This window comes from Parasteatoda tepidariorum, chromosome 9 (assembly GCF_982258835.1).
Source record: "Parasteatoda tepidariorum strain Cologne lab strain chromosome 9, Ptep-v5.0, whole genome shotgun sequence".
In the NCBI taxonomy this organism is placed as follows: Eukaryota; Metazoa; Arthropoda; class Arachnida; order Araneae; family Theridiidae; genus Parasteatoda; species Parasteatoda tepidariorum.
Window position 1 is genome coordinate 90,130,168 of NC_141763.1, and position 144,179 is coordinate 90,274,346.

Here is a 144,179-nt window from a genome sequence, read left to right on the forward strand (position 1 = left end):
AGCTTCTTGTGAACTATCAGAAGAAGAGGATGAGGAAATCGAAGATTTACCGCCCAATGTTACTAACAAACAAGCACTTTCTACAGTGGACACTGTAAGGAGATTTATTGAGAGGCAGCCGAGTATGTCAGAGGAGACACTTAAAGCTATAGTCCACTTAGAAAGTGTTATAGACAAACTTTCTTACTCATCTCTAAACCAAACAACAATGGAATCTTTCTTTAAATGAAAGTGTAAAAAGTTTTTTTAGAATAAATATGGAATAGTAAATAAGGTATGTAAAAAGCATCTTTCTTTATTCTACCATCGATAACATGCGATTTTCGATAATTCGAATTTTCGATATCTCGAATTTTTTCTCCTCTCCCTTCAAATTCGAGATATCGAGGTTTGACTGTATTAAGGTGTTCCATTGTGTTCCTTTTGTTTGAAGAACCGGAACTTTACTACTATTTTACAATTTGAATAGTTTAAGATTGGCACCTACTTTTAGATGTATGAAGTAGTAATGCTAACCAATAAAGCGTCCTTTTCATCACTGAGAAGTCAGAAGATTTTTATTATGCTTCATTTTTTTCTAAGTCATACTGCACTCTAGGCGTGAAAAAATCAATATAAATTTGACGTATATACTTTACCTTCTGTTATTTTCTGTGTTTGGAATTCTGTTATTTTCTGTGTTTGGATTATTATTCGGGAAATAGCTGAAAATGCTTGTTTCAGGAAATGGATACAGCGCAAAATGCTTGTTTCAGAAAATGGAAGCAGTCTAAAATACGTGCTAACAGAAAATGGACGCAGCCTGAATTGGATGTTGAAAATATCAGAAAAGTAAAGTTATCAATTTATAAACCCCACACACAAAAAATTTGTGGCAGTGCCTTTGTTTGGTATCAAAATGTAGAACTTTATTTGTTTATAAAATTGAAAAGGAGCATTTCAGGTTGTGTCCTATCTTTAAACACTCAATTTGAGCTGTGTCCATTTTCTTAAATGTGCGATTTAAATTTTGATCTGCGTCCATTTTCTGAAACACGTATTAATTCGATATATTGTATTTAGAGTATGTTTTATTTTATTTATTTATTTATTTATTATATTTAATCAGTGCTTAAATCTTTGCAACTGATAAAGAGCTCGAAAACATTATTAGTTTCTTAAATGGCATTACTAAAAAAAAAAACTGGATTATTTTGTTTTACTTACTTAGGTTTCTCCTGTAATGTGCCATTACTTCAGAAATGTTGGTTACCAAAAGCTTACGAAAATAATTTAATATAACTTAAAAAACTGTATAGTTTAAAAAAAAATTTTTTTGCATAGTATAATAATTTAAAATAATACGTTAATGGTAAAAAAACGCATAGTTTCTGCTTGTTTCTGTGACACATAACTTTTTTTCATCCGAAGTGAGTGTTCTATATTACTACAGTAATATTTTCTCTAGTAATTAAATTAAATATATTTTTAAACAAATGAAAAGGCATCAGTTAAAAAAATAATAATAATCGCAGTACTTTTTGTCTTAGACATACCTCAAAATGCGTGCTTCAGAAAATGGACACAGCTCAAAATTTAAAACGCGTGTTCAAGAAAATGGACACACCTCGAAATACGCGTTTAAGAAAACGGAAGCAGCGTTTAAGAAAATGGACATAGTTCGAAGCGCGTGTTTAAGAAAATGGACACAGCTTAAAATTTGAATCGCGTGTTCAAGAAATTTGATACAGCTCAAAATTTGTGTTTAAAATGACAACAGCTTAAAATTTAAAACACGTTTCTAAAAAAGGAATGAAGAAATCCAGAGATTTTCAGCATACATTTCAGGCTGTGTTCATTTCCTAAAACACGCATTTCAGGCTGTGTCCATTTTCCCAAACACGCGTTTTTAATTGTATTGATTTTCTAATTGTGTTGGAGAGGTTACTTCAACTAGCACATTGAATTAACAGCAGATCCAAGTTTCGGTCGTCTGATGGCACAGGACGTATTCTCTTTTTTTTTTTTTTTTTTTTTTAAGTTTAAGCTGCACTTTTGTTTTTAATTTTTCAATTGTGTCTAGATGAGGCTGTAGTGGAAAAGTCGCCAAAATTTCAATCTTTTTGCATGTGGAGATAAATTTAGCTTATAGCGGTCATGAAGGGACATTCATCATAGGACATTTCAGGACACTCATCAAGGACATTTCAGGAGTGCTCTATGATGAATGACATTCGTTGCCATTCCTTATAGAGCACTCCAGAAAATTTTAATGCGCTAGCTATACAGATGAAAGGCGAAATTTTAATTGATGATGAATTTAATTTGGCAATAAAATGGCGATAATTTCTTCTAATAAAATCGAAATGACTAAAGCATGAAATTTCGCCTTCCAATGATATGAACCATGTCCGCGTCGCAGCGATTGCTGGCCGATACGAATTCCGCACCCGGCTCGCACAGACTACAGTACTGACGTAAAATATTCTGAGTGGTTAACGGATTATGGGTAAGAGTCATTTTACCGTCTGGTTAACAGAGAGAGGTTTTCCTGGTTTTCCTTTCCATGTAACGCAAATGCGGGTTAGTTCCATCAATAAGCCCTCCACGTAAGTAAATATCTTGATCCAATACTTGATCCAGGAGTTCCCTCGTCTAATAAAATTAATGGTTTCCGCTCAGGTATGTAAAGTATGAAAATACTACTTTAAGGGCTAACTCACGATTTTTTAATCATTTTTTTGTTATTGAATAAAAATTGCTTCAAAAACTATCGAATTTTGAATACCTTTTCATTTATAGTAAAGAGCATAAAGCAAAAAAAAAAAAAAAAAAAGTTTTGTGTATTTTTTGATAATACTGCACTTGATTCGCACTGCAAGCTGCTGCATCACAATTTATAATTTCTTATCGCAGTAGATTTAAGCTTAAGTGTACCTTTAAATGACTTAGGCTTCAGCACGAAAAAGGTATAAATATTTATACTACTTTTATAAAATTTAATGCAATTATTACACATATGTAATAATTTAAGATACCGAAGCTGATGGCTAAATATTTTGACATACAGTATTCAAAACTACTCTTTTTCGCTCGTAATTTTTATATATATATATATATATATATATATATATATATATATATATATATATATATATATATATATATATATATATATATATATATTCTAATGCAATTCCTAAAGTATCTGTTAGATACTTAGTAAATTTTAGACTAATTATATTAATTATATTCGTTCTTAAATATAAAATTCAGAAAAAGTAGTTAGAAAAAGCAGTTTTTCATTTATATGCAAAACTGTATCAAAAGTTTAGTTTTTAAAGTAAGGAAATTAAAATGATGAATAGCTGTTTGATCTAAATAGCTGATCAAATTTGAAAAAAAATTTTTTTTAAGTGAGTCGTGTTTAATTCTATTTTTAACGCAGAAAAAGACACTGGTTTTTCATGCCGTATTTCAAAACCATAAATTATTAAAATGCTTAAATATAATATTTTTCACTTATTTTGATCGAAATTAATGCAAAAATGGTGACAAAATATTAAAAATATATTTTGTAAAAATTCTACGTCAAAGGGTTTAGAAGCATTAAGAATTGCATCACCTAAACACTTTGAATTATGAAATAATTATCTGAAACTCATATGGGAAATTTGAAAAACTAAACGTCCTCTTTCTGTTATTGTGGGGAAAAGTGTATTAATACGGTGCTTCTACCTTAAAAAAGGTGTTAAATTGAATCTTGTTGCCCTTCAAATTCAACCATATTGGACTCAACACACGTTAACCGTTTTAAAAAATGTGTTAAATTGAATCAAGTTGAACCATATTGTGTAATAATTTTGTGAAATTCTATAATGTGGTTCAATTTGCTACAACCTTAAAAAAAGATGTTAAATTGAATCACGTTACCGCTCACGTTGAACCATATTGTGTAATAATTTTGTGAAATTTGATAATAGGGGTCAAGTCACTTTAACCTTATAAATGGTGTTAAACTGAATCAAATTGAACCATATTGTGTAATAATTTTTTGTAGTTCAATAATGTGGTTCAACTTGCTTCAACCTTAAAAAATGTGTTAAATTGAATCAAGTTGAACCATATTGTGTAATAATTTTGTGAAATTCTATAATGTGGTTCAATTTGCTACAACCTTAAAAAAAGGTGTTAAATTGAATCACGTTACCGCTCACGTTGAACCATATTGTGTAATAATTTTGTGAAATTTGATAACAGGGGTCAAGTCACTTTAACCTTATAAATGGTGTTAAACTGAATCAAATTGAACCATATTGTGTAATAATTTTTTGTAGTTCAATAATGTGGTTCAACTTGCTTCAACCTTAAAAAATGTGTTAAATTGAATCAAGTTGAACCATATTGTGTAATAATTTTGTGAAATTCTATAATGTGGTTCAATTTGCTACAACCTTAAAAAAAGGTGTTAAATTGAATCACGTAATCGCTCACGTTGAATCATATTGTGTAATAATCTTGTGAAATTTGAAAATATGGGTCAAGTCACTTTAAACTTATAAATGGTGTTAAACTGAATCAAATTGAACCATATTGTGTAATAATTTTTTTCAGTTCAATAATGTGGTTCAACTTGCTTCAACCTTGTTGTTGTTGTTGTAGTTAATTTACGTCGCACTAGAGCTGAACAATGGGCTATTGTCGACTGTCTGGGAAACATCCCTGAGGATGATCCGAAGACATGCCATCACAATTTTGATCCTCTGCAGAAGGGATGGCAGCCCTGCTGCGGTAGCCCGACGATCTACACGCGAAGTCGAGCACTTCACGGTAGAACAGTTTAACGAGGACCCATACCGCACATCCTCGGTCCCTACGCAGACTAATCCAAGTGGTCACCCACCCGTACACTGACCGCAGTCAGTGATGCTTGACTTCGGTGATCTGCTGGGAACCGTGTCTTAACGATCAGTCCACTGCGGGACCTTGCTTCAACCTTAAAAAAGGTGTTAAATCGAATCAGGTAACCGTTTAAGTTGAACCATATTGTGTAATAATTTTATGAAGTTCGGTAATGTGATTCAACTTGGTTCAGCAAATCAAAGATGCTGCAACTCTGAACAATAATATGACATAAAATGATTCGAAACTTCGAAGAGTGTAAATTGAGTTGATTTTAAAATAAAATGCTTCGTGTCTCACAAGTTGAAGGAAGATAAGAAAAAAAGCACATACAATTAATTTACATATTTATTTGGCATAGAAAACAATTTGAAAATAAAGAGTAAAACTTACAATATTGTATTTCTACATCCTTAATTAATGTCAATGGATGGTGTCAAGTTTTATACAATGTATTTTTTTTAACCTCATCGCAAACAACACAATTATAAATAATTTATGAAACATGGAAAAAAAATATGAATGCGCGGCAATTTGTTTGAAGTGCTTTAACTGAACAGCGTACACTGTCTTCCTACATTTACGTCGTAATCCTGCAGTTATACAAGTCATAAATGAGGGATTCTGTGGCATATACGTTATGAAAGCTTATACATCAATCTCCTGTATTTTTATTTGCCACTGTGAGTTGCATAGTCTCATTGTCTCATGAAAGCCCCTTCTCTATGCCAGTTTTTATTTTCATCGTAGGGCAAGAAACTGCTACGAACTTTTTCCGAAAATTTGCATTTTCTGCAAGTGTAAGTAAAATAATGTGTTAAAATTATTGTTTAGAAAACTGTACCTTTGCTTAAATTAGAACGACCAATATAGACTTGTGTAATATAACATAGATATTTATCGTTTTCCAGAAAAAAAATAAAATTTTAAAAAATTTTGATCGCCAAACCCATTGGCAAAATGGTTGTTGTCTAATTTTTTCACCCTCTTTATTCGTGATATTCACCTGAATTAGAATTGAAAACGATTCAGTTTGATCTGTAGGTTAGAATTTCTGATTCTTAATTAAAATAATAGAAATCAAAATATCGTTGAAATGATGAAACAACTCAAGAAGTATTTATGGGATCTCTCTGGTCCCACATCTCAAAAATAAACTCACCAACTTAACAAAATTAAAAGTGAAAAAAAAAAAAAAAAAAGAATTCTAAAAAAATTATCAAACAGCAGCTGTCACTATAGCAACGCATGCAATGACGACACATGTGCACTGTTAACTATTACTCTTGAGCACAGTTGAAAAGTGCCATGACGTCTAAATAAGATGCGCGCGCCGTCAGACCCAAAACAACACCCATTTTGTCAATGGTTAATAAAGAATAAAATTTGCTTTTTCGCCTAAAAGTTATGAGGTAGTCTTAACAAGTCAATTCCTTATTAGAATTTTATTAATATACATCTGTAGAAAATATGTATAATTTTATGGTGCATAAATATTTTTTATCTTATCGAAGTAACTAAAAAAAGTTACAAAATATTTAGCAAACTATATTAAATAAAGAACAAATTGCATCACAACCGTTTCTAGTCTTAGAGATATTTATTCCACAAGTTCGATATTTTCCTTTTGTCTTAGCATCAGTGTAAAAGAAATCAGCTGTGTGACAAAGATTCTTAGATAACAATATTATTCTAAACTATCTTTAAAGCCCTTTTTTTTTACTAATACTTTTTACTTCAGTGTTTGTGCAAGGCTGCAAAATATTTTTGAAACATCTGCTAGTGTTCAAGCAACTTGCAAAATATTTCTAAAATTCCTTTTAGTGCTTGAGCAAACTAGCAAGTTATTTCTGAAATACATTAAATTCATTTAAGTTTTTGAGCGAAATTGTGAAATATTGTTGGAATTCACTTTAATGTATGAACAAACTTGCAAAACATTTCTGAAAAAGACTTTAGTGGATGAGCAAACTTTTAAAATGTTTCTGGAATTCACTTTAATAGTGAAAAAATATTTTTGAAATTCATATTAGTGTTTCAGATAACTTGCAACACTTTTGTAAAAGCAAATTTTTGTGTTTGTGCAAACTTGTAAAATATTTTCGAAATTCATTTTACTGCTTCAACAAAATTGAAAAATATTTCTGAAATTTTTTTTAATGCTTTCGCAAACTTCAAAAATAATTCTGAAATCTTTTAATTTTGAATTTAAGGTAATCATGTAGTATGTTATTTATCCATCATGGATTTTCACTTGATTTCATTTCCTTGGTCCTGGATCTAAAACCCTGGATTAGCTGGGCTTTAATCAGATCCGAACTTGAAAACGATACTTCGCAGCAATTTCTTACTCAATGAAACAAATGAAGTACAATAAATATATTTTTTCTCCCCAAATCAATAAACTATGTCCTCGACCGGGAAATTTCGCACCGCGAATCAAATATTTCACCATATAGTATCATTGTCTCTTTTTTATACAAGGATATGAGTGTGCAACTGCATTATCATGTAGAAGTTCATGTTGGTAGTGCCGTCATTTCTGGTGATTCTGGACCACTCTCAATCTCAACCATTGAGCCGTCATCAGACAAAGGAGACGATGGCATTTCATCGCCATTTTGCCATGCATGTTTGTTAGAATATTCATGGCCACCGGTGTGAGGATGATGATTCTTCGATTCACTGGATGCATTTGAAGACGAGGATTTGTGATCAGATTGGCGAGTACTTTGTTCTTCTTCCTGCTTCTGTCGTTTGTGTTTCGTCCGTCTATTTTGAAACCAAACTTTCACCTGAAACAAAATATTTAAATATGAAATTCACAATTCAACAAAAAGCTTCAAATATAATTAATTTTGGTTAATTAATAATTCTTAATTTACTCTTTAACGTTAAAGTGTTATGTTATAATCAAGTTTAACTCACAACACATTAGTCAGTGAACTAATGTGTTGTGAGTTAAAGTTTCATACACGGTGTTTAGTAACAACTACCCTTTACATATAATTTAAGAATCCTTTATAAAATTGAAATCCCAAAGATAAGACTCATATAAAGTTGCAAATTAGTATTTAAGAGGAGAAAAAATTGAAAGAAAGCAACTGAAATTCGCCTGAGAAAAATGGAATGAAAACCATCGAAACCCGTTTGATTGCTAGCGACGCTTTAGGGCGTTTCAAATAAACGATAGCATCTTTTTCCTCCTGTAAGTTTTTTTTCTGACTTCCTTAGTTGTAATTTTTTGATTTTTGATAGCGTTTTTGTTTTTACCTCATTTAAATATTAATTTGCATCTTCTAATATGTGTTTTTTTTTCTCTATTTACACGAATTATAAATTGCTTACGATCAAGTTTTCATTCAACCTAACCGATCTGACGAGATACTATTTATCTTCTTTCCTCACAATCTTAGTTTACAACACTATTTGATCACTTTTTCTCAAATTTTTAATATTCTTAACGTTTAGCACAGTTTAGTCGATTCTGGTCCTTGGGCCATGAAATTCCATATTCAGCGGAACTCAACTGTGATCGTGACTGACAGGTGCACTACATGTTAGAATATAGCTGTAACAGTTTTCATATAACTTCAATTAGAGATTTCTATATATTTTCTATTCTATCATTCTATAAATAGCTGCCATTTTATTTAGTGGTTTAAGAGCAAATAGAGGAGGAAAGAGTCCATCATTCAAAGCATTGAAACTCAATGATCCTTGTAACTGGGGCAGACCGGAAGTGCATTAAGAGCTGGACAGAGTCCACCCTGGGTCCTTTCCGCTCTTCAGATGGAAGAACAAAATTACTTAAGATATCTTTTGGCTCCCGGAACAAGGGAATTAAGTTACGAGGTACCGTTACATCTTCATTACGAACGGATGTGGATGTTATGATGATGAAATCGCATATATCTTGGAACAATTTCATTCTATTGTTTCATTTATTATATTCGGAAGAATATTGTTTATCGCAGAGTTCTGCTCTTTCTAAATCATTTTGAAGACATTAAAGTAACGACAAGTCATCTTTTTTTTCCTCTCCCCGTAAAGTCATACGATTGATTGGGTCATGTTTCAATCCTACTTTGATCTCAAACTGTAAAAATTATGGTGTAATAAGTACATTTGGTTTCAATACTATATTTATCTCAAACTGTAAAAACTATGGTGAGAAAAAGGATATTTGGTTTCAATACTATTTTTATCTCAAACTGTAATAACTATAGTGTAATAAGGACAATTGGTTTCAATGCTATTTTTATCTCAAACTGTAAAAACTATGGTGAGAAAAAGGACTTTTGGTTTCAATACTATTTTTATCTCAAACTATAAAAGTTATGGTGAGAAAATGGACATTTGGTTTCAATACTATTTTTATCTCAAACTGTAAAAGCTATGGTGAGAAAAAGGACTTTTGGTTTCAATACTATTTTTATCTCAAATTGTAAAAGCTATGGTGTAAATAGGACATTTGGTTTCAATACTATTTTTATCTCAAACTATAAAAACTATGGTGAGAAAAAGGACATTTGGTTACAATACTATTTTGATCTCAAACTGCAAAAACTATGGTGCAAAAAGGACTTTTGGTTTCAATACTATTTTTATCTCAAACTATAAGAGTTATGGTGAGAAAATGGACATTTGGTTTCAATACTATTTTTATCTCAAACTGTAAAAACTATGGTGAGAAAAAGGACATTTGATTACAATACTATTTTGATCTCAAACTGCAAAAACTATGGTGCAAAAAGGACTTTTGGTTTCAATACTATTTTTATCTCAAACTATAAGAGTTATGGTGAGAAAATGGACATTTGGTTTCAATACTATTTTTATCTCAAACTGTAAAAACTATGGTGAGAAAAAGGACATTTGATTACAATACTATTTTGATCTCAAACTGCAAAAACTATGGTGCAAAAAGGACTTTTGGTTTCAATACTATTTTTATCTCAAACTATAAGAGTTATGGTGAGAAAATGGACATTTGGTTTCAATACTATTTTTATCTCAAACTGTAAAAGCAATGGTGAGAAAAAGGACTTTTGGTTTCAATACTATTTTTATCTCAAACTATAAAAACTATGGTGAGAAAAAGGACTTTTGGTTTCAATACTATCTATACTATCTTTCTATTTAACGAACTTTTCTTACAGATACACTTTCCCTATCTCCTAAAATATTTCAGAACATTTCAAACTTGTTAACGCATTTTACGGGGGAAGTGACATTGAATTGATTTTCTGAGCCACTTAACTTTTGGAGAAAGCAATAAAATTCCTTTCCCTATTTGTTTGCATTTCAAACGAAAAACTTAGACAAAAACAGATTTTGTCTGTAGCAAATAAACTTAAGAAAGCATGTGGTAATGTATGATTAAAATGACTTTTATAATAAATGCAGTTATAACTTAATACATAAATTTAGCTTTTTTTTAGTTGAAAATGTATGTAGCATGATGGTGTAACACTGGATACTGTTTTGCTCTATTCTTGCTTTCCATGCTGATTTCTTTTATGGTTAAGATTTATGAAATAAATAGTAGACACTAGTTTACAAGATAAAGATTTATCAATTTTTTTTAATTATGTCTAGTGCTTATGAATTTAAAACCTATTTAGCGTTGTTTAAGTATTTCAAAAGATGATTTTCTATTTAACGAATTTTTCATCTAACGAACTTATCAGGATTTAGCGATTTCGTTAAATAGAGATCCGACTATATGTTAAATATTTTCGTTTCCGAAAACTCCAATGTTGGCGCGTTCTGATATCGTCTATAATTGTCTCCATGTATGTTTGTTGTGGCTGCCTTCAATGTTACTTTTTATCTTCCAGAAATTTTAAGAAAATTTTTTGTTTTGTGATTAAGCCGTTTTACTTTAAAAATTACAAAATATTGAGGAAAGAAAAACCTGAATTCAAAAAAATAGATAAATAAATAAATTCGGGAATTTTAGCATTTTGATACATTTTTTTTTTCTAATAGAGAAAGAAAAGAAAAGTGATGTTTTTAAAATAAATTAGATTTACTAAACTGAAAATTAACACAGAATTTTGAAAAAATTAAATATTTTGTTTTGAAAAAAAAAGGGGTCTTAATTGGGGGTTAAATAAAGGGTTAAATTTTTAGCTGAGTTTAATCTTTGCATTATAAGTAAGCTATGTGAAAGGCTATGTTTACTTAGTTTAAATAAATGTACGTAACTAAATTTCAGGATTAAAACTTCGTAAAATAATATAGAGACGAATCCAATTTATTGAACGAAAATACGAAAATGCATAGCTCAAGTCATTATAATTTGCTTAGCATTATTATAACCATGAATAAATTTCTAACCCCACACAACTATGCACTTCTTTTGTACATATTTTATTGCAATTTTATTTTCCAACCCTAGCAGCTGCAACAATGAAGCCCGATGCTTCCATTTTACTCCAAATTTGCATTAACAAACCAACTTAACCCCAACGCAATACTAGCATTGGTGTGAAAAATAACGATAATAAGCTCCCGAATCCTATTCACCACCCCCCAAATCACAATCCCCATTGAAAATTCGTTGGTAAATCTCTTCGATCAAGGGATAAACATCGTCAATGGGCACCCAATTTATTTTTCATCGAATCAAATCCGGAACCGGCCTTCCCCCCCTCCTCAATCCCCAAAGCGACAATGAATAAAAATCAATGTCTAAAAAATTTGGGAAGATTAAGCCATCCAACCAATAGCCGATCAAGATAATATTTGTAGAAGGGGCATTCACAAAAAGCCTGCCTTCTGATTCCGTCGCCAATAGATGTGAATAGGGACCCATATGTTGTGAAGTGGGCTCTCTCCTCCTGTCATTGTTTGACGCCGTGTAAAAGTTGAAACTGATGAAAATCCTTGCAAAACTCCCAACACGGATTGTAGAAAGAGTGTGGAGGCTACAGTTGGACTATCAAACATCCGGATTCAATGAATGGAAATTGTAGAAGGGGATACGATTGTATAATAGGATTCGGTTTATAGAGATTCCCATAAAGGGGCCCATTCTTGGTTTTGAATGGTAAATTTAGGTCCTTATTGAGTATTTTAGCTTTAAAATTGATACGTGAAAAGGAAAGAGGAAATATAGTGGTTGGTCTCACTTTTCTTTCTTTTTTTTTTCCTTCAAAATTTTATTTCGCAACGTCTTACGAAGAAATTAATCCAAATAATTGACCAGTTCCCGTCATTTTTATTTTTAATTTTTCAAAACTTTAAAGTGTGCGAGAAGCATCTTTGAGGTCAAAATGACCACTTTCAAACTTCACGCGTGGTTCTTCTATTTATGATTCTCTCTCCCTACGCAGCACAAATTACATGAGCAGCTTTTGCGGCCTTGGAACTTTTGTTTAAAAGCAAAAAGAAGATATCAAAAATGTTCATTCTTTTTTAAACTTGACTTATGATTTTAAAATTAACATAAATTAACTCGAAAAACAGATTCTGGAATTGCTAAACAACCTGTTTCGAATGATTTAAGACAAACACAAGAAACCATTAATGATAAGCAGAATGTTAAAAGAAAAAGGTGAGAATTTAGTTGCCAACTGAACCAAATAAATACTAAATAAAAACCAAAATATGAAGTCTAGATCTAAAAAGAGAAAGAATTTCAGCTAATTTTCAAGAAAAATCAATACGCATTTATTTATTTTGAAGACTATGCTGGTTTAAATTATTTAAATTTTTGAACCAACACAGATTCCGTAATTGCTAAACACCCTGTTTCGAATGATCTAAGACAAACACCAGAAACCATTAATGATAAGCAGAATGTTTAAAGAAAAAAGTGCGAATTTAGTTGCCAACTGAACCAAATAAATACTAAATAAAAACCAAACTATGAAGTTTAGATACAAAAAGAGAAAGAATTTCAGCTAATTTTCAAGAAAAATCAATATGCATTTATTTATTTTGAAGACTATGCTGGTTTAAATTATTTAAATTTTTGATTTTGTGGAAATTTTCAGGATGGGATTTTTGTGCTGACTCATTTCATTTTTATGAAAAATCTATTCAGCGTTGAACCATAATATTGTACAATTGTGCTTTAACCTAAACAGGGCTGTGAATTGTACCATTGTTTGACTTCAGCAAGTCATATAGTATTATAGTTCTAAGCGCTTCAAATTTTCTTACAGTACAAAATGCTGGACACAATATTCCACTTGATACAAAAAAATAATCTAGGAAATGAAAGTAAAAGCAGTTAAGAATTAATTTATGTCAGGCCTCATAAAGCACAAAGTAAATTTTTTTTTTGAAGTTTTACTTATAAGTTCTCGCATTTTCCAAAAAATTAAAATTTAATTAATTTCCTTCGACGTATTAAATGAATAAACTTAATCACAAATTCAAATTTCGTTACGTGTTTAAAAGTATCAATTACTCTTAAAACATGCTTTAAAATCATTTAAAATCTCTTATTAAATCCTTTTTCGCGAAATTCCCATTTAATTAATAAGTACATGGGTATATTTCTTCTGTGAATTTTACCCACAAGTTCTCGCATATTTATAAATAAAAATTGGAACAGTTTACCTTCAACATATTAAATACATTATCTAAGTCTTATCCCAAAACTTAACTTCTGTTAATACATGGACTCAATATTTGCTATTCGTGTAAAATAATCATTTAATCCCGAAAACAGTCTTAGCAAACGAATCAGTATATTTAAAATTATTTTCCACAATATTCAAGCAACATATAATTTAGCCATTCGACAATTCTTTAATGAGTGTGGCCAGTCCCAACCAAATTATTCTAACTTCTACAACTTCCAAGCAATCCATTTATGTTATTATTTAACACAAATGAAAAGTTATTAAATTCGTCTCTAATTAATGAAGTGTTTGGACTTGGCGGCTACTAACTACAAAACGATAAAACGAAGGAATACAACCCCGGGCAGTGTGACAACCATCCCGCGCTAATCCAGTGCACATGGCTCAAATCCCAATCGCTGCGGAGCATCATTCAATCATAAGGACTAATAAGAAGCTAACGAAGGGCTAACGGTGCGGAACCACCGCCGACAAATCACCGCCATCTTCCCCCATGGGATTTTCAACGACTCACACCATCAAGGCTATTTTCCCGCAATTGAGTTTTAACTCATTTGGTTTGCGTCGTTAGCAATAGATGGCGCTGTATGTTTTTAAATTGCCTTGCTTTGGATCTGTTTAGAGTTGAATTGTTTCTATGATAAAAGGAAAGAATAGGAATTATTTGTGTAACAACTACAATGAGCAATACAGAAAATAGCTTTATGCGCACGCATAAAAATGGTTGAAAGACTAACTTTGTTTTTATCAACTTCCTTTATTTGTAATTTTGTAATTTAATAACTATGTTTTATCAATTGTAATTGGTGGCCGTTTTTTCCCCCTGAAAATATTTTTCTACCGTAGAATCAAATGATTATTCTTTGCGAAATAATTTCTGACTATAGTGTGTATGTTTGATTGAAATATCTTTCTGTGTATGTATAAAAATGGCGAAAGTCAACAAGATCGGGTGAACGACGACATTCTCATAGTCACTTCGGTGAATGTTCGAAAATGTTTATTAAATTTCTTTATTTCTCTCTTACACCAGCAAATGTCGACGTTCGGCATGCACTGATGAAAGGTTTTTCCGAAGACGGTAATGCGAGCGAACTGTTTTCTATTCAACATTTTGCTGAATGTCGACATTTAGGAATGAAATAATGATATTAATGACTAAATTTCGGAGATTCACCTAAGCTACAATGTGAATGTCGACAATAACTGGAGAAAGTGTTTGACAGTGTAAGAATTTGAACTTGCACGGTAACATACACACGCCAACTTCGATATTTTCATGCTAACTTGTACTTTTAACACGTTTGTTTATAATCAACATTCACTGATTAATGTCCGCAATTTTTGCTGTAAGATCAAAATAATAACTTTAACCAAATTCACCAAAACGACTGAGTGAATGTCAACATTCACCGGTGAAATTCGAAATTTATTGAGTTTCGCTGTGTTAACTTTGATCCTTTCACGGGAACATGTACATGATGAAACAAATACTTGTTTAATGTCAACATTCACTGTTGAATGTTAATATTTTCTGTTATAGTAGATAAAATAACGATATTATTGACAGGATTTCGAACATTCATTGGAGAACGTTGACAGTTACCGAATGCCGGACTTTAACAATAACATACACATGTTAGCTTTTGCACGCAATTTCTTAAAAATTTTAACAAAAAAAAAAATAAAAAAATATTTGGATAATTTTTTGCTCCAATTGAGCAAACGTATTTTTTTTCCTCCTTTGTATTTATCTTCAGTCACAAATATATTATTTTCAGTCTTAAGAGCTGTTAAATTTCAATATTTTTTTCTTTCTGAAATGTACATATTCAGTTAGAGCTTGAAAATTTACATGCTACAACTTTTACCTTAATTTAAATGACTCCCTGAAATTATTTGAATTTGTGCAATTTATGCTATGCTTACTAAAGTGCAATTACAATCAATGTAAACCAATGAACGCATCACACCTTCAACAATTTCTCTTCATTCTGTTTGGGGATTTGATATAAACCAGTGAAGCTAACTGATTCGATGTGAATCGTTCATTGCCTTCAAATAGCGTAATTTGTGCATTGGTCGATGGCGACGAGGCACAAAGTGGGGTGCCCACAAAATCCCTGTCGAAAACCGCGTCCTAATTCACCCATATCGGGGATAACAATTGCATGGGGGAGAATGTGTTTTGGAAGAATGGCCCCCGTGTACCCCTCCTTTTTATTCAGACTATCCCCACCACTTCGTTTGGTTGATGAAGTTTGACAGGCGGGAAAAAGGCATGTGTCCAATCCCTATAGAACAAGAATAACGATCAACTTCTAGTGGCATTGGGGATGTGACTTGACCTTTCCTGATAAATATCTCACCAACTTCTGAGTAGAATGCCCTGATGATCACACTTTGATGGTGATCAGTTTGAATTGGAAAATAAACATATTCGAAAGTGATGGATAGAATTGGGATACGGTAGTTTTATTTCTCTTGGATGAACCTTTTTTTTTTTTGTAGTAAGCGCTGCTGATTACATTTTGATAATTAACAAAATTAAACGCATAAAATGCAATGATGATCATATTTTGATTTTGAATTATAACTTGTTCGAAAGTAATGTATAGAATTTGAATACAGAAATTCTACTTCTAGTAGATTTACTTTTTGGGCAGTACAGCTGCACTGTAAAAAATTTCGGGTCAAATTACAGTTAAAAGTGCCAAACTCAGGATACCAGTACATTTTACTCTGAAATCCATGTTTACCGGAGTATGTTACGGGACGAAAAAACTAATACACCGTAATTTTTACACTAACATTTACTTAATCTTTGTAAACATTACTTAACATTACTGAATCTTTAGGAATCTTAACCACTAAATCTTCGTAATTAAATAAATATTACAGTGAAAATTACTGCATAATAGTACGAATTTCACGATAAAAGGATACGGAACGAAGAAACTGATATATTGTAATTTTTATAATAGCATTTACGGTAAAACCACTGAGTCTTTGTAATTAAATAAGTATTACAGTGAAAATTACTGTATAAAGGTACGGATTTCACTATAATATAAGCGGTGATAAACGGTTACGGAATAAAAAAAAAAATGATAGACCGTAAATTTCACCATAACATTTAATGTAAATCCACTGAATCTTTGTAATTAAATAAATATTACAGTAAAAATTACTGCATAAAGGTACGGATTTTACGATAAATGGTAACGGAATGAAAAAACTGATAGACCGTAATTTTTACAATAACATTTACTGTAAAACCACTGACTCTTGATAATTAAATAAATATAACAATAAAAATTACAGTATAACGGCACGGATTTTACGATAAAATGGATTTTATGTACACTGCACTCAAAGTACCAGTATTTTTTACGGCAGATTGATCCGTAATTTGTCTCAGTGCAGTTGATTATTTTTAAAATCTAGACAATTACTTATTTCGTTTCGATTTACATCTTAACAAAAGGGGCTTGCATAAAATGATAATTACTTGAACTTTGAATTACAATTTCCATAAAATTGCTAACTCACTCTAATTAAATAAATACTACTGTGAAAAGTACGGTTTAATATTTTATAATAAAAATAGATTTTATAGTTAAAAGGATTTTTGGAATGCTGCACCCAAAGTCTTGGTACCTTATACCGGAATTTAATCCTGAATTTTTTACTGTGCAATGATAATATTTCAATGGTTATTTTAAATAAATTAAACGTGTAAGAAGCACTAATGGTCACATTTTTGAATTGGAAAATAGACACGTTCGAAAATAATGGATACATTTTGAGCACAGTATAATTTTATTTCTATAGATATACTTTTACCATTTAAGTGGTAATCGCTTTTCTTACATTTTGATAATAATTTTTGAAAAAAAAAACATAAAATAAACGTTTTGAATGCACTGATAATCAAATTATTTTTAAGGATAATCATTTTGAATTTGAAGTTAAACGTGTTTAAAAAAAAAGTTGAATAAAATTTAATTATTAGTACAATAAATAGTGCTAATTCAGTAACATTTATTATAATATCAAAACGATCATCTAATTCATTTAATTAACTGCCATTTTTTGATCAACGCCACTTTTATTGATTGTTGGTTGAAGATTTAGCGCAAAAACTAGACTATATAGTGGTATTACATTGTTTTAAAACAGAAATGTTATTAATATTTAAATATATAGCTGAAATTACGAAGAACAATACTGTTTCAAGAAGACCAATGCTGTTTTTTTTTAGCAGTAGAGGTTCTCATGAGTCTTTTAATTGGTCTCTTAACAATCTCTGTTAATCAAGCCATATTGATCAGCTTCACTACAACCTTTCCTTTCATACTTAGTGCTCACTAAGCTCTTTATTCCTAATTACACAACCAAACTTTGTTTACAAAAATATTAATAATAAAAACATTGAACTTTTTCAACAATTGGGTACTTGCACTTCAAGAAGAAGATCATGCATACCTACACATGTGACCAATGACGTCAGGGACAACTGAATGTTTATAAGGAAAATGGCTGGTAAAAGTTGTGCAAAGTTTCTCCATATAACTTAGAATTTTAATGTACCTGAAGTTAGTTGAGTACAGCGCCGTCTACATCTACGTTTCTCATCTACGTCTTTTACTTAACTTAGATTTATTACTTATTTTTGTATTTTATTGTAACCGTGATATAATTTCTGTTTTGTGTACCTGGCAACTTCGATGCATAATTAGTTTGTTTATGTTCTACATGCCTTCGTGTCTGTCTTTGTGTTAAATAAAAAATATATAGTGAAAAAAATTGAAATTTTTGTGAAGAAAATATAGTGTCTGTCATTTAAAAAGAATTGATACTTAATGGGCTTGGCTTGCTCGAAATAGGATTGAAAGAACAATTGCTAACGTAAACAAATGTCATGGTTCAACAACCAATCAGGATCATAATACTCACACTACATCACTTGCAGGTATCATACTGCATGAAATTAAAAGTATTCAACTTTAAATTCATAACTTCTAAAACTATTTTTTTTTCTTTTTGGGTCGTACAAATATTATGTAAGGAATAATCTTTCCCACACGCGGAGAAAAAATTCTGGTGAAATTACCGTACTTCAACGACAATCATATTTCTGTAGGGGGGGGGGAATAATTCTGGTAATAAAATCAAACTATAAAGCCTTTAATTAAACAATTCATTTGGTGATTGTTTTCGTTCGTATGGGAACGGCTTACCTGAAATTTGGCCTTTAAAATTATAGTTCTGATTACCACACATTTAGTAAAAATACAAAACTTACAGAACAGAAAAGATGGTTTTTATTCCATGTTGTAAGGCGTCATAACAAAATTACCAAATTTAACCAAATTTACTACCAAAATGCCTAGTAATAAAATCATTGTTGATTTTATCAAAAGCAAGTACCAAAGAGTTTCTGTGAAAAGCTCTTTTTGGTGTACAGTTTGACGCGGTAAATTTGACCCATACTTTTTTTCTCAGCGCAGTAATAATACTTATTTATTGCTATGTTAAGGATATTGTTAAGTAGCCATTCTATTTAAACTTTATAATCTTGTTTTCATTCGTAGACATTTAGGCACTATTAATTTTTTTTTTCCGTGTTACTTTTTCTTAATTAACACCATTAATGTCCAAAATCGGCCATTTTGTTGGGAAGTTTTTTAAGCGTATTTATAGAAAACTTTTGTTGAATTTGGATGTATCTAGTCTCAGGAATAAACATTAATTATAAATTTAGTCAAGAATTTTCGCTGTGAATTAAATTTAGGTTTAATTATTGTCAGAGCTTAAAGTTTCTGTCTGTATTATGATCCTTCCTTTTCAGAAATATCATTTCATTAATTGAAAAAGTTTTGCTGTTAATATAGATATACATAATACCATAACTAAATAACTGTATCGTGAATATAATATGAATAATAAATGAATATAATAAGAAAATAGCTGAGTCATTTTTTCTTTTATGTCCGTTTCTTTCGCAATGCTTCCTGACACATACCTGTTTCCTTCAACTTCGTGCGTGACAACGACAACTATCTCTGAAAAACGGGAATGACACTTTGAATTGAATTATTCAAACGTAAAAATCGCAGCTTCTGCTAAGCATTAAGAAATTACTCCTCAGATTCAACATATTTTTACACTTGAAAACAGGAAATGAACAGAAAAGTCTATTTCGGACATGCCTATCTCTTAACCATCTCTGAATCTGCTTTCCAAAGATTTGCTCGTGGACCACCCCGACTCTTGATTCGAACTGTCAGCTCTCTGATTTCTTTCAGGTTAACTGACTTTCTAAGACGTCGATTTGAACTCGACTGGAATCTTTGAGGGGGTCGTTTTTCGATTTCTTGATTCGAAATACTTTAAATAGAATCTCTATTGGATGGAGGGACTTTAAAGGGTTTCGCACTTATGGCTTATATAAATTCTTTAATAAGAAAACGATTTTCTTCTCTAGTTTGAGAAAAATTTCCATCTGGAAATCATTGAGGGTGAAATTTAGTTACATTCGGTTTTATTCTGAGCCTGACTCTGATAAAGTTGAGTTTAGGATTGCTTAAAGTTTTCGTATATTTCCTGCTCATTTACGTTTCAAGTTACAAAATGGAATGAAATGAACTCGGAATATTTCAATTTTTAGTTACACACAAATGTGGTGAAATATTTCTGCTAATTTGACATTTAACAAGCCAAAAAAATTGTGTAAAGGGACATTTTATTTCCAGTTAATTCTAAATAGAGCCATCACTAATAAATGCAGAAAAAGATAACGGAGTTTAATGCAGTATTTCATTATTAAAATGCTAAATTTAATATTTTTCACTTATTTTGATCTAAGTTAATGTTAAAAAAAAAAACGAAAAAGAGTATGAAAAATATGTTTTATAAACATTCTGAGCCAAGCGGTTAAACATCAGAATGTGTTACATCATTTAAGTCTTAACCAGACATGAACAACTACATCAGCTCTGGAGACTTTTCATACAATAATATCAGCCCCAAAACTCTGTCTTATATTTGTAGAAATTTTATCACTCAAAATAAAACTTCACATAGATCATGATGTAACATTCAAACAATCATTTATTCATATTATTCGAAATGTAGAGAAACATTTTTCTCAGCAAATTTTACATTTTTTTAAAACATTTTTGCATATATATATATATATATATATATATATATATATATATATATATATATATATATATATATATATATATATATATATATATATATATATATATATATATATATATATATATATATATATATATATATATATATATATATATATATATATATATATATATATATATATATATATATATATATATATATATATACCCAAACAGAGAGAGTGAGAGAGAGAAAAATATTATTTCACATTTAATATAATATATTAAATGAAAATACTGTTTTTAAATTTGGATATATATCTTCATATATTTATAAAACTTCGAATTTTGAAAAGTTACTTCATACTCAAAAACTTCATTCTACTCAAAACTACATTCAAGAACTTTAATATCAAATATTATTTTAAATGAGTACATATCTTTCTTTATTCATAAAACTTCTGATGTATAAAAAATGCTTCATATTCAATATATTTTTTATTAGATATATTGTGATAAATTTGGTGACATATAAATGCTTATTCATAAAACTTCGAATGTAAACTAAGAAAACTTCTACTCTATAATTTTAATCATTAATATTATTTTAAAATTGAATATATATCTTTATTTATTCATGAAATGTATTATCCATGAATTTGAATGCAAAGAAAAGTGCTTTATATTCAATATTTTTAGTTGTTGTTGACGTATGCCTGTTTAGGCTGAGGGGGTGCGATTGTTTTCATATTAGATATGGTGACGTACCAATATTTATTCATAAAATTCCAAATTTCGGCAAAAGTGATTCACATTAAAGAACTTTAATGACAAATATTGTTTTAAACTTTGGTATACATTTTTATTTATTCATAAAACTTCTGATATAAAGAAAATCTCTTCATATCCAATCCTTCTAATCAGCTATATTTTTAATAAATTTAATGACATATCAATATTTATTTATAAAACTTCGAATTTTGGCCAAAGTGATTCACATTCAATAACTTCAATCAGAAATATTATTTTGAATTCGAGTACAGATCTTTATTTATTCACAAAACTTCCAACGAAAAGAAAAGTGCTTAGCATTCAATATTTTTAATAACACATAGTCTTAAAAATTTACTGCAAGTCAATATTTATTTTTATTCATAAAACTTAGAATGCAGATGACAAAATAGATTCCTATTCAATTACTTAAATTACAAATATTGTTTGAAATCCGGACGTACAGATCTTTATTTATTCACAAATTTAATTTGAGTACAGATCTATATTTATTCACAAAACTTCCAATGAAAAGTAAAGTGCTTTGTAGTCCATATTTTTAATTCGACATATTCTTAAAAATTTGCTGAAAAGCCAATATTTATTCATGAAACTTAGAATGCAGACAAAATAGATTCCTATCCAATTATTTAAGTTACAAATATTGTTCAAAAATCCGTACGTACACTTCCTATAGTAGAGACTTCAGCTTCAAATAAGCAATTTTCCTGCACCACTGACAGATGGGAAACTCCTATCCAATTTTAAATTCCTTTTAAACCTCAAACTCAAACAAGAAATTATGAAAAGACCCCCAGAAAGGGCCATCGCTGTCTGCATTTTACCCGAATACAAAACATGTCTACAACAGAGGCGTGAACAGGACCGCGACAAGCAGCTTTTGAATAGACATATCATGCGTCCATACCCCCGTAGACTCTACGCTGCAAATGGGATTAAAGAATGTTCAAAAAGCCACCGTTCGATTTATACAAACACGAGCTCGCAATCCCTGAAGTAGTTTTTGTATCTTGATAACCTTTCTTCCACTACACTGGATGATAAGGGGTGGGGTATCATTTCCAGCCCACCCCCGATACTTCAGATACTTTCCCATCTAGCGTGATCACCCCCCATCTTTTCGTCAGTTCCCCCTTCCCTATAGAAATAGGCTACTGCTGTGATATAGGATATAGCAATTTCTATGGCCTCTTGACTTTCGGGGTGGAAAGGACTTATTGCAGATGGTTTCGATAAATATGTATCGACAATGTCAAAAGAGAAAATGTGATATATCTGTCTTCCCCCCTTTACGAAATATCTTTTTATTTCTTGACTTCCAGAATTGAGGGGGGTATGTAGATATGAGAGAAGCATTCGATTTGAAACTATGAAAGCTAAGTGGGATCATTCCTATTGTATGAAACTTGAGATGTGTGAGATATGTATGGCACGTTTGAAGTTAGGTTTAGGGATTAAACGATTCAAGGTTCAAGACCTTCAAGTTTTAGATTATCCTATAAAAAAAAAAAAAAAACTCTCAATATATATATTTTTTTTTTTTTTTAATTTTGTTTAAGAAATGTTATTGAATATTTCCGGAAGAATTAAAGATTTTTTTTACCTATCATTTCTACTACGTTTTTATTAACTCGCTTTCGCATCTGTAAGGGTGGTAGAATATGGAACACTGTAAGAAATTGGAGTAAAAAGTGACGGTACTTTTTACCGGAGGAATCAATTTTTACGGGGAAAAAATCTGATATATCGTAATTTTTACAGTAGTAATTACCGAAAAATCACTGTAATTGCTTTAATTAAATAAATATGACTGAGAAATTACGGATTTAATATTTTACGGTTAAAAAGAATTTTATGGTCTCACTACTGTAAAAGTGGATGGTACGGTAAAAAATATATTTTACGGTAAAATGAATATAAAATGGATGAACAATGGGTATAAGTAAAATGGATAAGTGGTTTAACACTGATGGAACACCCAAAGTAGTGATGCTTTATACCATAATTTCATCCACAACTTTTTGCAGTGTAGCTAGAGCCCTGGCAGTTACAAACAGATTTTATGGTCCCAGGGATATAATAGGCAGTTAAAATTCCAACAACTTTCCAACTAACTACCGTACTCAAATCTTTATGGAATTCTCGATCAGATGACAGTACAAGTTTCAATTCTTTATTGATCGGTAAAATCAGAATTAGTCGTCACAGGTAATTTTTTATTTTTTTTAATTTCCAATGCAGCAGGCGATACAGAGATTATCCTAGCGCACCAGGTAATTTATTGCCAAGTGAAATCGCAACTTAATTTGCACCAACTAACTTGCACCAAGTGAATTGCTCTTCAGTATAATCTGGAACTTTGTGTCTGTTGATTACACAGGTTTAAATTGTTTCAGGAGCGCTACAAGCAGATTTTCTCATGGTGAGAAATTTAAAGTCAATCAAAATAACTTTCCGAACAGCTAGAGAGTAAAAATTTTAACTAGGTAGAAAAAAAAACGGGAAATATCTTTCTCATCGGGATGTCTTAGATTTTATATGAAATACTTATATGTGTTATTATGTTCTAAATAAAATAGTCTGCTAATTTACGTTTTATCTATTCATTTTTGTATACAGTTTTGTGGTGTAGTTATATATTCTAAAACTAAGTTTCTAATTTCATGTAAATAAGCTTAAGTATCCTCTCCAGCAAAATTCAGTTATTGTCATTTCATTTTTTTTAATAAAAAATTAATGACTGGCTATAAAGGCTATATTACTTTACTTTAACCAAAGCAAAGTGAAGTCGATAAATTTTTATGTGCCTATGCTCGCTTAAAAACGACGAATTCTGAAGAGAACAAAAATGTTTTGTTCTATAAATATCTATCAACAGTAGGATCAGTACCATTACTTGCTCTATACATAACTGGAGAATTTACAGTCCTCAATTTAGCCACTAGAGAAATATTAGCGCCAGTAAATGCTCAATATACCTCTAGAAAAATAACAGTACGAGAGCTTGTTCACTATGCCACTAGAGAAAAACAGTACTATTACTTGTTCAACATGCCACTAGAGAGATAACAGTAATACTAGCTCCATTTCCGCCTTGGAGAAATAACAGAAGTTTCGAAACTATTCAGGTAAAATAATTCAATCATACGTTATTCTTTTGAAAGAAAAATTCCTTTTCCCTCGAAAAACATGACAGTTAACTATGTAAAACCGTCACTAAGTGTTAAATTTTCTTTTCCGTATAATAACCATTCACTTAAATCACACTTTAATGAGACTGTTATTTTATGAAACAGTACGAATCATTAGCAGTGTGCGAATCCAAACTTTCAGGTCGTTTATATTAATTAGAAAACATCACAGCTAATAGTCATTAACGGCGATGTCTTCTAAAATTCGACCCCTTAGCGTAAATAAAGGGAATAACACCTATTTCGAATTCTCTAACGGCGTTCATTCCTACAGAATTAAAAATAATACCAAAAAAAAGAAGAAAAAACTGGAATATTTATATGTTCCAACATTTACTCTCACATCTGACAAGTTTATGCCCCATTTGTGAAGAATCTGGGGTCAACAATAATTTTCAAGTCCTCATGAAAATTTTTTTTCCATTCCCTGCCATTTTTTTTCCTTCTTTTTTTTGTCATCTTTGGTGGGTACAGATATCAACAGGGTAGAAGAGAATTTTTAACGATGGACCACCCCATCAACTGTAACCGTATATGACGAGGGTTGACAAAACGGGACAAAAAAAATACCGTAATAATAAAATAAAGCAGTGTGTCTAGGTGTCAATTAGGCGAGAAGAAGAATGTTGGAAGGACGTGGGGCTGAGCGTGAAAATATGTCACTAAATTCTCCAAAACGCCCCGAGGGGAAGAAGTTGTCCAACTTTACTTCGCTGTCAGTGACATATGTTCAAAGTAAGACAAGTATTTTAAGACAGACCTACAGCGCAGACTAATTATAAGTGATTTATTCATTCATTCCATTTCTAATTCAAATTCTAAACCGTTTTCAAGCAGTGCCAAGAGATGTCTTCATTAGAAAGGTAATGGATTGGCATTATTGTCGTCTTCTAGAGAAGTGCCGAAATGATTTGGCGTCAAATATCCCTAAAATCTGGAAATAATGCCTTGGCGAAAGAAGAAAAACATTTTAAAATTTTATTGTGAAGTATGTAAATTAAATTGAAATTAAAATTTTATTTGAATCATTAAGTATTTATTCTTTCCCCAAGTGTATTCAAGTTGTGTGTGTGATATGGTCACAACTAGTTACAACATACTAACGGTCGCGGTAGTCCAGTGATTGGAGAATCGAACTTAGGTCCAGAATGAGCGGGATTCGATCCTCGAATCCACTTCTACCGAGTACATGTGGTTTACGAGCTCGTTAAATCTGTGGAATCGAAAGTCTTGCGGTCATTCGCTAAAAGTAGTAGCATCGGTACAGAGTTCTGGTGAAAATTTCTTTCCCCTTCATATCTATGTCTAAATTTAGGAAATGACCTCACGAATGAGTGTTGCTGCTATTTATTGATCAGGTTCAGAGTTAAGACATGCTTTCACCCTTGCGGTGCTCTCTTGCCGAGCGAAAGGCGCATCTATCTGACTTAATTCACAGAAACTGAAGGCTGTTGAGCTTGACTTGTTCAAGTGTCATTAAAAATAATGAAACACAACGTACTAACAAGCGCTACCAACTCCAACTAACTAGAAAATAGAAAACTAACTAGAAAATAGAAAATCGAATCTTGAGTACCACATTCAGTAAAATTCTTTGAGTATTGACCTCCAGACTAATGTCAAGCTCAGGAGAGACCAGCCTGTTACAAAAATCTTCAACGTTTTTTCTTTCTTTTTCATTGAAAGCTAAACATGAAACATTTTTTTTCTTAGAAAAGCTAGAGAGATTTAAAAAAGTCCGCAGCCTTAAGTGCTGCTATTTAAAACACCTCCGCATAGCAATCTAGAGTTAAACAATACTCTTATTAACGCTATTTGAGATGAGCTGATATCGACACCACAAGGTGAGGTAATAGCCGATATTTCGTGCAGATTATGACGTCACGAATTTTGTAACAGAGACAGGTCTGAAATATATATTTCTCCTCTCTCCCGCCTTCTCATTGTTGGTAATTAGATTTCAAAAAAAAGTCAGCAGTGATTATTGCATGCTTTTAAGACTCTGCCAAATGTAACACATTTGGCGGTTTAGCTCTAGTTCAATAATAACAATTTTGAGCAAAATACGAAACTCTTAATTTTTATTGTTTAATGGGTCCAAAAAAAATTTTTTTTTAACTGAACATGTTCATAGAAATTAAAGTAAGAAATTTCAGTAGAAATTAAAGTAAGATTTTTTTCAAATTTTTTTTAGAGGAACATTAAAAATTTCATCACTTTATGGACAAACTACAAAATTGGTTAAGTACTTCTGGAGAAATAAAATTTTAAAATTATTGCTTTTTTTGTAAAATTAACTCAGAAACTATTCAACTCATTTTATTAATTTGTTTTTTAAATTATTTCTTTAATTTTTAATTTGTTTTTTTTTTGTCACTTAAAATTTTATTGTTTAAAATGTTCTAGAAATTTGTATACTTAACAATTCAATTATGTAATAAATGTTAAAAAAAATATTTATTGAAATTATGTTATAAAATTATGTAATAAAATAATAAAAAATGACTATTTTTGAATAAAATTTAAAAAAAATACCCTTATTAAAATAAAATAATAAAAATGAGAGAAAATTAGCTTTTTATATAAAATTGTACTTAAATAAAAAAAAAACTAATAATTTTGGGCAAAAAATGTTTGATTCTCTTTAAAACTTCCCAAGATATGACTAAACACAAAATGACAGCTTTCAACATTTCTCCAGCCGAAATTATGGGAACTATATAATCCGGATTACAGCTATTCTCCGTATTTTGCTATAAAAAATTCAGATCTGTTGGAGAAAAATTTTTTCCTTTATTCAGAGAAAATGCGTTTTTGTGAATGAAACTTTTGACTCTAACTGCTTTAGGTTTGAAATTCTGAAAAATATGTTAACTTTAAAGTAAGTTTTCCTACATTTAATTCAAACTATTTAAATAATTTTATGTTGAATAAAAAGTAGTTATTACAAAATAACACCTTACATATGTAATCACTTTTGTTCCCTTTAAACTTTAAATACATGCTTGCATAAATTATTAAATTTTACAATCAATAAAAAAATACTAACTGATGAAAAAAGAAATGAGATTTTATTAAAAATAGAAGTTCCACCTAATCTTCCAATATTCAATATATATACGACTTATTACTTTTTGTGCAAACTGATGTTTTATTTTTGGTGACTATGACATGAATACTTTGGGATAGAATTTTATTTATTTCGTATGGTTTATGATGCTCATTACCTATATCAAATTGTTGGTCTTATTTGAACTTTCTGCCCAATCTACACCCTCCTCATTCAATTTAATTCCTGGAATGTCTACGTTTTTACAAAACATTTATATTGTATTTTTGAAGTTCTTTAATCTTATAAATTTAAATAAATTTTTAACTCAACAAATTCTAAATTTTAGATAATGAGCTTTTTAATAATAGGAAGCTTAATCCCTTTTAAATTTTTAATAGCAAAATATCGTTAGGGTTAGTTCACAGTGGCCGCTTAAGGCAACATCTCAATCTATTGCGTCTCCTGCGCAAGCGCAGAATAGAATAGTGACGTAGATTTTTAAAAATCCCTATCTCCAATCAGAGAATCTACATCACCTGTCTATTTTGCATATGCGTAGAAGACGCAATACGCTGAGACATAATTTTTTTTAATGTGTCTGAATTAAAAATTACGTGTATAGATACTGTAAGTAAGCTGACCAGTGTCTTCGAAAAACTGAAACATTGGTTGTAAAATTTCTAAACGGGTATTTGAAAACACTCCGCTTTACGTTTATAATTTAATATTTTGCTAACGAAAATCCTAAGCAGAGATATTTAAAAAGAAATAATTATTTTCAAATAATTGGATCTGTAAAGAGGTGAGTTTTCAAACGTTCTTTTAGAAAGATTGCTACAAGTTTTTATTTTTATTTTATTTTTTATTTTTCTGAGGTCGCTGGACAGTTTAACTGCAAGTATAAAATAATCTTAAATTTGAAATTCAAGATTATTGAAATAAACATTTTGATGCGTTCAAAGGAATATAAAAGGCAGAAATAATTTTTAAAAATTGTTAGTTAGTCTATATTTTAAAAACTCTAGTTCCTTAAAGCTAAGCAAGATTTTGTGTCGCAAATTAAAATTTTAGGAAAGCTTAATAAAATCGGCGATATTTTAGTGATTTTTTTCAATTTTGTTTGATTTTTAATAGTCCATTGTTTGATTTTTAATAGATAGTAAAAAAATCCTTTTCGCAACTATTTGAACAACAGAAAGAAATAGACCTACGTCGGAACACTTAATAATGGTACCATATTGGTAGAAAAAAATCACTTTTACAGCTATTTGAACAATTTAATAAAGTATGCCTATGTTGGTACGCTTAATACCTTGGCGATATTTTAATGATTCTTTTTATTTCTAGTCATGTAACCCTGTAATTGGAAGCGTTTAGTTACAGTTCATATCGCGTGTAATGTGCTTAAAACACGCACCATTTTGCCTTCGCGATCTACTGCACAAGATTCCCTATGAAACGATCTCAGTGTGAAGGCGTCACCATAGATACCGATGCAAGATAGGTTCGGCCCGCATACAAATTAGTGGTCTTAGCGCGCGAATTAGGGCGAGCAAATCACCACCTACGTTTGAAATAGTGCTCATATTATGTGTATGCATGATTTTTTAACACTTTTATGGGCTTTAGATTTATATCGCGTCTAACGTGATGGGACGTGTATGGTTGCTAACAGGTGTCAATTGGGGATTGTATATTTATTGCAGTCGTTAAGTTAGACGGGTTTCGAAATGTGGAAGTTCGAAGCTGGTTTTAAAATCAGGAATTAATATCTTTCTTGCAATAGTTATAGATACAAGGTTTCGTAAATAAAATACGTTTTATTTATTTTATTCGTGGGTGAGTAAATTGATTGCGCAGAAATTCTAACTTTCAATTGCAACTTTCTTTAAAAAGGACGAGAAATCATAAAAATAAACGTGTTAAAGATTCCAAACATAATGAAAATGAAAAAGATAAACATATGAAAGATTTCAAAAATATTGAAAATCGAAAAGATAAACATATGAAAGGTTCCAAACATAATGAAAATTGAAAAGAAAATCTGATAACCTGTTCCAAACATAATGAAAATTGAAAAGATAACCGTTTAAAAAATTCCAAAAAAAATGAAAATTGAAAAAAAAAAAAAAAACGCATGAAAGGTAGCAAACATAATGAAAGTGAAAAGGATAAATGTATGAAAAACTTCAAAAATGACGAAAGCATGAATGAAATAATTAGCATATTTAAGGTTACCCCCTTGATCCCTGGTATGTGAAGATCCGGTCATTAGATTAAAAGTTATTCAGGGTTGTATTTCTTATACTTATTTATTTCATCTTATTTAATTATTTTATTTTCTAATTTTTAACTTTTTATTTTATTTATTTATTTATTTTTTGCATTTATTTTTTGCATGCTATACATGAACGTGTGAACTATCGCGATTGAATTCATATCCAGAATGTTGTGCATATGATTCATCTTATTGTTTATATGAACGGATAATTTTATAGTTATATTTAACTAATTATATTACATAAATTAATTTAATAATTCAACGGTATTGATTTATGAGTGATCTTTTTTATGAGCGACTTTTTTCATTATTGATTAAGCAAAATCTTTTATTATTTGCAAATTTTAAATAAAAAAATAAATAAATAAAACTCGTGACACAAGAACATTAGGCTATAGTTTGAATATTTAAAATATTACTTATAAAATTCTAGCTGCTTACTTTAATTTTATTTTAATGTTGTTAAAATAGCAAAGCAAGTTACCGGGAAATCATATTTCAGTTAAAGCAGTAAAAGAATAATGATAAATCAATTTAGCATAACAATATTAATGGATTTTCAGAGGAGCGTCTGAAAATATTGAATGCCGAATTAAAACAAACTTAAAAAGCAGCACTCGAGTTCAGAAAATCCCCCACATAACTATAACGATTAATATCCCACGTTATCACATCTAGAATAGTGCTGCAGCACGCATTACCCCCACAAACGTAGTATCTAATCTCAGTTTTCAAAACTAATCATAGACAACGGTTTGAGTTCGGAAATTACGAACCCATGCCAAACCAACTTGTCAGATCCATCTCGGTGGCGCGGTTCTCTACTCAAACAAACTCATCGAATCGCTGGCGATGATCAGTACAGGAACTAATCGTTATTTGAAATGCAAATAGCTTCCTAAAGTGGGCAATGTCTGGATACCGTTCTCCATCTGCAAGACAAACAACCAGTCACGAACAGTTGGGCAGATTTTATCATCCCAAATCTCCAATAAAATCGCTGAATTTGGGGTGTCGTTTACCACTGCAAATGGCCGATTTCGAGGTGTAGATAAACAATGAAGAAGCACTTCCGTGTGTTCGGGACCCCAGAAGGTTGTTGATTAGAGGATTGCGGAGAGTATAGTGGTTGGCTACTTTCATGGAATGATGCAAATTTGCATCCTCAAATTGGAATGCAAGTTTGCTTATTCAGCGGAAATACCCGATTAGTACTCTCGATCAGATTTTATAATTGCTTTGTCGATGTTAGTGGATACGGTTAGGGTTAGAGATAGTTACCTTTCTCTAATCCTCTGAGGCAGAATTTCTATTAAACACATTTTCATACTTTCTATATTGCTTTGTATTAATTTAGGTTAAAATAAATAAAAATGTTATATTTAGCATTTTAATAATTTATGGTTATGAAATTCAACATGAGGCTCTGGTGTCTTTTTCAGAGTTTAAGGTAAAATTTTCCAACACGGCTAACTTCCATTAAATATTCTTTTCAAATTTTCATTTATTCAAAGGTATTTAGATCTAAGAAAAACCGTTATTTTTCTTTAAAAATTCCTTAATTTACAAAATTATGTATTGATAAATTTTTGAATACGAATAAAAAAAAAATTTTTTTTTTCAAACTACTTTTTTTTGATTTTATATTTTAATACAAATATATTTAAGTATTAGAATTTTTGTGTAATTCTAAAATGATTTTCTATGATTAAAAAGTACCAAAATATATTTTTGCTTGGTATTAGAGCCCCAGTGAAAAAAAAATGGCCACCGGTGTTCCTACTGCGTCAAAGAATTATACATATGTGATATAGACATAAATTTTTGTGGCCAATAATTCCAATTCAGCAACTAAAACTTTTAAATTTTCTGTAGGTGTGCACAAATATCTAAGTCCGCAGTGATTGCTTTCACAGGATAAATATGCTAAATGGATAGTCATTTTTATATTATCGGCAATGTAGGAAACAATCATATGGTAAACTTCGCCGGTTTATCACTTGATATTGTATACAATGCTTACGCAATAAGCTAAGGTATGAATTTAGTTTTATGTTGAATATAAACTCACATTTAATAAGTTATCAATTCGTTTTCAATACAATTTATTATATTCAAACATTTGGATTATAATTTCAAAACTCTTCTAAACTTAAAATTTTTCTGTTTCCTAATAATCTTCTTAAAACGTCCCAAAACTTTTTTTTAATCATTAAATATTATGTATACATTGGATAAAAGTTTGACAACAGCCATATTCCATGCAAAAATGCCAAGCCTACTTTAATAATCTAGGCGTTATCTCGAAAAATATCTTTCAAATTAACTCCAATTTCGGGTAATTCCCTTCACATTTACTCTTAAAGTGGGTGTCTCTATTAAAGATTGGAAAAAAGAAGTGGTCCTGCCCAGAAAAAAAGAGATAACTCAACCGGTAGCCCACGTCCACCAGAGTTGCAATTACTCGAAATATTGGAACTCCTAAAATCCCTATCATTAAGTACATTTACTAAATATCGGATTCGCCCTTTTTCTTGTGGTTTGGCAACTTTTTCGAAACAGTTTCTACGACACCTGAGTCACTTAAAATTGAATAAAAAAGGTCCACTCCCACAAAACTATTATATGTCGCTTCTGTTCTGTGTTTTAAGGATAATCAAGTCTGGGAGTAGGTGAGGCTGATGACAATTATATGTAACTGGAGAACTACTAACTTCTTTAATTTCAATGATAGAGCCTTTTTTGATGCATTGTATTTCAATATTGTACGTTGTGAAAAATATAGTGTATTACTAATTTACACCAAAAGTGGCTTGGAGAAATACCATTAGCTCTTGATGTTTCACTACACTAAGAAGCAAGGAGTTGTAGTTCATTTACGTCACACTAGAGCTGCATAATTGGTTATTGGCGTCGGTCTGGGAAGCATCCCTGAGGATGATCCGGTGACATGCCATCGTAATTTTTATTCTCTGCAGAGGGGATGGCACCACAACTTCGGCGGCCTGCACTCGATATAGAGCACTTTGCTGTAGAACAATTTAACGAGGACCAATACCGCACACGCTCTGTTCCTACGCAGACTTATCCAAGTGGTCACTCACCCGCACACTGACCGCAGTCAGTGATGCTTGACTTCGGCAATCTGCCGGGAACCGTGTCTTAATGATCAATCCGCACTGCGGAACAGGAACTAAGGAGAGTTCCTGGTATAGTAAAACAAAAAAAAAATGTTCTTTTAAGCTTCACTCTAAGAAACAAAACTGACGCTTCAGCAATCCTTGAGCAGTATTTCGTTAACTTTCAGGATCACTTCATCACGAAATCACGGGATTTGTGACTCTCAAATATGTAACGAAAATGTTTCCTTAACTCGATGCCTCACCTCACCGTAGTGCATTCTGAGAGATTGTTAACTAGAATGACGAAAGTGCAATAAAAAGTAAGCAATCGAAAACAAAGTGCCAAACAAAAGCGGCCAGTTTGTATAGTGGTCAAGGAGTTGGCTTCGTACGAGAAAGATCCTGGGTTCGAATCCCAATTTTTGTATAAATGTAATTTATCTGCCTGATTTGTCCTTGTTGTGTTGAGTTTTTTTAAAAAATTATTATTCTTTTGGCGAAAAAGTGAACCGATGAAATATTTCTTCAATTTTGTCGAAATTAGTTTTCTTGAAGAAATGACGATAGTTATTTCTACGCTTGATGAAGTTTTCGCTCATATACACAGCACAGAGAGTATATTAAGATGAATTTGAACTAGGCTTACTAGAACAGAAGTGGGGAAAAATTATAAATTTTATTGAATACTATTGACAAATATTTAAAAAATAAAATATAATTATCTTTATTACACAATTGAAAACATGGAAGAGAACGGCAAATTCACGCCAACTCATAATGGAGTGTAAGCAATCTACTGGTGATATCCGAAGTTTGCTAAAATTTGTGTTTTCGAAAGTGAAAATAATTCACAAATAGTGTGATATATTTATTTGTAATGTTGACTCGAATATTTTATTATCTGGTGTAAATTCTGAAAGTTTTACCTTCGTAATAAATTCGAAAAGTTTTACATTCGGTGAAACTTCAGAAAGTTTTACCCTTTTTGTAAATTCGGAAATATTTAAAACTAATTTTAAAATTTGCACTTGAAAGCACTTTTGCTGAGTGCTTTAAAAAAAAAGATCGAGAAACACTGAGGAATAGTCTATGAGTCATAATATTTCTTATAATTATTGATTTTCACAATAAATTAATTTATAATGAATTATAAATTGATATATTATTAAATACTGATAAATGTTTTCAATTATTATTATTCAAAATTGCTTAGAGGAATAATTTTATTCACAAAAGTATCAGGGGAATTCTAAAATAAAATAAAAAATATTAAAATAATCGGATTAATTTTTTAGAAGTTTTCACTAAACAATGTTAAACAGAGGTAAAAAATTATTGATAATACTTATTTTAAAATAGAAATGGCAAACTATTTTAGTCAAATTATTTAATTACCGTTTTAAAGAACAATGTACTCAATTTGGTAGTAGTCATTATATATAGTGCTATTTTTTTTTTTTTTTTTTTTTTTTTTTTTTTTTTTTAAAATTCGCTGCGATTTATCTATTGATCCTGTCTCCATTGTTTCATTTAAAACTGTAATTAAATTCATGCATATCTTGTTTGTTTCCTGAAAACAATTCGAATAAATTTCCCAGTAACAAATTTGAAAATAATTAATTTTATCCTCATTAACTCCTGCGCTTATTTGTTCTATCTGCATATCCATTAGAAATAAGGAACAATCTTCGTCAAATGCTTAATCACGTATTGATCCAGAAAATGTTTAAAAACTTAAGGAATCAAAAAGTATTTATGTTCCTTCTGCATTATCCGGTTATTTAAATTCATATGGATTATTTGTGCGTTTTCATCATTAAAACAATTCAAACAATTTCTAAGTAACAATTTTAAAATAAATTAATTTTAACAACATTAACTTCCACGTTCAATCCTTTTCATGTCCAATAAAAACTCAATTACATTCTATCTAGTGGTTCCCTTAAAACATTAATTATTATACTTGTCTTATTTCTTAAAACAATTCAAAATATTTGTAAAGTAACAATTTTAAAATGAATTAATTTCATCCGCATTAACGCCTACGCTCAATTCTTCCACCTGCAGATGCAACAGAAATCCGGAACAAGCTTTGTCAAATACTTCATCAAGCAATAACATCTCTAAGTTGAGTTGAAGGCTTTAACCTATGCAAATCAATTTTTATCTTTGCTTTTACAAAAGAAGCGGCGATCACAAATTATCTTAATCTTAATTAGCAACTCCACCCTGAAAGAAAACGGCCATGTGGACAGGTTTTTGAACTTCTTAATATTCATTGAAAAATTTGAGTAGGGGAGGCTAGCTTAATGACGAGAGATTCGAACGAGAAAAATAAGGAAGCATTTGTTCGTAGTTCAAAAGGTTAAGTATAGACTTTTGCAACTAGAGTTAACTTTTGACTAATATAAAATCGGTTAGAGTCGCATTTAAGAGCCCTACAAGAACATAAAACACTAATTTAATTTGCGGTATCTATTAAGCTTCTTGTAAGAGTATGCTGTAGTCGATTTTCTGACGATTATGGCTTATTATTTTTAAACACGGGGAATGAAGTTATTACGCAATCTAGATTTTCAATCTTACGGGAAGAAATTGATATCCTATAGCCATCCATTCTAGGTGTTGTATGCGGATGTAATTTGGAAAAGGAGTGTACCGATTTAAGCCTCGATGTAACACAAATGTTTTTATTTTCGGTAAATTATATCTCGAAGCATCCAATTTACTTGCGAATAGTGTTAGGAGTAAAATTACAGTTATTTCAACATCTTAGGTTTTATTAATGGTTAGAGTAGCTCATGTCTAAAGTGGTTTTGCTGGCGAGTCTCGTTTAATTTACATGGAACAATGAGGAGTAATATTCTAAATTGAATTGAAAATTAAAAATTGAGACTGTTGTAAAATACCAATCAAATTTGCTTAGCTAAAATTATCGCCTACAATATCTTTATTCGATGTTCTTTTGATTAAACTAAAATTGTCGGTTTCAATATCCCTTCTTTTCCTTAAACTAAAATGATCGTTTTCATGATCTTTTCTCGTTTTCCTTTGGCTTAAACTAAAATTGTCGTTTTCAATATCATTCCTTTTGTTTAAATCAAAATTATCGTTTTCAATATCTTTTCCTGTTTTCCTTTTTCTTAAACTAATACTGTCTGTTTTAATATCCCTTCTTTCTCTTAAACTAAAAATTATCATTTTCAATGTATTTTCGAATCTTGCTTTTGATTAAACTGAAATTGTCGGTTTCAATATCCCTTCTTTTGCTTAAACTAAAATTATCGTTTTCAGCATCTTTTCTCGTTTTCTTTTTACTTAAACTAAAACTATCGTTTTCAATATCATTCCTTTTTATTAAACTAAAGTAATAGTTTTCTAGTTTTCCTTTTGCTTAAACTAAAACTGCCGGTTCTAATATCCCTTCTTTTCCTTAAACTAAAAATGATCGTTTTCAATATATTTTCACATCTTCCTTTTGCTTAAACTAAAATTATCGTTTTCAATATATTTTCTCGTTTTCTTTTTGTTTACACTAAAACTCTCGGTTTCAATATTCTTACTCTCTTTTTATTTGAAATCTAAAAAATGTCGGATTCGATATCATAAATGTCTTAAGCCACTTGACAACTTGTCTTAAGCCAACAAGTGGTCAACATACACATTCTTCAAGATATTTAAGTACAAAAATATCCGTAGCTTATGACGTTCCAAACTATGTAACTTAAAAATGACAGACTTTTAACATTTAAACATGCAAACAAATTATGGCAGGAATATATAGGTTTATGCAGTGGAGGAAGTCGTCTTTCAAAAATTTGTTGCATTTTTATATTTGAAAAACATTATTTTAGAGTTTGAAACGTGCAAAAAGAGCAAAATTTTTGACACTTGATTTTGCAGTGACTTTCTTACAGTTAAAAAATAATAATACTAAGTTTCAGTCACTATTATGTCAGAGTTTCATAGTCATTAAAATAAAATTGTGTTTATGGTATAGCAAAAGGAGATAAATGTATCGGTGGTTATAGCGGGAGGGATGTTGTTGTGAGGGTCTTGCTAGAAAAATGTAAGTATAAATTAAGCGTATCCGGTTACTGCTTCAAGTTTTAAAAACAAAGAATTCTAAAGATTTAAAAAGATTATAGTTAAAAAGGTAATACATATAAATTCATTTCAAGAGCAAACGAAAAACATAAATATTAATCATTTCGAGTTTGATTCTTCTTTTCCAAAACCACTTTAATACCCATCCTTAATTACTCTCGAATTATTCGATGATTAATTATCTTCGTGATTTGTATGGAAAATTACGACTCTAAAACCAGTGTTTGAAATAAACTATAATGAACTTTTTCCATTTTATGACATCCTTCCCTTTGTGCAAGTAAAACTTCTTTGAAAATATTCTCAAAGAGGTATCCTTCAATTAAGCAGACAATTAAGGATAGAATGTTCCATATCCCATAATACTGTCTCATTAACAACTGCTTTCTTTCAAACTGCAGACGATCAATAAAGTTCGCCGAATGTTAAGCAACTTTTTTCTTTAAAGAATTCGTCGTTGTTGCCAACACGTAAAAAGAAATAACCACTTATATTTTGATTGGTATCGTTTTCTATGGAATCTCATGAGTAAATGATCGCTAATTATTTTCCTTTTAAGACCCTTTAGTAGATTCATTAGAAATGTGTGTAGTGTATGCAAGTTCAAGTTTTTTTCTCGTTTTTTTGAAATGCCATCTGAAAGAAAAGCTATTGCCTAAGATAGATAGAAAAACGTAATCGTTGTTTACATGAATAGAACTTCCTTTCCGATTTTTTTGCTTCTTTTCATTGGCTCTTACAAAATATTATGGATAATGGAATTTATAGAGACATGGCTTATGTCGAAATATCTATTCTGTTTAATTGGGAAAGTATAAATATTATTTTTTTTCTATATTACTAGGCTAAAGTTCTGAATAAAATATAATTCCATGCTTGCATTTTGACTAATTATTAGCAAATAATTGTTATTTTAGGACTAATAATTAAAACGAAATAGAAGTTATTTTAAGACTAACAATTATAACCAACTAGTTTTTAAAAAACTAACAATTGTAATCAAAGAATAGTTTTATAATTAGTAGTTTTAAGAAAACAATACTTGATTTAAGACGAATAATTACACCAACTAGCAATTCTTTAAAAAGCATTATTATAATCAAATAGTGGTTATTTTTTGACGAAAACTTACAGCCAATTAGTTGTTATTTTAAAATTGATAATTGTAATAAATAATTGTTATTTTAAGACTAATAACTGTAAATCAAATAGTAGCTGTTTTTGATAAATATTTTTTAACTAAATAGTACTTGCTTCAAGATTAATTATTATAATCAATGTGCTAACAATTATAAATAAATGTTGTTTATGACTAATAATTACAATGAAATAATCATTGCATTATGGCAGATAATTATTTCTAAACAGTAGTTGTTATATGACTAATAATTATTATTAAATAGTACTTGTTTCGGGTCAATTGTAACAAATAGTAGTACGCATAAAAACTCGCGGAAGTTGCTTACGAAATTCAAAACTTTTCTCTCTATTATAAATTGTCATATTCATAGAGTTCTCAAAATATTGCTAAATAAGTTATTCAATTAAGATAATAGATACAAAACATTTTTCGATATTTAGCTGACTGGATCCAAACGTATAAGTAAATCTCTTATTCTTTCTAGGCCAGAAAAAAAATTCTACGCCAAATATGCCTGAATATAAGTTATTTTGGAAAGAAGGTCTTATGACCTGTAATTATTGTTTTAGTTAAGTGAAAGTAATCGCTTTAGGACCGAGTAATAAAAGTCAAACGATCCATAGATGAATCTTCCATATTTAAAGAGTTCTCAAAATATCGATTAACAGAGAATTCCTCTAACTATGGATCCAAACATCCGTTTATGAAATTTCATTTACTTTTTATAAAAGAATTGCAAATTGCTAATTCCAAGTCCTGACGTCTGATTGTATGTTATTTGGGTAAATAAGCGCCACACTTACGTTCTGTAATAATTGTTTTAGTTGAATGCAAGTAAGCGATTGAGGACTGAGTAATAACATTCCAATGAATCGAACGAATATCGTTGTAAAATCTCCATTTCTAAGCCCTCTAAGCAAACAATTTTTATTTCACCAACTGCCCTCGCTGTAAAACTTTTCTGCACAAAAGAAAACCTCATGAAACCGCACAATTATTTTTATTGTCGCATTTCGTCCCATCGGTTCAACTGCAATCCAGTATGTAGGCCGTTATTTTTAATCGGCATCCGCTCCATGAGAAATGATTCGTCGTCATCCGCCATTATGTTTCAGAGAGTTTGAGAACAAAAAAAGTTCTAATTGGCGCCGATTTAGAAGAGTTCGTCCACCATTAACGTGGAATGATGAAGCCTAATAATTACTTGGACTCTATTCAATATGTTTCAAACAAAGGAAGACCAATTAGAGAGAACCACGTCGATGCGCATGCGTTACATTCGAACACAATGAGGCTTAGAAAAATATCGTCGGGATATCGTACGCTCTTAATGGCGACTACTAGCGTGTGTTATAAATAGTCTATGATGATAATTAATTTTTTCGAAGCGGTTCGCTTAACTTCACATTATATTAATTTCCACTCCATGCGTTGCGGGGAATAAGTCTTTAAAGGAAATGTTCCATGTTGACAACCTTATGTTAATTCTAACACAGCTATTTAATCAGCGTGGAAAATGGCACAAAGGAAATAATTTGAGAACGTGATTAGCTCGAAATATTATTTAAAGCTGGCTTTATATATATAGTTAGTGTAATGGTTTGTTTAAAATTAATAAGTACGTTTCAAGGAAGTTTAATTTGATTTTATGTGTAAGAAAATTCCAAAAATTTTTTTTTCCTACAGTCTCTGGCCATATTATTAGGCACACTATAAGATTCCATGTAAAATTATTTTTAGCAGGTGATTCTATACAGCTGTATTGTTTTTACTCTGATGAAACCGGTTTGCATTTGATTACACTCCTGTATCAATTGGTTAACACTGCAATGCAATACGTTAAAAATAAATACAAATAGGAAGTATATAAGTATGTAAAAATCTCCTGAATAAAAGTCCATTACATGTATGTTTAAATATAAAAGTATTGCACATAAACTCGTGCAAATCATGTAATTATTAAAAAACTACAGAGCGTATAATAATTTGATCTAATCATTATAGTATACCGATATAATGATTGATATAATAAATATTCTATATTTATATAATACATCGTCTAATTTATCCTATCGTCAAATGTATATTATATATCGCCTAATTTAATCAATTGATACACTAACGTAAACAAGTTCAAACCGGTTTCAGTCGCATAAAAGCAATAATGCTGTATAGTATCAATCTGATAATTAAGATTTTACGTAGAATCTTATAGTGCGTCTATTAATTTGGCCAGAGACCGTATTTTTTTTTTCGTTTTTCTTTTTAAAATGTTAGTTGGAATATCGTTTGAAACTGGAATATTTTTTTTAAAATGGTTCCTTTAAAACGTATAAAAGTAAAGCTATGCTTATACAATTAGTTTGAATAAATAAAAAATGTTTTTTTTTCTTCAGACATTTAATTATAGAAACTGAACCAACTCAAAAAGTATTGGTAAAGTATAATTCTTTTAAATGAATATTAAGAAAAAGTGAAACTTTCGAGTATATAGTGATAAAAATTAAACCTATTTAAAAAAAAAAAAAAACACTAGAGTTTACAGACATTTCAAACTTTTTGGGAAAAATTGAAATTACTAAAAAAAAAAAATAGAAGCAAAGGAAAGTATCATACATGCAGTAAAAAAAAATTTAACCTTAAAAAAAAAGTTTGAACAAAGGAAATTTTTAACAAACAGTGGTAAAAATTAAGCTGACTAAAAACTAAAAAAAATAAAAGCATAAAGGCCAAGGTAACTATCAAACGGTCGGTAATTAAAATTGAACCAATTAAAAGATAAGAGTTGGGAAGAAAGAAACATTCTAACATCTGTGAGTGAAAAAGAAAGCATTGGGGCAAAGAAAACTTTCAAACGTAAAAATTAAACCTGCTAAAAAGGAAAACGCAGGGGCAAAGGAGGCTTTCAAACTGCAGTGATAAAAATTGAATCCACTAAAAAAGAAAGCATCGGGCAAAGAAATATTTCAGGAACACAGTGATAAAAATTGAACCTACTAAAAAAGAAAGCATGGGAGAAAAGGAATTTTTCAAACATACAAAGAGAAAAATTAAACCATCTAAAAAAGAAAGCATGGGTGTAAAGGAAACTTTCTAACATGCAGTGAGAAAAATTGAACCTACTAAAAAAACATCGGGGAAACGAAAACTTTCCAACATTAAGTGAGAAAAATTCAACTTACCAAATACCCCACCAAAAAAAAAAAAGAGAGAGAGAGAGAGAAAAAGAAGCATTGGCTCAAACATATATTGATAAAAAAAAAAATAAGCATTGGGGGAAAGGAAATTTTTATTCTTACATAAGAAGAAAACATTGTTGATATGATAGAACCAATGATTTTCCTTTTTAAATTAGCCCGTAGTTTATATTTTAAAAAGGAAATATTGTTATAATTTATGCTTTACGATGGAGAAAAAACATAAGTTTTTTTTTCTTATCTTGAAATAAGCGGGTAATTCACGTTCTTAACATTTTTATTATTAAATCATGAAAAATAGAGAAGTGAGGACTTTAAAATGAAAAAATAACGTAAGGTTTTTTTTCTTCTTCTTTTTATAAACCAGAAGTTTATTTTTTAAAAAAAAGAAAAGCATTGGGGTTAAACTTAATGGTGTACAAGATGGATAGCGAATCCGAGGGCACGTGTGCCATAGAGTGGCATAGTAGAGTCTTAACAGTGACATGCAAAAACTTACAGGGAAAAAAAAAAAAAACAATGTTGGCCTTTAGGGGCTATGTTAAAATGTTCAAAAATCTTTCTACTCAAAATCTATTGAATTTTAAAAATTCTTACATACAACAAGCTATTTTCCAATTTGGTTGTCACTTATTATTGTATAAGATACGAATATATTTTATATATATATATATATATATATATATATATATATATATATATATATATATATATATATATATATATATATATATATATATATATATATATATATATATATATATATATATATATATATATATATATATATATATATATATGACTGATTTGTCAGAAATATATGTTAAAAATAAAACCTAAGTTTATACTTTTGACTTACATACTTTTTTGTTCCTACTTTTTGACTTAAAAAAGCATTAAAAAAAAAACAGTTTTATGTCTTTTAAACCTCTCTTACTTAAATTTAAACGAAAAAGATGCTCTGTTTGTATAAGAATCTCATAATCAGTCAAAAAATTAAAAAAAAAATCATGTTTTTTATGTTTTTTATAGGTTGATAAAAATTGGAAGAGGCACATAATTTCTTTTCTTCCAGAAATGTCACTCTTCTCAAAAGGTTGGTTACCCTTAGTGAACTAACATGAGGCATTTTATTTATTTATTTTTGTATTTTTTTGTATTTTTTGATTTTTACTGTTTTATTTAAAGATTGTTTACTGGCATGATATTTTCCTTCCCGAGTAATTAAGTTTTAGTATAGTATCATGAGTTCTTTTTCCTTTGAATAATTTTTTGCGTCATCTTTTATACGTTTAAATGATGTAACGTAATTATTTGTTCCTTCGCTATCATCATGTTTTAAAGTGGTTTGTATTGTGGTAATATGTTTTTTCTTCGCCAGAAATTTGACTTTTTAAATATTATTTTTTTCACCTTAAGATAGCGTACTAACGTTATTTTTTCTCTCACCTCAATTACATCATTGTTTTTTACACTTTAAGATGGCGTACTTACATAATTTATCACCATCTCTATTATATCATTGTTTTTCACACTTTAAAATGGCGTACTTACATAATTTTTCACCATCTCTATTATATCATTGTTTTCTACACTTTAAGATTACGTACTAACGTAATTTTTCCCATCTCAATTATATCATTGTTTTTTACACTTCAAGATGACGTACTAACATAATTTTTTCCCATCTCAACCATATCATTGTTTTCTACACTTTAAGATGACGTACTAACTTAATTTTTTCCCCATCTCAATCATATCATTGTTTTTTACACTTTAAGATGGCGTACAAACATAATTTTCCCCCCTCTCAATTATATCATTGTTTTCTACACTTTAAGATGACGTACTAACGTAATTTTTTCCCATCTCAATTATATCATTGTTTTTTACACTTTAAGATGACGTACTAACATAATTTTTTCCCATCTCAATTATATCATTGTTTTTTACACTTTAAGATGACGTACTAGCATAATTTTTCCCCATCTCAATTATATAATTTTTTTTAAAAATTATTTTAACATTTTATGATAGTATACTAACTATTTTAAAACATTATACATTTTCGCGTGCAGTTCTTATTTATCAAACATATTTTAATTAATTTGATTTTAGAAATACAAAATGTAATTTGCGTTAATACCTTCAACTAAGTTTCTGCAATTGTTTGTGCAATGTTAATTCCCCCATTAAGATACAAAATTCGGTGAAGCAGAAACCCGTTCGAATGTTCATTGTTCTCTTCTCCCCCTCCTTAGTCATTATTCAAATGTGTAAGTAATATTCATGATTGTTATTCTCTACCCCCTACAGTTTTCCTGTTTTTAGAAATCTTAAACTAACTTTGAATTGAACAGCCTCATTAATTTGCAACTCTACAGTAATTATGCAAATTACATAAATATCAGCGTTTAGAAAAGAAAAAAAAACATTTTAATTATTATTTTATTTTTCTCGTGACAAATTGTTTCATTGATCCATACGCCTAAAAAGAAAATTCAGAGGGAATTTCCGATTAATCGCGATAGATTCTGCCCCAAGGTTTAATCACAGAAGAATAAGCCCGTCACGCTATTTATTTATTCATTTGTTTTCCGTTGTAGATTCTGCCCCGTTTTATTTTGTTCGCTGAAGCTACTGTTCTACGATAAATTTTCTCTCTGAGGAAATTTTGCCTAAAACAGTAAAAGTTCGTAGTAATGGTGTTTTAGATACGAATGTAAACAATAACAAATCCCAATCCTTTTACCTTCACAACTTCCGATCAGAAAGTTTACAACTGCTTACTACAGCTCATTGTTCGAGAATATATTTTCAAGCAGATGATTTTGTTTCCAATAAAGGAAAGAAATAATACAGTTCCTGGGGGTCCTGATTTGATTTCTTTTGACTTATTACTAGTTGTTTTTGTTACAAGCAGTGCAGCGGGCATACGTTTGTGTACTAGGATTTAGTTATAGTGGGGCTGGGATAGCCTGATTGGTAGGGCGTTGCGTCCTTGTCTGAGAGGGCATGAGTTCGTTCTCCGACGGTCGGAAACTCCCCGTGTAGAAAATGGTCGCTGGTGCATGTTAAATCTGTCGAATGGCAAAGTCCTCCATATTCCCATGACAAATCATTCCTCTGGGGTACTGAATTGGAGATAGACCGTTTTCTTTTTCAGGTCAAAATTACGATCTGTGGATGGCTGTATGAATGGATCTGCCCTATAAAAAACAGGCTGTGACGTGTGTGTGGCTAAAGTCGTATTCTTGATCATAGATAGAGCCACTGAAAAACAAGAAACGCACCCTCTTCCTTAAATGTGTTTGGTCTCACCCTGCTGGTATTGGCAAGTGGCATTAGAAACAACAACAGTTATTGTAGCGAAACAAAGTTTATTTTGAATATTATCATCTAAAACAAACTAAACACGGTGAACACATTGGGCCAAATGACTTCAAACTACATCAAATACACTAATCCAGAAATATGGGTGGTACAGTGCCGAAGACACTATCCATAACAAGTAATATTTTTCAAATTAGCTCTTCAATTCCTTTAAGAGAAGGAAACATTATCCTTAACGACAAGTAATATTTCTCAAATCGGCTCTTCGATTCTTTTAGGAAAACAAAACACTATCCATGACGACAAGTAATTTTTTTTCAAATCGGCTCTTCCATTCTTTTAGGAAAACAAAACCCTATTCACAACAACAAGTAATATTTTTCGAATCGGCTCTTCGATTCTTTTTGGAAAACAAAACCCTATTAATAGCGACAAGTAATATTTTTCAAATCGGCTCTTCGATTCTTTTAGGAGAACAAAACCCTATTCATAACAACAAGTAATATTTTTCAAATCGGCTCTTCGATTCTTTTTGGAAAACAAAACCCTATTCATAGCGACAAGTAATATTTTTCAAATCGGCTCTTCGATTCTTTTAGGAGAAGAAAACCCTATTCATAACGACAAGTAATCTTTTTCAAATCAGCTCTTCGATTCTTTTAGGAAAACAAAACCCTATTCATAACAACAAGTAATATTTTTCAAATTGGCTCTTCGATTCTTTTAGGAAAACAAAACCCTATTCATAACAACAAGTAATATTTTTCAAATCGGATCTTCGATTCTTTGAGGAGAAGAAAATCTTCCACCAAACTTAAAAATATCGAAGGAAATGTATCAACCAGAACAAAATATTTCATAACAATCCATTCAAGAGCTATCTCATTAGCGCTTTCCAGTGAAAAACCATCGTTACGCTTCATCCCATCTTTTGATACCATATAAATAATCCAGCCTATTCTTTCAACAAAACAGTACCTTCACGACCTCTCAAACAACTCTCTCCACCCCTCTGAACTACGATGAAAAATCGGGGATGGAGCACAGAGGTTAGAAAAAAAAAATACGAACATTGAAGATTTAAGAGATCAGAGGTGAGGTACGTTGGAACGTGTGCCTAAATAGGCAGCCTTAATTGCGTTAGTCATGCCATGGTCGACCCTCAGTCCCGTATCTCCAGGAAGCGTTAAATCCCTCAACATGGGCGAAACAGAACAGAATAATTCCCTTGTTCGAATTTTCAACGCCTCACCCCCATATTTAGTAACAATGTCAACGTAATTGCTTTACTTGAGGTATGGGGGATGTTTAATAAGATATTGTGTCTTTCACTCGTTTTGTTGTGATTGTTCCTCGTTATTTAGGGATAATTTTCGAAGCTTTGACTCCAAGGGATATAAATAAATAAATAAAAATAAAAGATAAAAACACCGTTTAAATGCTTTTAACTCGCAGCAAAGCAATAAATTTTAAATTATACATACCGTCATGTATATAATTGTATATAACGTATATAAATTAATTGTATATAACGTATTAAAATAGTTTTTGAAAGGGGTAAATTGATACCGAGTAATTCATATCTATCTCACTGTTTAAAATTCATCGATATTTCACGAACAACGAATGTCCGACTTAATTACCGACGAAGTCGACTCTCTGATTTTCGTAAAATTTTAAGTGTTTGAAAAATCGACTTATGCACTGAAATGTAAGGTAATTAATTACTCTTAATTTGTCTTAAATATAAACTAAGACGTCTAGAAATATATTGTTTAAAAAAGATAATATAAGACAGAAAAAAAGATGTGAAAAAAAATTCTCGACATTTTCTGCCATTTATGTTATGGTAGAAAATGAAGAGAATTTCTTGCAAGATGCACGATTGTGAAGTTAAATTATAGAATGCTCATTAAGTTATAAAATTCAGAAGCCATCATTAATTAAGAAGTAAAACAAATTTCTTTCCATTCTAAATCTATTAAATAAATGTACGAAAATTTAAAAAGTTTAATACTTTGAGTGTGGCAATTTTTATCATCTAGAAAAACTATTGCAGTCAAATGAAATAAATACTACTGATTTTGGTGTTTAAAAAAATTGCCTGCAAATAGATTTGATTAAATATTAATATTAGAAATTTTATCAGAAACCTTGAATAATAAGAAAAGACAACTTTCAATACGGAATTACTCGCTAAACTGAAAGCTAGATAATATAAAATAATAACTTTATAGAATTTCGATCTAAACTGATAGAAATTGACGGTGACTAATATCTTCGTTAGAAAAAGTAGGTAGTTTGTGATGAAAATGAAAATAATGTTGTTTAATTGATTTTTCTTTATGTTATCATAACGATGAAAATTCTCAATTTTTGGGATAATTTATTTCTAACAATTCAAAACAACAATTCGCATAAAAATGCACGTTCATAATTATTCTGACTTGTTGTGATAACTTCGTATATATAAAAAAACTTATCATTAGAAACAGCCTTCATTATGTAGTTGTGAGAAACAAACTTAGAGTTAAAGAAATTGATAATGCTAAAAAATCTGCACGTGGCTCTAGAAAAAATAATTTGAGCAGAAATATTATTAAAAGCAATAAAAGCAGCTGATATTTATAATCGCCAGTGATAGAACCCACCAAGAAAAAAGGCACGAGCCAGCGTATGTAAAAGAATGACCTATTACCTCTCTCACCACACTCAAGGCGTTAAGCCTAAAAAGCCGTTAGTTCTAAATTGCAAGCTGCATAAATAAAAAAGAACAACAAAAAAAATCGTCCCGGAATTAATAACGATATCAACTGATTAGATTACAAAGAGGGTTTTGGATTCCACCTGCATAGAGAATCCTCCTAACTAGTGGGAGGCAGGTTTATTGTAAATGATCTAAATTCGCCTGAAGGATATTAAATGGAACAAAAAAATGGTCATTAAAATCGGGTAGCTTTGGCGCACTTTTGAGAATTTAGCGTTGATGATTGCACTATTTGGCCTTTTGGAAACAAAAATAAAAACCGTGATGGTTATCGGGTCTGGTTAATAGTGGGGAGGAGATGGTTCTGCCGCTACCAGATGAATGTTCTCGCAGATGGTAGTTTGGCACTTTCTTTCTTTTCAAATGCTAATCCTCCTCCTAGTCTTGGTAAACTTAGCAATTTCGGAAGTTTGAGTAAGGCCTGATTGCGCTAATTAGGGAGTAGGATGCTGATTGCTTTTGTCTGGTTCGGAATGGGTGTTCTTCAGTTGCTGGATTTAATTGAAGTGGTTGGCTCGGCATTCGTGAAAATGGTTATTAGAATATGAAGTGGATTTTCCATGTTTTTTTGTCTGATTGTCAAGAATTGATTTTGTAGCTAATTGGGGGGATGTACCGCGGAATTTCGTAATTAAGAAAAGGAAGTCTTTTATAACGAGAATGGTTTTCGAGAGTAAAATAATAGTTGTAATTGTTTTTTTTTATTATTATTATTTTCTGCCTATTTTTTAAAATCATTATACATTATTTCAAAATTCTGAAGAAGAAAAAAAATGTTGTTACTTCAGAACGTAAAATACTAATTTCGGAAATTATATAACAGTTAAAAAAAATTTTTATTACCGTTATTAATATTATTTTCGACCAGGCTCAAAAATCTTTTTACATTATTCTACCATTTTTTGAAAAGATTTTCTTAAATAACCACTGCTGTCACTTTAAAATATAAAACAATTTATTTTAGGAATCTAATTCTAACAAGAATGGTTTTCTTGAATAATATAATGTTTGTATTTTTATTATTATTTTCTGCCTGGTTTTGAAATCATAGATTATTTTTTCTTGTTTAAAATAAATAAATAAATGTTGCTACTTCAGAGCGTAAAATACTAATTTCTGAAATAATATAACGGTAAAAATTGTTTTTTTATTACCTTTATAAATATTATTTTCGATCAGATTCAAAAATCTTTTTGTATTATTCTACCATTTTTTTAAAATATTTTCTTAAATAACCACTAATGTATGATATCACTTTAAAATATAAAACTATAATTCATTTCAGGAATCTAATTCTTACAAGAATGGTTTTCTAAAATATTACAATGCTTGTATTTTTATTATTATTTTCTTCCTAGTTTTGAAATCATTATAGATTATTCTACTATTTTGAAAATAAATAAATAAATAAAGGTTGCTACTTCTAAACTTAAAATACTAATTTCTGAAGAAAAAAAAATGATTGTGAAAATTGTTTCTTTCTTTTATTATTATTATTAATAATAATAATATTTTTCCGGTAAGTTTTGAAATATTTTTAGATTATCCTAGCATGTTTTTTAAAGAGAGATTTTTCAAATAATTACTAAACATCGAACAATAATTCATTTTAAGAATCTTACTCAAACAAAATTCGATCAGATCAGATTATTTTCGTTTAATATCCCATATTAAGTTTTTTGAAAGGTAAGCTTTTTATAAATGAAACGAATAGAATATCAACATTAAAAATTCATAAACCATAAAATGTTTAAAAAAAACTTTCAAAAAAGAAAACAAAATTGGTCTTTAAAACATTAAAAACAAATGCATTCTTACTCTCTATCATTAATTAATCATGGTGATTTTTTTCACACCCAATGAAAAGAATCTGCGAACTTTATCCAAATGGTATGCTTACGTAAATTAGATTTCATCATTATAAAGATATGCGAACTTTTATGAGGCAGATGATTCCAGGAAGTTTTCAATTATTTTACAAATAAACCACCATATACTGAAAACTGAAACCCAAAATCGTATTAGTAATTTCGGCAATTTATTACGTATTAGTAATTCAAAAATAAATCAGCAATTGCAGATTAACGTATAAAATAAATACTGTCGGCCCCTAACTTAAACGGGTACCAACATTTATTGCTCAATTAAGCCGGGTGTTGATAACGTGTCTCAACACGTAATAATTAATCAGTAGAGAAGGTCAAAATAAAAAATTAACTTTAAAATGATTCGTTATTAATTTAGAGAGCGTCGTAATAATCTGTTCAATAAAATAAAGTAAAAATTACAAAAATTAAATAATAATAAAGTTCTGCTTACATTTTGTACTTTTTTGTGAACATTTTTTGCCGTGATGGCTTAGTTGTTAAAGCACTGAACCGTCATTGTTTAGAACTAGGGTTCGATCCCAAGCGGCGTCGTGAAGTCCACACAGCTGCAGACGGATGCTTGCCTGGTAAGTAAAGATAGCCAGTCTGCAATGCTGACTACGTTGTCACGATTATCCAATTTTTTACAAAATTGTGGGACGGAAACCTCTATGGTACCCTTGGCCCACAACAACCTTTTGCGGGAAAGTTTTACTTTTTTCAGATCAAACTGATAACATGTCCCAAAATGCATTAATTAATCAGTTGAGCAGCTCAACATAAAAAAAAAATTAAAATTAAAACCGCAATTTGTTTAAAAAACTGAAGTAAGAACTACAAAACTATAAAATTTAATAATCTTTAAGTCCATAGTAGTGAGTTTTTGTATTGTTTTATGAACATTTTTGTACCTTTTTTAGTAAATTATTTAGTTTTTCAGCTAGGGGAAATATTTGATTATACGAGGTTTTTTAACATCACATCGATGGAGAAAATTTTGGTTCTTTAGGTTTTATTCCTACAAGGCGAAGTATTTGTTTATCATCTACCTGAATAAGTGAAAACAAAGAATAAAGTTTTATTCTACTTTTTAATTTTCTTTAAACAGTAGTTTTTGCTTCTCTCACAAGAATTTGTGAATTGCAAGACAATTTCATGTATGAAAAAATTAAATACTTAAAGTATACTTTTAAAAGTTACAAAAATTAATTCTAAAATCTAAGAATATGAAAGTTCATGAAGGGACTATAAAATAACATTTAGGATATCATATAATCTGAGAAATATAAGACAATAAAATTCTACCAAAGGAAATAAATGTTTAAATTCTACACAGAGCAAATCTCAACCAAATCAGAATAAAGTCTTATTATATAAATGTTGTTTAAGAAATACAGTTAAAGGGCTTTCAGGCGATATAGTCATCTTTTCCAAAATTGCAAGTTTGCATAATATATCTTCTAGTATTATTTTCAAATGAGAACTTTCTAACCACGCGAAAATTTTAGAAAATTAATAGTACAATACGTAAAAAAAAATATTATTGCTTACGTTTAAATAGTGATATATATATATATATATATATATATATATATATATATATATATATATATATATATATATATATATATATATATATATATATATATATATATATATATATATATATATATATATATATATATATATTTTGAAGAATTTGAAAATGTTTCTTGTTATATTACCTTAATATCTGCGAACTATTGAAGATTTTAAAAATAAATCATGATTATAAAGCTATTTGTCATATATTTGTCGGGAAATTACAATCGAGCCCCAATTATCCGGACCAATCGTGGTCTAGTCTACCCGGATAATTGGGTAACTTCAAAAAACTGCTATGAGAATGTTTTTCCGCAACTTCCCTTCACACTTTTTCCAGGTCATAGAAAAGCAATTGTTGTAGTGCCTATTATAGCATATTACAAATAGCGTGTTTAAAAGTTTAATTCTTTAAAATTTTATTAGAAACCTGTTTCCTTATTAGAAATTACTTGACACCCCACATTGAAACTGGGTGGGGGAAAAGTGAGTTTCTTTTCAAAGTCATCAAGGGACAAAACAAGCCATTCTTCCACCCCTTTCAGACATTCTAGAAATAAAGAAACACTTTCGTAATTCTTTTTTCTTTTTTGCAGAAGATAGGAAAAACATATGGTCCTTGAACGACCAGGATAACTGGACAAGCCGGTAAATCCGAGAATCGGCGTTCCACAGTATTAATTACGCGTGATTATGAATGCAATTTTAGCTTTAATTGTTTTGATAAAATCCCTCTCTCTCTCAAAAAGTATGACTTTAATCATACGAGAGGAGTAGTAAATAGTCATTTTTTTCTATAAAGATAGTCATATTTAAATAGTCATTTTTCAATAATCATAGTCTTTTTAAATAATCATTTTTTAGTAGTCATTTTTTTTCATCATCTCGTTGGGGATGAGAAAGAGAAAAAATTCTGCTTTCCAAAAACAGTAGCATTAGTCTGTCGTCCAAATTAATTTAATTACAACTACTGTTTATATTTCTTAAAAAACAACTGCCAATTCACTGCTGGAAAATATAAGCAGATTATAGCTATTCGCTTCCTGTTTGAAATTATTTCCATAAATCAGTTACGCAAGGACATTGATAAGAACATCACATCTAAACAACCGCCCCCCCCCTCCCAGTCTCTTTCTACAAACACATTCTCAGAGGTGCACATACACCTGTACTTTGTCACAGCGAAATGGTCAAACCCACCCAAATCACCTGCAAAGACAAAATATCGCCTTTAAGCAATAACAGTTATTTACGCCTGTCCACTTTTAGAAATCACCTGCGACCGAAATAGAATCTTTTTTGCCAATTATAGTCTGATGCCACCGTTTGAGGACAAAGTGTATGACAACATGGTCAGGAAGTGGCTAACGAAGGGGCAGTCGTGGCTGCTAAACACCAGCTGGTCGGCACTGTAGATTTGCTCGCTGATAGGCCATGAACAATCATTATGAATTGTGAGTACTGGGCAATACTTTAATTTGAATATGAAATAGCGGATTTAGGCTCTAACTTTTAATTGGGTAGAGAAGTAGTTAATAGCAGGGAAAGAGTGTCGCCCAATTAGGCGGATGGTCCTCTTTTTGTATATCCTCTTTCCCTTTTTTGTAATTCATTAATATCTCCCAAACGGCTGCACATTTGATATGTTTGTGCTTCAAATGAGGAATCTTTTCGCTTCAGCGATGCATAAAAGCGGTGTAATCAGGGCTCATGAGTTTGTTCGACCGAAAAGTTCCATGGGCCATCAGGACAAAAGGGTTGAAAATCATAAAAGTAAAGGAGTTCCATTCGCGATATGTACTTAGAGGATATTAAGAAAGATATTTTTATAGGTTCTTGTAGGAAGCTGGCTTTTCTGATGCAACCAACCAAAGAATAAGAAGTTGAACTTGCGTACAAATTGCGCATTACTTTTTTTTTTCTATTACGGAATCGTAATTGACCATTGGTCATTGGTGAAAAGAACACGTTTTAAAGTGAACGATTATTATCATTTATAATGTTCTTCCGCTGAATTCTTTATTCGTGAACATACTGCAGGAAAATATTTTGATCGGAATTTATCGGATTTGCGGAATGAAATTTTCAATAATATTGCAACTAATGAGTAATTAAATAATTCGCCCATGCGATATTTCGCCTAAATATCAATCAAATACAGATATTAAGGTGACTTGGGTAATCAAGATAACTTTGACGAGTCTTGCTACCAAAACATAAGTTGAACTTGCATACAAATTGCACATTACCTTTCTTCGATTATGGAATCGCAAATGGCTAATAATTAATGTAAGAAAAACATACAGTTTAAGAAGCCTCTATACTCGCCATTTTGAATTCTAGATCAAATTTTCAAATATTTTTTATATTTAACAAACTTTTGATGATATAATATAAATAAATAGAGCAGTACCTCTAAAAAAACGAACAGAATAAGGGTCGTTTTGTTAGATAAGGAGAAATTGCGCTTGATAATTTTCAGAAGTTCTACGAATTTTTCCTCAAATCTTTAAACCAGTTAAATGCTACGATTGGTGGAATTGAGTAAGAAATTTAAAAATTCCTGTTTCTCAGATTTTAGATTTTTAAAAAAAATCTAATCTTAATTGCAATTTAAATTGATGAAAAGCAAATTTGATGACGCTAAAAATTTCCTTTAACATTAATAGCATAAAAATAAAGATATTAATCAAAAATCTAAAATCTAATAACTGTTTACGATTTAAACATCTTTCAAAAGCTGTTGATTGAAGAATTACATTGGCGTAATTTTGTGAGAAAAAATTAATGAAGATTTTATAATACTGTATGCTTTATATCTTAAATTCTGTTTGGGTGACGGCCTTATATTTTACATGTAACGAAACATAGTGCTAATTAGAAGTAAATATCCATAATCAGTTTATTTTTGAAAATTAAATGAAAAGGATCAAAAGCATATTTAGAGTTTTCCCTCTCTGTCTCCTCCCCTTCGAAAATTGAGTTCGATCGGGATAGGGTAGACCTCTAAAGATGAACGATTTTTATCAATTATATGTTCTTCCATTAAATTCTTTATAAAGCAAAAAAATATTCTGGTTTGACAGATTTGTAAAGGAAATCTATAATATTATTATCTTGTATGACTAGCAAATTAATTCGTCCGCACTAGATTTTGTCACGATATCAATTAAACACCGAAAATTGAGGATTCGTGTCTAACTTACACACCTTAAAAATGCTTTGAAAAGAACAACTTTAATAGGCATTTTTAGTTCCTGAATAAAATAGTATGAAGAAAAAGTGCCTCCTGCATTTGTTAACGATTGTCTAGTATACGTATTTAAAGAACTTTTCAGGACGCCAAAAAATCATCTCTTTCAGAATTAGATAGCGAAATTAATCCAGTTTATATTTTAACAATAATTGAACTGTGTAGTGGACAGGGATCTGACATCACATTAAAAAGATCATGGGGTTCGAATCCCGGACAAGGCATGAATGTTATTTCATTCTTTGTACTATCTGTCCCTACTGTGGGAGCAACGTTGCCTCACCTAATACGGCGCTCCTGAAAGAGTAGCCAACAAATCTGCCCTACTGATTGCTGAATGACGAGGGTCAATCATGTAGGCGTTGGAGGAAAAAACATTATAATAATGGATAATGTTTTGTAAAGGATATTATGTATGAATACTAATAAATATCGTCTCATAGTTTATTGTAAACGTAGTACATGAAAATAATTTTGGATACAGTAAATTTTATACTATCAGATTTGGGAAGAAGAAAATGTGCAATATTGTCGCATTATATCTATAACTATAGCAATTTCGTCTGCGCTCATAGCCAAACATGTCACTCAAATTGGGAAGAATTCATTAAATATTCATTCAAATTTTGAGGTAACTTGGAAAACTTTCCGAAGAAAAACTCTAGAACATGGCATAAAAATCATATATTCAAATAAATTTACATGTCAGCTATGCATTTTTTACTAAATATCTGGTAATAAGAACTATAATTATTATCAAATGTATAGTTTAAATACTGTATATTTTGGTTTTGTTAGACAGAATTACGGTTTGTTTATTTTTTTTTTAAACCAGAAACGTCATTATATTCAGTACGATAATTTTACCAGATTTTTTCCCCCGTGTGCGTAACTTGTTACTGAACATTTTTCTTGCTAGACCAATGAATCAAATAAACTATTTCTCAATGTATAGATGAAACAATAAATTAATAATGTTCAAATATATTTCTAATTATTCAGAATTATCTAATGGCCTGCATAATTAATTGTTGGATTGTTCTATCATATTTCTAATTATAATATATTTCTAATTATTAGATGCTTCTAGTTATTTGGTTAATAGATTTTGTTAATAGGTCTAATTATTTTGTTTAGTTAATAGGGTACTTGTAAGTGACGTTATGTGGGTATCTCGACCTTGATCGGTTGATGAAATGTAGCATTTGTTTATGTCCGCAACTGTTCTTTCCATTCTATTTCGAGTAACCCAAGCCCATCATGTACCAATTTTCTGAAGTGACGCATTCTATATTTTTTCAGAAAGATTCTTTCTCTCTCTATACATCTTTTTAACACAAAGACAGGCAGGAGGTCGCATAGAACATAAACAGACTAATTACGCATCGAAGTTGCCAGATACACAAAACAAAAATATATCACGATTACAATAAAATACATAAGCAAATAATAAATCAAAGTTAAGTAAAAGACTTAGACGAGGAAGAATTATATTTCGACTAATACGATGTGGGATACGACACTGTATTTAATTAACTTTCAACACGTAAATTAACTTTCTAACTTATGTGGAGAAACTTAGCTCAACTTTAACGCACCATTTTGCTTAGAAACGATCAACTGTCGCTGTCGTCAATGGTCACATGTGTAGGCATCCGTGATCTTCTGTTTGAAGTACCCAATAATAGAATTTCTTCGAATATTTATTAAAACTGTTAATGACATAGATAGGATAATTATTGACTTACTTGTGTTTCTGTGAGGCTTAAACTTTGTGCCAACTGTTTTCTTTCAGCTCCAACAACATAATGGTTTTTTTCGAATGCGTGCTCCAATTTCAAAAGCTGTGAAGGTGAAAATGCAGTTCGTATTCTTTTTGGCTTTCTAAAAGGATGTAAAAGAAAACCGGCTCCGTCGGGACCTGAAAATATTACCTCCTTTATTATAAAGTAATATGTACTAAGATAAAAAATAAAATTTGCTACGTTTTATGATAAACTAGCTGTACCCTGCGTGCGTTGCAACGCTTTCAATTTGAATTTGAATTTTGTATTTAAGTGTGTAAATGACATTTGCGATTATGATTTGAAATGCAAAATTTATTTAATGGTGAAAAAAAGCAGTTAATTCTCTAGGATATCATTAGTGCATTTTCAAACAGACATGTATGGTGATGCACACGGAGCATGAAACATATTTTGGACAATGATCTGAAATAAGACTGGATCTATGGTGACATCAAGAATTTTTGCTGATATCTGATCAGTTTTAGAAGGTGGTTTTTTTTCAATAAGCCAAATTAGAATGTGTGCCTGAGGCAATCCTCGTTTTTGCCATTCAATAGAGTACACCCAACACCGCGTCTCTCTAAAAACATGACGCTTCACAATGAAATCAAGTAAAGATTATCATTTTTGTTTGAACACACGTGCTGTAATATCATGACGATCCGATGATGATTGTCCTGGTAACAAAATATCTCTAATTTCAACCCAAGCAGAATTGCACGTAAATGTAATAAATAAATCTAGGAGCCCATATGCGAGAACATATGTCATTGCATCCTGTGAGTATTCATACATGTGCCTTGGAGTCCAAGGCACATGTATGAATACTCAGACATGTATGAATACTACATTTGCAGGGAGTCCAAGTTTTTCTCCCTGCAAATGTAGTCGGCAATATAATCATTTTCCCCACATCATTAGGATTAACGTTACCATCATTAATTATTGCATCCCGTAAATGAATGCATTCTTCTGAACGTAATTTGGTTTGATTTAATTTAATATACAGTAGGCGTTCAGTTTCAATTTTCGCATACATATCGACAATGTATTGATGAACTAATTGTCGACATTTTAAAGTATGATTATCAGCGTTTTGGCAATCATTAATCTATATGCATAAAAACTTATTGCACTTGCTTTCTTATTGGTTTTCTCGCCTGTTTGCGGACTTCTTAATTTTATGTTAAAATAATATCCCTCCTCTCCTCACCAAAATAAAATAGGATATTGCAATGCATCATATGATCGATACATTTCTGAGAACTCTTTGAACGTCACGATTTCTGCGATGAAGAACTGTATCGCGGGAGGTAAATTCTTCGCCAACTATAACAATAGTCACTTCATCCAATGTTGGCGCATTGTATTTTTCTTTGTGGTGGCCTACAGGTGTTTTTTCAGCTCTAATAACAACTTTGTAAATATCGGATGACATTTAGTCTAGGGCAATTGTGAACAGCCTAATTAACTGATTATGTTGATCGAAAAATTTTTGTAATACGGTAACAATTTTTCGTTTAGTGCCATTGTTTACCTGACAACGTTGATTGACTTGATCATTTGTGTTATCCATGAAATAAATTTGTAGAAATTTATGATCTGCGTTAGGCATTGAAAGAAGTGATCCTTGCACGATGATAAATTTGGCCTTGCACTTTGAATGTTGGGATGTAATTCTCGTTCAGGATACGTGTAGCACCGAATAAAGTCATTTAGAAACACGAATTGTACCGGCGTATATGCGCCAAAAAATGTTTCGATTGGTTTGTTTGACCTGATACGAAGGTTGATAATGTCTCGGCAGGCGACGTAAAATCTTGTAGTTTCTGTATGCTTCTAGAACAGCAAATTTCAGCTGTTTCATTTTTAAATTTGAGAGCATTACAAAACATACATAATTGATATATTTCTCCGATGATGACACTTGGGGGAAGACTATAGTTTGTTGTCGGATCATAGTGAAATGCACTGAAATTCAAATCAGAGTATTGGCAGCGTCTGAATAGCGAAATGCGTTCTCGGTCGGTTTTCATTCTTGCTTCCCGTTGCTCTGATGTTTCCGACGAACGGGCTTGTGTAGTTCGTAGTTGATTTGTTGACAGTCTTCTTTCCTGTTGCTCAGACGTTTCTAAGGAACGAGCAAAAGCATTCTGTTCTCGATTAGTTTCAAGTCTTTTTCCCGTTGCTCCGATGTTTCTGAAACACTGGTAGTTCTCTTTTTGCGCGCTTGAGATGTCGACCGACTAAGAGCGATTTGCTTAGGCGGCATATTTTTTCAAATATTCTTTCTGACAACGAAAAAGAAATGTAAAAGTTGGCAGTGGTCGCAAATTTGCTAAATCGAAATATCACATACATATTTTAAATAATAAAAAGAGCAATAAAAATGAGATGAATAAGAAATATGAAAATTATAAGATTTAAAACAAAAATCAATTTTATAAATGAAAGAAATAAAATGGATGAATTCGAAAACTTTGCATAAATAAACAAACAAACTAATAGTTTTCAAATGACAACTGTCACAGCACTGAAATCTTCGAAAAGTATATTTAATTTTGCTAACCTAAAATTACGTACTAAATATAAATATTTCTGAAAACGTGCAATTTGAATGAAATTTGCTTTTGTCTTTATATTTATTAAACAGTTTTCACAGTACTGAATCCGTGATACGACCAACAATTAAGAAATCTATTCTCGTTGATTTTACTTGCTTGTGCTCACCTGACATAAAGAAAAGCGCGAATTAAAAATTAAAGTATATGCAATTTACTTTAATTTACTTTTCTAAATGAATAGAGTTATAAGATAGAAAATATCACTGTTGTTATCTTCAAGATATTTGAAAATTGAATCGTTTATAGCAAAATTTAAAACAATGGCTAGCTTTTAACCAATCAGAAAATTCCATTTCGACTTTCACTGATATCGCTGGAACGGTTTATCGCACGGGATAAAAAGTATCCTATGTCCTTCTCCTGGCTCTAAACTACCTCCCTGCCAATTTTCAGCTAAATCGGTTCAGCCGTTCTTGAGTTATAAGTGAAGTAACTAACACGACTTTCTTTTATATATATAGATATTTACAAAACGTTACATAAATTCTTAACCATGTTAAAATTTTTAAACATCAAATAATTGCCTAATTTTATAAAAAACTATAAATAAATAATTGATAATAAATAACAAAATTTTAAACTAACTAGTAAATGAAAAATAGTATAAAACTTACGTAAGACTGTTATAAAAAAAAAAACTTAATGTAAATTCTAAAGAAAATACAGTTTTTTACAGATATAAATTTTTCCCTTTTATTAAACATATTTTTAGATCCATGCTTTTTTCATTATTTTTAAAAGTGCTTTTATCATTTATTTGATGTTCTATCCGGGCACTATGTTATCTATGTTTTTGTGTTAATCTACTGAACCACAGTTCAAAACATTTCGAATCAAATTGCGATATAAAGTACCGGCACTTTGAGAGTATCATTCGTATAATCCATTTTTATCGCCAAATGTTACGCCGAATTTTTTTCCATAATATTTATTTAATCAATGTGATTCAGTGAATATCTCGTAATTATTGCTGTAAAAATTTATATATCGGATTTTTTGTTCCGTAACATGTTCCGGTAAAAATGGATTTCACAGCGAAAAATACAGCCACTTTTTAGTACTTTTTACCATAATTTGAAACAGAATTTTTTACAGTAAACACATTTTTTTCTTCATAATTTAATTCATGCTTTTTTGTTTTCTTTCTTTTAATGCATATCCTCACCATGTTTTAAGTATCAAGTTCGTGATTCATTTATGTTTTTATACATTGTATCGAACAACGCATGTTTCTTTTATGATTTAAATCATGTTTTTATCATTTATTTAAAGTTTCTCTTCACTATGTTCTAAGTATCAGTATTCAAGATCCGTTATATTAAACCCATTATCAAACAGAAGTTTCTTTTTCATGTACATTCTTATCATTTATTAAGCGTTTATTTATCGCACTTTGCTCTAAATATCGTAATGCATAGTTGTTGCCATAATGAAATCAAAGAAAATTATTTTTTATTCCGATTAATTAAAGTTAACTGCGTGGTCAGTGAATGTTGATGCATTTCATTACTTTACTAAAATCAAAAACTAAACAACGATAATGAACATTATCAGCTCTAGATCCCGAAATGTATAAATTTCCCGATCATAAATAAAATTTAAATAAACATTCGATTTATGCAAGCTTCATTAGTCAAACTGTTGATTATCAGTCTCATGCATAGATATCTAAACAATTCAAATCAATTATTTGGCGACGAGTAACAAACCACCTATAAAGAACCCAGAATTTCGAGTTGTTTATCTCAACTTTAACCCCTAAGTATCGTCCTCGCACATATCAACCCCACTTGTTAACAAATTGCTACAACAGCTATCAAAGACGGATTTACGATTTATTTTTTCCTTGATAAGGTACAGTTGGCGATATTTTCACCCGAAAATATTCCATTAACTAACCATTGGCTTCTGTATTTTTGGCACTTATTTCCGTTAATTTCCGGAATCCAAATCAAATCCATCACCATGGATGTTTTCAGTAGCCGTTTGACAAACCGATAGCGAGGTTGAGGTATTGATGATGGACATTCGATAATGGTCAATTCTGTGTGTTTCATTTTTCTTACTAAAGGAGAATTTTATAATGAGAATTTACCGTGATTAGGGTAATGAAAGATACATAGATAAAGATAATTCATTATTTCTGTTTTTTTGATAGGTCAATTGATTTAAGTGATTGGTCAACCCACCGTTGACCTAGGGTGTCGAAATCTATTAATTTAGATTATTATATCGTGTCTAAGGGTAATGACTAATTTATTGAATAAGAAAGCATTTTTTTTCATATGAGCCGCAACGCTATCAAATTTTTACGATGATTAATAAAGCTTTGATACGCAAATATTGGAAATAGATAGCAATTGGTTTGCTTACGTGACTTTTGGATGCTGTAACCTTGGTTTGAAAATTTTGTCGTCAATCATTGGCCATTCTATCATCACGTGATTAAAAGATTGATGTTTAGGTACTACTTTTACTTCTAATACTGCTTTGGAGAAAAACTCGCTCGATTTAAAAAAAAAATATTAAGCAGCATCGCGATTACACTAAAAATTAAGATACAAAAAAATTGAATTTAATTCTTCGTTTGTCGTTAATTCTGTACTTTTCAGCAATTAGAATTGCTTAGCTTTTTATCGCTAATTTAAAAATTAATTTATAATTTAAAATTTTTATTGACAATATGGGATGTAATGGTATTTAAATTTATAGCAGATTTAAAAAAGGGCTATAATTAATTTCTTTTCATTAAGGCAGTTAAGAAATTGTTATCTTATTTTTTAAAAATTCATATTTGATTTATATCATTTAAGTTTTAATTTTCGTATATTTTGATTAATTTAGGGTACTTATTAAAACATATATTTCATTAATTCTTTCGACAGATTTTCATACTGTTTCGGCAGAATCAGCAAACCAATATTTTTTTTTCTTTTTTTGCCTGTTATTTTTGCAAAATCATCAGTTTTATAGAGAATTTATTAAACAAAAGCAAAGATGTAATTATTAAAACAGTTTATAACGGCTATCACATAATTTTGCGATAAATTAGCAGTTAGGTGAACAAAAAAAATCTGTCCAAGGTGACGAAATATTGTATATTATTGAGTGAATATCCGCCATATTGGCCGCCATCTTGAATTCTGAGCCACCGGTCAAAATTCGAAGGAGCCAACATTTATATTCGAATTCAGCAAATCTAAATTAGTAAAAACAGTTGATTTAGGACTGCAGACCTACAAGCTGATATTATTTTTGGTACTTTGTATGGAATTGTATAGGCCTACAAGCTGATATTATTCCAGGCATTTAACATGCTGCATTATCTGTCTATAAATTGATATTATCTTTGATATTTGATATTGAACTATGTGACAGCAAAATTACATACTTTTTGATTTTATATAATTACGAACTATTGCGAACTATACATACTATAAGCTTACAAACTGATATAATTTTTTGGTATAGTTTTTTTTTACCCATTTGCAAAATGAGTGTTGTTTCGGGTTTGATGGCGTGCGCACTTTATTTGGGCGTCATCACACTTTTTAACTGTGTTCAAGAGTAATAGTAAATAGTACGCATGCGTCGTCATTGCATGCGTTGCTATGGCGATCGCTGTTGTTTGATATTTTTTTCAATTCTTTTTTTCACTTTTAATTTTGTTATGTATTAAGTTGGTGAGTTTATGTTTGAGATATGGGACCAGAGATATCCCATAAATACTTCTTGAGTTGTGAATAAAGGAGAATTTCATCATTTGAACGATAATTTTGTTTTTGTTGTTTTAATTAAGAATCAGAAATTCTAACCTACAGTTCAAACCGGATCGTTTTCAATACTAATTCAGGTGAATGTCACAAATAAAGAGGGTCCCAAACTGATTGACACGGTTCCTAAAATTAGAGATGAAGCAGGAAAAAAAAAAAAAAAAAGAAAAAAAAAAAAAAAACGATGCCAAGGCCCAAACTTACCGAGGCTCAGAAAGCTAAAACCAAAGAACATAGACGGGAAAAAACTTAAACAGCAACCATTTATGCCAACAATTTTTATAAAATTTAACATTAAAATTATTAAATAAAAAAATTAATATCGCAGGAAAAGTCAATTTCTTTCAACCTTGTATTTAACATTGCAAGTAATATTGCATACAGCGTTCAACAAAGAGATAAAAATTGTGAAATAGAAAATACTATCTCTTTAAATATTAACATTGTATTAAACAGGTACTAAACATTGTAATGAGCATTGTAAACAGGTATTAACATTGTATTAACAGGTATTAAACATTGCGCTCTTTTTTCGAACTATCCACAAATGAAAGTCTGTAGAAAAATATATTTTTTTATCGTGATTTAATTTCTGTCTTTGCTAAGCAATTCTATACTCGCTTTCTACTTTCTTTTGCTCTAAAAATAGACGTGATAAACGTGTAGATCGCGTGACAACAAACTAGTTTGCCCATCGGCGTATAAGCAGGTGCTTTCGTCCGACTAAATACTCATTTTGACAGAGATGGAATCTTACAACAGGTGACATCATCAAAACACGCGTTCGCCTCGCGTGTTACACTGTTATAACTGAATCAGGTGTTTTTTGACCTGTTAGCTTCCATGTTATCCTTAGATTATAACGGTATCATTGTTTCATTACGGTTTTTTCCCCCTTCTAAGAAACCATCCATTTTATTTTATAAGCGCGTGGCGATAATTGATACTTTAAGAATATTGATAAGAATTTTAAAATCAGGAGTTAAGCTTCCTATTTTGTTTGAAAATGCGTATTATAACTGAATATTGCGCTTTTTGACCTGATAACTTCAATATTATTATTAAGTATAAGGATATCATTGTTGTATTACTGTTCTAACTCTTTAAAAAAAAAACTTCTTTTTTATTACATGAACGCGTGGCTATAGTTAATATTTTTAAAATATTGATAAGACACTTAAAATCAGGAGTTACGTTTCCTATTTAACATCGCATGCATTGCATTTTCTTTTTTTAAAAAAAAACCCTTTTTTATTTTACTTACGTGGGGCGCTAATTAATACTTTAAGAATATTGATTAGACATTTAAAATCAAATCAGGAGATGCGTTTCCTATGTTATTTGAAAATGCGTATTTTAACTGAATATTGCGTTTTTTGATCATGCTTGGTTAGATATTATTCTTGGGTATAATGGTATCATTGTTTTATTACTGTTCTTTTTTCTCCTTTAAAAAACCCTTTTATTTTATAAACGCGAGGCGATAATTGATGCTTTAAGATATTGATAAAGAATTTAAAATCAGGAGTTATGTTTAATATTTTATTTATAAATAAGTTCTATAACTGAATGTTTTTCGACCTGAATGTTTGCTGATAATATAGATGCGTACTGAACGGAATGTTTTTTGACCTGCTAGCTTCGATGTTATCCTTAGATTATAACGGTATCATTGCTTTGATACTTTTTTTCCCCTTTAAAATATCTCTTTCATTCTATTTTATAAATGAGGGGCAAGAACTAATTCTTGAAGAATATGGTGCTATTACATCAGAGGAAAACTACAACACTTCCGTTTTTTTTTTTTTTATTATTATTTTTCTTCTTATTATTATTATTTTTCGTTTTTTTTTTTTTTTTTTTTTTCTTTTTTTTTTGCATGCTGAATGAGCATACGTGGGGCGATTCTCTAAAACTATTGATAAGATATTTTTAAACAGTAGTTATGTACTCCATATTATGAACTACTTGAAATGTTTTGTTTATGAAACAAAAGATAAAAAAGAAGAGGAAGAAAAAAATTCTATATATACATAACTAGTTTTAAAATTGAAGTCTAATAAGATTAATTGTTATAGGTATTGTATTTAAATCAGCTTTTGGAACTATACATGAAATTGCACTACACTGTAAAAAATGGATACTCAAATTTCACGAAACTTTCTTCGTTTTTGACGAAGCCGTTTCCGAACCGAGCGAAAATTTCCTCAAAGTGAAGAAATAATTATCGTCACTACTTCAAAGGAAACGAATTTCGTCAAAAAATAAGAAATATTTCGTCATTCCTTTATTTATTCCAATAATAATAATATCGAGCGAGTGGTATTGCTAATGACTTTTTCATAGACACCATATAAGTAGATCAACGTCGCATCAACAACACAAGGACAAATAGAACCAAGAAATACGTTACATCCATGCCCGAAGCGAGATTCCAACACCGTGTATTCCTGGTACCTGGCATAGGGCCAGCTCCTCGACCACCCTACACCCGGTCTGCCTTATATAGTCATTCAAGTTTCGACCATATAGTCTTCCTTCTAATTTCGTCAATCCAGTGAACAATCTCCCACGATGCACTGCTATGACGCTCCGAGTCGAGGAAACATTTTCATCATGTGTTTATGAGTTCGCGTTTCGTCACAAATCACTTGATTTCGTGACGAAAAACAGCTCAAGGATTGCTGAATCGTCAAAGTTTTATTTCTGAGACTATATTTGCTGTAAAAAAGCGTTTCAGAAAAATTGTGCGGACGTAATAAAGGAAAATATAGATGCTGATTGCTTAATAGCAGTTCCATTATCATATAGAACGCATTATCAAATAATAATCAACCGGCGACGGCTAAAAAATGAAACGAAAGCGGCTTTTCCACCAAAACCAAATCTTTCTAGAATCAACAACACTTTATAAGAAGATTATATTGGCCAATTCCCGCCCCCCCCACCAGACATATACTTCCACAAAATATTGATATTAACCCATCTCCGTTAAGAGATAATATTCATCTAATCCACAAAGAGCAATACCATGTTCTCCTATCGCCCGTAAGCAAACAGTTTTCCCGGAGAAAACATATACGGGAAAATCCATAAAAATTTTCCTTCGGAGGAAGGATTCTTCAATTCCTGGAGTCCTTGGCAAACAAAGGGCTTCAATCCGCCAGCTGAGTTTATTTTTAATTCGACTCTATTAATCTCTTAATTGGAAAAATGTTTGCTTTAATTAATGGTGTTTAAATGATTATAACTTAGGGATACCCTCGATTAATAGAGATGGCGTTCCTATTCAAAGAAGAATCTTCGTTAATTGATTGCATCATTAATGAAATTTTGCTCGTTCCACGAGGTAAGTGCCAACTCGGCTTCTGCTTCTGGCATGTTTGGGTTTCCAGTGAAGTGACTTAAATACATTAAGTGAGCGGCTTAAAAATGTATTTGTTTTCTTGGAGATTGACGCTTTTGTTATCACAAGTTTTTCAGTTATGCTGATGGAATATTGGCATTGCTTGCTTGAAGAAACTCGCCAAATTACGGGAAATGTGTTTTTAATAACAATATTAATATGAATATATTTAGAGAAGTAAAATTTAAAATCAATTTATGGCGTAAGTTTAACAAATTGTAATAGTTCTGCAGAAAAATTCTTCAATTTCATTTTTTTTTTAAAAATTCAAATTTTATAATTTTTTTTTTTTTTTTTGTTAATCTTTAAATTGGAAAATTTATTTTAATTGGAGGAGTTTAAATGCTTACAATTATGGAAAACCTGCTTTTATAGAGATGGCATCGTTTTCCAAAGAATAATATTCGTCAATTGATTGCAACATAAATGAAATTTTGCTCGTACAACGAGGTAAGTGCCAATTTGACTTCTGTTTCTGGCATATTTGAGTTTCCAGTGAAGTAACTCAAATATGTTTAGTGAGCGGCATAAAAATATATGAAGATGAGCGATTTGTTAAGTCATATTTTCCAGTTACCCTGTTTTTTTTTGGTGAGGAAATGCGTCAAATTTGGAGGGAAATCACTTTAGATTTTTTTTTTTTAAAGAAATAGAGTTTGATTTTCATCTGAAAAATGTGTTTTTAATTTAAAGTGCGTCTGGAGATTCCACTGTTCTCCTCAGCTGGAGAAGCATGGAATTAATTAATATAATCGTCGAAAAATATTTTGTAAACATTTATTTATGCTTTAAATATTTAAGTACCAAATCTGAATTCATTAAAATTATTCTTGAAAAATGTCTTGTAAAAATAGGACTTCTTACTGTCACTCCGTTGAATCACCCTTTTAATGCTTACGAATGCTTCGTATAGCCGGGATTTATAGAACTCGAGCTAAGCAAAAAAATTCTACATTTTTAAAGCCTTTAAAAGGGTTTTTCGCAACAAATTTTTTTATTTCTTGAAGAAAAAAAGAAAAACGTGTTAGGTCCTGTCTTATTGTGAACAATTTAAGACTAAGTTTTGTGTAATGCTCAAAACATTTATGGCAAAAACGTTGAAAACGGAAAATACAGAACAGAAAAAGCAACGCCAAATCGGTTTATCCCGTGATAGAGAATAGACTGCAAAAAAATCTTTAACGTAATCAAACGTCATCCAAAAGAGAAAATTTGACCATCTTGATTCGTTTAAGCATATGATGCTATGCAGACTATAGGGATTTTTTGAGATTTCTTTGATCAGCATATATCCAAGAATTGTTACCCATTAACTTCTGAAAATAATCTTTAATATGGGATCTTAAAATAGTATTTCCAAACAACAATATGTCGTAAATTATAAATTTGAGCATTAATTTAAAGAAATTTATGACAATGAATATTTTTAATGGTTTTCTTCGCTACTCCAAATATAGAAATAAAAATACTGAAAATGTATGATTTTGAATCGTAAGTTTATATTTATTTCCAGAACTTCAATACTTTACACTGTAAAAAATTCCGTATAAAATTACTGTAAAAAGTAACAGAACTCGGGGTGTCAGTATTTTTTACCGTAAAAGTCCTTTTTAGCGGAACATGCTACTACAGAACAAAAAATCTGATACACAGCAATTTTACAGTAATAATTACCCTAAAATCTCTGTATCACTCTAATTAAATAAATATTTTTGAAAAAATCTCTGAATAAATTTTTACGGTAAAAATGGATTTTACGGCACCCAAAGTGGTACTGGTACTTTAAACTGTAATTTGATCCGGAATTTTTTACAGTTCACGAGATAACTCATTCTAAGCTTATAATATTCAGATACTTTAAAGAAACCAGCTATTGATCTCTTTTTAAAAAAATTACATCATTTGCATTTGTTGTGCCTTTAAAATAATTTTAAAAGAAAATGCATGCTTACCTGAGTAAAGTTTGGAAAAAATAACATAATGTAATATCGAATAAATTAATAAAGCCGACGGTTTTTTTAAAAATATATATTAATTTATTCCGCAGTAGTCTAGGCCACCCGAAACAAATAAGTGCATTAAATGTCGGGCTTTCAAGCCGCAGCAGGTGATTTTATCGCCTGAAGGTTTACTGCTACCGCATGTTAAGAAAAAAAAATCGGAAAAATCGTTTGGAAAATTAAAAAAATAATCATCGCAGACGATAAATGAGAGCGATGGTGCAGGTTGCGTTCAGCAGGTGTAACTTTACATCTGATCTACTGTTCATTTCATAGGTAATTTCTACCCCACTAGAAAATGGGGGGGGGGCGGATTAAGCAAGGGCGCGTGCCGCTGAAGTTCCAAACTTCTTTCTAAATAATTATCTATGGCCGTACAACGCATTTTATTATCAATTATAGTACGTTATATATTTCAAACGATTATTTAACCGTTAGAAAATGGCAACTGATTTCATTAAAAACATGTTTATTTATTTTTTTTTTTCCTGTTACAACATTTTTTATAAAGAGTTTAATTTTTCAATTTGGGGCTTGAATTGCAGACGTTAGAATATCATATTTAACTGGATTTTATTGAGAAAAACTTTGTTGTGAAATTAAAAACTTCTAAATATTTCAATTGTTTGACATATAAAGATTTCACAGGTAAAAAAAAAACCTAAAATTTATGTACCGAAAAGTGTTTTTTTTTTTAATATAAAACTATGAAAGAATATAAAACCGTTGAAGAAAAATTAAGCTGCTATTGCAAAAAATTTTTCCATCGAACGTTTTACGGATAATTTTGCAGAAACTAAATAATAAAAATATCCCAAAATCTATGCGGGAAATTTTTTTTTAAACACAGCAGATATATTCTTTGTGCGTTTTGAACACGTAGAAGGATAACATCCAAATATAAGAGATGTTCTGTTTTCTCTTGTAGAAAATGAATAAATTTTTATTTTAGGAAATGTCTAGCATATTCTATTCAAAGAAAAGCCGTAAAATAGTTGGAATTTGCATTATTTTTGTTTGATATCCATTTTACAAGAACAAAAATGTTCCATTTTGCAGTAAACCATCCGTTCGAAATGTAAATAGGATTCTGCTTTATACCGCATGAGAGAATTTTGAAATCTCCAAAACACGTCTTTTGAGTATTTTACTTGAATATCAGTTGATCCAGCAGAAAAGAATATGGAGTTCATTCGAATACATTTTAAAAGAATGTTTTACAGAAAAGTAGGGATTTTTATTTCTATTTTCTGAGTTTAATAAGTAATTTAAATATTTTTAAGGTTAACATTGTTTAAAAAAGTGGTATTTGCGTTAATTACTTAAACTGTTCTATACATTTTTCTGTTAGAAAATCGTAGTAAGCATTCGCAGTAATTAATTTTATTTTATAACCGTCGTTGAGCACCCGACCCAATTTTGAGTTTAAAGCTACCATGTTAAGGGTACCAATTTCGAGTTTAGGCTACCGTAGCCTTGTAATTTTGAGCCCAATTAAGAAGACAAGGGAACTCCTAGATCAAGTGTTGGGAGAAATTTGCCTTCGCGGAGAACTTTCTGATGGAAGTAACAAGCATTTGCTTTCAAATTTTTTAAGTTGAATGAATAATTTGATTATTCATGGAAAGAATTTCTTAACAAAAACTGAAACAATTAATTATCTGAAGGAAAGAGGAAAACTGAAAGAAAAAATCATGAAACTGCCTACAAAAAATATTGTCCTATTGAAAATCATTACATTAAGAGATTTAGCAAAACAATTTAATCATTTGTAATTATTGTTAACAAAACTGTTCGTATATCCGGAAAATTTAGTGTTTTCAAAATGTAATTTAACATCTTCTTCCACTAGGATCTTAAATTACTGATTTCAATATCTCCTCAATTATGTCATTTTTTATTTATTTTTTTATTAATACATTCAAGTGACAATGCATCATTACAATCACGAATCAAGTGACTGGTTCTTAAATCAAGAAAATATAAAGTTTTCAAAATGTAACTTAACATCTTCTTCCACTAAGTTCTCCAATTATTAATTTCAATATCTCCGCGATTATGTCATTTTTTATTTATTTAATTTTATATCAGTACAGTCAAGTGACAATGCATCTTTACAATCAAGAATTAAGTGACAGGTTCTTAAATCCAGAAAATATAGTGTTTTAGAAATGTAGCTTAGCATTTTCTTCTATTTCCTTCAATTAACAATTTCAATATCTCCACAACTATGTCATTATTCATTTACTGTATCAATGCAATCAAGCGACAATGCATTTTAACAATCAAGAATTAAGTGACTGGTTCGTAAATTCGAAGAATAATGCTTTCGAAATACAACTTAACATAGCTCTTTCACTAACTTCTTCAAATATTATATTCAATATCTCTACAATTACATTAATTTTCTTTATTTTAATTCATAACATTTGCTTTTGTATCACAACTTTTCATTTGCCTTCTTAACATCATCGATAGTACGAATTGAAACATTATAAAAAGTGAATAGTTCCATTTTTTACAGGAAATCCAAATTAGTAGTTGAGAGCCGAAAGCTGAAATATGCAATCACAGTTTTTTGCGTTCAATTCATTTAGGTTCGTTTATGAGAGGTGAGAAAAAAGGTAGTGATATTTATATGGGTTATCGGAACAGCAGGTGAGAGTTTCGAGTGTGATATTTCAAAGCAGGTGTCGTAAATTGGAATCTTAATACCAAATATTACCTTTAATCATGTTTTTAATAGATTCTCTTTTTGCATACAATGACCTATATCTTGAAACATCTTAGTCAAGTTTTACTTCAGCTGTATTCCCGCCATATGGTTTTTTTAATGTCAGAAATTATTACCTTTTTATTTTCAAACCGTTATACTTAATAAGTGCTTAAGACTGTTTTGTTAAAAGTAGACTTTAGGTGATTCACCTCTCACCCTCATAGAATAAAAATTCCATTTATATAAATAAATATATAAAAAAAAAGTTTTTTTTTGAAGAGTCGCGTGCCTGGCTTTTCTGCGATAACTCTAACAGAAAAGGCGAAATTTTCGCTCAACTAACGCAGGAATTTGTGAACTACTAAGGTGTTGTGTTGTTAGTGAAAACGTTAGAAATTTTTTTTTAACCCTTACTCTTAAATACTCTTATAAAATTTTCTGACACCGATTTATATTTGATTGAAACTTTTTTACACCGTCTAATATTCTATTAAAATTTTCCGACACCGACTTATTCTCTATTAAAATTTTCTGACATCGACTTATAATCTATTCAAATTTTCTTACACTGACTTGCACTATTTTTAAATTTTCTGACACCGGTTTATAATGTAGTAAAACTTTCTGAGACCGGCTTCAACTGAATTAAAAAAATTTTGACACCGACTTATATTCTATTAAAATTTTCTTAAGCCGACTTATACTCCATTAAAACTTTTTTACTCCGTCTAATATTCTACTAACATTTTCTGACACAGTCTAATACTCTATTAAAATTTTCTGACGCCGACTTATACTCTATTAAAATTTTCCGATACCGACTTATACTCCATTAAAACTTTATTTGCACCATCTAATATTCTATTAAAATTTTATGACATCGACTTATAATCTATTTAAATTTTCTTACATCGACTTGCGCGATTTTTAAATGTTCTGACACCGGCTAATACTCAATTAAATTCTTTTTGATACAGACTTATATTCTATTAAAATCTTCTTACACCGTCTTATACTCCATTAAAATTTTCTGACACCGACTCTATTGAAATTTTACAGCATCGTAGGAAAGTAATAATATTATTACTAAGTAAATGGTAATTTCAAACTATATATTCCTATTTTTATTTATTTTTTATATATAATTAAAATTAAAGATATTATTCATAAAATTAAGTTATATATGATAACATAACAATTGAGGAAATAAATTTAGCAAATGTCTTTTCACAAAGTATAAAATTTGTGAAAAACTATAGTATAAGAAACAGCTAGATATCAATACCTAATACGAACATGTTATTAACATCTTGTGACAATTATGCATCTTATAACAAATATTCATCTTAAGATTCTTTACTGAATATTTATGAACAAGGAAACAATTTTCGTACATTCTTTCAATATCTTTTTATATTTGTCATTACCTTTTTAATTAATTTTATAAATAAATTTTGTTTTGGCATTTATGAATAAAAAATAATTTATCAATAACTTATTTATTGCGATACAACAATGAGTTATCAACCAAAGAATGGTCGGAATAATAAAGTAGATTTAGGACCTTATTAATATCGATTTTTCAATAATTTTCCGTGCTGTTTTTGATTAGTTCAATTACCATTTAGGTTTAAAAACGTTCAAATACAATACACTATAATTGTAATAATTGAATTCAAATTAAATAATCATTATATTGCTCATTCGAGAAATATTTTTGTTAAAACAACGATTACAAATATTTTTTAAGCAATTTTAATTAGAAAATTTTTTTTTCTTTTTTTTCTTTCTTTTTGTATCTTATAGAACCTAGCTTTTAAATATCCAGAGTCGCAAAGCATTCTGACTCATGGCCATCGTTGGCATGGGGGGACGGGGGCCATATGTTCCCCTCAATAATGGACATTCTCCCTCAATAATGGAGAGTCCCCCTCAATATTTCAGACAAATAAAGAAAATTTTCCTGAATCATTATCGATTTAAATTCCTTTAAGTTAAATACAAGAAATAAATAAAAATTAACAACCTTTTTTACCAGTATTTAGCACACTTACGAATTTTTTCTTAAGTGAAAATTGTGAGAAAATGTTTTTTCTTATGTGTTACATTTACAGAACTGTTGTGACTGCTGAATTTAATTTCGTCTCTCACCCTCAAAAATCGGGCTCTTGCCATCCCCATGTTTCTATACCTGCTAATTTCTCTTTACAGCTCAGACCACAGCATTGAAATCATGCGCAGTAGTTTTATTTAAACAAAATTTGTAGAAAATGTTAATTCAAAAAAAGTTCATGGACATATAATTATCTTTTATGCAAAAACCGATCCTTAGCATTTTTTCCTTTCTTAAAGCTTATAAACAATCAACAATCTAACAATCTTATTAGCAATCAGCATTTTTTCCTTTCTTAAAGCTTATTACCCAGACCACAGCATTGAAACAACGCGCAGTAGTTTTATTTAAACAAAATTTGTGGAAAATGTTAATTCAAAGAAAGTTCATGGACATATAATTATCTTGCTTGCAAAAACTGATCCTTAGCATTTTGTTCCTTTCTTAAAGCTTATTAACAATCTAACAACTTTATTAACAATCAGTATTTTTTCCTTTCTTAAAGCCTTTAAAGCTTATTACCCAGACCACAGTATTGAAACAGGGCGCAGTAGTTTTATTTAAACAAAATTTGTGGAAAATTTAATTCAAAGAAAGTTTATGGAAATATATAATTATATTGCATGCAAAAACTGATCCTTAGCATTTTTTTTCCTTTCTTAAAGCTTATTAACAATTAACAATCTAACAATCTTATTAACAATCAACATTTTTTCCCTTCTTAAAGCCTATTACCCAGACCACGCATTGAAATCACACGCAGTGGTTTTATTTAAGCAAAATTTGTGAAAAATGTTTATTCAAAAAAAAAAAAAAAAAAAAAAATATGGGAGTATAATTATCTCGCAAAAACTGATCATTAACATTAAGTTATCTTAAAGCTTATTAACAATCAAAAACTTACTTACTAATAATTAACACTAGAAAGACTGAAACTTAGTATATACCTAGATTGCCCAAAAGCAGTCAGAATGACTGAATGGTGAAAGAATAACTAATGTGTAAAGAAATTTGTTTAAAATTAATTTTTAATATTTTTTTATATTATTTATAGTTATATGACAAGTTATTAGTAAATATTAACAATAAAAAAATTATATGTTGTACAAAAGGTCACAAAATTCTAAGAAATTGTGTCATTATATACATCATTGTTTTTCTGATAGAAATTAGAAAGCAGTCAAAATGACTTCCTTGGGCAATCTAGAGTTAAAGTGCAACATTTGAAAATAAAAATAAAAAACACTATTTCACGTAACTATAATTAAATCAAAGCAATATCTAATGTTTTAACGTTACCTTTAGCCTAAGTTTCCAGTCATTGACAGAAAGAAAAAATTGCTTACTTAAGGTTTTATTTACGATTATGCGGGTATATTAAAATGATTTATTCGATATTTAAATAACAAAAAATAAGCGACAGAGTAAGAAATGGTAATATGAAAGTGGTTTAAATAATGACTTTCTTGATCAGTAATTTAGAAGATTTATTACATTAAATTCAAACACTGTTTACGAACTTGAATCACCTTGAAACTTCATAATGTGACCAATAACCATTAGCAGTTTTTATTGATAAATAGTTACGAAACGAGAGAATAAAGTAATCTTAACGATCTCATTTAACAGTTAAATAAAATTATTTCTAGGGTGTTCTGATTTTTGCTTTCGGTTTTACAAAATTCGGTTATTGGAAAAATCGATTTAATGTGGAAATTTAATAACGATTACTGAAATCATAATATCGGAACCTTGAAGCATAAAATCGGTATATTGAATCATCGTGTGGTTGCATGACAAAATCTTAATAGTCTAACAAAACGTTATCTTCTTAAAATAAATAAAAATATGGTTGTCAATTTCTTTAATACTATAAATATATTTACAATGAATGTCTCTATAGTATCATGCATTTCCTTCAAGTAAGAAAAAAAATTCCAAATTTATTACTATAAAAAATTGGCATTAAACCCAAAATTATTACTGCAAAAAATAGTGGCTTTGCAAAGTGTTACACATTAAATCCCAAATTAATGCTACAAAATTCGGAAATTTTGCTACATTTTAAATTTTATTTTTATTTTATTACCGTCGTTGAACAGCCAATCCAATTTTTACGATTACGACTGCCAATGTTCGGTAACCTTGTAATTTTGAACCCGATTCAGAAAACAACGGGACTCCTGGATCAAGTAGTGGGAGAAATTTACAATCCTCCAATGATTAATCCCAATCATTCAATGATTAATCTGGCTGCAAGGAGACTCTAACCCATGATCCGACTACTGCTGACGTTCTTTTATGTTTGCAATGTGGTCGGTGCGAGCCAGGTTCGGAATTCGTATCAACCAGCCATCACTGGGATATGAACCCATGTCACCTTATTAGAAGACGAACGCCTCCTGAGCCACTACGGCTCTGCTATTTATTACATTTATTTTATATTTTGTATCCATCGTTGAACAGCCGACCCAATTTTTTGGGTTTACAACTACTAATGTTCAACTCCGTAGCCTTGTAATTTTGAACCTAATCCAGAAGACAAGGAAATTCCTGGATTGAGTATTAGGAGAAATTTGCCTTCGTGGAGGACTTTTCAATGGAACTAACCCGCATTTCCGTTACATGGAGAGGAAGACCACGAAGCCCTCCTATTGTTAGTTTGACGGCAAGGGGACTCTAACCCATGATCCGTCTACCACTGAGGATATTTCACGTCGGCACTGTGGTCGGTGCAAGCCGGATGCGGATTCGTATCAACCAGCCATTTCTGGGATTCGAACCCGGTTCACCTCATTGGAGGACGATTGCTCTATCACCTAAGCCACCACGGCTCTGCTATTTATTATATATTAAAATCCACATCATGTCTAAAAAACTTAGCAAATTTTACAACGTTTTAGCCCCGGTAGCAGAATTTACTGAGTAAATCTACAGCACTATCTTTATAAATCCAAATTTGCCTGCAATTCCAATACAATCAGGCAGAGAATATTATTATAAAAATGCATCTAAATCAAACAGATGTGTCGCAAAGTTTGCAAAGATATTTAGAAACTAAAAATAAAATCCCCCCCCCTAAACTTACTTTGAATGAACAATGATATTAATTAAAAAAGATTGGATAAATCCTTACACACACGGTTAAATCCATACACTGTTAAAATTTGTATTCTGAAATTACGGTAAAATAAACCGGCAGTAGTCTTCTCCCGATTAACAATAAAGGATATAGTAAAAATATGGTTAGGAACATTTCTTTACCTTTACGGTTTTGAAAACAAAATTTGAGACAAAATGTGAAATAATAAAGTTAAGATGTATTTGAAAATTGGCTTGATGTAATGTAAAAATTAGGTTTCGAGATTTTTAAAGGAAATTTCATTCAAAAAATTGAGTGAAAATAATGTTTGCACAATAATTAATCTATCAATAAATAAATTAAATTTAGAAAAATTAATACAATAATAAAGAGAAAAAAAGAAGTAAGAATATATATTTCGTTCTTCTTTTTTTTTTAAATTTTTCTCTCTTACCTTAATTAAGTCTGAATTATTCGGAAGTATATCCTAAATTCATAATTTATATAATTAATTAAATTGTATAAGAGAATTGTAATTTATACCTATTTCAGCAATATACGACTTAGTTTAATTTTCTTAAGTATTTCTCATTACACAATGCTTCAAACTTAATTTGTGAATTTTCAAATTAGGGAACAGAAACAGAAAATGTAATTTAGAATAATTTCTAAATTACATTTTTTATTAAATTTATTTAATCAAAACTATCACGTCATATATAATGATCAATAACTATGAATATCATTAGTGTATATCAATAGTGGAATTAGGAAAAGAATTCATTTTAATTTAAGTACTATAGTAACTTTATTTCCACAACGTAATTTTATGCTAACGTTTAAATTTAAGGTATTGTCTTTTTCTAACGTTGTTGGCAAAATCCTGAATACTTATTTTTTCTGTTAAAAATATCTTAAAATTAGTTCGCAAACTTTCCACAAACTTAGAGTCTATACTTGTTGAATAATTTCAGATCTTAAAGTTTTCCTTATGTAATAAATAGTCCTGGTGAAGTAAAATTAAATTTTTTTTTTTTTTTTTTTTTTTAAATTTGGTAAAACTCAAACGACCAATTTTACAGAAATTTCGTATTTTGACAGATAAAATTACTTTCTTTGAAGTGAGAAGAAAATAAATTTCATACTTTACAATTCAAAAGTTTTTGGGATATTAATCAATAAAATAATAATGAATAATTATTGAAAATTATTTCTTTCAGGGAATTTTCTTTACATAAACGAATTCCATGATAGAGTGCAAAGATTTTTTCTATTCGCTTGAAAAGTTCTCGAGACATGGTGAAATATTCAAAAAGTAAAATTAGCATATTAATGGGTCCAAACTTACAACCACTCTTTTGATTAAATTGATGAACAGATTTCCTTACCCCTGATATCTCAAAGGTAATGAATCCAGAGAATATTCAGAGAAAATAATTTTTGTGTCATATTTCATTACTCAAAATATTGTATCGTAATAATTAATTAGCATATTTAAGGTTAAGCCCTCGAAGCATTAAAATTGAATCTTTGTACTTGAAAATATGATTCTTAGCTGAAAGTTATTCAAAGCATTCCAGTTTTTTTCTTTTTTTTTCTATGTACCTTACCTTGGCTTTGCGAAAATAATAGTAATAACAATAATATTGCGTTTTTTCAAGAAAAGAAGGGGAAAAAAAAAACACAATTTTATTAGCAAACGATTCTATAAATTATTTTTGTTTTAACTTATCACCGTTGTTTGAATTGACTAAACTAAAGCAGACGTTTGAACTGAACTAACGCAGAAGTCAGACTCTACAGTTTAAAAATATATTTCAACTAATTTTATTCATTAATAAACATCATTGCTTTCAGACATGAAATATCATTCCAACAAAAACGAAAAATTAAAACAAAAACAATTTATAGAATCGTTTGCTAATAATTTTTTTAAGAGGAGAAAAAAATAGCAAACGATTCTAAAAGTGGTTTTTGTTTTAACCTTTCGCCGTGGTTTGAATTGAATTTACTAAAGCAGGTGTCAGATTCTACAGTTTAAATCTTTTTAACTTATTTATTTTATTTATTAGTAAATATCATTGCTTAGATTATCCTCACTTGAACTTAAATAAAAAGGCAACTATATTGAATACTTAGCAACGAATTTCAGAGTCAACTAAATTTAACCTTAAATTTTTACTCAACTGGAATATTTTTATATCCTATATCATAAAAATTAAAGATTTATTATTACTTTTATCTCCAAACGAATAAGACAAATTTTACATTTTCTACAGATCAAAAGTAGGCTTAACATTTTTGACTATGATTGACTTGAAAACTTGACTTTTTGAAAAAATGATTCTACTTTCAAATTTTTCTCAATAAATTACATATTAACTATTGCTATGATGACAATGATATTGAAAAGTATCAAACTTTTGTTATAAAATGAATAAATTCGATATAATCTTGTGGAAAAGTAGTAGTGATAAATCGTTTTCAGTTTTTTTTTTTTTTTTTTTTTTTTTTTTTTTTTTTTTAATAACATAAAACAAATCAATTGAAATTCATTTTAGAGAATAACTAATGGCAATAGTAGTACAAAGTTTGAAGATCATTTTTATTATCGTGAAAGAAACTTAAAACACAGAATTTTCTGATGCATTAACGTCTACCTTTGAAAAATTACCAAATAAATAATTTGAATACCGTATATTTTGGTTACTATAACCAGAATTGTAGAGTTTATTTTCATAAATATTACTGTACAGTATTTTACGAGAATTTATTTCATTCTGTACACTTTTACGAAAACCGGTTAAAAATTGAATTGAAATATCGGTTCTCTGAACCATAATAATACAGATCAGTTTTCAACAAATTTAATACGGGGTTAAATGGAACCGTGACTTTGATCAAATTGAACAATTATTATTCAAGTTGTAGCAAAATTTATCTTTAAAATTGATTCAAGGTATTTACATCAAAGTTCAATATAAAACCGATTTTTCGGGGAATGTATAGTTTAAAACAATAATGTTCATTGTTTAATGTTCAAATTATATCCTAAAAATAGTTAAGCAAAGTTTTATAAGTTTTATTATGCAGCAAAGGTTGGAAAATTATAATATCATTTAATTAGTATAGTTTATTATCTACAAATATACACGGAGAAAAAATATTTTACTAAAATTACTGTTCCGTATAATAAAGACATTTCCGATAATGAAACGAAAATTTACAGTATTTAAAACATTCATAAGGAAACGGTTTCCGATTATATGATAATAGTTTACCGGAAATTCTGATTTTTAGAATTTTAGTTCTTACTAGCATACATTCAGTAAAAAATATATAGCTAAAATATAAATTTAACCGAATAAATGGTTTTTATGCCATGCTCTTAGGTATCATGATAATATATATAACTTAATTTCACCTCATTTTCCAAATTTTATCACATATTATAAAACCATATTTTTTGGATAGTTTTACTAAAATCATTACCTTACCTCTTTGGTAAAAATTACCGAGCTTTTTGGTGTTCCCATAGAGCCAGAAACAAGTAATTTTTACCATATTGGCCATACTATTTTATTCAGTGCATTTTTATGCGTTTGCTATTCACTAAAAGTTTTAAAAATTATCCTTTTATTTTATTCAATATGGTTTTATTATTTACAAATTTATAATAATTTTTAATAAAAAACAAAATATATTGCGATGGCCTTGACTTGCTCTGGGCTGTGGTGCCAAATAAAATAAGAAATTCGTTAGTATTTCTTACAAAGATTGAAGTTTATAAATAGAACCACAGAGAAATTTGAATGAAATAAAATATTGCATAATATATTGTGTTTTTATTGTTCGACATCGACTGTTATGGTTGTTAAAATAATCACAATTCATAAAATTTTTACCCTTAGTGAAAATTCTATGGAATTATGGCATAATTTTTTGCTTTACGAAGTTTTGGCGCATTCATGGCGTTGAAATGATACCTTTATAAAATTAATATATTATTAAAACTTTCAACAACTAGCACTTTCATTTTATTCCTTATAGTTTATGTATAAACATAAATTCATATGTGTACAGTAATTAGTATTTATTTTAAAAATTGCGGTACTTATCAGAAAAATTTGCATGATATTAAAACTAAATATTGCTCAATATTTTGTTTAAATATCAAACAAACATGTAGTAAGTGTAACTAAATATCATGCGAACATTTAGACAGTATTTTAACATTAACAGTCAGATGTCCTTTATTAGCGATATTTGTTAAAATGAAGGAAAATTCATAAAACATAAGAATAAAACACAAGGACAAATCTATAGAACCATGTGTAGATTTTATGTTTCATATAGTTTTCAAACACTTATGATTTTATAAATATGTTTAGTGTACTCCTATCAAAAATTGTTAACAATAATTTAAAAAGGTTGTTATACGCTAAAAGTTTTAAAAATTAATATTTTTATTAATGGTTCAAACTTTTAGTTTTGTTTTATATAGTTTTCGAACATACATGGTGCTGAAATTATCCTCGTCAATACATTATTTTTAAAAATCGTTAATAATAGTTTTCATGCTTACAGTTCACTAAAAGTTACTTATAACAATTAACGTTTTATTAGTTGCCTAAACTTATAGTGTTCTTTTATCTGGTTTTGTAACTTAGATGATATTGAAATTATATTAAGCAACATGCAAATATTTAAAACAGCTGACTATAATTTAATAAGTTTGTATTTCACTAAGAGTTTCAAACATTAATATTTTTATTAATAGTCAAAATTATTGCTTTTACAGTTTTGGAACATACGTGATGTTGACATCATACTTAACAATATATTACAGCAAAAACTCGTTAACAATTGTTTAAATTATTTACAATAAGCTTTAACATTTAAAATTTTTATTAATTTTTAAAACTTATTGTGTTCTTTTATATAGCTTTAGAAGATTCCCGATGTTGAAATTATACTTGGCTATATATTACCGTTAAAAATTATTAACAATAGTCGACGTTTTTTGTTCACAAAAATATCAAAACAAAATTTTTTTAACAATGCTTAATATATTTACAATACACTGAAAAATTTTTACAATTAATGTTTTAATTTATTAATTACAGTTCTATTATCAAAAAAATATTTATTTACTTTGTTTTTACGTTAAAAATAACAGAATTGTCAGAATTGATAAGACATTAAATTAATGTAAGCTTACCCGGTAACCTATGAGCCAGGAACCTTGGGTGCCGGGCCAGAAGCCAGGGATACAAAGGATAAGTCTCTCTCCCAAGGAAAAAGGGCGATACCGGGGCGCACGCCCCAGGTATTGCTGCATAGCCCCCAGGGTGTTCATGTTGATGATGATGCGGTGGGTATAGCACACCGCCTCCCGTTCTACTGCCGCACAGAGAGTCCAGAAAAGCCGCATTAGCTGCCGCTGCTACCAGGCTGCCGGACGCCCCCGGTACACCCCCGGGCGCAGTAGCAGGGAAAGTAGCTACTGGTGCAGCCACAGGATGTTCGGACCTTTGGTGTCTAGGACTATAAGATGACCGGCCGTTGTTCATGTGGTCTTCGGCTGATTCGCAACGGGGTGGTGATGACTTATCATTAGTCATATGCTGATCACGCTCTTTCCCAACTAATGCTTCAATACTAAAACCCATTTTGGGTTTTGATGGTACAGGTACTACAGGTAAGGGTGCCAGAGGCATCATGCTGTGGACTAAGATGTCCAGTTTAATGTCCAGGTACTGTCAAATTCTTAAGAGAATATTTCAATCTTTTATCTCTTAAATTGTAAAAGTTATAACAAGTCTCAATCGCTGCAAACGATTCACACTAAAAGTACTATATTCGATTTGAAGAAATATCCAATTTTTAAATTTCTATAATTCATTTTTAGAATGTCCAACCAGCAAACGATAAATGGTGGAACAAATAAGATAAATGTCAAAACACAACGTTTATTCTAAGATATTGATAAGCAAAATACGCTAGATTTAGTCAGCAATTAATGTCGATTAATTTAATAAAATAAATCGCAAATATTCACGATTCACTAAATAGAATTCAAAAAGAATATAATTCAAAAGTAGTTAAAATAATTTTAATCCACCGGGACAGGCGACTAAATGTCTCGCACATTCAACAACAATCGAATGCCAATTACAAAGCACAGCCGGCACGACGAACTTCGTTTATCTCACTGTCAGATTGTTATTTATTTTTCTTGATAGCTCTTTTTTATTTTATTTTTATTACTAGGCCTCAATCTTTCACTCAATTACCAGAATTGCGTTCGCCCAATTCGCGGCGGGGTGAAGTTCTGCCGCGCCAAATTTGGCGAATTGGAGGGCCGGCATTTTGATAAGCTAATTACACTACCTAAGAATGTTATTGGAAACGGTAATACGAGACTTCTATTGGCTGGTCGGGCGGTGGATCTATTTGTTCCCAACGGGTGTTCAATTCATCCTTTGATTGGCTATGAGAGACGCTGGGAGGAGTTAAGTCATCATCTGAATTGTGGCGCCCCCTTCTGTTTCCTTTGCTATTGTCGGTGGTAAGTAACATAATAGATTAAATAAGATAGCTTTTGAAATTTTGCTTTTAGTTAAAGATAATGGAAATCATGCTTTTTTAGCTTTTGAAATAAATATTATATTTTATTCAATAAATATTACAATGTTAGATGCGGTTTTATTAAATAATTTATATTAACCGTATGTATAATTTCAGAAAGAAAAAAGGAATTTTTTAAAAAAAAAAAATAATACATATTTATTCTTTTTTTTTCTGACACGTTTTTCTGATTAAGAAAAAAATTTATTTTTAAAATGATAATTTAAAAAGAACTTTTTATTCATTCATTTTTTATGATACTATCTTACTATTATATGTAAAAAAGCAGAGCAATATATTCAGTAATAAATATGTTTATTTATTTTTATTAGTTGCAATTGCTGTTGTTATAGTTGCTGTTGCTGTCTTAATATTATTTCTTTCTTTACGCTGTGAACCTTTAATTGGCTTATTCCATCAGAAATGGTCCAAAATATTAAAATCTTGTTGCCACCATGTAATAAAATTTTATGAAAATTTAATTCAAAAAAATGCATGATGAAAAACAACTAAAAAATATTTTTTTAAAAAAATTTTTGGGCCGAAACTTTGATGAGTAGGCCATTTTGAAATTTTGCTCTCAATTTACAAATTGGCGTAATTAGAGAAGGTGGCCCTTATATTCTTTATTTATGGGCCATTTAATTAATTTATTTTTTTAGAACTGTAATTTAACTACTAAAATGTTAAAAATATTTATATATGTATCTAAAAATTTTTATTGTGTGTGAAGTCAATTTTCTGCAAACTTAAAGAATTTTTATAGTTTTGCCAACAAAATTTTTCTTCCCTTCCGTTTCCGTATTATTCTTTTCAACGTTCAAAAAAAAAAAAAAAAAAAAAAAAAAAAAAGCAAATACATTTGGTTTTTTATCATTAAAAAAATAATGTCTCTAAACCGAAATATTAAAGAAAAAATCTAACACAAAAAGAAAGTTTCTTGATGTTAATTTTTTTTCGCATAATGTTAAATCCCGCCCCATTATAACAATTTAGTGAAATGTTCAAGACTTATGAATACGATGTAAATCATTAGAAATTAAAACAGACCACAAAATATACGTTGAAACATATTAAATTCTTCACATACTTTTTTTTTCTGGTAAAATTAATTTTAAAAACGTACTTTTCCTTCGCCACTTCTTCAATTCTTCCCCTTCTTCTTTATTGACTCTACAGCCCTTCGTAGGACAGAGTGTACTTCAGAATTTCTTACTATTTTGGTCGTCTCTATGTCAGGGTGTTCCAGGGTGCAACTCTTTGTGTTCTAAACCTGCCTCTTTTTCTCGCACCAATTGAACTCTTGAATCAGTCCTAATGATGTGCCTAGCAAATTTCATGCGGTTTACATTAATGTTGTTTATAATATCTGGCTTTCTGTGTAACTTGAAAAGCTCACTATTGTATATGCCTTTTCATTTCCCCCTCTGTCATTAACCCCTTAACAATCGGTTAATTTTCAAGAAAACGTTCATAAAAGTGCCTATTTTTTGGCTTTTGTATTTGTATTACGTACTTGATTAGTGCTGCAACTAGTTTAAAATAAACTAACTATCTACAATTACCTTAAAAATATTCTGGTACTGCCATCAGATGTGTAAAATGAGAAATAAAATGTTTTCCGGGCAAAAGAAATGAATTAGTTTTATTCTTATTAGCGTTACTACTGAACACTCCAGCCCGCCAATATCACGGGAGCGAGAAATAGCTGACGAAAACTCACCCCGTCATTTTCACGGGAGCTAGAAGGAAGGGGTTAATAATAGCAAATGGATATTCCCCATTTCAAACGGAATTTTAAATTGTATCTCAAATATTACTTCAATGAATGAATTCTTCTTGCCCAGTTCAAACAATTCAAACAATTCAAATCAAGTTTCAAACGTTTTATACACATGGAATGTATTTAACCAATAGAAAAACACATTTAACGAATAAAGAAATGCATTTAACCAATAAAACAATGCATTTAACAAATAGAAAAATGCATTTAATGAATAGAACAATGCATTTAACGAATGAAACAATGCATTTAACAAATAGAAAAATGCATTTAACAAATAGAAAAATGCATTTAATGGATAGAACAATACATTTAATGAATAAAACAATCCATTTAACAAAGAATAGATTTAATGAATAGGAGAATGCATTTAACGAGTAGAAAAATGCATCTAACGAATAAAAGAATGCATTTATTAAATGGAACAATGCATTAAACTAATTGAAGAGTCCCTTTAACAAATAGAGGAATGTATTTAACGAAGAGAAGAATGTATTCAACGAATAGAAGAATACATTTAACAAATGGAACAATGCCTTTAACGAATAGAACAATGCATTTAACAAATAGAAAAAACCCTTTAACGAATATAAGAATGCATTTACCGAATAGAAGAATATATTTAACGAACGGAACAATGCCTTTAACGAATGGAACTATGCATTTAACGTGTAGAAGATAGCAGTCAATATACATATTAAAGCAATAAATACAAAAGAACTACTGAAAACTGAAAAGCAATGTAAAAATCTTTCCTTTCGCACTATTGGTACACTGCGAAAAATTCCAGATCAAATTACCGGTACTGAAGTACCGGTACTAAAGAGTGCCGGTACTTTTTGCCGATAGATTTTACGAAATAAAATATCTGATATTCAGTAATTTTTATTGAAAAATCACTGAATTATTTAAATTAAATAAATATTACTGTAAAAATTACGGTTTAAAATTTTACTGTAAACGTGGATTTTAAGGTAAAATGGATTTTCCAGATGAGGCATCCAGGGTGGCAGTACTTTCCCAATACTTTTCACCGTATTTACACCAGGATTTTTTTTCTGTGTAATCTATCTCTTTAGTGAAGAAAAAAACAAACATTTAACGAGCTTTCATCGTAAACAAAAGTAAATGAGAATTTTTAACTCAATTTTGTAGACGATTGCAATGATAAGCAAATTCACCAGGTTTAAATTTCATAATAACAGAATCGGGCACTAAATCTTTGAAACTGATTCTGTGTTTTTGCAATATAACATTTTGGAATATTTTAATTGAATGATTTTTAAATTCGATTATATAAATCTACTTATATCTGTTAAAGAAAAAAAAAAAAAAAAAAAAAAAACTGATTAGGGAGCGGGAAGAAGAATTTTTTTTTGTGACCAAATAATTTATAAGAAGATTATTTGGTCACAAAAATTATTGCCACTAAGTGTAAGTACCGTTACCATTTATTTTCATTTTCTTCATTCCTTCCAGAATGGGATACCAGCAAGTGACATAGCGTGGGTATCTCGACCCTGATTGGTTGTTGAGCCGTGACATTTAAATACGTTAGCAACTGTTCTTTCCATTCTATTTCGAGTAAACCAAGCCCGGTCAAGTATCAACTCTCTTAAGTGATGCATTCTATATTCTTTCCCAAGGATTTCAACTCCTTCACTATATATTTCTTACTTAGTGAAGACTGGCAAGAAGCCATGCAGAATATAAACGAACTAATTATGCATCGAAGTTGCCAGGTACACAAAACAAAAATATATAACGGCTGCAATAAAATTCATGAGCAAATAATAAATCTAAGTTAAGTAAAAGACGTTGACTAGAAAGAATTATATTTCAATTAACGACTACGACGTTGAACTTAGTTAATTTCACGTTAATTGACATTCTAACTTGTGTGGAAAATCTTAGCTCGACTTAAGCGCCGTTTTGCTTATAAGTGATCAGCCCTAGTTGATATCATAGGTCACATGTGTGGGTCTCCGTGATCGTCTTCTTCTTGAAATGGAAGTACCCAATTGCTGTTCTTTTGTTTTTCTTTACTCATAATTGTTTTCCGCCATTACATGCTGCTGGGTAGGGGAAAAATAGTTTGAAAGTAACTAAAATTTTTATAAAATTATTATTATTTATTTTTGAAAAGTTTCGGAAATTGCGATGTGCAGATGAAAATATATTTATGAATGGCTTTTCTGCTAATTTGTGAACCCTAATCTTTCTTGTTTGTGAAAAACGCTACAAAAATAAAAATTTTATGTAATTGCATTAGCTTTTGCACATATTTCCTCGTTGTATCCGCTATATCAGTTGCCAGAATACGTTCTTATGAGATTCTGTTCCATATTTTATTGTTTTCATGAGTTAATTTGATTCGATCCATTCCATTTTGCTCTTTTAAAAATCCTGTTCCACGCTATTTTTGTCTTATAAGAAGGAGTTTTTTTTCCTTCGTATTTTATTTATTTATTTATTTATTTATTTATTTTTTTTTTTTTTTGCTTCATGAGATTCTGTTTTTTCTTATTTTGTTCTCATGAGATTCAATTCCACAATATTTTGGTCCTATGAGAATCAGTTCCACACTATTTTGATATCATAAGCTCGCTTTTTTGATTTCATGAGATTGTTCTCGTGTTAATTTATTCTATTGAGATTCTGTTATTTTTTAGGGAACGCTATTTTAGTTTTATGAGATTCAGTTCCACGCTTTTTTTGTTTTCATGAGATTCTGTTCCCTGCTATTTGGTTCATGTAATATTCTGTTCCACACTTTTTTGTTTTCAAGAGATTGTATCCCAAGGTATTTGTTCTCATAAAATTCTGTTTAGCGCTATTTCGCTTATTTATTCTGTTTTGCGTCCAAGACAAAATATTGCCCACGAACATTCTGACCCAACATCCCGGATCTTTTTCTGCTTTCATTTTTCTTTTCTTTCCTTTTTTTTTTTTTTTTTTTTTTTTGGTAACGATTATTTGTAAACTGAAAAACGGCTTATCTCAACAAAATACATACAGGTGATGTATTTGTTATAATCTTTTACATGATTATCCGAATTACACAAATAATAAAAAAAATCTGTGCACTAAACTTTTTAATAAATTTCCTATTTTGCAAATAAAATAATTTTAATTTGACCCTTAATTTAAATTTCATTTCTAAGATTGTACTGATTTTTATTATTTATTTAATTTCTCAAAATTGTAATTTCGCTATTACATTAATACGTTAATTTTTTTATGTTTTTCGTAACATCTGAATTTGCTTTTTTAAAAATCGCAGAAAAAAGACCATATAGTTGTGCAAGATTTAAAACTTTATTGCATTTATTATATATATTTTTGTACAAATAAATAATTTTAAAAATAACTTTAGAATAATTTATTGAGATCTGTTTTAGATTGCGGAATAAGCTATTAATATTTAAAATATTGAAATTAAATAAATAAATAAATATATTACATTAATTAAGAAATTACATTTTTCAAAAAATGTTTGTCTTCATTCAAGATTGAATAAACCATGTTACACTTTGAAAAAAATATTTATATTATTGTTCTATTTGAAGTTCTGAAAAATTCCATATGAATTTTAAAAAAATAGCCTTTCTATTTCATTTTGACTAGATTAATACATAATATTTTTAAACGTAACGTAATAAAAACATTTTTTTAAGAAAAAAATATTATGTATTAATCTAATCAATAGTACTAATCTAAAAAAATAGCCTTTCTATTTTATTTTGATTAGATTAATATAAAATATTTTTTTATTAATAAAAAAATTTTTTTTGCGTTTCGAAGGTTTAAAAAAATCATATGAATGCTCAATTTTCTTCTTAAATTCTTTTTTACAAAGTCATTTTTTAATGTTTTCTGAAAATATCGCATCAGAAAAGGATAAAAAAAGAAAGATTTTTGTGGTTAATATCAAATATTGATGGAATTAACAAAAAATTATGTGATATAAAAAATAATTGCTTTTTGACAAAATTTTAATGAAATACTTAAAAAACTACACATAAAAGTTTTTTTTATCTTAAACACTGTTTACTAAAAAAGTATAAAAGAAATACCATTACTTTATCAAAGGTGATTTAAAAAAAACTAGAATAAATTTGTTTCGTATAACTAAACATATTTAACTTATCAAACTACAGCTTTGCTTGCTTATTTTTTATTTATTTTTTTTTTTAATCTGCTGCAAAAAGAAAAAAATATTTTTCTTCAAAAAAGTCAAAGCATTAGGGTTGGGTGACTTCTTTAATAATTTTTTTAATACGCTTTTACTCAAAACAGAACGATCTTTGTTTGGAAAAATTAATTAAGTTTAACTTTTTAAGCCGAGCAATAAGGAAAAAAAAGGTTTGTTTTGTGATGTAGGCTTAATACAAGTAAATACACCGTGAAAAACTAAATTAAAAACCGATGAAAAAAAGAACACCGTTTTTTCCCCGGCCTCCATCAGGGATGAAATTCCATTAGAAATGTATAATGAAAAAATGCAAACAATTTATTATTCTATTAAAAAATTTTAATGAAAATCGAATACAGTGAGCCACAAAAAAATCTTCTTTTGGAAGCTTTTTTTTTTTATTAATTCTTTCTAAATCTCTAAGTAAACATTAGGGTGCATGGGAAAAATAAAAACTCTAATTGTATTTTTATTTTTGTTCAATTTAAATTTATCGCTTCGCCACAAATGTGAAACAATTTCCGCTTTTTGGTGATAATTTTGTTTATCAGTGATTTTGCAAAACGGTTCCATTATAATAAAAAGAAGAGTTTAGTGTAGGTTGCCGAAAATTAGACTTCGTTGTTTCGTAAGAGAAAGAAATTCTATAGAAATTCTGATAATGTCGCCATCTAATTTCACACGCAGAGTAAATTACTAGATTATAAAATAAAACCATTATTTGAGTTATTTCATTGCTGTTGAAATACACTTTTTCGATCAAGACAATTTTAAATAAAGTGGATACCGAATTTGTTTTTCATTTGTAAACATTAATAAAAAATGAATAATAGATAAATCAAAATTTGTTTATCAAAATAAATTAGTTTTCTGAAATTTCGCCATCATAAAATTTATAAAATTTTATACCTTACGCCTATAAACAAAATAATTAGTGTTGATAATTTAATTTAAAATATTTGTTTCGACCAGAGCAAATATATAATTTAAATAAATTGCGTGTAATAAAATTGAATATGTAATTTAGATTTTATAAGCCTGGGCTCAGACAATTTTATGTAAGGACAAAATTTTGTAAGTTTATCATTTTGGTAATAGTATTAACAGTATCGATAAGATTTAAAATGTGATGGTTTTGAAACTTTGTTAAAATTATTAAGATATCATAGTCAGTTTAGGTATTGTTCATGACTTTAAATGACTAACTGACAAAGTAAAAAGTTAAGTTAGTTCTAGTTTTAATTAGTATGATTTGATTTGATTTGATTTTATATCCGTAGTTGAACTGCCGACCCAATTTTGCAGTTACGACCACTAATGTTCAACTCCGTAGCCTTGCAATTGTGAACCTAATCCAGAAGACTAGGGAACTCCTGGATCCAGTATATTAGAAATGTGTCTTCATGGAGGACCCTTTGATGGAACGAACCCGCATTTGCGTTACATGGAGAGGAAAACCACAAAAATCTCCCGTGGTTAGCCTGACGGAAAGAGGACTCTAACTCATGATTCATCCGGATATTTTACGTCAGAATTGTGGTCGGTGCGAGCGAGGTGCGGAATTCGTATCGACCATCCATCGCCGGAATTTGAACCCGCGCACCTCATTGGAAGGCGAACATTCTATCCCCTGGCCACCGTGGCTCAATTAATGATTCCAATTTATTAATATCAATTGAAAGAATCTTCTTAGTGCAGCAAATTGGTTTATATAAAAAAAAAAGCATACATTTTCAGTAATGGCCTAATCGACTTAACCAGGATAACCAATAAGCATAAATGTGCGTGTCATTGTCAGGTATTTATTTAATATCCCTTCATCAATGTTTCATTTCTTTTCAGATAATTTTTTTTAAGATTATTTCGCAGCACATTCTTGCCCGGAATTCATTTAATATATATATATACTATATAGTTTTCTTTACATACTAAGTTTTCTTTATATTTCAAACTTATTCTATGAGTTTTATGTACCTGCTGTTTATGCACAGTAAATAAGAACCTTATTGTTGTTTTTCTTAATTTTCTTCGTTAGTCTCTCTTTTCTTTTATCTTTTTGTCACTGTTGTGTTTTTATACGTGTGTTCAGCATTTTAATATTTCAGACTAAACATTAAACATCTTTATATTGAAAGAAAAAAAAAGGAACAAAAGCAGTTAGATTATTGTAAAAGAATATTGGAATCAAACATAAACAAAAACAAATAAGATATGCTAACAACTTATTTCCTTTGAAACAACTTTTCAAAAGCATGGATCAAATTGTAATCTCGTTAATTTTTATCTCTTTCACTTAATCTAATTATAGAACATCCATGTTTGTAGAATCTCTTAGCAAGGTCTTTTCTGCAGAGACGAGCCACCCTCTCAAATTTAAAAACGGCAAAAAAAAATTCTTCCTCCTCAATAAACGAGATTCAAAAACAATAAAATCTAATAACCTTCTAATACCTAGCTCTTTTATTTGATTGGCTGAGAAAAATATTACCCTTTTTTTTTCCTTTCTGGAAAGCACTTAATTTGTTCTCGCCATTTTGCTCAGCAAAAGCAATTCCATTCTACGGTCGATTCTTAATTAAACCGTAAGCACAGAGGCTTACCAGTTAATGATCGCTCCGGGTGGTGGCGCTACAGTGAATGCTGCCAGCTAACTGTAATTAAAGTTGAGCTAATTAAACACAACCGTTGCGCGCGCCCCCTTTTAACTTAAGTTAAACATCTGGGAACCGTGGTGTGTTTTCTCTCGCTTTATGCTGTTTGTTCTATAATGGGGCTGGATTATTGGTAATTATGACGATAATTACTTGCCACCTTTGGCTGTTGATTATGAGGGAATAGCGCTCTTCGCATTTCTCTGCGGGAGTTATTTAAAATAATTCTTTTAATTATAAACGCCCATTCCGAATAATTTTTATATTTCGTTTAAGAGCCTTTAAACTACATTTTTGTAAGAAATTGTAGCGTATAAATTGTTATATTTAATCTCTAAAAGATAATGAAAAAAATTGCTGCAAAGGAAGAAAATGTTGGTGTTTTTTTTTTTTTTAATTAAGGATATTTTGTGAAATAGTGGTTTTCATTACGTTTTATGTCGTTGTAATTCTGGTTAATTAAACTAGCTTTAAGAGATTTTTTTTTATTCTAGCAAAATTAAAGTTTGGATTGTAATATTTTTTTTTTTGCATAATTATTAATTGGTTTTAAGTATTTCCAAATTTGTTTTAATAAACTGATTTTGTCTTGAGATTAAAAGTGTTAGAAATAACAACAGTAAACATAATAAGCAATGGAGTTGTTATTTTTTGTCATTTTACTTAAAAGCGGGACTTAGATAAATATTTTGATTTTTAATTTTGAAAAAAAATTGTGTTTGGTAGCTTATAAAGAAGATGCATAAGGCGTAGCGTAAACGCAAGCGCAATGCGAAAACTTTGAAGGAAATTGGATAAAAAAGGAGAGAGAAAAAAGATAACACAACGTGACCTTGGAGTTAAGGAGAAAAATGCTAAGATCAATTTTTTTTCTTGGTATTATTTTTTTAGGGCATTAAATATTTTTTATCATAATATAAATACAGATTAAATAAAAACTTGGATAGCATTTTTTTAGCCCCGATTTATCTGTTTAAAAGTGAGAGCGCAGGCTTTGAATTTTAGTCTCGATTGACTCAGCAGTGCTTCAGAATACACAAGGCGTTGTATGCGCACTTACTTTTATATTCCTGGGATTGTATGCACGAGGCATTGCACACAACTACCTAAGCATTGTATTCAATGCCTAAGTAAAGTATATAATGGCTCTCACGTTTCATACTTTGCCAAAAAAGGATTTTTTAGTGTATACAAAGCTTAAGAATTGTATACACATGACGTCGTATGCACTAAGCATGGCATACAATTACCTAAGCATTGTATTCAAGGTAGGTAGATACTTTATTTGCATCCCACTAGAGCTGCACAATGGGCTATTGGCGACGGTCTGGGAAACATACCTGAGGATGATCCGAAGACATGCCATCACAATTTTGATCCTCTGCAGAGGGGATGGCACCCCCGCTTCGGTAGCCCGACGATCTGCGAGAGAAGTCGAGCACTTTACGGTGGAACAGTTTAACGAGTATCCATACCGCACATCCTCGGTCCCTACGCAGACGAATCCAAGTGGTCACCCACCCGCACACTGACCGCAGTCAGTGTTGCTTGACTTCGGTGATCTGCTGGGAACCGTGTCTTAACGATCAGTTCACTGCGGGACAAGCAATGCTTATGTTAAGTATATAATAAGTCAAGTATTTCATTTTTTTCCTAAAAAACACCAGACTTTGTATACAATGCCGGCATTTTGCACATTGCGTAAACATTTACATGAAATTACTTGAGTCATAACGTAAAATTTAGGGAAATATTGTATAGTATATTGACTGGTACATTGCATAAAATACTGATGTATTCGTTAGATAAAAAGAAAAGTATGTTTTTTTTCTTCTAACTTATAGTAAACTACAGTTACTTTTAACGGTAAAGTTATAAGAGGCGTTGTGTCATCTTATTTTTTCTGAACCCCCGAAAAAAATTAGAGTCTGACGTAATCTTCGAAAGCACTTGATAATTTATCTAAATACCAGCTACCGTACCAACAACACAACGCCTGGTCACAGCAGGTGATTCTGATGGTTGTGATACCAGAGAGATGTCATCCATCAGTGCTTAGGAATGTTCAGTAAACAACACTTGATGTTTAGGAATGATTTTCCTTCTCTCTTTTTGAGCTGTCCAGAACCACACCTCTGCAGATCTAAGTAATTTGTTTGGACTCTTATAAATGGTTGGTTTACGGGATCCAACTCAAATGAAGAGGAGAGGGGAAAAAAACAGCCACCAGATGCGTATACATTAATGGTAAAGAAAGTAATTGCTGTGCTTTAATTAGGATGTGTTAATCATCCAAGTTTTTGAAGAACAAAATTGTTTGCTGGGATTTAAAAGTAAATTGCTTGGCGATAATTTTATAGTTACTAGGTAATTCAATTGGACTTTCATGAAAGGTGGTCTTACTGAATTGAAACCACATGAAAAAAAAAGGGGGATATCTGTGTTCACGGATAAGGATAAATCAAAGTAAAGATTACGTAGAATTTTAATTACGATTCTAGTTTATGAAGTATTGTGTTGTTTAATGGGTTTTAAAGGGTATATTGCACTGCATTGATTGAACAAATCTAAGTAATTTATTTGAACTTTTATAAATGGTTTCTTTACTTTATATATTAATTATGTGAATTGGCCAATCGTGCACCATATTATATGTTGGCTATGTAGATTTATATATTAATTATTAGATGGCTATGTAGATTATTAGATTGGCTATGTTGATTTAATATTAATTAGATTTATATATTACTTTATATATTAATTATATGAATTGGCCAATCGTGCACCATATTATATGTTGGCTATGTAGATTGGCAATTCATGCACAATACTATATATCGGCTATGTGTTGTGGATATTTTAATGCATAGTATTATGTACTGTCTATTTGGGTTGGCAATTCATCAACAATGTTATATATTGGCTATAGATTGGAGTGTATGTTCATAAACAGTATAATAAGATAATTATGCGAAAAGCACATTCATCAATTTTATAATAAATTGATTATACAAATCAGCAAGTCATCGATTGGGGAGTAATTTTAATACGGGGAGCGTTAATTTGTCAATTCATGAAATAAATGGATGATAGGAATTTTATTTCATTTTATAAGCGTCGTTGAACAGCTTACCCATTTTTTTGGGTTTACGGCAACTAATGTTCAACTCCGTAGGCTTGTTACTTTGAACCCAATCCCGAAGGAAATATTGGGAGAAATTTTGCCTTCGGTGAGGACTTTTTGATGGAACTAACCCGCATTTGCGTTACATGTAGGGGAAAACCATGAAAACTTCCTATGGTTAGCCTGACGACAAGGGGACATAATCCGTCTACCACTAAGGATATTTTATGTCAGCACTATGGTCGGTGCAAGCCGGATGCGGAGTTCACAAAGACCAGCTGTCGCTGGGATTCGAACCCGGTTCACCTCATTGGAAGGTGAAAGTTCCATCCCCTGAGCCATCACGGCTCGATGATGGAAGTTAGCATATTAATCAACTTCGTGTGAACAATTCAGTTATTCAATTATCTATGATGATGAGGCTTAGGGGAAAGAGCATTCGCCTCCCAATGAGGAGACCCAGGTTCAAATCCCTACGATGACTGGTTGATATGAATTCCGCACCCGGCTCACGCCGACCACAGTGCTGTCGCAAAATATTCTCAGTGGCAGACTGGTCATGGGTTAAATTCCCCTTGCCAAAGCAAAGACTGATTAGTTGCCACAAAAAGTCCTCCACGAATTCAGATTTCTCCTAATGCATGATCCAGGAATTCCCTTGTCTTCTGGATTGGGTTCACAATAACAAGGCAACGCAATTGATCATTGGAAGTCGTAAACTCAAGATGGGGTCGTCTATTCAACGACTTTTATAAAATAAAATAAAATCATCGATGATATCACACACGTGTAAACTGCATAATTTATCTCGAAATGATAAATAATCGTTAAGAAATCTAATCATATTCCTCGCAAAGAATATTTTTAAAAAAATAGCAAGCGATCGCGTGTCCTGGAATGTAATATCACATTCTTAACATTTAAAAGAAAAAAAACGAAGAAAAAAAAAGAGGAAAATGCAAGCATGCTTCTTGTAATTGTCACCCCCTTATAAATCATGTCAATTTGCACTTTGAGCGTACGCATAAATGCCGATGTTTAATCCAACTCCATCGAAATCCTTACGACCATATCTGTCTTTTTTAATGGGCCGTTACCGACTGCCCTAAACGCCCCCGCAGTATACTCTTCGTTATCGTCGAGTTCGTGATATTTTGCGGAATTTCTCTCTGCGAAAGTTGATATCCAGTTTTCGTGAATTTATTTGTTTTCTGGGGTTGAGAACAATTGACCTTTCACCTGTTATAGACATTGTTAACAAAATGTTTGTAGTCCCTCATCCTCAAAACTCTTTTACACAGTCTATATATTGATGTGATGTCTAACTTATAAAAATCTGAAAGACTTTATTGACTTTATTTTAGCCTATAACTTAAAGCTTTGCTTAATATTATAAAGTTTTCATCCTTTAATCGTATCCGTTATTCGTTTTTGAGCAAATTTTGTAGTTTTGCTACATATTGATAAAAAACTAATCTAACAAAATAGTAATTGATGTAACGTAAACACAACATTGTATTTTATTTTAGTTATTAAGCAGCCGACCCAATTTTGTGCTTACGACTACTAATGTTCAACTCCGTAGCCTTGTAATTTTAAATCCAATCCAGAAGACAAGGAAACTCCTGGTTCACTACCCCCAGAGGTATTATTTTTTATGGGAACATGGAGTACTTTGTGACCTGACAGATTTAATGAGCATTAGTCACCATTTACTACACGGGGAGTCTTCGGCTGCGTGGATAAGCCACGACTTCTTGGACTTCGGCACAGTGCCCCACCAACCAGGCTATCCCGGCCTTTAAAAGCAAAATTAAAATGAAATAAGTTTTTCAATTTAAGATCAAAACGCAGTAGCATAAAACCGTTTTCCATTGTTGACGGCCTATTCTCATACAGAGCCAGAAAATCACATGGTATCCAGTTTTATCACAGATTTCTTCAGAAGCCATGCTGTCGAAAATTCCGGATCGCATTACAGTGCTTTTCTATAAAATTCGTTTTTACCGTGAAACTTTACGGAAAAAAAATCTGATGTACCATAATTTTTACACTGATATTCACTTCAAAATCACTGAATCATTATAATTAAATAAATATTACTTTAAAATCACTGGATCATTATAATTTAATAATTATTACTGTGAAAATTACGGTATAAAATTTTACGGTAAAAATGGATTTAGCGGTAAAATTGATTTTACAGGTATTGCTCTCAGGGTGCCAGCATTTTTTACCGTAATTTTTTACAGCATTAAAATAAAAGTTACACAGGTATTGTTTACCAGTAAAATTTTTCTTTATCCTTAATTGAAAAGAAGAAAGGTATTTCTAACGTCATAATCAATTCAGCAAGCATTTTATTGTTAGAAACTATGTTTGATCAAGTTACAGGACGAACCAGTCGCGTCATTTTACTGTACGTCTACACAACAATAAATAACTGAAATTTTATTTTCCCAGAAATTGATAAGCTTTTGGCGGGCGCCAAGTTTTTTCACGCTTGGTTTCAAGTCTACAACTTTCTTGTAAAATAAAGTTAACACGCATATATATTACATCGCTCTTCGCTTATTCACCTACTATTTTGAATGTGGACATTGAGCTGATATTTACAGAAGAAACTCATGCAAGAATTGTTCGAATATTCCACAAAAAGGTTCGAAAAGGGATCGCATTACTTCACCACCTTTGACATTTACTTCTTTTTCTATTTTTACAGAAAGTGGTTCGTGGAGTTGGCGATTGCAATCGAAGGTGATCAATCTTGGCGCGTGGCATACGAGTGGATAAAAGGTGTGACCCACAGGTATTGTTGTCCATCCTTGGTGTTGTTGACCAGTTGCAGAAGATATTCATAGAAAAGAGTGGTATATCATGAAGTTCAGTAGTCCAGACAGTTAGTGGAGTCTATTAAATCCTTTCTTGCTTTTCTGGGAGTGGAAAAGCGAACGTTCAGAAACGGAAATGAAAGCTATTCTTTTCTTCAAAAGGCTATTTATCAAACTATGAAGGCGTGGTCAAGTGGTCATTTAGACTTGAATGAGTTTGAGTGCTTTAGGAGGGGGTCATTCTAGACATTTTTTACATCTCAGTTTTTATTGAAAAATAGTAGAAGTCTAAACCGGCAAAATTCACATACGTTTCAATTGTTCATTCAATTGATATACCGTACAAAACCAGTTGATTTGCCTTAGTTATTAAAATAATTCTGATTTATTATACTTAAATGCTAAAAATTGTTAAAATGTGTTTTTTTCTTCTTTTTTTTAAGCACATAGCTGTTTGAAAATACTTTCCATTAAATTTCAAAATTTTATCCAATTATCCTTCCCTTCTTTCACACACGCACTTTCTCTCTTTTTTTCCCCTTCTTTTTTTTCTGCATTTCAGTCATTTAAAAATAAATGTGTCAGGTGGAATTTTAGTATCAATAATGAAATTTAATTATCATATTTTTTGTTTCGAAATTCGACGCGTCTGTACAAGTGGTTTTAAATTTTATTTTACCGCGTGTAGCACAGAGCTACAGACATTTAAATTAAACTTAAATTAAAAATAAAAGAATATTTGATAGATATTAAGAGAAGGATAGAATATTTGATACATTTTATTTCCTTCAACTGCAAAAATTTTAAAGTTGAATTTAAGTGTCATAATATATGTTCTTTTTTTCTATTACATAAAATTTGAAAATAATTGTCATAATCAATGCCTTTTTAATCAATTACAAAAATTTTAAAATTGAAAATAAGTGTCATAATATTTGTCATTTTATTCAATTACAAAAATTTTAAAACTGAAAATAAGTGTTATGGTACATGTTCTTTTATACAATAATAAAAATGACTTAAAACTACAGAAACTAAAAGAAAAGATATGATCTATTTCATTTTATCAAAATAAAAACTTTTTGAATATAAAAACTAGAAAAGAAGAACCATAATGCATTTCATTGAATTCAAATGCAATAAATTTTTAAACAGAAAAACAAGACTAAGTATATAAAAAATTCAAAATAAGAAAGAGAGTTTGTTTTGTTATATTTAAAATTGAAACTTTTTATTTAAATGAAAACATTTTGAAACTGAAAAAAAAGAAAAAAGAAAAGGTTCTCTTTTATTTAAATACAAAATTTTTGAAACAGAAAAAAGAGAAAAACTTATTAAATATCTATTTTTTTTCATACAAATACAAAATCGAATCTAAAAGTCGAAAATTCGTGCATTAATATTTTAATTTCAATTAAATATAAAAATTCGAAAACTGAAAATAGTTAAAAGAAAATATTTCGATGTATTACATTTAAATCAAATACAAAAATTTTACAATTGGAAATAGAGAAAGAAGCGATTCTGACATATTTTATTTTATTTAAATACAAAAGTTTTTATACTAAAAATGAGAAACGAAGCGTTTTCATATATTTTATTTTATTCAAATACCGAAATTGTATAACTGAATTATTTGATTAAAAAACTTCACTTTCTTCAAAAATATACAGATGAAAATAAAAGCCGACATGTTTCAAGAGCTCGAAATTAAGCGCCCATTCTCAAGATGTGAAGTAACAAAAGTGATTTGAAATATAAAATGTGTATGTTTCAAATAATATAAAAGTGTTTTATATTTCATATCACTTTTATTTCTTTTCATTCATGACAAGTCATGAGATTAAGCGTCTATTTTAATTTTTGCGTGCTTAAACATGTCGGCTTTTATTTTAATCTGCATATTAAAGTCAAAGAAGCTTTCTAAGTAATATTTTATCTCTTCAGTTTCTTGGGATTATTTATCTTATTAAATTAAAAAAAAAAAATTCTTATCATATTGTATTTCATTTATTATTATTTAGTTATTTTTGTTTTAAAGCAATATGCATTTAAAAAAAAATTATGTAAACTTTATCAACAAAAAAAAAAAAAAAAAAAAAAATGGACAAAAACAACAACAACATTCTACAATTGCAGCTTGTACATTGTATACATTTCGAAAGCTAAATTTAAATTGAAAATATAATATTGTCTTCGAATTTTTTAGGGAATTGCCACCTTGAATATGAAATGTCGGCATAAAATGTAAAATATTCCACAAAATTGGAAAAATATAATTAAATGAGAATAAACTAAAGATTTTTCTTTTTTAATATTATTTATTCCATCGAATTAAAGTGCCTATTTATATTTATGGCATTACAATTCCGTTCTCTCAAATGTCAGGGGTAGTATAGGGGGGTAAAAGGGTAATAATACAAAAACGCCTCCTTTTCCCTCAATTCTTTGGGCAACGTCATTACGTGTAATTCATCATTACACGCAATAAACTATAAACGCAGCGGTGATCATCAACCAATATTGTAGGTAAATTGAGTTTCTAGCTGTTTCTCCATTAACTAGGCTTAGGATCGTTGATGGAGAGACGAAGGCTAATGTAATGTTCTCAATGAGTGCTTGGCTGGATTTGATAGGTCGCCAAAGATCGCCAAATATTTGAGTGGAAGAATATAAAAAGGAAAAAACATTAAATAAGATTTAATTAGATTGGGAGAATAAATTTTGAAATAACAAATTATGTACAGTGCATAAAAAATTTAAAAGAACACCCTAAATAACTTTTGATCAAATTTCGAAATTAAATTTTTAAAAAGTCATAAATTAAATTTTGATCTATCAAGAACAATTCAACCAATTTCGTTTGAATTTTGTATTTTGACATTTAAATTCATAATGATTCAAAATGATTAAAAAATTTTCTTAGTGAATAATTCCAAAAAATTTTTTTTTGATTGTTATTAAATAAAATAATAAAAAATAATGAATAATTAGTATTTATATGGAATTAGCTTAATAGGGTTAAAATAGGGATAAATTAATTTCATAATTGTGAGCAATTTTTTTTTTTATTTTGCTTAAAAAGTTCTTGAGGTAATTAACAATAAGGAGACCAAACTTTCAATCGCTTTACTGACCAATGTATTGGTACAATATTTTCCAGATTGCCTCTGCCCCCCCCCCACCCTATTTTTAGTGTCAGAAATCCAAATCCGTCTAAAAAAGGGCATTTTTTATTTGGAGAAAGCACATTTTTGTGTCTGATTTTGTTACTTATAATATCGTCTGCACTTATTAATTAGCATGTTTGAGGTCACCCCCTTTAAACCATTAAGATTGAGTATTAGCACCTGAGTACCTGAGCTCTAGAACATAAGTTTATCAGGGAGTTCCGTTTATTTATTTTTATTTTTTAATAACTTCTTGAAATATTAGAGCTGTTTTTATTGAAACCAGTGTAAATAGCCGTTCAAATATTAGACAAACATGTTTTTGGCATTTTTGAATTGTTCCATGCTTATGAAAGAAACTAGCAACACCCCCTTTGCTTCTTGCTTTAATTTTGATCACTGAAGTAATATATTTTTATAAATATCAAGATGAGATTCAAAGAAAAAGTATAACTTTGCTTTTATCCCCACTTTTTTATTTTGCTTTTTACTTTAACTTCGACTACTATATACTGAGTAATATATTTTTATAAATATCGAGCCCAAATTCAAATAAGAAATATATCTTATCATAAGAGAAAATGCAGTTTTGAATTTATTTAAAAAAAAATTGGAGCTCTTTAAAGAAGATTTTGCCATTTTTTTCTTTCCCCTAATTTAACTTTCATTTCAAATTTGAAATTTTTTCCAATTTTTTTTCCTTTATTTATTTATTTATTTTTTTTTTGTATTTTTTTTAATGCAAGAATTAAGGGATTTTAATGTTTTACATTAACATTGCTTATACCACTTCTCTTCCCTTGTCAACGAAGGAAAGCAAGTCACAAATTTCTCCCCCACTTTAGTTGTATACGTAATATTTGAGCGACCCCTTAAATAAGTTATAGATGTGTATTTGTTCACAAAAAAGCATACAATCTTTTCACAAGAAACAATTTAAAAAGAAAAAAATTAAGCTTGAAATTTCTGTAAAACAATTTCCAATGTAAAAAGATATGAAAAATTACTTAATTTATTGTAGCTTAAAACTCCAAGCGGGGATTAGAGTTCAATAATTAAACGTAATGTATATGCACTGCTTACATAACATTTAAACGACTCCAAAAATACGTTTTAGATATGTATATGTTCATGAAAATGCATACAATCAGTTCAAAACAAACTGTTTTCTTTTTATTGAAAATTCTCTAATTTAAATTCTCTAATTTAAATTCTCTTATTGTATTATTTTATTCTCTTTATTTAAAACTGAGCTTGAAATTTCTGCAAAACAATTTTCAATGTAAAAAGAACTAAGAAATTACATAATTTATTGCAGCTTGAAATTCCAAGCCGGGATTAGAGTCCAATGATGTCCTATGTCTTATGTCTGCTGGAGTCTAACCAAAACTTTGAGAATCTTATATATTAGTACTGGTGGAGAGATGTAAAGAAATGTTTTCCTTTCTTTACATTTATCAATCAAAGCTCTGAGAGAAAGAATACTTGATGTTATTCATAATCTTGATGGTTACCATTCAGTCAGAGAGACTATCTGTCAGCTTGTCTAGAACGAGAAGGTGGCCTGTGCGCAATGCTAAACACAATGTCACAATCATACAGTTCGTCACAAAATTGTAGGGTCTTAACCTTAATGATTCTTCTTCTTTAGTTCATAATGGGCTGTTGTGGAAATGGTTTATTTTTGTTTATTATGTAAAAATACAGCTAAAATATTTATTCCAATAAAAATAACTAAAATAATTTATTTTAATACTAAAAAATAAATAATGAATAAAGTCATAATAATTTTTATTAAAGCTGACGCTCTCTCATATTGTAGTTAAATTTCATTATTTATATGTTATAACTACATAGTTAAAATTTTTTAAAAGTATTTACAGTTGAATAGGGTATAATACGGGAATAATTGAACGCGTATAATTGAAATGTGTTTGTTAACGATCAAATTATTTGACATGCATCTTATGGGAAATGACAAATTAATAAAAGTTCGACTCCACTTTTGTCTGCATTTTTTAAAAAATATTTTATTTAATCTATCAGTCTATTTCAAACATCAAGTAAAATACCCTTTTAATTTTTCCTTCGATAAAACCTTCATTATCAATGAAATTATACTTAATAATCACCAATCTTTAAAATGTATTTATACATTAAATTATATAAAATTGATGCTTTAAAAAATTCAGTTGATTCAAATCAATGAATTTAAAAAAAATAAATAAAGTTATTTGTATCGCAATTTTAATCCTAATTAAAATCATGTCATCCCTTCTTTATACTAACATTTTCTGTCGAATATCATTTGGCTGACTTAAGTTTGCTAAATTTCGTAATTTTTTTAACGTTTTAATTTTTTTTAATAAGGGAAAGAACGAAATAAATGTCGAATATCTTGGAATATATTTTTCTACCAATAAATAAATAAGTAAATTTATTAATTAAATAATTAAATGATAAATAAATAAATAAGTAAATAAATAAATGCATAATCAAATATATTAAAAAATACAAAATAAACAAACAAACAGACAAATAAATAAACAAACAAAAAAAGATGAATTTTTCTGAAGTGTTTAGTTCTATTATTTTACTACTATAGTTACGATACGCTACTATAGTTAGTTTTATTATTATACTTATTTATTAACCAAAAATCAATCTAATCCAAAAATTAATCTCACATATATTTTGAAATTAACTTTTCTTCGCTATTTTTTCCAAATTGATTTAAATTTCAATTAAACAATATGTATTTGTTTCAGATAAGTAAAGTACATTCAAAAATCTCAAAATCGCGCTATAAATATCGCAATTCTGAACTGTATGGATTATGGTAATTCTGAATTATGGTATCTTAAATTTATTGTTTAAAAATCGCCAATTGGCGCGAAGTCGCCAAATACAGTCACCCATCTTCATTCATGCTCTCCATCCTCTGCTTTCATCCCAGTGGAGACATGGGATCGAAAACCGCTCCATCCGAATCCCCCAACATTCGATTCCGCCATCCAATCACAAAGTGATCTTATTTCTATTCTCTTTTCTTCCTGGCCAATCATGGCTTCCTGTGTAAGGAAACTACTTGCAAGCTAAAGCCATGACACAAAAAATCTAATAACAAAAAAAAAGTATATACCAAAAGGAAAAACGATAGAAATTGAGGGGGTGGGACAGTTTTTCTCCCCTCAGGAAATGATATCATCGAATCACTGAGAAAGGGGGAGAGGAAGAGTGGATAAAATAAACTATTATGTGAAACCCGGACGGTAAAAGATAGTCGTTACGCTGTATTTTTATTAAAGCTTTCCGGGTTTTAATAACGGCCATTTATCATTTTTCGATTTACAGGACAAATGCTTTTTTCCGAGTATTTATGGAAAAGTATATAGATAATCGTTTTCAAAAGACTTTTTCTTTAGCCTGATTTTTAAATGAGTTCGTATAGCAAAATATTTCACATAGCCAGAGGCGGTTGTTGAACCTAATGTTCTATAAGAATTATTCTTATAACTAGTAGGCTCCACTTTTACTCGCTCCGCTCGCCAACCCCAGTTAGTTGCTTCCTTTTGAACATTGCTAATTTTTTCTGAAGAATTGATTAAAAAAAAAGTAATTTTATTCATAAAATACGTATTTAATATAATTTTATGCAAGCTCTTTTCGTTAATATGTTAATCATAATTAAATGAAGGAATATCTGGATTTAAAAAAAAATAATCAACTTTACTTGAGAATAAAAATATTTGAAGTTAGGAATACTGAACTTGCGATTCAATAAGAAAAAAATGAGAAGTAATTTTACTTGTTAACGGGATTTCTATGATTATAACAGTTCAAATAGGAAGGCTTTTAATCTCTACTGAATTGAGTTTTTTATATTTTTAAAAAATTGTTACAGAAATGTTACGATTTATATCTAATCTTTCTTTTTTTATTTGCTACTTTTGACACCAAATCAATCACGAGGTCATAAAAATAAAAAACCTCGACAATAAATAGTTATTATTTATAGAAAAAAAGCGAGGAAAACATCATTAGGGCATAATTTGAAATTGCAACTATATTCTAAAAAAAAAAAAACCTTTATGCAAACAGCTTTAAAAAAAAAAAAAAAAAAAAAAAAAAAAGAACTATGAAGAATTCTTTCAATCATAATTGCCTAACATATTATTGCTATTTAATTTATTGAATTTATTTGATTTATTAAACTATTAGTTGTTCGGTATATTAGATTCTCAATTAATTTTTTCTTTCAAGATTAATTCAATAGAATTCTGAAATCAATATTTATTGAAAAGAAGCTAGTATATTACACGTTTGTTTGTTATTAGATTTTTGACAAATATCTTTGTGCCTTTTCATTAAGTTAATTTTTCAGTATATTCTATATCGGTTTCCATTTGTTTAAATAATAATAAAACAAATTTAAAAAAACTAAAACCGTGTTAAATTCCCTATTCAAAATTATTGATCGCTACATTTTATGCTTAACTAGTTTGAAAAAAACTAATGGAAGTTTTAAAAGTTATAAAGTGCTATTTCTTCTAATTTAAAACAACGCTTTCATTTTTTTAAATTTTTTAGCTGGCAAACTATAGTCTACCAACAAACAAAGGTTTGTTCAAAAAAAAAATTAGAAAACAATAATTAAGAATACAACTTAAGATCGAAGATAGCGAACGAGGCGGCTTCCAAATATGCCAATTTGTGCAGACGATATTTAGAGTTACAAAATGCAAGCATTACTATTGCAATTACAATATTCCTTCCCTCAGATTTACCTATAATAATCTGTCATCGAGTTACTGTCGAGTAATAGTTTATCAACTAAAATTTGTTAAGACAAAAAAACAAAACAAAAAGCAAAAAACAAAGAAAAGAAAGAAAAAGAGAGGAAAATTAAAACTAAAATCCAAGATGGCGTACAAAGAGGCTTCTAATTATGTCAATTGCTTTGTATAAACGATGTTTGGAGTTAGAAAAATCAGACGACAAAAGCTTAATTTCCATGAAATAATATATCTTTCACAGCACCAATTTCCATATAATAGTCTATTATCGTGCAATTACCGACCAATAAATCGTTTATCAACAAGAGTTTATTGAGACCAAAAAATCGAAAATTAAAAATTTATTTTAATCTAAAATTCAATGGGCGAAGAGCCTTTAAATAGACTGTTTTGTGCAGATACCAAATAATTGATGAGTGTAGCACGATATTTGAAATTACGAAATTGGACACAAAAACGTGGTTCTTTTCAATAAACAACTTTTCCCCCAACGATTTTGGATTTTGAAAGCGAGTAGTATGATTTGAATGTACATTTATACATGCCATTACATTATAAAGCATTCAGCTTTTTAATTCCTCAGCTCCTACATTCAACATTCTCTACAAAGCACTACCTACCACAGATAGAATAATTTTTGAAGTGCTTTAAACTGTTTTTCTTTTGTCCACGTCGTTTTAGAAAGCTTTTCATCGCCTTGTTGATACTTTACAAATCTATTAGTGGCTGAATACTTTTAAATAGGACTCAGGGAATTATCGAGCTATAAGCCGGAACTCTTCACAGTAGGAATGTCTTTACACGTGAATATCCACTCTTTCACCGGCTAAGTTAAGCCTATCCTCTTTTTGCAAAATCAATATAACCGCGAAATTTTTTTTTAAAAAAGATTATAAGAGATGGACCACCCTGAAGTACTATAATATATATTTTTTTCAAGTTTTGAAATAGAAAAGAAACGAGGATGTTTTTATCATATTGTGCGCACGTTTTAAGTGATTGAGAATTAAGTAAATAAGTTTTAAAAATTTCAATTTATATCTCGTAGTTCTGTTAGAAATAAACTAATTTTTTTGATATTTATTTTAAGTTTTTTCAGGCCCGAATTTTGAATTTACTATCAAATGTGATTAAATCGTTTTAAAGGAAATTAAAGAAAGAAAAAAAGGTTGTTACGAATTGGATATGAATAATTTTATGCTAAATTAGAGAATATGATTAAGAAACAACCCACATACATGATTGAATAACTAGGATGTGTTTCAGTTTATAATTAAAATAGAAGAAAAAGTCAGAAACTAATGTATTTTAACTGAATGTATTTTATGTATTTTTGTAATGCATTACAAACCAAACGTATTTTAACAATCTCATCATATTAAGACGCATGCGAAAACAATATACGCTTGTCATAGTTTCACTTTTGTATTTTTTTAATTAAATAAAGTATAATATAACTCTATAGTTATCCAGGAAATTAATGTAAATGCATTAGTATAGATGAATATTTATTCAAAAATTTAATTTTTCAATAAAAAAATCTAACGAAAAAATAAATATTTATTTTATTTCTATATGTTTTCAACACATAAAAAAATTTAAATTCTGCTATATGTTTTAATATCATCAGACATTCTTCATGCAAGTATTTTTTGTTTATAAGGCATATTTAACTTTTATTTATTTAATTTAAATTTTGGTATTGTAGTAAAAATTAGTTAAAAATTACATTTTTACTTCAAAACTTAGCTTTTGTTTGAAACTAAAAATTAAATGCGAGATACACATTAATGCACATTAATCATAAGAACTTAGTTTCTTATGATTAATGTGAATAGTCAAAGTGAACGCGTAATTTAATCCCGCAGAAAATGACAGCATTGCGGATTCTTAGTCAAGCTAATCAAATAGTGTTATAAACAAAGTCTGACACAAAAATGAGAAAATTGTGAGTGATTACTTGATTATTTTGGGGTTGCTGTGAACTGCGTTTCATGAAGAAGGTAAGACTTCTTTATGGGGATGAACTTTAAAAAAATCAAAGTTAACACTAATACAAACTGGTTTTTCCAAATTCTGTTTTTTTTTTTTTTTTTTTTTTTTCTCTTTTCAAACACAAAACATTGCATGAATTAAACATCGTGTTTACTTTAAAACTAGCAAATAATAATAAAAAAATTCATAACAACCATCGGAATAAAAAACCTCCACGATTATTTAAAAAAAAAATGATAATCTTTTAAATTGTCAAAAAAAAATTTACTACGAATACTCTAAATTCATTTCAACCAAAAAATAAAAAAATAAATAAAATAAAAAAAATAGAGAGAGAGGGGGAGGGAAAAGACTATGAATTCTTTTAGAATTATTTTTCAATCTATCAATAATAGATAAATGATTAAATAGATAAAATTAAATCACTAAACACTTCTCAAAAAAATCCTTTCGACAGTAGGAAAAAAAAAAAGCCTCGACGAATAATTCATTTAAAAGAAAGAAAGAAAAAAAATCTATTAATCATTTAGGAAAATTCAGTTCAACCGAAAAAAGAAATAAAAAGACTACGGTTATTTCTAAACCTCAATTTCAATCTTCCAATATTAAGTAAATGAAAGAATAAACTAAAAATTTATTTCAACCAACTTTTGCCAAAGCTTAAGAAAAAAAAGTAGACTGCAAATATTTTTAAACATCAATCTCAATCGTCAAATAATAGGTAGATGAACATATAAATAAAAAAAGAAAAGATCAGAAATACTTAAGGATTTTTTTTTAAAATCTAAGTTTCAATATACATGCACATATACTTGCGTACATATTATATATCACGACGAATACTTCAACAAAGTTCATTCTTTTAATCGTAAAAAAAAAAGAAAAAAAAAGGACTACATTTCTAAATATACTCCTAGAACAATAAAATAAATAAATAAATATTTTTACAAATCGATTATAACAGCCAAAAAATTATTAATAGTTAGCAAGTTTGGGGCATAAATTTTCTAATAACAATTTTCCCAGCACAACATAGTATATAGTAGCAGCTAGTCTTCACCATTCCAATTGATGAAAAGTTAAGAGTTCTATATGTTCCCACACTTCTCAAATAAAAAAAAGAGTGGACAAAAGTGCAGAAGTTGTTAAAAACTTGACAGACGATAAAGGTTTGTCCATCAAGTCCGTAAAACACGTCACGGTCAGCGGATTCCTCTTGTCAACTTCGTTTTGGTGGTTGGGAAGTTCTTTATGCTCTTCAACTTTAAACGTGGTTCAGAAAAAGACTCTTTTTGAACCCTTTTGAACATTACACGGATTTAGTTGTTCAAATGGGAAATAACAGAGTCATAATATGCCTTTTTGTAAAGAATGGAAAAGTTTGTCACGGTGTCCATTTTGTGGCGAGTCATAAAACGGACATTATAAGGTAGTTTGTAAGTCACAGCTGTCTTTTTATTGTTGAATATTCGAAATGTGACGATTTGGAACTGAATGTGTTCGCTTTTTTTTCCCTTTTCGTTTGATATCTTTGGCGTCTAGATATTATACCAAAAATAGCTTCACGAAATAAAAAAAAAACCAACCATGCTTAGAAACTACATTACAAGGAAGACGTAAGATTGCGATTACTTCTAAATTTTAAAATGATATGCATTATATAGCATTTCTTAAAACGTGATGCTTTCATTAACATCTGTAAAAAAAAACTTAAATCATTGTTTCTAAACAATTCTGATGGCTAAAGATTAAGTTTTCCACCTCAAAGAATGATAATAATAATATAGTAGTAGTAGTAGCAGCAGCAATAGTAGTAGTAATAATAATAATAATAGTAATAAATTCAGACATGAAGTGCATTGACTTATTATCCATTTCTTATAGACAAGTATTTTACTTTAAATAAATTTAACTCCGATTAAAAAAAATATTTCTAAATAATAAAGTTAAAATATTATACAAATTACGATTTAAATTCTTGAAAATGGATAATTTTTTTTTTACCGTATCTATTTCAAAAACTTTTTCTGATCAATGTTATTCTAAGTGCTTAATAGTTTGTTTTCCCCCTAAAATATATCAAATCGAAATAACAAAAAAAATTCAAAACGAGAAATTTATTCCTTGATAGGAAAATACAATAGTTTTCCAATCAATTTCATAAAAGTAATTCTTACTTCATTTTAAGTAATTTAAATCTAAATAAAAGAAAAAACTTTCAGAGGAATGAAGTTACAAATTACAGATTAAAATCATTTTGTTAAGAATTACATTTACTTTATTATATCGACATCCAAAACTTTGCTCAATATTTATCAACAGTTCTCAAAATTTAGGATTTTGTTTTCTCCTAAAATATCTAACACTACGAAATTAAATTAATAATTATTACAGAAGAAAAAAGAAAATATTTTTAGTATCTATTTCACAAATTAATGTTCAATTTCAAATTATTTAACTCTGATTAAAAAGAAAAACTTTCATACTAATAAATTTTTAATGTTTCCCAGATTAAGATTTCCTTTTGTTCAAAACTGACACGTCTTTATCGCTTCTGTTTAGAAAACTTTCTTTAATATTTATCGTCAGTCCAGAATACTTTGGATTTTTTCTCTTCTCTAAATTCACAAACAGAATGAAGAAATATTAAGACAGGATGGTAACTACAATATTTTTCTTATCAATTTTATAGAAATAATTGTAAACAATTGTCCAATTTTGAATAAATTTAACTCTTATTAAAAATATTCTAGCTAATAAAGTTCTAATTTTTCGCAGATTAACATTTCATTTTTTTAAAAATTGACCCTTTCTTAATCGCATATACAATATTAATCCCATATGCGATTTAGAAAGTGTGTAACAATTCCAAAAGTTTTTTCCTTTTAATTGCACTTTTTCTTTCAATAGCACAATTTTCTTTTTTATCTATGCCAAAATCTTTCTTTTTACAATCATCAACAGTTTTAAATGCTTAGAAAAAAATCATCAATTTTCTTTTTTATCTATGCCAAAATCTTTCTTTTTACAATCATCAACAGTTTTAAATGCTTAGAAAAAAATCATCATAAATTTTTAAGAGAGAAAAATTGAAATTTTGGATAATTCTGTTATTAATTCCATAAACATAATTTGTACAACTGAAAACGTATTTAATTCGAATTAAAAAAAATAAAACTTTAATAATTCAGAAATTAAGATTTCTTTTATCATAGATTTACTACCGTCGTTGTACAGCCGACCCAATTTTGAGTTTACGATTACTAATGTTCAATTTCGTGGCCTTGTAATTTTGAACTCCATCCAGAAGACAAGAAAACTCCTGGATCCAGTATTGTTAGAAATTTGCCTACGTGGAGGACTTTTTTATTAAACTAACCCACCTTTGTGTTACATAGATTGGAAAAACACGAAAAATTCCACGTTTTGTCTGACGGCAAGGGGACTCTTAAACCCATGATCCGTCTATCATTGAGGATATTTTACGTCTGCACTGTGGTCGGTGAGAGCTGTGGGCGGAATTCGTATCGATCCGCCATCGATGGGATTCAAACCCGGTTCACCTGCTTAGGGGGCAAGTGTTCTATCAACTGAGATACCACGGCCCATTTATCATAGATTGATACTTTTCTGTAATTAAAAGTTTCCTTTGTTCAATATTTGCCAACAGTTCAATTTTCTAAATGCTTAGAATTTTACTATCCGTTTAACTTTTGCAAAGAGTCTTAATAAAACTTGGTACGATATAATAATTCTGCTATCAATATCATAAGCATAACTGTTCAACTTTGAGTACATTTAACTCCAACTAAAAAAAAAATTTAATATTTCACTTACATTTTTTTGCTATCACATAAATATTAAAAGTTTCCTTTGTTTAACATTTGCCAACAAACAGTACATGTTCTAAATCAGTGGTTTCCAACTGGCGCCCCGGGGGCCGCATCCGGCCAGCGAAGCTTTTATTTGTGGTCCGCGAACTAAAATATATTAGTTGTCATTTTTTTGCGAACAATTTTCGTAAAAAATCAGTATGGGTTTAAAATACTTTTCTCGTTAATAAAAACCTAATTTTTTCGTTTCTGTGAAATTTAACATACCAACGGTGCAAAAATATTTATTTCTCAGGTTTTGCACCCAGAAAAATATTTATTCAAATACAAAAATAATCGTGTGTGTTGCTTTTTTTTATTTCATTTTTTTGTATTTTGTGAATATAATTTAGCATGTGTGTATCAGAAATTTTCTCGAAGAAATTCTCCGATTTAACTTTCTGAAACCACTAATTTTGGACGAAAATATTTACACACACATTTGTAAATTTAAAATGTAAATATCTATTTTCTGGTGGTTGCAGCAGACAAACCTCAATTTTCTCATTGAACATTTTGTGTGCTACTATGTAAGTTTTAATACCAACCTTTTTAAAGTTTTATATCTTAATAAATAGATATCTGTGGCACATTAATTGTTTAATACATAGGTGCACATTAAAGTTATTGTAGCCCGAATTTTTATTATCTATTTAATATTTTTAAGAATACTATTAATAACAATTAAATATTTTTAAAAATCTACTTCTTATTTTAGTTTGTATTTCAATACTTTTGTTTTGTACAACTTGGTAAAAGACTGACAGTAATATTTAATGTTCCTTCAAACATAAAAGAGTCTTACATAAAATTTTGACAAAGTTGCGGCCCGCCATTTGATTTGTGTTTTTAATTGTGGCCCTCAGCCTCATGTAAGTTGGAAACCCCTGTTCTAAATGATTAGAATTTTGTTTTATCCCTCAAGTGCGAAAAAAGAAAAAGAAAAAAAAACTTCATAACAGGAGGGGAAATACCATAATTTCTCTCTCTCTCTCTTTTTTTTCCTGCCAACTGTCGAGCAACATTAGGAAGAACCTAAACTCATTCTTTGACATCGGATACAGAAAAATGGTCGACTAAATTCGGCTGAATAGAAATAGCACAAAAGACGTATAGCACTATATTTTCTGTGCTAAGTATTCCTTCATATCGTTGCCTACGTTTTGTGTTTCCGGTGGTTGGAATAAAAACCAAAACCTTCCTCCCTTACATTTTGTTCGTTCAAGCATTCAGCCAAAGAATATATAAGCTATGCATCTCGTAAATTCCTCGGTTTCTTTTAATTTTTCTTCTTCGTGTAATGGACAAACAGAATGGAATCAAATATATTGCGGTATCATTTTTAATTTCTGGAAAAAAACATCAAACTATAATGATTTATTTCGCATTTTATTTGTTTTTTTGTTTTTTTTTTGTCTGCTATAGAGAATTAATTGATTGAAATTTTAAATTCTAGGAACCTCATTGAATTATAATTTTTAATAATTTAATTTTTGCATATCTAAATACGTTGTGTTCAACATCGCTATTAGAATTTCTAATTTTTCTTTAAATAGAAAATCGCTTGAAACTTAACTCAGGCAATTTTTTTGTTATTCTTATAGTGCTAGGTGTTCGATTTCGTCACTGCGCTTTCTCTTCCTTTTAGATAGAAAATCGTTTTAAATTTGATTTGAGCCGATTTTTTTATAGTTGAGTTGTATTTCGTTATCACGATTACTCTCCTTTCATGAAATAGAAAATCGTTTGAAATTTAATTTGAACGAATTATTATCATTATTATTTGCCATTTCTTTTTGTCACGCTGCATTCTATTTCGTAATTATAATTTCTAATCGTTCTTCAAACCGTTTCAGATTTAATTCAAGTCGCGTCTTTATGCTCGTTATGCTTCGTTAGAACGATTTTATGTCTTTATTTAGGTAGATGCTAAATTGAATGATAAAAATATGGTGATAAATTCAATTCGAAATAATTTTATGTTGCGTAGTTTTGTTATGTTGGGATCTAGTTCGTTATTACAATTTCTTATGTGTCTAACCATGGAAAATCGTTTGAAATAAAATTTGCACTAATTTTTAGTAGTGACTTATTACTGTTTGTCCTTTTTTTTTGAGATAGAAAATCATTTGAAGTTTAATTTTTTAATTTTTTTTATTTATTAAAAATTTTTTTTCGACAGGTTGTTTTGTTATATTTTTGTTTTACTTTGCTATTACAGTGTCTAATATTTCTTTAGATAAAGATTCCTATGACATTTTGTTTCAGTTAGTTTCCTACCGAGTTTCTATGCAAAAATGCGTCACTTTGTTTTACGGTGTTTTTTCGTCTTTGAGATAAAAAGTAGTTTGAAAATTGCTTTGTCGTAATTCTTTTTCTCCGATTTAAAATTTTCCTACCTTTTTTTTTCTGAGAAAATGATATGATATTTGGTCTGAGTTCATTTTTTTGTGGTGCCTTTACGTGGTGTTTTACTTACTTATAATTATTTTTGTCATTTTCATGGATGAAAAATCGTTTTAAATGTATTTTATCCTAATTGTTTGTCGTTTTGTTTTGTTATTAAAATCTCCAATATTTCTTTAGATAGTAAATCGTATGAAATTTGCTTTGATCTAATTTTTTATATTGTCTTTTTGCATAATGTTATACTTTTTTATTACATCCCCCCCCTTTTTTTTCCTAAAAAAATAGAAAATCGTTTGTCTTTTTCAATGTATTTTTTTTTTCTTTACTTTTTTTTTGTTTAAATTATAATTATTTAATTTTACGAAAATGACTTAAAAACAGTTATGAAATACCCAATAGCTGATTTGCTGCTCTGATTCACAATCCCCACTCTTTGGATCTTTTTTCCGTACCTAAATTGTATCTTTTTTTCTTTTTTGTGGTTCAGCAATATTTTATGTTTTAACTCCAGTTTTACAGGCCAAGCTCTAAACTTTCCCCGTCACCCCTCAAAAAATAAAAAATAATAAAAACATTAAACATGGGAATGAGTAGGGAGGGTGGGAGAGACCAAAAGCGGAAATCTATCGCTCAACGTAAAATTGTCACTTTTAACGCTTTATTCTGAAGGCGAGTCATTTTTCAATGTCACAAAACGCTTTACTAGACCCCGCCCAATTTCTGCATTTACAGCATTTTATTTATTATTATTTTTTTTAAAAAATTTGTTTGTATATAAGACATACATTATTTAAACATGGTTTCAAAAAGTGGAATTATGTAAAATGTTTTTATATATTAGTTTTTTCTTTTGCCAGTTGTGTCCTTAAAATTTTAGTTTCGAGTAAGAAAAACATTGCGAAATAAGTATGAAGTACTTCAACAATTAACGGCATCAATTAAAAAATTTTTAAATTTTTTATTTATTTCTTATTTTTTTTATCATTGCAAGCTCTGACCCCTGCTCATTCCACCCACCAACCCTCTTGATTGATTTTCATTAATTATTGTTTTTATTTAAAATTGATATTTTTCAAAAAAGCTAAGATCCTTTTCAATAAATAATATAGTAATCTAATTTTATGTAACCGCATTTTGTTGATATATTAATCGATGTATTGACAAGTGTATGATAACATAGAAAGTAATTGCAAAGTATTTATTGAAAAATAAAGAAATAAATAAACTAAGGAAAACAGAATGTATGGCACAATAAGAATTAATAACGAAGACTCAATTTTGCTCGCTAGATATAACTTTATGTAATTTTATCAATTTAAATAAGAAAGTTTTTTTTTTCTTGCACTCTTGATTTCTTCATCTTTTTATGTTTTTAAAAATTTATACATCAATATTAAACGTTATAAACAGGCAATATGTGATCCCTCTTTTTTTTATTTGTTACTATCGATATTAATTTAAGAGTGCGCAGATGAAATTAAAACTTTTAAAAAAATAAAAAGAATTTCTAAGACAATGATTAAAAGGCCATCATAAAAATGAGAACAAAATTTGGAAATAGCACTTAATATTGTAATAAATTTCACACAAATTGGAATTTCGTAAAAAAACGAACTTGTGTTTAGTGGTTCTTTCAGTACCTCAACTCTTTTGTTGAATTCTACATGCTGCAAAGCAGCACTTCATCGAGTTAAAAAAAAAAAAAAAAAAAAAAAAAAAAAAAAAAAAAAAAAAAAAAACTGCAAGTTTAACATTTAATATTTCTTGAACTTTAAGTTTAATATTTAATAATTTTCGAAATACAAATTTTTCAGTAACTGTCAGTTTTTTTCCTCATTTTTTATTCTTTCCTACTATCTGTACACTTTCTAACGCTCCTTCGTAATTTCACGCTCCTACGCCTTATAATTCAAAAAAAGAATTAAAATATGAAAGTCGAAAATAAAATAATTAAAAGACATAATCCCGTCATCAGCTCACACGATTATATCAGCAAAAAAGTGTGCTTTCTGTTATTGTATTAATATAGCCAAAGCAAAATATATCAATGCAGTAGTGTGAGTACTATTACAGATTATCTAGATTTTCAAAGATTATTTTTAAGCATTAATTACATTTAAACATGTAATTTTTCCCCCGACTACTGTATATAATGTTAGTTATATTATTTTTCTGCGTCAAAATTGTTTTCGACCACTCGTTTTCAAATTGTTTGAATTGCTTTATAAGATTTTTTTGTTTTTGTTTCTGGATCTTGATTATCAAGATATTCTACATAAATATTTTTTAGCTGTTTTATGAAATTAGTTTAATCTGTAGTTTTTCTTACACAAATACAAATTTGTTAAATAACGCAATATTTTGTTAAATCTCGTCAAATAAGCAAGTGAATGATTGCTCTATTTCTGTATTTGTATAGTTCCAAAAGAAAGAAAAAACTGAAAAGTAAACTTATTGAAAACACAAAATGTAAAGCACGAGCTTTAGCAACATTTTCAGTATTTCTTATAGTTGTAAAATTTCAATCTAATCTTTACTTAATTAGAGTTTTCTGTATATTTAAATTCGTCTTATTTTTAATAAAATCTTGGAATGAATGATTTAATAAAATCTTGAATGAATCCTACTCCTCTGTTATATTTAAGTGTTGTGGAATTTAGAGCAGATTTTTTTTTTACCAGTTCTGATAAAAAATTAGCCCTAAGCCTATTTTTATAATTCATTAAAAATCGTCATAATTTGTTACTAGTGATATAAAAATAGTCTAATTATAATGCTAATTTTAATCTGCACATCGATTAAATTTTCTTCGGTATTAGGTAAAAATTCATAAAATAAAAAAAATTTCAATTATTTTTCAATCTTTTTTTTTTCAATTTGTTTCAATATTTCAATTTAAAAGTAACTTCTGAGTTTATTCTATTTTTAAGCTTGATTTGAAATAACAAGAATACGATTATTTTGAATTTTATTTCTCACAACTTTTGTAATTTTCTTTTAAATGAATGCAGCTTTAAATGTTATTTCGAATTAAAAAAACTTTGAATATAATGTTACAGTACTATAAAAAAAAACAAATATTCGTCACAAGTAAAATAAAAAAACAAATTATTCGTCACAAGTTTTTGGAACTTAAAAATAAAATTCAAGAAAATCATGCTTAAAGATTTTAAGAAAGACATAAATTCTGACTTAAAAACATTTTTTAAATCTATTATTAACTTCATGCTCTTTAAATCCAGCATTTAGTGCATCTGATTTAAACTACTCATTGCAATAAGGACTAAAATCAGCGCCTCAGCGATAAATCTTTAACCATTTTACCGAAAGATCATTACTTTTACCAAAACTATCTTAATTATACATTTCCATGTATGACTTGGGTAATTAGTTCGATTCGCTTTTAAGAACATCCAATAGACCTTATCCATTCCAAACCATTCGCTTTCTCTAATCTCAGGAGCATGTGTGATGTGGTTACCATAGCAACGCATCAAGAGCATCCTTCCCTTTGGGGATACAACAGCCTCCTATGGCTTTCGGAGGTTAATTCGCAGTAATTGGCTGAGAAAGCGTGTCCAATCATCTCGATTAATTATGTGCCCTGAGGGAAACGGGGACGCCAAGCTATCCCTTTTAAGTAGCTACGTTGCTTTACATTTATTACCCCCCAAACGTTTACCAGAAAGGGCGTAGCTCTGCAATAGAAGCTTATAAACATTTGTTACGTCGCCTCCCTCCCCCTGATTAAACGTATTGGTGTGTGTTAGAAGCAGTTTAGCTTTTGGGTTGCAGCGAAGTATATTGTATTGAGTAATGACTGAAATTAATTTATTATTTGACTCATTAATAAATTTGGAACAATAAATAAAATATCTAAGTTAATTACTTGAATTGTTTTAAAGAGTTAATTTTCTTGGCTTTCTAAAAATGTATTTTCTTGTTTTGTTTGTTTTGTAAATGGTTATTTGTTAGGTTGAACAAGATATAAACTTCATTATGTTTATTTTATTTAGAGAAATGATTTATTAATTATTAATTTTATTGCATGAAATAACGCTTTTTTTAAGAATAAAATGTTATTTTCATAATTGTTGTGTGTTTGCAAGTGCTATTCATGACTGTTATGTTAAGTTTAGTTTAAACTGCAAAAATCAAATTATGGTAAAAAGTTACGGTGTAAAGATCAAATTACGGTAAAAAGTACCTGCTCTCAAGCTGCCGGTACTTTTTACTATGAAATCCATTTATACCGAAACATGTTACAGAACAAAAAAAATCTGATGTGCCGTAGTTTTTACAGTAATAATTACCGGAAAATCATTGAACGACTCTAATTAAATAAATCCGTTGAAATTTCAACTACAGTGTAGAAGTAGAAGTGTAGAGGGCCATACAACGCACAGAACACTTTAAGGAAGTAAAAATAACCCCGGATGGCCAATGGAGTTACAATAATTGCCCTCACTATCATGAAATCCAACCTTCTCCAGGTCATATTTTTAATTGTCCTTCTACACTGGTTAAACTCTACAACATAGACCCAAACCACACTATTGGCCAAGGGTTTTTGACATGGCCAGGGCTGTTTTGGACGCCTTCAGCACTATTTGTTTCCTCTGACTACTTGAACAAGAAAACAACAACAGCAGCATTACTTAAATAAATATTACTACAAGAATTATGGTACAATACTTTACGGTAAAAAAGTATTTTGCTGTAAAATGTATTTTACAGATGATGCAAAGTTCCGGGACATTTATATCATAATTTGATCTGGAATTTTTTACTGTGTATCTTTAGCCAGTTGATTCTCAAAAAGACACATATGAAGAAAAACCACGGTTTTGTGGAAAAGAAAAGCCTCTGTGTTCTGAATTTTCAATGTTTAAAAAATAACTTCAATGGAACATTATATGGGCTCATAAAAATTTGCTAAAATTGAGAACTATTCAATGTTTCTGATAATTTTCCTCTGAGAAGAAAATTCTAGCCAAATTGGTGATTTTTAAAACCGTTTAATAACTTTAAAACTACTTTAGTTATTTTTTTTTTTTTGCGTTAAGTTAATATAATTCTTAACGGGAAGATGGCATATATAGTTTAAAATAATTGCTTTATTTCAAGTGTTATGCTCTTAAACTAAGACTTTTTTTTTCTTACATACTCTGTGAAAAAGTTTCGAAAAACTCTGTTAAGGATATTTATAATTCAAAATTTTTTGGCGAAATTCTTTTGGTCGGTTTAGAAGTAATGGCACAGTTCCCCCCTCCCCTAATAATTTCCCTAATGCGCCCTCTTTCCTCCTCTTTGTCGCAAAGTGTTTTCACTTCACTACATGACCCAACCTTCTTATCACACGCCACGCTACATAAGCATATATGTATGCAATGCATACAGTTCAGTTAAAAGCACCTCGTCATAGATAATATTTCAAGTTTTACTTTTAAACTTTAACTACATATTTTAATGATATTTGCGACTAAAACAATAATAATGATTATGTTTGTTTCTTACTTAGACGAAAACGAAGGGAAAAAAATAGAACTAAATAATGTAAGAACGTTTAATTGTCCAACTTTGTATATTTTTGTTTTAACTAAATAGTGTAATGTCACACATTTTTTTGTGCTCTCCCACCTCTTTGTCGCACATTTTAACAATTTCACGAAACCCCTCCCAACACAAGTGTGACATCACTTGTGGACAGCCCTTTAATTATTTGTCTAAATAGGGTGTTACGCACTGACCACCCTTTATGTGTAATTTTTAAATTTTTTTTTTATCGAAAATGAAGTTAAAAAATAAGCATAAAACAACCTAATACTAATATTCTATATTACCTGAGTGTACATTAAGGAAGGTTTGCCGTCTTTAGATAAATATCACCCACGCATTTTTAAATTGTCCCAGTGTTATTTTATCATTCCGATTTTTTGCATTTGACTTGATCAGCTTTCCCAAACTAAGAAAAAGGTCAAATTTCACGAAATTGAGCAGATATCAGTTCTTAAGCCATTAATATAGTCATTTTCATCTCTAACCAACTGTTTTTTTTTTCTTTCTTTCTTATTTAATCTTGTTATTTCTTTTTTATTAATTATTCTTCGTCATAATTATTCCTTTTTTAATGGAAATTCAAATGTAATCTTCTTAATACACTGGTTATCATAAATTAAGGAAAAATCACAAAAATAGCGATAACTCTTTCAAAAGTAAGCCAAACCGTGCAAAATTTGCATATGTTGTCCACTAAGAGTAGCTGAGTAAAATTGCAATATGAAAATTAGTGGCGCTGCACTCGGCTTACGTCATCTGCCTGGAGCATAAAAGTCCAAGTTTGAGAGAAAGCACACAAATTTTACTGTGATTGCGACATTGAAAATCTGAGATAGCCAATTCGTAATAATGACCTCTAGGCATCATTTGCCTGAAGAACTACGATGGAGAGCCATCGGGAGACTAGAGGCAGGGCAGAGTCAATCAGAAGTGGCCAGATGGCTAAATGTGAGTCCATCTGTGGTTCATAGACTTTGGAGGCAATTTCAAACCACAGATTCGGCATCTAGGAGGTTCAGTCAAGGACGGCCAACTGTTACGACCAGTGCCGATGACCGATATTTGACATTAAGTGCACGCAGGAATAGAACCGCTACTCCGACACATCTTAGATCCTCTCTTGCTGCAGCCACCGGAAGGTTGGTGTCAACGTCAACTGTGCGCAGAAGGCTCCACGAAGGTGGTCTGTATGCGAGACGACCAGCCATTTGCGTGCCGCTCACATCACGCCATAGGAGAGACCGTTTGCAGTGGGCCCGACACCATGTCCACTGGACGTCAGATCAATGGAGGCCTGTTCTCTTTACGGATGAGTCCAGGTTTAGTCTAGAAAGTGACAGTAGACGTTATTTGATATGGAGAGAACCTGGGACCCGTTATCATCCATCAAACATCCGTGAAAGAGATGCATACGGAAGAGGCAGTGTCTGTGTTTGGGGAGGCATATCCTTAGAAGGGCGCACATACCTCCATGTCTTTCCAAGGGGAACCGTGAATGCTCAGGTTTATCGAGACAACATCCTTGATGCTTATGTGCGCCCATATGCCGGGGCAATTGGTGATTGCTTCCTGTTACAGGACGATAATGCAAGACCACACAGAGCTCGCATTGTTGATGATTATCTTCAACAGGAAACAATTACTCGCATGGAGTGGCCAGCTCGATCCCCGGACTTGAATCCTATCGAGCACGTTTGGGATGCTCTAGGGAGGCGTGTATCTGCCATCAATCCGCCCCCTCAGACCCTTGCCACGCTTGCAACTGCTTTACAAGAGCAATGGCTCTCACTTCCTATTGAACTGATAGACCGCATAATTGAAAGCATCACACATCGCTGTTTGTGCTGTATTGCTTCTAGAGGCAATCATATTCCATATTAAAGGTACTTTTTCTATTGCAAACCGATACTTCCAATTTGTTTATTTTATACATGTGCTAATTTCTATACTACTATTAATGTCTGATAATTTCTTTTTATGTTGTTTAATACCTTTTGTATATTGTGGGTAAGTTTCATAAAATTCCATGTGTAATTTCTTGAGTTATCGCGATTTTTGTGAATTTTCCTTAATTTATGATAACCAGTGTATATGGAATTAATATGAGGAAAGGGACGATGTTTGAAATTAGCTATTTATGTCTAAAAAAAGTATTGTCTATTTCTTGTCTATGGTCTATTATATGGTCTATTTGTTGATAGTTAAAATGTTCGAATAAAATACCGACTCCGAACTTTTCCTAGAGCCTGACTACGATTCGATCTATATTCAAATAAAATGAATATCAAATTCCAAGAAAGTATTATTTTTTACCATGTCACCTTTTTTTTAAATGTAACTTTAATATTATTAATTTAGCTGATAATTTGATAGCTATTTTAATACTGATAAACCTCAATCTTTAATTTTGATCTACGTTTTCTATTTATCTACTCCGTTAAGAATAGTTTAGATATGCAGATGTATATTAATTTTTCTCTGTAATTATATGCAATGTAAAAACATCTGATTTGAAATCGAGTTTTACTGTCAGTATCAAATTTATAATATTGTGAAAACATTGGAAAAAAATTAAGAGAAATTTTCTTTAAGGACTTGATTAATCCTAGAATTTTTTTAAAAAAATAATATGGTTTAGCTCGAAAAACTTAGAAATAAAAGGGCAACTTGCAAGAATCAAATTGATTTTGTCTCATTTAATTTTCGAATTATTATGTTCTTTTCATAAATATTTAATCTTCAAGCGAGTTGCAAGATTTTTTTAAAAATTTAGCCAAGGAAACAAATAAAAAGTCGTCGTTGATTTTTGAACAATTATAATTAATTGTATAATTGAATAATTATTATAATTCACCGGTATCCTAATAAGAGTTGATTTAAAAAAATGGAAAAAAAATTGCCGACTTCTTATCTGTTTTTTTAAAAAATTTCTAAGAAAGTTATTTAAAATAAAATGTATACAAAATGAGCATATTGTCTGGAAAATTAACTGAGGCTATATCAACTTGATTCTCTTAAGTTACCCTGAATATTTTATTTCTTACTCTTTCATGCAAAACCATAAAAAACTGTTCTTTATTAAATTTTTCAAAATTTTTTTATTTTAATATTTTTTTCACTTTAAACTTCTGATATCATTTTATAAGTTTTATTTTTCGTAAATGCTCATTGTTAATCAAAATCAAAATAAAATATATCAATTTTGCTATGATTTTGAAATCAAGGCAAGATTTATAATGGTTCCCTATAATATCCTCTGCGTAATTGACAATAACAGTATAACAACACGTAATATTTTATTTGTTTATTTTCCCACTTCAAATATTCTAACTGGTTTTAAATGCAAGATTCAAAAGCTTTTTCTGTTTTGACCATTTGATTCTTAATTGCAAAATAAATGTAATTAGTGTTTTGTCCATTAATTCTCTCCGTAATCGACTATTAAACAAGAAATACATACATTTTATTTATTTTCAGACTTCAGTTCTTGTTTGGTTAAAATGATTCTCAAGCGATTTCATTTTGAATCTTTTCAATTCTTGCAGGGTTTAAATTTGGAGCGTTGTTAAGTGATTCTGCTCTAAATCTTACTCTGAAATTGAAAACAAAAATCTAATATCGTTTTGTCTCCTCTAATTCTTTCAGTAATTGTTGATAAGATTGCTAACTATGTTTTATTTGTTTATTTTTAGACTTCAATTCTTGCTGGGTTTAAATTTTGGAGAGTTACTAGTGATTTTGTTTTAACTCTTTAAATCTAACTCTGAAATTGAAGACAAGAAACGTTAGTTTTTTGTCCCCTTTAAATGATTCTATAACTGATGATAAAAATGAGATTTTTTTAAATTCATTTTCTTCAATTCTTGCTGAAATTTAAAGTACGGTTTACGCCTTTTCTTAAATTTTATTTATTCATTTATTGTATAGTTTACTTTACAATAAGAGTAAAGTTAACTTTAAATTTGCATTAAATTTTAACTAAGAAACTTTACAGCATTTCATTCCCTTTGAATCTTTCTATAATTGAAGATGTGAATAAAAGATATATTTTATTTTTACACTTAAATTCTTTCTAAAATAATGCAGATCATCAAATATTTATGTTTTTACAATTACAGAAACAGAAAAAAAAAAATTACGAACCCTTGTAAGAATTAATTTTACTTCCTTTCTTACTTGTATTTATTTTTAAGTTAGCAATTTTATATATTTTCGTAAACTGTCATATCAACTATTAATGCACACAGCGACGCAATGTTTTTAGATCATTTCAAAAAAACGGTTTCAGATTTCAAAGCATTCTTTCTGTTTGTAGTAACTTATCACGTGACTTCTACAGTCTGAGTCTACTTTAATTCAAATTGAGTTGGAAAATATTCTATTCTTTACGCGTCTTCTATCTTCCATTAGAGCCAAAAGCAGCGCCAACCGACAGATTTCTCTCGAGAATCATAAAACATAGAACTACCCCCAACAATCTACGAAGGTTTTTGTTGAAAAACGTTTTATTCTTCCCTCCCCACATTTTCAGCACACCTTCCCCCACCAACTGATCTCCTTTTCCGACGGATAAAAACTGCAAGTCTCCGTGATAGGTGTTTACAACCTTTCGTTTCCACAAAATACGAGCGTGCCAAAAATTTTTTGCGCCGTTTTTCTACCTTAGTAGTTCTTTTTCCTGCACGAACTAGCGCTCAAATAAAGTACAAATGCTTCAAATGCTAGGGTTGCAGCTCAGGGAAGCATCTCTTTCCATTTCGATGGTATCGGTGCCAAATTTGGAGCCAAACACATCGAGAAAAAATCGCCAAACTTTCATTACCGTTTTAATAAACTTAATCGTGTTCTTTTTAACCCGATTTGAATAATATTATCTTAAAGTGAGCCAATTAAATAGAATTTTCAAAGACATATAATTTTATTTCCAATTTTATTGTCGTATTTTCTGCATTTTAAGAGCTGCAATTAAATTATTTGAGATTTGCATTTGGATTAAAGTTTTAATTTAATATCCAATTATTTTAAGGTCCAATTAACGCGGTTACGACTAAAATTTATCATAGGTACTTTATAATGAAGTCTTGCTAATTATAGTTTTAAGAAAACTTTATTGAATTACGTAAATGAGAAATGATTTTGTTTTATTTGCTATTTTATTTTATTCTCCATGGATGAAAATAGTAAGCAAAAATGTAACACCTCTCAATACACTATAAAAAGACAATTATAGACTAAATCTTTCGAGCATTCTCATTGGAGAGAAAAATCACATGATCTGGTTTTCAATTTTTTTGAACTACTTATTTAATATGACCCTCTTTTATTATTATGTTTCTGATTTTGATAATTATTCAAAATTAAAGTTTTAAAATTTAAAGTATTTTTCCATTTTTATATATTAAAATAAATGTATGGCATTATCTTATACTGCAATATTTGATAATAAAGATATTTATTTACGGTTTTACCACGGATAAGCGGTAAATAAGTTATTTTTGTTCTCTATTTTAAAAATTTTTTTGACAGTAGACTTTACGAATGGGTCACAGTTCATAATTTCCACGTGACGTCCTTATTCTTTATTTAATGATAATTTTTTTTTATCGACATTTTAAATATTTCGAACAGAAAAGAAACTAAAATAAAAATAAGTTAAAATCTTAAAGAACAATAAAGTACAATTTTCCATTTTTAAAAATTTGGAAAACATTTTCACTGAATCTGGTTTGATCGTTTGGCTCAAAATGAAACACTTAAATTCTCAATTTCGAAATATACATTTAATATGAATTTTGATTTTGATGAAAAAGTAGCAATAAAAAGTAATGTTGGCTCACCATTCAAAAATATTTTATTTTAAAATGAAAATTTTGTTCTCAAAACATTTTAGTTCAACACTGATTCGTTTGTGTTGAACTAAGAAGAAAAACAAAGGAAAAAAAACTCCATTTTTTCAAGAATAAAAACGATTAAACTTGTTTGCCTGTTTTCGAACGGTATCGCTAGAATATCTTGATGCGAGTTCCAAAAACTCCAAGTCATGAAACTGACATATTGATGCATTTTGTTTGACTGAGCAAAAACTATAAGAATTAGAAACTTGAAATTACGAAGGTATGTGGAAAAATTGCCAAGAAAAGAGATAAAAAAAATTAACTTTCGATAATCAGTTCGTGAATTATTAACAGTTAAATTTGAAAGGAAAAATACCAAGAGAACAGTATTACCTACGGTCCATAGAAATACAATAATAAAAGAAAAAATTTTAACTTGCTGAAAAGGCCATTTTTATTTCAGGTATTTGATTGTGTAAAACATGATTTGTGGCAAAACTTTCGAAATTGTGTTTATTATAAATTTAGAATCCCTGTACTCTTATCTTTCTAAAAGTACTTTACTTTTGTTTTTACTACAATTATATGCAAAGTTATGAAATTATTTTACTAAGTGACTAATGATATTTTACAAGTCACTAATGATAGACTAATGATTTGAAGATTTTAATCAGAAAATCATCTTAATCGACCTTAATCTCAAAATCAGATTTTTTTTTGCATTTTATCCGACCTTAAATACGATTGTTTTTAAAATATTTGCCTACAATTTTTCATGAATGTTTATGATTATAGCGCACATGTTGTTAACTGCAGATTAAGAGAAAAAAAAAGTATAATTTCCTTTTTTATGCATGTTTTTTCGCAAAAATAAAGAGAAATTAAAAAAATTTTAAGGAAAATCGTCTTTTTTAAATACTTTGATTCCTAACTCAGTAGTATGTGCATTTGTTTTTAAGATTATAGTTCAACACATAGTTGATAGCTTCCTAAATAAAATCCTAAAAAAAATTTTTGTTTTAGGCGATAGGATTTTCTTTTCAAGGACGGTATTTATCGCATGTGCATAAAAATGCTTTAGTTTATTTCAAAATGGCCATAAAAAATAATAATAACATTAATTTTTTAATTATTTTTATTTTTTGCGCATAATAAAATAAATAAACTAGTTTTTTATTTAAAATTTTATTTGATATTTTAAAAAAAAGTTGTGTATACAAGTCGGATACCTTAAGAACCTAATACAGATTTTTGTTTCAAAAATTCAATTTGTTTAAAAATTATTGCAATTTTTAGTGCTTTTGTCGTGAATTGTATTTGCTGTACTCATAAGCATAACTTGCTGTACTTAAAAAAAAAAATTCCCCCAAATTTGATTCCATTTTGATTTTTTTTAAAACTAACATGTATTTAGTTTTCATTGCATGTAGAATATTTAAAAAAAAAAATTTTTTTTCTCATAAAATGGTGCTTTGAAAAAAATTTCATAAAATGATCTTAAGTTATATTTTCATGGATTTACTCGAAACAAGTCAACCCAATTAAAAAATTCTTACGTGCAACGAAAACTATATTTATTTTGAACATAGTATCAAAATTTCAAGTGAATCTGTTGATAATTGATCTAGTTAACGATACAGCAAGTAAGCAAAATACAGTTCCGAGAAAATGTCGAAGTCTTGTGATCAATAATCCATATAATATATAAAATTTTACAACTAACTATAGGGCATCCATCATTTTCAGTTGCCTTAAATGCTAGTCAAGCCCTTTTTCTTGTCTTTCTACCATCATGTGAAGTTTCATATGTTATTTAGAGTATGTTCTTAGAAATTTTTCTCCTAATTATGAGCATATTCTTTGGCCGCTGGGCCTAAATTTTTTTCTAATCGACTTAAAGCTGCCAATCCTTTGAAACCTTCATTCAAAATTATTACAGCTAAATACGTTGCAATTTCAAATACTTATATTTAAAATATCATAATTTTTTTTGAGTAATTTAATTTACTAAAAACATTATTTTACTTAAAAAATAAAAAATCATTTCATAACCGTCGTTGAACAGCTTCCACCAATTTTGAGTTCACGTCTACCTATGTTCAACTCCGTAGCCTTGTAATTTTGAACCCAATCCAGAAGACAAGGAAGCTCCTGTATCAAATATTGGGAGAAATTTACTTTCGTGGAGGACTTTATGATGGAACTAACCCGTATTTGCGGTACATGGAGAGGAAAACTATGAAAATCTCCCTCGGTTAGCCTGACGGCAAGGGGACTCGAACCCATGATCCCTTAACCCATGATCAGTCCACTATTGAGGATATTTTAAGTCAGCACCGTCGTCGGTGTGGGCCTGGCGTGGAACTCGAATCGACCAGTCATGGGTGAGATTCGAACACGAGGCGAGCGTTTATCCTCTGAGCCACAGCAACCCACTAAAATGTTTTAATAAGAGTAAGAAAATCCATCAATCAATTTAGCGCACACGTTCACTTGTTTATATATCAAAACGTATCCTGCGTCCCTCGCCGACATATTTTGCTGTAACTTACATATGCTGTTATTATGCTGTAACTTACACATTTTGGCGAAAACCAAATCAATATTTTGATACAATAATTTCAAAAGGATTTACTGTCAAAAAATGCAATATTTTTTTCTTCTTCATTATTTGAAAATTTTATTCAGTCGTTCCCCCTTTATTACAAGGAGACAAAAACATCTGAATAAGCAAAATCTTGTACATTAAAAATCGTAATCGATTTTAATGAGGTTATATTTTAATAATTTTTGAAAAAGTTTAAATTTTTGTTGTTGTTATAATTAAATTTTTATGCTTTCATTACTACTTTTTACCAATTTATTATGATGACCAGAAAGTTATGTTGTTTCAACACTCGTTTGTCATCTATCAACAGCATATCTGCCATCATAAGTTTGTCATTTATTACCATATTATGTTTTTCAAAGTTGTGCCAATAACATGTTTAAGATTAGTTTACTCGCAAATAATTAGATCTTTGATATTCCAAGAAATTTATGATTAAATTATGATGATTAAATTTATTGAGCTACATATTAATATATTGGGAAATATCGATGCTTTTAAGTATCGCGATAACGATATTTTAAGATTATTTTTACGATACATCGTTTTGTGATAAATGTGGAACGTTTGATAATCGACAACAATAAATATCGAATTAGTAATGATAATCAATAATGATAAAATCAATAAAAATCGATATCGTTAAATATCGAATGCAATGATATCGCGAGGAGAAACGATAACTATCGAATACAATAACCGGTGGGTTGATACATTTAATATGGATTATGAAAATATAATGCAATTAAAAATTAATGTAAATAAGTAAAATTAGAAAAATATTTATTTTTGTGAAATATAAATATTTCCGGACCATCTATCTTGATTTCAGAACTTTGATATTTCTGAATTTTAGTGACATCAGGCATTAGATTTTATTATTTATTTATTTATTTTTACCAATTAATATCGGATTCGAGTAACTATGCCGTTTGCGTAATTCAATGCCATTTGATATCTTTCAGATATGAGAGATTTCAATTATTTTTTTCTTTAAGGAACATTATTAGCAGGGTTGGTAAACATCATGTTTTGCTTTCTCGAAAAAAATATTAAAGGAAAAAAAAAAGCAGGTTTTTTGTTTGTTAAAAATCAGAATTTTTTTGATATTTTTACATTTTTCAATCAAAGTTCTGATAAAATGCAATAATATTATGCAAAATCAATAATATAGCTTAAATATTCAGCTATGCTTTCAACCAAAATGGTTAAAATTAATTACAGATTTATAATTAATTTAATTTCTAGAGACTATCCAATAAAGAAATAAAATCCCAGGAATTTTTATTCAAGCTCAACATCCTCATGAACTGTAATTTTATTTTTATTACTGAGTCATGTCTGTTGCCAAAATTTGTAGTATAAAGTTATTCATTCAATTACATAATTAAACTTATTCTATTGTCATTTTATTCCAATCTCTTAAAATTTAAACTCTTTTTTAGAAAAATTTAGTTTCCTAAATTTTTCTACCTTTAAAATGTCTTTTGTGATACCTTATTTGCTAACAGACATAACATGATTAGTTACAGATGTGTAATTCCTCACAAATTTAAACTTACACATTATTAATAATATTAAAATTTTGCATGAAGCATATCTAGAATTTAGTTCCATCATCGGACTAGAACATGCAATATCTAAGTATCATTTGTCTACAATAAGTAATATCTACGTATTATTTGTCTACAGTACGTAATATCTAAGTATCATTGGTCTACAGTATGTAATATCTAAGTATCATTGGTCTAGAATATGTAATAAAGTATCAATTGTCAACAATATGTAATATCTAAGTATCATTTGTCTACAGTATCTAAGTATTATTTGTCTAGAATATGTTATATTAAGTATCATTGGTTCAAAATATGTAATATCTAAGTATCATTGGTCCAGAATATGTAATATCTAAGTATCAATTGTCTAAATTATGCAATATCTAAGCATCATTTGTCTAAATTATGTAATAATAATAGAGATTCCAGGAACTGACTAATACATTCAGCATCGTATGTGTTGAAAATTGTATAAAATAAAAACAATGATTAAAAAGAAATGTAACAAAATATTTAATACTACGGAATAAGTAAATATATGTGCTTAGTTACTTTTACAGTTAGTTAGTTAGTTGCTTAGTTAGTTACTTAGTTACTTAATTACATATTCTCATGTTGCAATTTTTTTTCCTTCGTATTTCCAAATGACATTAAATTTAAAAAAATAACACTGCAAAGATAAATTTTAATTTGAAAATAATAAAATTTTATTTCGAACAACATAGATTTGAACAATAACATTTATTATGGAGAGTTAAATAAAACATACATGAGAAGAATTTTTTTAAAGTATTGGCGATACTATGCCAAATGTAGTACTCCTGCCCTGGTAGTCCCAAGGGTCTCAGTAACAGGGTCCTTGTTTTATGGGCCGGATAATGGAATGGGACGACGCGCCATTTCGGAGTCCTGATATTAGATTTCATTTCCACAAGGAGTATTTTCGAACAAAATCCAAAAAATAAACAAGCAGTAAAACCACAAAACCCAAACCCAAATGCTACTCGTAATATTTTTTATCGCTTTATATATTCTACGCTTCCTTTTTAAACGTATTCATAGAACTTTGCAATCTAAAACTCGCTGATGACATAAATTTGCGCCTCATGAAACCATCATTGCTTTCTCGCCAAAATACTAATACGATTGCATTGTCGAGATGCTTGTTTACGTGTATATTTATATGATTTTTTTTCTTCTTTCTTTCTCCGCGGCGGAGTAATTGGACTGCATAAGCGTTCGGAGAAGGAACTATTTTTTTGCGCCTAGTAAATGTTTCCTCTTCTTTAATGACTTGGCAATGAAATCGAACAGCTATTAAAACTCGGGGATTATTGCTTTTGTTCTTGGCGCTAATTATGTTGTTTCGTATGAACAATCAACTAATGTTCCATCCCGTGAGAATCGTTGAAAATATTATTTCTCTCAAATGCTCTGCCTAATTTAAAATAAGATTTCTTTTCTTAGTTTATTAATGGATTTGGCGATTTTCTACTTTCAGTTTTGGATGTGGATTTGGCGAAAGTACACAGAACGTTGCTAATTGCGGGATATAAAATAATTAATTGGTTACTTTGCTGCTAATTTTTAGAAGTTGTTAAAAATTAGAGCTGTTTGTTTTTCTTTTTCTTTTTTATTCTACGATGTGTTCTTTCTAAGTGTCATAATTATTCTACGAAATTAGTTCCAAATTAAAAGAAAAATGAATTTTTAATTTAAGTTTTTTTTTTTAATAAAACTCAAATGAACGATAAATATAAGCGAAAAATTGCACTCTATTTGTGTATTAACTTAAGATGGAAACTATATTGCTTTTTAAATTAGCTTGTTTTTTTTTTTCATTTTGAAATGCTAAATTTCCTCCTTGCTTTTCGTTTCTTTCTACCCTTTTTTTTCCCTTTATTCGTTCTTTATATTCTGAAATTTAAATACTAACACTTTTTACTAAACGAGTCATTACATAACATCAATTGCGCTACGTGCAATTTAGGAAAAAAAACAAACATTTATTTTGATTAGAACTGCGTTTTTATTAACTCGTTTTTGTGCGTAGGAGGTAAAATTTTACAATCGAAATTTCGAGTGCCATGATGGCTCAAGGGATAAAGCGTTCGAATCCCAGCGATGGTTGGTCGATACGAATTCCGCATCAGGCTTGCACCGACCACAGTACTGACCTCAAATATCCACAGTGGTAGAAGAATCATGGGTTAGAGTCCCCTTGCCGTTAGGCAAACCATGGGAGGTTTTATGGTTTTTCTCTCCTGTAAAGCGAATGCGGGTTAGTTTCATCAAAAAAGTTCTCCACAAAGGCAAATTTCTCCCAATACTTGATCCAGGAGTTTCCTTGTATTCTGGATTTTGTCCAAAATTACAAGGCTACGGAGTCGAAAGTTAGTTGTAAACGCAAAAAATTGGGTCTGCTGTTTAACGACGGTTATAATATAAAATAAAAATAATAATAAAAATTTCGTCCAATTTTCATTTAACTTGGGAGCGCAATTTCTTACTGAAGCTTAGGGCCGTTTGACAATACAAGTTCCAATCGTATCCTGACAGCTCCAAGTAGAATTTATTGTCAGTAGACGTTTCGACGACTTTCTGACTAGCTAGAGTGCTTAAATTTCAGTTGCAGCACTAGACCTGGGTGGCAGTTTAAATTGCAATTGTTTTATATCGTTACAGTTAAAATTTATCTCTGTCTTATCGCCATTCGAGTTCTCGACCATTTTTTTCAAGATAAACAAACTTCGACACAAAACTAAAAAGAAGGAAATAATAATATGAAATAAATTTCTTAAAAAGCATGTTTTTGCAGTGGATTAAAATAGATAAAGTAATCTTTCATCATATATAATTTTGAAAAATATTAGGCATATTTCTTTTGTCCTGAACTTCTGTCACCACCTAAAAACGATGCGTCCTACGTTTTTTGTTTTAGGTGTGTCAAAAAAATAAATAAATAAATAAATAAATAAATAAATAAATAAATAAATAAATAAATAAATAAATAAATAAATAAATAAAAAGCTTTAAATTTTATATTTAGTTCCATTGAAAATTAAAGTTATTACTTTTTTCTAAATTTTTTATTTTATCATAATTATTTATCTCCTAAGGCAGCATCAAAAAAAAAAAAAGTTTAAATCAATTAATAATTAAAACAAAATTAGAAAATAATTCCTTTTCTCCTTAATTTAACTATTTATCATTTGTAAATGATAAATCTCTGTAAATGATAGATTTATCATTAGTAAAAGATAGATACAAACTCTAGACAATAAATTTAAGTTAGATAATCAATCACACAACAGAAACAAAATTTTGACACGCTTTCAAAAATATTTTCTTCAGCCATATTAAATTTTCTTTTACAATAACAAAGCTCATTCATACTTTGCAATCAAAATTTTTTCAAATATTTAAAATAATTTCACTTTCCTTATCAACGCAAGGCAAAAGAAAAACTTTATAAACGAAATAAACTTTTGTAGTTCAAAAAGGGTCATTGATTAACGGTGATAAATATGGAAACACAAACCTATAAATACCTGTCCGGAATGTGAGAGATGATATGAAGGTGTGGAACTATTTCTACCTTCTTTTGCTATAAAGGCGTGTCTTTAACAAAACGGTGCAACATTGGTTGCAAGGGCTGTAATTGCATAATTGAGATTTAAGAGCCTAAATTAGCCGCTTTACAAAGCCTCCCATGTCCAAATGCAATTGATTCGAGTTGTTCGTGCCGCTAATGCATGGTTACTGCTGACAGTCTCTTTTCAACGCTGAATGGGAAATCGTGGGTTTATTATCTATCTTTAGCAGCGTGAAATGGCAAAACTGTTTTGTAAAGAGACTATATAACTTATGGCCTCCAGTGTTCATTCGTTATTTTGTCTTTCTTTGTTTTGATGGAGATTTATTATAGGTTTCACGTGCTTACAACAGCAACTTTGGTGCGTAATTGCTGAGTTCAGTTGCGTTATTTACAATAAGTGTTTGGTTACTAGTTTCATTTTTTTTAAATCTCCTTTGTAAAAAGTTGCTTAATTGCTTTATGCAAAGACTTTTCTGATATATCAGTCTACGAGATTTACGAGTTATGTAAAGGTATTTCTAATATTTCAGTTTGCCAAAGATGCTTCGAGTGATGCTATTGAATGTTTTTGTCCATGAGAAAACTTACGAGTTAAGCAATATTATCTCTTATGTTTCAGTCTACGAGATATGTTACGAGTTATGCAATAACTTTTCTGATATTTCAGTTTGCTAAAGATGTTTTGAATTATAACGCTCTTCGAATGCGTAAGTCTAAGAGAAAACTTACGAGTCATGCGATAGCCTTTCTAATGTTTCAGGCCATGAGATATGTTACGAGTTATACAAAGACTTTTCTGATGTTTCAGTCTTTAAGAAAACTTGCGAGTTAAGCAATATTATTTCTAATGTTTCAGTCTACGAGATATATTACGAGTTATGCATAGACTATTCTGATGTTTCAGTCTACGGGATATGTTACGAGTTATGCAATAACTTTTCTAATATTTCAGTTTACCAAAGATGTTTTGAATTATAACGCTCTTCGAATGATTCACTCGATGAGAAAACTTACAAGTTAAGCAATAGCATTTCTAATGTTTCCGTCTACGAGATATGTTACGAGTCAAGCTAATTCTTTTTTGGTGTCCCATTTCACGAGATACGTTACGAGTTATACTCTTCTAGTATTTCAGTTTATATGCGATTTAAGTTATGAATTAGCGAGAGATGTTTGTTGGCTTCTGGCAGGATACGAACCGAGGACCTCCGAGTTCAAAGTAAGATATTTTATCCATCATAGCAGTGCATCCTGGACCAGTGAGAGTTACGAAGCTTTGTATAGTCCACACCACAATGATATAACATGACGTACATTCCACTACATTCGCCTAAAAGTTTTTAGGTTATAACAAAATGAGCAAAAAATGGAATTAAAATTACTGATCTTCTGGTTAAGCTATGGGGAGAATATTTTCCACATTGAAACCCTTTGTACCATTTAAATTAGAAATAAGTATGTCATAGTATGTTATTGCGGCGGTGACTATGCATAGCTTCCAAGCTATCTCTAGACTGGGATGTTCAACTATGTTGACTAGAGCGGCCCACTACGAACCAGGTCATGGGTTCGAATCCTGCAGTCAGGCAGTAAACATTTTCGTCTCACATTTCTCCCTCCACTTCTTTTTTGGTCAACAATGAGTGCTGTTTCAATTTTGAATACATGGGATTTTTAAATTTGAATATAATTTGCTTAAGAATAATTTTGTCATATTTACACTCAATTTTCAGAAACCCTTTCTCACAGAATTCAATGCAAAATGCACCGGCACAAGATATGGATTAAGAGGTAAAAGTATTGAATAGAGAGTACTGGATTGAATTCAACATTTAATGGCCCAAGGCCTGAAGTTAAATGTAAAGGTACTGATTAAAATATAAATAACGAAATAACATGAAAGATTGGATTGAATACAAAATTTAATGGCACCAGAACTCAAGTCAACTTTACTGTGCCACTCAACATTACAGTCAACTTTACTGTGCCAAGGACATAACGTATTAAAAAAAAAGCAAATGGCGTTACATACTAAGTTTGACAATTAAAAAAGAGGGAAAACGATGAGTCATAAATTCCGTCATAACGTTTCCTAGAAGAATACAAAACCTCGGGGGAGTTAAACAGAAATAAATTGATAGACACCTGATAAATAAAAATAAAGATTTTCAATTAAATAGGAGAAGATCAATTAAACGCAGGAGATTTTAGTTAATTTTAAAAACTAAAAGCTTATTTATGGTATAAGACAAACTTTGGCTATTTAAATTTTAACAGAAATTTTAACTTGTCTTATAAGCCGGTTAGTATTGGGTTTTCACAAACATTATTAATAATTTTGGCATTTGTTGAGCCATGATTTCGTTTAAATTTTCTGTGATTTTCGTAATTTATTTACATGCCACTTAACTGAGCTAGATTACATAGCACTTAACTGGAACTTAACTGGATTACACAGCACGTAACTTAAACTTAACTAGATTGCACGACACTTAATTGGATTACGCAACTCTTACCTTGTTCATAACTTGAATCCGCGTCACTTAACTTAGCTAGATTACACAAGACTTGATTTGAACTTAACTAGATTACACAACAGTTAACTTGAGCTTAGTCGCTCAACTTTATGGTTCAACTTAGATGGAAGCATAATTCAATTTAATGCCTTATTAAGGCTACAGCAAATTAGCACCACTTTGTAGTTAAAGGTACTAATACACTATCTGGTTAAAAGTATATGGACACCCAGTGGTCTGGACTTAGAGTGTCTTGAGGTACACGTTAATACGATGTTGGTCCCCTTTTTGAATCGATGACAGACTGCACACGTCTTGGAAGACTATCCATAAGTTTTTGATAGGTGACCATAGGAATTGACTTCCAGGCTTCCATCACAGTGCTTGCAGTGAGGATGGTTGGTTTGGCTGGCTACGTAATCTGCCCTCTAATTCGTCCCAAAGTTGTTTTAAAGAGGATTTAGATAGGTTCTCTGAGAAGGCCAGTCCAATTTTTGAACACCCATTTTGTCAAACACCACGTCTGTTCAAGCCTCGATGCGTGAACGGAGTATTTATCATACTGGAAGAGAAATGGGCCTTCACGAAATATTGCTATGGAGTTGGGAGTGCAGAATTCTCCAGAATGTCCACATACATCTCAGAGTTCACGTGTCCAGCCACAGGAACTAACGGACACAGGCCAAACCACGAGAAACACCCCCACACCATTATGCTTCTACCATCATAACAACTGGTTACCTGGATTCTTTTGGCTAGATAGTGTATCCCCTTAACGAACGGTTAATTTTCAAGAAATCGGTCATAAAAGTGTCTATTTTTTATACACGTATATTATACACGTATTTGATTAGTGCTGACATCTAGTTTAAAATAAACTAACCATCTACAATGACCTTAAAAACATCCTGGTACTGCCATCTGGTGTGTAAAATGAGAAATAAAATGTTTTCCGGTCAAAATAAATGAATTAGTTTTATTCTTATTGGCGCATTACTACTGAACACTCCAGCCCGGGAATATCACGGGAGCGAGAAATAGAGGGCGAAACCTCACCCCGTCATTGTTACGGGAGCGAGAAGGATGATTCAATGCTTAGGAGATTTTTTCTGAGATTTTATATAAGGTTTTAATAAATTGTGTGGGTAGAAAAAAAAGTTAATTTCCCGCTCTTTTTTAAATAATAATAATAATAAAAAAAGAATTTGACCTTAAATGTCTAATTCTATTTGCATTTAGCATACTAACATGCAGTTAAATTTGATTGATTCGTTACCATGATTTCGTTTAAATTTTCTGAAGTTTAATGTATCTAAGTTGAACCAGATTTTCTTATCTCGATTACATGGGATTTAACTTAATTACTTTACACGGCACTTAACTTAAACTTAATTTCACTAGAACTTGTTTTCACAATATTATGGTTCAACTTGCGCGGAAACGTTGATCAATTTTTTACCTTACTAAGACTGCGGCAAATTAGCACCATTTTGTGGTTATAGGTACTGATATTATAATTCAAAATTTAAAAGATTTTTCTGAGATTTTATATAAGAATTAATCAATTGAGCTGAGAGAAAAAAAATATAATTTTCTTTTTCTTTTTTTAAATTAAAAAAGAGAAACAAACTTGTCCTTCAAATGTCTAATTCTAATTGCATCTAGCATTCATTATAGCAAACATTCCGTTAAATTTCACATCAAAACATTTAATGACCTATTTATTTGGTATTAACTCAGCATTTTCATTGGCCTTGCTCTTTGTAACTCTGTCTGCTACAATAAAGACAGTGACTCTATTTAATTTCGACCACAGCCTATTTTCAATATCCCGTTAAACTTAATGTACTCTATAAATTAGCGCTTGCACTTAACAAAAAACCGAATCTTAACGGTGTAGCATCCACACATCCGCTTAAGTTGATTAAGTCATGCGATTTGCGTCGTAAAAAAAAGGCGCTTTAAATTGCCAGCAGTAAAACGACGAAGTTTAGTCGTAAAAGTGAAAAGACGACAAAAAAAAATGAAACAGGTTCTAAAGAAATGCCTTTTTAAATGACCTCATGATACCTTAAAAAAAATTGGGGAACTCCAAAAGCATAAAAATTCAACTTTTATGCCCTTAATATTTTTTTTTCTAGTTGTCTTAGCACCTATCCACCAACAATCATAGCTTTGAATTTAACCTAACAAATGCGCCTCTTAAAATGATTTAATGAATTAACTTTCCAAGATGTGCGATGTCATAAATTGTGGGGACCAAAAAAAAGAAGAAAAGAAAAAAAAAATGTGGCGAGAAAATGAGTTGAAAATGAAGCGATTGCGCCAAATGAAGTGACGCGTATGTTTCGTATCACAGTTTAGTGAAGTGTTCGGATAAATTTTAAAACTCCCGTTTATATTGGAATTTATAGCGAGGACGCAGCTGAAAGTGGGTGTGACGCTTTACGGGTGTGAGAAAAAGATCGTGTGACGCGTTTATCAAGGGAATAGAGGACACGTAAATTTTATAGAAGCCTCTGACGAGAAGCAGACGACATTAAGTTAATTCTTTTTCTGTTACAATGAATTATAATCTTCTAAAGGAGAAACTTTTAGTTAGAAGAATTAACTTCTTATAAAAACATACGGCTGATGGGTTCGATCTAAAATTAAATAGGGCCAATATCAAGTGAGAGACCCTGCAAACGTTATAGTTATTTTTTCTATTTATGGATCATTCAAAGATTACGTAAACAACTACAGGAGGGAGGTTTTTGCTGAAGAACTTTTAACTAAAAGAATTAACTTCTGACAAAGATACAAAACTAAAATAAAATGGAGCCAGTATCTTATACGATTTTGAGGCCTCACAAAAGTTTTTTTTCTTCCTATTTAGGGCCGTTTAACGATTAAGTAAGAGGTACTTATAAAGTGAGAAGGCTTGTGATTTGCTTCTTTTTTTTTTTTCTTTTTTATTTGCTGACAAAACATTTACTTTCATTTTGTTTCATAACCGTCGTTGAACAGCCGAACCAATTTTATGGGTTTACGACCACTAATGTTCAACTCCGTAGCCTTGTAATTTTGAACCTAATCCAGAAGACAAGGGAACTCCTGGATCAAGTAATGGGTGAAATTTACCTTCGCTGAGGACTTTATAATGGAACTAACCCACATTTGCATTACATGGAGAAGAAACCCCTGAATACCTTCCACAGATAGCCTAACGGCAAGGGGACTCTAATCCATAATCAATCTACCTCTGAGGTCTGTACACGCCGGATGCGGAATTCGTATCTTCTGGGAATCGAACCCGTTTCGCCACTTTGGAAGGCGAACACTCTATCCCCTGAGTCATCGCGGATCAAAACATTTACTTAGAAAATTTAACTTCTTACAAAAACAAACAACTGATAGGCTCAATATAAAATGAAACGGAGCCAATATCTTGTAAGATTTCAGGGGCCTCACAAGCATTATTGTTGCTTTTCTCTTTAGGGTCGTCTGAAGATTACGTAAGCACCTACAGGGGAAAGGAGGCTTGTGATTTTCTTACTTTTCTGACATGGGGAGGGGGAGATATGGTGCAAGCAATGCTTTTGAAAGACGCTGAAATCGCCTTATTTTATTTGTTTGTTTTCAATTTAAAAAAAAAAAGTGGCAAAAAAACCATAGATCCGTGGTGGCTCAGGGGATAGAGCCTTCGCCTTCCATTGAAGTAAATCGGGTTCGAATCCCAGCAATGGCCAGTCTATACGAATTTCGCACCCGGTTCCCGCCGACCACAATGAGGCATAAAATATCTTCAGTGGTAGACAGATCATGGGTTAGAATACTCTTACCGTCGGACTAATCGTGGGTCGTTTTCGTGGTCTTCTTCTCCATGCAACGCAAATGCGGGTAAGTTTCATCAAAAAATCCTCCCTGAAGGCAAATTTCTTCCAATACTTGATCTAAGAGTTCGAGCTTACCAGATGCTCTTAACGTATCTCATAGACTGAAACATTAGAAAAGCCTTTGAGCTTACGAGATATTTTTAACGTACCTTATACACTGAAGCATTAGAAAAGTTATTACAAAACTCGTAACAATTCTCTCATAGACTGAAACATCAGCGAAATCTTTACTCAACTCGTATACTGGCACATAAGAAAAGCATTTGCAAAACTCGTAACGCATGTCGTATACATTAGATTGATTACACGTGAATCCCTCCACATCATCTTTTATACTATGCATTTTGCTCAAAGGAGAGTATATTTTGAATGAATTCATTGAGTTTTTAAATTCGACTGTTATTTGTTTAGTGGCTGCGAATTTTTGCTTAATTTTAAGAAACCCCTTTTTACAATGTGCTCCCTACTTTAAATTTTTACTTCAGCTACTGTGCTATTAATTCAATCCTTCTTGTTTTATATTTTTAAAATTCATTCCAGCTCCTGTGCTATTAATTTTTACATGAATTAATGATATTAAAAATAGCTGAAGTAAAGTCGAATTCTTAAAAAAGTAACTTTTAAACATCTAAACTCCTATTTTGATTAAAATGTATCATCTTTAAGGAATATTTTTTCAAAACTAGCAATGCATACCAGGTTGAAATTAATTATTTTAGCAACTACTTAACTTCATTCAATAATTTATTAATAACTTATTATTTTTTTTAAAAAAAGTAATAGATTTATAACTATTTTATTGGTAAAACTTCTTGGCATTGAACTTTTGATGCAAGCTCTCTTTGAATTAATCTAAAAAATTATAGGAAATATATATATACAACAAAATTTAGATTTAATGGAATATAAAAGCAGTACCAGAAAAAAACATCCCTGCTATCTTGAACTTTCGCCACCATCATCGGCTCGACAACCCGGGTTGGGCCATAGACTTCTATAGAACATTTCTCCATTTCGCTCTCTTTGAATGTCCTTGAACTTTGATACTTTGTGTAAAAGTTGCCAAAAGAAACCGCTAGCAAGAAGAATTTTTCTTTAAATAAAACATCAAAGTATTTTCAATGCAGCTAAAAATAAATTTTTGTTAATAATCAAAAAACATTAGCATGAAATTTTTCCGTGAAATAAAACGTGAAAACTGCGATCTTTGGAGGAAAAAAAATAGGAATTGGCCCATAGAAAAAATTTTTTTTTCAAAAAGAAAAAAATCTACTTGTTACTTTTTATGGCAAAAATTCGAAAAACTATTTTTTCTTACAGGATGAACTTTTTTTGTATTTCTTTTATCTTTCTTAGTATTTCTTTTACATAGAAACTTCACAAGTTCCTGGAATTTCCACTATAAGTAACCATACAGTACGCAAAATCTATCAGCGCCTATTTTGTGCTTTTATCCAATAATACTCTCCTGAACCAAGGCTGAACTAGATCAGTAACTTAAGAGAACGCTTTGTGAAAGATTATAGAATGTATCACTTAAGAGAATTGGTACATGATGGGCCTGGCTTATTCGAAATAGAATAGAAAAAACAGTTGTTAACGTAAATAAATACCACGTTTCAACTACCAATCCCAATCGAGACACCCATACCACGTCACTTGCTGGTAACCCATTATAACATATTTATTTATGTTGTATTTCAACGTGTTATAAACGATTCCTTTGTTTTTTTAAATAACTAACGCTTTCTGGAATCACAGAGTTGAGATGTTCTGTCAACTCAAATTCAGGAAATGGACGAGCCTAAATATAAACGGCAACAGTTTAATTCGGCCTTATTTGAATATTTGAAATAAGTAGAATATTATTGCATTGCCCTTAAGCCTTTTCATATATATATATAATTAGCTGCAAGTCACTGAAGCAGCATACTCGAAACTAATCAAGAAATATTTGAAACAAAACAGAATCCTTAAAAATTATAACCACAATGAAAAATAACACTGCCTAATAAATTAAATTACATCACTCGTATATTTACCAACATAAGTATTATTTATAATCTTTAAGAAACCGGAAATGCATAATCAAACTCACACCCATCTTATGCTTGTCCACACCCTACGCCAGAACAAGCTCACAAAAAAACAAATAAAAACATATTTAAGAACAAATTAAACAAAAAGTACGAAAGAAAAAAGGGGAAAAAAACTAAACATCCGACTACTTTGCGTGGGCAACTTCTCAAGATGAACCATTTAATGATAAAATTAATATTTATTTTGATTCTTGCAGACGAATATTTATGACATTCTTTACAGAGTTGAAGTGGCAACGGTCTGGACAGAAAAATAATGGCTTTGAAGAGGAAAGGTCGTAAACGAACGAACAGTGAAGTTTCGCCTTTTAGAACATTAAAGACAGACTTCTTTTGCAAATTTTATAATCGCCATTCTTGTCCGTTTTTAAAGCTGTGAACTTTGTATAAACTGTTAAACATCATTTAGATGATTTATAGAATGTAATAAATAGAAATAATTTACAAAATAAACATTTATAAGTTATTTTCTTTAAAATGTTCCTTTTTTGATTTATGTGAATTACTTTTTAGAACCCCGTAGAGCGCTAAATAGTTGGGCTTGTTCATAGCGCAAATTAGTAGTATGTGACTTGGGTAAAAATCAGATTTAAATTTATATTTTTGGTTAACGCCTTAAAATTATATGTTATTAAATATGAATGAAGTGCTAAGAAAAGGTTATGTTTTGCTTACATTAAAGTTTAATATTTGTCAAATCTAAAGCTTTGACTAATAGTAGGAGATAAAGCTAGCAATAATTTGTTTTAATATTTGTCAAAAATTTGCATGAATAAAAAATTAAATAAAATTTTTGTACATGTGTTAGAATTTAGGAAATAAATTTTTTTTTTAAAAGAATTTTCCCAAGAAAAATATGTTTGAATAATTTGTACTAAAAATATTAATCAAGCGAAAATCTAAAATTAGAAAAATTTCCTTTAAATTTTTGTAGAAAAATTATTAACATTACTAAGAACTTTTTGGTATTAAAAATAAGAAAAATCTCATTCTAGCTCAAGCCGACAAATTAACTTAATTTCACACAATATTCGCGTTCGTAAATATCTCTCGATAGTTACCTCTTAGCACTCCGTTGTCACTTCTGAGAAAACTCAAAAAGTCACTACTTTAAAGTTTTTGTATCATAATATTTTATTTCCACAATATTTTACAATAATTAGTTGATATTTAGTAATAATGCATAATACATTTTATTTTATTTTATAATTGTCGTTGAACAGTCGACCCTATTTTGAGTTTTCAATTACCAATGTTCAACTCAGTAGCCTTGTAATATTGAACCCAGTCTAAAAGACATGGAAACTTCAGTATCAAATATTGGGAGAAATTTGCCTTCATGGAGGACTTTTTGATGGAACTTACTGGCATTTGCGCTACAAGGAGAGCAAAATCACGAAAACCACCAGCGGTTAGTATAACGACAAGGGACTGTAACCCATGATCCTTCTACCATACCACGAAGGACATTTTACGCCAGCGCTGTGGTCAGTGCGAGTTGGGTGCGGAATTCGTATCGGACAGCAATAGCTGGGATTCGAACCCGGGTCAACTCATTGAGAGGGGAGCGTTCAATCCCCAGAGCCAGCACGAGTTTGCATAATATATTTCAAATTTAAAAAAAAAAAAAAAAAACACTCGGAGTGTTGGTAGACGGATCATAGGTATTTTATTTAATATACATTTATTTTATAATCGTCGTCGAACAGTCGACCCAATTTTTTGGGTTTACTACAGCTAATGTTCAACTCCGTAGTCTTGTAATTTTGAACACAATCCAAAAGACAGAGGAACTCCTGGATCAAGTATTGAGGGAAATTTGCCTTCGTGGATTGCTTTCTGATGGAACTAACCCACATTTCCGTTATATGGAGAGGAAAGCCGCGAAAACCTCCCACGATTAGCCTAGCAAGAAAGGGACTCTAAGCCATGATCTATCTATCACTGAGGATATTTTACGTCAGCACTATGATCTGTGCGAGCTGGGTGCGGAATTTGGATCGAACAGCTATTGCTGGGATTCGAACCAGGGTCAACTCATTGGGAGGTGAGCGCTCTATCCCCTGAGCCACCACGGCTCACATAATATATTTTAAATAAATTAGTGCTTGTATTAATTTTAATAGCATTTTAAAGTGCTCAGAGTGCGAAAGTTTAAAAAAAAAATCGCTGTTTCGGGAGTACTACTTTAGACTTTGCTTTGTTTTTCAAAAATTATTAGACCTATAAGACAAACTATAAGACAAAACTATAAGACAAATGTAGAGGGAGTATGATGGAAAAAAATTAACATTTAATAATCAGTTGGAGCATTATTACCTGTTATACTTAAAGTAAAAAATACTCAACTTACCTCTCTGTAGTGTCAGCTGGAATGTAATTAAAGAGGAAGAATCTGACCTACTGAACGACCCATTTTTATTAATAAACTTAACATGAGTTTTTTTTTTTTTTTTTTACTTTTAAAATCCAATTTAATTCAAAAGTTATAGCAATTTTAATCGCTTTTCTTCAGAATTTTTTTTAACTCGAATGAGTCCTTAGTTTTTAATGCTCGCACTTGAGTTGAAGTAGGAAATTACAAATAAATAAATCAAAAATAAAATTAAAAAAAATAAGAGAGAGAAAGAGAGATTGGAATTTACCAGCTGTACCTTTTCAATGTTTATGTACAAATTTTTTACAAACATAAAATCTTAATTCAAGAATTCGATAGAGATAAAAACTGTTTCTTATATGAATTATGACGTTATATAATTATGCCATTATTTAATATTGATATAAGGACATTACCCTATTGTCATGCATCGTTAATGATCAAAACTAATTTTCTTTTTTTTTTCTGTGCCACTCATTTTGTTTTCCAACGTATAATTTTTTTTTCCAAGTACAATTGATTGTTTTTCAAATTCAGTCAATCACTTATTTCGCTTCGATAATCATCTAACATATATAATTCTGCTACGTGGCTCCCAAATTTTGGCTGTATTTCTTTTCCGCCGGTGGCAGCGTTTGCTTTCTTTTGTTTACGCTACTATTTCTCTTACACGGCGACAAAAAAAAGCCTCATTACAACTCCCCGAATGGCAACGCTTGAAAATCGACCATTGATTGCCGCTAAAAATGTCACATGCCAAATCTAGCTGAAGTGGCTCAACATATAGCTCTTTCAAAAACGGAAATAACCAGAGAGCATCAGCTGCGGCAATCTCATACTATTAAGCTAGGCAGAAGTGAGTAGTCTTTGTCGATAG

The 144,179-nt window shown here is 29.9% G+C and overlaps 1 protein-coding gene across 1 annotated transcript; it reads right to left on the reverse strand.

Moving 5' to 3' along the window:
* Positions 1-5,211: 5,211 nt before the first annotated feature.
* Positions 5,212-82,171, reverse strand: LOC107437265 (uncharacterized). The gene is made up of 3 exons (XM_016049198.4): positions 81,043-82,171; positions 56,069-56,241; positions 5,212-7,676 (listed from the first exon to the last, which is right to left on the reverse strand). The coding sequence occupies exons 1-3, from the start codon at positions 81,542-81,544 to the stop codon at positions 7,401-7,403; spliced, it is 951 nt and encodes a 316-aa protein (XP_015904684.3). The 5' UTR covers positions 81,545-82,171; the 3' UTR covers positions 5,212-7,400.
* Positions 82,172-144,179: the final 62,008 nt, after the last annotated feature.

Coding starts and splice junctions, on each gene's coding strand:
- LOC107437265 (XM_016049198.4), bottom strand. CDS start 81,544: ATGATGCCTCTGGCACCCTTACCTGTAGTACCTGTACCATCAAAACCC. Junction 56,242..81,042: donor CCTGGCTCATAGGTTACCGG/GTAAGCTTACAT, acceptor TAATATTTTCAG/GTCCCGACGGAGCCGGTTTT. Junction 7,677..56,068: donor TAAGCCTCACAGAAACACAA/GTAAGTCAATAA, acceptor ATTTTGTTTCAG/GTGAAAGTTTGGTTTCAAAA.